The sequence below is a fragment of the Oncorhynchus kisutch genome, linkage group LG6 (genome assembly GCF_002021735.2).
Source record: "Oncorhynchus kisutch isolate 150728-3 linkage group LG6, Okis_V2, whole genome shotgun sequence".
In the NCBI taxonomy this organism is placed as follows: domain Eukaryota; kingdom Metazoa; phylum Chordata; class Actinopteri; order Salmoniformes; family Salmonidae; genus Oncorhynchus; species Oncorhynchus kisutch.
Window position 1 is genome coordinate 38,268,664 of NC_034179.2, and position 144,179 is coordinate 38,412,842.

The 144,179-nt window shown below is 42.3% G+C and overlaps 4 protein-coding genes, 1 non-coding gene and 1 pseudogene across 13 annotated transcripts; 1 reads left to right on the forward strand and 5 right to left on the reverse strand.

Moving 5' to 3' along the window:
• Positions 1 to 1,204: 1,204 nt before the first annotated feature.
• LOC109892801 (AP-2 complex subunit beta) lies at positions 1,205 to 60,348 on the reverse strand. 2 transcript variants are annotated; one of them, XM_020485584.2, is made up of 22 exons: positions 60,201 to 60,345; positions 59,587 to 59,638; positions 59,195 to 59,300; positions 58,568 to 58,703; positions 58,039 to 58,284; positions 56,096 to 56,286; positions 47,211 to 47,432; positions 43,893 to 44,013; positions 42,655 to 42,750; positions 42,333 to 42,448; positions 41,989 to 42,154; positions 41,345 to 41,443; positions 40,938 to 41,197; positions 40,068 to 40,263; positions 27,838 to 27,879; positions 27,155 to 27,301; positions 26,240 to 26,385; positions 23,086 to 23,215; positions 16,707 to 16,791; positions 16,441 to 16,527; positions 7,694 to 7,848; positions 1,205 to 2,688 (listed from the first exon to the last, which is right to left on the reverse strand). In XM_020485584.2, exons 2-22 carry the CDS (start codon positions 59,621 to 59,623, stop codon positions 2,614 to 2,616), a joined length of 2,859 nt encoding a protein of 952 aa, XP_020341173.1. In that variant the 5' UTR covers positions 59,624 to 59,638; positions 60,201 to 60,345; the 3' UTR covers positions 1,205 to 2,613. The 2 variants fall into 2 exon arrangements, with proteins under 2 accessions (XP_020341173.1, XP_020341174.1); XM_020485585.2 differs by lacking the exon at positions 27,838 to 27,879 and having other exon boundaries at positions 60,201 to 60,348.
• A 9,651-nt stretch (positions 60,349 to 69,999) lies between these two features.
• On the forward strand, positions 70,000 to 74,860 carry LOC109891818 (peroxisome assembly protein 12-like; annotated as a pseudogene).
• A 5,437-nt stretch (positions 74,861 to 80,297) lies between these two features.
• LOC109892802 (protein orai-2-like) lies at positions 80,298 to 87,191 on the reverse strand. Of its 7 annotated transcripts, none has more exons than XR_004210298.1 (7): positions 86,802 to 86,926; positions 85,169 to 85,404; positions 84,161 to 84,875; positions 81,740 to 81,827; positions 81,302 to 81,349; positions 80,907 to 80,937; positions 80,298 to 80,439 (listed from the first exon to the last, which is right to left on the reverse strand). XR_004210298.1 is itself a non-coding variant. In XM_020485589.2 (3 exons), the coding sequence occupies exons 2-3, from the start codon at positions 85,397 to 85,399 to the stop codon at positions 84,276 to 84,278; spliced, it is 831 nt and encodes a 276-aa protein (XP_020341178.1). In that variant the 5' UTR covers positions 85,400 to 85,404; positions 86,802 to 87,191; the 3' UTR covers positions 82,587 to 84,275. The 7 variants fall into 7 exon arrangements, 3 of the variants coding, with proteins under 3 accessions (XP_020341178.1, XP_020341176.1, XP_020341177.1); XR_004210297.1 differs by having other exon boundaries at positions 86,721 to 86,853; XR_002255690.2 differs by having other exon boundaries at positions 86,677 to 86,851.
• On the reverse strand, positions 81,437 to 81,531 carry LOC116374524 (Z30 small nucleolar RNA). Its single transcript, XR_004210491.1, has one exon. It is a non-coding gene; the product is annotated as a Z30 small nucleolar RNA (small nucleolar RNA).
• A 9,657-nt stretch (positions 87,192 to 96,848) lies between the features above and the next one.
• On the reverse strand, positions 96,849 to 122,483 carry LOC109892803 (3-methyl-2-oxobutanoate dehydrogenase [lipoamide] kinase, mitochondrial-like). 2 transcript variants are annotated; one of them, XM_020485590.2, is made up of 11 exons: positions 121,876 to 122,483; positions 116,639 to 116,707; positions 116,137 to 116,247; positions 113,835 to 113,882; positions 109,531 to 109,650; positions 108,800 to 108,898; positions 106,688 to 106,761; positions 104,302 to 104,430; positions 103,556 to 103,645; positions 98,958 to 99,113; positions 96,849 to 98,430 (listed from the first exon to the last, which is right to left on the reverse strand). In XM_020485590.2, the coding sequence occupies exons 1-11, from the start codon at positions 122,113 to 122,115 to the stop codon at positions 98,286 to 98,288; spliced, it is 1,281 nt and encodes a 426-aa protein (XP_020341179.1). In that variant the 5' UTR covers positions 122,116 to 122,483; the 3' UTR covers positions 96,849 to 98,285. The 2 variants fall into 2 exon arrangements, with proteins under 2 accessions (XP_020341179.1, XP_031682564.1); XM_031826704.1 differs by lacking the exon at positions 103,556 to 103,645 and having other exon boundaries at positions 121,876 to 122,273.
• Positions 122,484 to 136,298: 13,815 nt separating this feature from the next.
• On the reverse strand, positions 136,299 to 138,458 carry polr2j (RNA polymerase II subunit J). Its single transcript, XM_020485591.2, has 4 exons — positions 138,301 to 138,458; positions 137,678 to 137,767; positions 137,412 to 137,586; positions 136,299 to 136,877 (listed from the first exon to the last, which is right to left on the reverse strand). The coding sequence occupies exons 1-4, from the start codon at positions 138,351 to 138,353 to the stop codon at positions 136,842 to 136,844; spliced, it is 354 nt and encodes a 117-aa protein (XP_020341180.1). The 5' UTR covers positions 138,354 to 138,458; the 3' UTR covers positions 136,299 to 136,841.
• Between the last annotated feature and the right edge of the window lie 5,721 nt (positions 138,459 to 144,179).

Consider the following 144,179-nt stretch of genomic DNA (forward strand, 5'->3'; position numbering starts at 1 on the left):
ACACAGCTCGGACACCAATGCACGCATACCCCACAAGACATGCCATCAGAGGTCTATTCACAGTCCCCAAGTCCAAAACAGATATGAGAGGCCCAAAGTACTACATAGAGGCTTGGGGGTAGAAGCTGTTCAGGCTCCTGTTGGTTCCAGACTTGATGCAGCAGGACCGCTTGCCGTGTCAACAGAGAGAACTAGGGGGGGGGGGGGGAATTATTATGAATGAATGAAGATTAGAGCAACTAATTACCAGAGCCATATTCTCTAGGCCTAAAACTCTGCTAATTACTTTAGTTCAAGCCAGACTTCTTCCCAATCCCCACAATGCAGATGATGTAAAGAGTTGGAAATCCAGTGTGAAACACTTTCTCCAACACTGATATCGCTGGTCTCTAGACTGTAACTTCCATTGTGCTTGTATTTCCCCCAGACACACAACTGTAACAAAATCAACATGCTGATTCAGACTGACATTGTCAGTGTGAAAATGCCTACCCTCCAAAGGAAAACCCCCCCACCTAAAACATCAGTAGCATCTCAAGGGAAATAAGCTTTGATTCTGAGCGAGTCACTCTGTATTCTGAGCATCTGTGGACTACACACGGCTATGGCTGGCCTTTGGCTGTGTGTCATACACTGGTCATATTACCTCTGGTGTGATTATGGATTGTGAACAAATGAGTGAAACATCAGGCACTGCAAACGTTTATACCGGACATTTTATTGAAATAATAGAGGATACAGTGCCACCTTGACGACGAGGAGTGATGCAGTATCAATAGGTTAGCTTGAGGAGAAGAATCATATTACTTCTTACTACAGCCGTTCTTTAGGCTTATTCCTGGTTGCTGGGCTTATAAGTATATTAAATATTTTTTCTCAAACAAGTTCTGGATGGGAAAGCTACACCCAAATACACCGTTATAATATCTTGCTTGGGATACATGCAGTCAAATTCTGGGCAAAGATAAGACCATCCCCTGTAGCCAAGTGTTGTTTTGAGAATGAGGAAAACAGACAGCAAAGATTTTTTGGGGAGCAATGGACACCGCTTCCATGCAGGTTTACAGGCACATCAGCATGTGGCAACAATAAAATTAGAAAGCTGAAGTCACAAACACAATTGGTACCCTTCAGACTGCACTTTACATTGACTTCAATAAAAATAATTAATAAAATGATCAACAATGTTTAAGCTCAACTACCAGAGGTCTAGCAAGCATGGTTAGTCATAGAGATATGGCATATTAAAATCACATCAGTTTGTATACATTTATTAATACAACTTCCACAAGGACTTGGTACATAACTGGAATATAGCGCCAACGTTTTTCTGTTATGGAATACAAGCACACTAATTCTGGGTTACAAGGTAGTAATATAATAATCATCTTTCATTAGTCGTACAGAACTTTAGGTCTACAAACTACACCACGTCACTGCACAGTATAATCATAGAAGGGGGACCCTGGTCATTAGGTGGCCTGCAAGCACTACATAGCCTCCATGTTTAGGATAAAGCAATGCCAGGGAGGTTATTTTAACTGCAGAACACCACAAACACGTACAGTAGGTATGTAATTGATGACAGTATGGGGTTGTTATCTACTATGAAAATAGCAACTGATATTGACCCTGGCTTTGGGTTTGACCCAAGGTTTAGGGTTTAGTTTTGTTTGGAGGAACAGCTGCAAATGGAATATCAATAACTATCTTACATAAAAAGAATAACAAATAATCTCATTGGAATCAACATAAAATTATTACAGTATAACAGAATGGACAACTCATGCCACACTCACAATTGGCATAATAATTAATACTGCAACACAAAATCAGCAAAGGGACATGGATTATTGGAAATCTAGGAATGACTATAACTGTGTTTGATGGCTGCTGCAGGTCGAGCAATCAGAAAAGCGTTGAGAAGCTTGAAATTATCAGCTACCTGCAAGTATCAATAAAAAAGAACAATGGCACAGACTGGAGCAAACAAGTAATAATAGCCATCATAAATAGTGGTCAGCATAGTGGTTACTAAAATGAGTAGAGAATGACATCCACTAATGCATTAAAATTATGGCAGCCTGACAATTTCATGTTCCCCGTTCCTGCTCTTGCCTCTCACTACTGCCATCTTGGCCCAGAATGGTACTTGTTGCATCATGGAGACATACTGTAGCAACTGGTTCAACTGGAAACGTCCGCCCCAGTAAGGCCTGGAAGATGGCACCAAATCAAGTATCTCTTGTGGAACGGTTGGGAAAGTAGGAAAAGTACCATGGAAGCAGAACAAGCATAAAAAATAGACACAAAACATATGATATTACACTTTCCAATATTGGCAATACAGTACAAAGAGGTGGGACCGATGGCTTAGTGAATATGAAAGATTTCTTCTTCTTTTTGGAGAGCTTCACCATCAACCACGTTTTACGACATTAAGACATTTAGTTTAGGATGGAGTGGGGATGTCACATTCTCCCATGGAGGTAAAGATGGTGGAGAGGAATGAGGGAAAGGAATAATACATGACTAAAACGCTAACAGCTGCTGTTTGTTCATGGGGCGAGGTGTGGAGTGGAGTGGAGGGTGGTGAGTGGACGGACGGAAGGTTCAGTTCTTCAGGACTGAGTCGTACACCTGGTAGACATACTGGGTCACCTCAGGAGCCCGGCACTTCAAGGACAGCTGGAAGAGAGGATAGGAAAAACTATAGGTTACATTTCAGCTCAATAAGTCTGAGTACATTTCACCTTCTCTACTGCACAACAGTTGAATTGCTTTTCGGCAATTATCCCAGAGAGGTTATATGACTACAGACCCGTAGCACTCACGTCCATAGCCATGAAGTGCTTTGAAAGGCTGGTAATGGCTCACACCAACACCATAACACCAGAAACCCTAGACCCACTCCAAAATGCATACCGCCCAAACAGATCCATAGATGATGCAATCTCTATTGCACTCCACACTGTTTCCACCTGGACAAAAGGAACACTTATGTGAGAATGCTATCTATTCATTGACTACAGCTCAGTGTTCACCACCATAGTACCCTCAAAGCTCATCACTAAGCTAAGAACCCTGGGACTAAACACCTCCCTCTGCAACTGGATCCTGGACTTCCTGACGGGCCGCCCCCAGGTGGTAAGGTTAGGTAGCAACACATCTGCCACGCTGATCCTCAACACTGGAGCTCAACAACGATGATCACCAACAACGACGAGACAGCCTATAGGGAGGAGGTCAAAGACCTGGCCGGGTGGTGCCAGAATAACAAACCTATCCCTCAACGTAACCAAGAGTAAGGAGATGATTGTGGACTACAGGAAAAGGAGGACCGAGCACACCCCCATTCTCATCGATGGGGCTGTAGTGGAGCAGGTTGAGAGTATCAAGTTCCTTGGTTCCAAATTAGAATGGTCTAAACACACCAAGACGGTTGTGAAGAGAGCATGACAAAGCCTATTCCCCTTCAGGAAACTAAAAAGAATTGGCATGGGTCCTGAGATCCTCAAAAGGTTCTACAGCTGCAACATCGAGAGCATCCTGACCGGTTGCATCACTGCCTGGTAGGACATTTGCTCAGCCTCCGACCGCAAGGCACTTCAGAGGGTAGTGCGTACGGCCCAGTACATCACTGGGGCAAAGCTGCCTGCCATCCAGGACCTCGACACCAGGCGGTGTCAGAGGAGGGCCCTAAAAATTGTCAAAGACTCCAGCCACCCAGTCATAGACTGTTCTCTCTACTACCGCAAGGCAAGCAGTACCGGAGTGCCAAGTCTAGGACAAAAAGGCTTCTCAACAGTTTTTACCCCCAAGCCATAAGACTGCTGAACAGGTAATCAAATAGCTACCCGGACTATTTGCATTGTGTGCCCCCCCAACCCCTCTTTTACGCTGCTGCCACTCTGTTTATCATATATGCATAGTCACTTTAACTATACATGCATGTACATACTGCCTCAATTGGCCTGGCCAACCAGTGCTCCCGCACATTGGCTAACCGGGCTATCTGCATTGTTTCTCGCCACCCGCCAACCCCTCTTTTACGCTACTGCTACTCTGTCCATCATATAGGCATAGCCACTTTAACCATATGTACACGTACATACTACCTCAATAAGCCTGACTAACCTGTAGCCTCGCTACTGTATACAGCCTCGCTACTGTGATTTTCCACTGTCTTTTTACTGTTGTTTTTATTTCTTTACTTACCTATTGTTCACCTAATACCTGTTTTGCACTATTGATTAGAGCCTGTAAGTAAGCATTTCACTGTAAGGTCTAAACCTGTTGTATTCAGCACACGTGACAAATAAACCTTGATTTGACGAATACAAATTAACAAAGTTAAATAAAATTGAAATTATATTTTCTCTAAACGATTTGAGGGAGTTTGTGTTCGGCGGTTAACAAAGAAATAGGTATTCCTATATGCTTAATTTAGAGTTAATAATATAACTTTACTTTGTACCGTTGTGCCCTTCTCCCTGAGCGCCGCTCACTCCATCACGTGATCGGGTCTTTCTCACAGGCTACAAGTGAAGATAGACACATTGGGGACGCAACTTCGTGCATCCTTACCCAACTCCAAGGTGTCTATTAAAGATATTGGAAGAAATGTTCACATTTGCTTTTCGTCAGCCAACAAGATGAGTAGACCTAACGAACAGCAAAAGCATTAGCCTATGTCAATCTACTATCCCCCATAGTACAAAGGTCAACCTATTCTATTTTGTGCGAGAAATAAATATACCAAACGTCTGGAACATATAAAATAAACAGAAGTTAAAAAAAAATACATAAATAAAAAAGACAACTAATAAATAAATAAAAACAAATAGAAAAATAACAAATAATTAAGGAGCAACAATAAAACAACAGTAGTGAGACTATATACAGGGGTTACCGGTACAGAGTCAATATGAGGTGCACCGGTCAGTCGAGGTAATTGAGGTAATATGTACATGTAGGTAGAGGTAAAGTGATTAGGCATGGATAATAAACAGAGTAGCAGCAGCTTAAAAATGGGGGTGGGAGCAATGCAGATAGTCTGGGTAGCCATTTGATCAGCTGTTCAGGAGTCTTACGGCTTGGGGGTAGAAGCTGTTAAGAAGTATTTTTGACGTAGACTTGGCGCGCCGGTACCGCTTGCCATGCAGTAGCAGAGAGAACCATCTGTGACTAGGGTGGCTGGAGTCTTTGGCAATTTTTAGAGCCTTCCTCTGACACTGCCTGGTATAGAGGTCCTGGATGGCAGGAAGTTGGCCCCAGTGATGTACTGGGCCGTACGCACTACCCTCTGCAATGCCTTGCGGTCGGAGGCAGTGCAGTTGCCATACCAGGCAGTGATGCAACCATGCTCTCGATGGTGCAGCTGTCAAAGCTTTTGAGGATCTGAGGACCCATGGCCAATCTTTTCAATCTCCTGAGGGGGAATAGGCATGGTCGTGCCCTGTTCACAACTGTCTTGGGTGTTTGAACCATGATAGTTTGACGGTGATGTGGACAGCAAAGGAACAATTATATGCTTCAAGCACTGCGCTGTTTATGACTTCAAGCCTATCAACTCCCGAGATTAGGCTGGTGTAACCGATGTGAAATGGCTAGCTAGTTAGCGGGGTGCGCGCTAATAGTGTTTCAAACGTCACTCGCTCTGAGACTTGGAGTAGTTCCCCTTGCTCTGCAAGGGTGCCGCGGCTTTTGTGGAGCGATGGGTAACGATGCCTCGAGGGTTGCTGTTGTCGATGTGTTCCTGGTTCGAGCCCAGGTAGGGGCGAGGAGAGGGACGGAAGCTATACTGTTATACTGGCAATACTAAAGTGCCTATAAGAACATCCAATAGTCAAAGGTATATGTAATACAAATGGTATAGAGAGAAATAGTCCTATAATTCCTATAATAACCTCAACCTAAAACTTCTTACCTGGGAATATTGAAGACTCATGTTAAAAGGAACCACCAGCTTTCATATGTTCTCATGTTCTGAGCAAGGAACTTCAACGTTAGCTTTTTTACATGGCACATATTGTACTTTTACTTTCTTCTCCAACACTTTGTTTTTGCATTATTTAAACCAAATTTAACATGTTTCATTATTTATTTGAGGCTAAATTGATTTAATTGATGTATTATATTAAGTTAAAATAAAAGTTTATTCAGTATTGTTGTAATTGTCATTATTACAAATAAATATATTTAAAAAATAAATAATAATAATAAAAATAATACAAGTGTCCATTAATCGGCAGTGGCTTTTTTTGGTCCTCCAATAATCGGTATCGGTGTTGAAAAATCATTATTGGTCGACCTCTAGTACGAATATGATTAGTTTCTTATGCTGGGCATCATGCTCTTTTGCACACCAGTATCTCTACCTGCACATGACCATCTGATCATTTATCACTCCAGTGTTAATCTGCAAAATTTTAATTATCCGCCTACCTCCGCATGCCTTTTGCACACAATGTATATAGACTCTTTTTTTCTTTCTACTGTGTTATTGACTTGTTTATTGTTTACTCCATGTGTAACTGTGTTGTCTGTTCACACTGCTATGCTTTATCTTGGCCAGGTCGCAGTTGTAAATGAGAACTTGTTCTCAACAAGCCTACCTGGTTAAATGAATGTGAAATAAAAAAAATAAAAAAAACATTCACAAGTGATAATATATAATTCACAAGATATAGGCTAATATTGTCACCCATCAGACTTCTTGCTTTAATCTTGTCTTTAGATATCCTAAATAGCATGGGTGAAATTTGTTTTGATTTTGAATGGACCATTATTATGCACCTGTATCGAAACAGGGTCAGCGGGAAAAAACACATGTCATCTATGCACTTAAATACCGAATGGAGGACGCTTTTCTCCGTTTATTTTCATGCCAGCCAGGTAGGCTATACTCCTGTTGTAAATATAAGCAATGTGCTTAATATTAGGAAAGTTGAGAAATAAATATAGTAGGCCTAGGCAATAGAAAGCTGGTTCTCCTATTTTTATTAGAGGTCATCACCGTCACCATTTACCGTGACTAAATGGTGACCTGGAATTTTACTGCCTTCATGACTCGTGACCGCCAATGTGGGGGTAATACGGTCAAAGCAACAGCCCTAGACCTGACCATGCCTGTATTTAGGAGCTATTTTGCAGTGCTATATGGGTCTTTTGACCTTGATCATAGCCAATCTTGAGGAGCAAAAGTTAACCAAGCAGCACGTCTGCTGCCGAGGTCACCCATTACTCTGCCAGAGGACATGTCATTCCCAATGAGTCCTCAATGATGAACAGGTTCCTTCAAACATATGATAAGGGAACAGGATATAGCTGGGTGTGTGTAAAACAAAGGTTGATAACTTGTATTACTTCCATAAACCATCTCTAGGTACCACTTCCTGGATGTAACATGCACTTCATTACAGGGGAGTGTAGCGAAGGTGCTGTCTCAGTGAGAATGGCTATCAATTATTTCCTGGGTCAAACATTCCATTAAAGGCTAAGTCTACTCATGAAGGTCACGCAATGACTACAGCGTTTACAAAACACAAAAGTGTTTATTTGCCTGGTACTCTAGTGAGGGAAGGGTGGAAATATAAAGAGCCTTCTGCTTGGCACTTCAGACTTCTGACAAAAACACTAAGTGACTTCTGAGTTCAGAATGAGGAGAGTTGAGGTTAGGCGGGTGTTTTACCGTGTAGTTGGGGTTGCCGGGTTGGATGCGGAGCTCAGCCAGGATCCAGATGCCATTGGTGAGCTTGAGTGACTGGTAGAGCATGTCCTGGCCCTCCACGTTCCTCTTGGCGATGGTGTAAATGTTGTCGTTCTGCAGCTTCCCCGACACAGTGTCTGCAAGGTCACATTACATATGAGTCAGGTATATACTAGAAGTGTGGATATAAATTCTCCGTTTTTTCAGGATTTCTGGAGTCATGAGGGAATAGGCTGCGGGGGAATACTTAAAATGGGAATTTTGGGAAGATTTCAGGAATTTTCCAACCCTACTTTATGTGGAGATCAGCGCCACACAGGCAAAGCTCAGCCTCATGGGCTGTAGGCTATTCTACGGTCAACTACTTATAAGTGCACATTGGATCAGTGCATTCTCCATTGTAGTGCAGTTCAGCAGTTGTAATTAATATATTTTTTACTGACAGTACTCATTCAGACATACACATCTGAGAGGAGATTTATCTATAGAGGCATTGTATTGTACAGTAGTAGCTTAATTTTTGGGAACTGCATTCTCCAGTCTAGGAACATGAGGTTTTTGCTTTATTACTAGGTATTGGGCTATATATGCAGTGGTTTCTACAGTTTCCATTGTTGGTTTGCAGCGTCATCTAAAAAAAGGACTGAGGGACTCAATACAACAAGAGAGAAGGAGATTGATTTCATGTAAGACAAAATTCATAATAATAACAGTATGTGAAAAACCAACAACTAGGCCATTAGCTGCTTTCTGAGTCATATTAGACTACACACATTGCCATGACCTACATCAGCTGCCTATTCCTCTGTCCCAGTCAATCTGTACCCTTAAGGCAACTCTAATGGTTTCTCTGTGAGCCTGGCTAACTACTGGCAGTGGGGAGCAGCTCAGCTATTATATCTACATTAGCTTCATGAAACAACTGCTGGAGCTTAGTCCCTCCTTTGTGCCTCTAAGTGAAAAAAAAGTGTCTTGATCCAAGTCAGACTGAGGAAGAGGAACAGAGCTAGGGTAACTTTTAACAGTGCTGTGAACATTGAAGCAATACATTGAATGTCATGGATGTAACCTAGCCTGTAAGCTGTACTCTTATGTGGACTGTCAATATAGGGAGTAGCTACTACAACTTCCAGATCTCACATCTAGAGGTGGGGATGTCACTATAGACACTATGTCTAATGGGCTTAAAACCATAGGTCAATGGACAAACTACCACTACCATAAAGTCTGACCCTGAGGCCCATGTCCCATTGTAGGTCCTGTCCTGAGCAATCGTCAGTGCCACTGCTCTCAGCCCTCAGTCACTCTGTTGTCTGGGGCAACCAGGCATGGTGTGGGCTATCATTAAAGAGCTTGTGTGAAGTCTCCTTCAGGGAAAGAGGGGGAGGGGTGAGGCGAAATGCCTTGAAAGGAGTCCTGAGAGGTAGGTGGTGGATGGAGAGAAGGAGAAAGACAAGTGTCAAAAAAGAAAGAAGCAGGACAAGTGACAGTGGGGGAATGAATTTCATCTCTCCTACAGCGCAGTGGAAAAGCTTCCTGTATGACTAGTCTCTATTATGTTACAGTCTGCAGGGAAGCTTCTAGTGGTCAAGGCTCCCAACTCCATACTGCTCAAACCGTTTACCTTTGAGCAACACCTGTCAGTCATAGATGGTAAATGGCTGCTTTTTGTTACCCTACTTTGTTTGAATGTGAGATGCAACTTAAGTGGTGTTTGTATTTTTGTGTGGCCAATTAGTGCTTTGTAATTTTCAGGGCAAAAAGTGAAATGTCTTTTTGTATTTTTCAGGGCAGAAAGGATGTCAGTTGTGTTTTAATAACAGCCTTTGAAACCATCCAACCACTATCACAATGACATTCTATGTCCTCAGATGAACAAGGGAAACAAAACATTGATTACTGGGAAAATGTTATATCCATTAAAATGAAAAGTATGATTCAAGACCATTTAATGTGTTGAAAGATTACCTTAATTAGCTAGCTAGTATGTTGCCTACTTGGTGGCAAACATTTTGTATTTGCTATGCTATTATTCTCGCTTGCATGACTCATGGGTCTACTGTGGCTGTGGAAAGAGCCTTGTTTTAAATTAGGCTACTGGAGAATTGCTTGTCACGCTACAAAGAAAGCATCTAAAAACAGAGGTGGTAACATAATAAGACTCTCCATATTTGACTGAGGAAAAATGTAGGCAGCAAAATACATTTTCATAATCATCTTCCAGAGATATCATCTTCCAAAAATGTACACTACCGTTCAAAAGTTTGGGGTCATTTAGAAAAGTCCTTGTTTTTGAAAGAAAAGCTTATTTTTTTGCCCATTAAAATAACATCAAATTGATCAGAAATAGAGTGTAGACGTTGTCAATGACTATTGTAGCTGGAAACTGCTGATTTTTTATGGAATATCTATATAGGCGTACAGAGAACCAATATCAGCAACCATCACTCCTTCGTTCCAATGGCACGTTGTGTTAGTTATTCAAGTTTATAGTTTGAAAAGGCTAATTGATCATTAGAAAACCCCTTTGCAAATATGTTAGCACAGCTGAAAACAGTTGTGCTGATTAAAGAAGCAATAAAAAAAACTGGTCTTCTTTCGACTAGTTGAGTATCTGGAGCATCAGCATTTGTGGGTTCAATTACAGGCTCAAAATGGCCAGAAACAAAGAACTTTCTTCTGAAACTCATCAGTCTATTCTTGTTCTGAAAAATGAAGGCTATTCCATGTGAGACATTGCCAAGAAACTGAAGATCTCATACAATGCTGTGACCTACTCCCTTCACAGAACAGCACAAACTGGCTCTAACCTGAAAAGAAAGAGGAGTGGGAGAGGCCCTGGTGCACAACTGATCAAGAGGACAAGTACATTAGTGTCTCTAGTTTGAGAAACAGACGCCTCACAAGTCCTCAACTGGCAGCTTCATTAAATAGTACCCGCAAAACACCAGTCTCAACGTTAACAGTGAAGAGGCGACTCCGGGATGCTGGTCTTCTAGGCAGAGTTGCAAAGAAAAAGCCAAATCTCAGACTGGCCAATAAAAAGAAAAGATTAAGATGGACAAAAGAACAGACACTGAACAGAGGAAAATAGTCTAATAAATGAAAAAAGCATCTAAAATCAACAATGTCATAATTTTCAATTAAAAGTAGACTCTGCGAAATTATGTTGCCTTGAGCAGCACTACAGATATTGCGATGTGCGAGATGCAAGTCTTCACTCCCACACAGTATCTGCTTCACGCTGCTAGAGCCCAAAACAGTGTGGGAGTTTGGCCGCGAGCTTCATAGGGATGGGCATGAGTAATTGAGTACATGAACAGACGTCAAACGTCAATCTTTAACCAGAGATATACAGTGAGGGAAAAAAGTATTTGATCTCCTGCTGATTTTGTACATTTGCCCACTGACAAAGAAATGATCAGTCTATAATTTTAATGGTAGGTTTATTTGAACAGTGAGAGACAGAATAACAACAAAAAAATACAGAAAGACGCATGTCAAAAATGTTATAAATTGATTTGCATTTTAATGAGGGAAATAAGTATTTGACCCCCTCTCAATCAGAAAGATTTCTGTCTCCCAGGTATCTTTTATACAGGTAACGAGCTGACATTAGGAGCACACTCTTAAAGGGAGTGATCCTAATCTCAGCTTGTTACCTGTATAAAAGACACCTGTCCACCATGGCCATAACCAAAGATCTATTTGAATATGTCAGGGACAAGATTGTAGACCTACACAAGGCTGGTATGGGCTACAACACCATCGCCAAGCAGCTTGGTGAGGTGACAACGATTTGTGCGATTATTCGCAAATGGAAGAAACACAAAAGAACTGTCAATCTCCCTCGGCCTGGGGCTCCATGCAAGATCTCACCTCCTGGAGTTGCAATGATCATGAGAACGGTGAGGAATCAGCCCAGAACTACACGGGAGGATCTTGTCAATGATCTCAAGACAGCTGGGATCATAGTCACCAAGAAAACAATTGGTAACACACTACGCCGTGAAGGACTGAAATCCTGCAGCGCCCGCAAGGTCCCCCTGCTCAAGAAAGCACATATACATGCCCGTCTGAAGTTTGCCAATGAACATCTGATTGATTCAGAGGACAACTGGGTGAACGTGTTGTGGTCAGATGAGACCAAAATGGAGCTCTTTGGCATCAACCCCAAGAACACCATCCCCACCGTCAAACATGGAGGTGGAAACATTATGCTTTGGGGGTGTTTTTCTGCTAAGGGGACAGGACAACTTCACCGCATCAAAGGGACGATGGACGGGGCCATGTACCGTCAAATCTTGGGTAAGAACCTCCTTCCCTCAGCCAGGGCATTGAAAATGGTTAATGGATGGGTATTCCAGCATGAGAATGACCCAAAACACACAGCCAAGGCAACAAAGAAGTGGCTCAAGAAGAAGCACATTAAGGTCCTGGAGTGGCCTAGCCAGAAAATCTTTAGAGGGAGCCGAATGTTCGAGTTGCCAAACGTCAGCCTCGAAACCTTAATGACTTGGAGAAGATCTGCAAAGAGGAGTGGGACCAAATCCCTCCTGAGATGTGTGCAAACCTGGTGGCCAACTACAAGAAACGTCTGACCTCTGTGATTGCCAACCAGGGTTTTGCCACCAAGTACTAAGTCAAGTTTTGCAGAGTGGTCAAATACTTATTTCCCTCATTAAAATGCAAATCAATTTATAACATTCTTGACATGTGTTTTTCTGGATTGTTTTGTTGTTATTCAATCTCTCACTGTTCAAATAAACCTACAATTAAAATTAGACGGATAATTTCTTTGTCAGTGGGCAAACGTACAAAATCAGCTATATGTAGAGTACCAGAGCTAAAGGTTTGGACACCTACTCATTCAGGTTATTTTTTATTTTATTTTATACTATTTTCTACATTGTAGAATAATAGTGAAGACATCAAAACTATAAAATCACACATATGGAATCATGTAGTAAGCAAAAAAGTGTTAAACAAATCAAAGAATATTTAAGATTCTTCAAAATAGCCACCATTTGCCTTGAAAACAGCTTTGCACACTCTTGGCATTCTCTCAACCAGCTTCATGAGGTAGTCATCTGGAATGCATTTCAATTAACAGGTGTTCCTTCTTAAAAAGTTAATTTGTGGAATTTCTTTCCTTCTTAATGCGTTTGAGCCGATCAGATAGCCCTATTTGGGAAAAGACCAAGTCCATATTATGGCAAGAACAGCTCAAATAAGCAAAGAGAAACAACAGTCCATCAATACTTCAAGATCAGTCGCAAGTGCAGTCGCAAAACCCATGAAGCACTATGATCAAACTGGCTCTCATGAGGCAGACACAGGAAAGGAAGACCCAGAATTAACTCTGTTCCAGAGGATAAGTTCATTAGAGTTTACTGCACCTCAGATTGCAGCCCAAATAAATGCTTCACTGAGTTCAAGAAAGACGCATCTCAACATCAACTGTTCAGAGGAGACTGCGTAAATCAGCCCTTCATGGTAGAATTGCTGCAAAGAAACCACTCCTAAAGGACACCAATAATAAGAGACTTGCTTGGGCCAAGAAACAAGAGCAATGGACATTAGATCAGTGGAAATCTGTTCTTTGGTCTGGTGAGTCCAGGTTTGAGATTTTTGGTTCCAACCACCGTGTCTTTGTGAGACGCAGAGTAGGTGAACGGGTTCTCTGCGTGTGTGGTTCCCACCGTGAAGCATGGAGGAGGTGGTGTGATGGTGCTTTTTTGGTGACACTGTCTGTGATTTATTTAGAATTCAAGGCACACTTAACCAGCCTAGTTATTACAGCATTCTGCAGCGATAGGCCATCCCATCTGGTTTGCGCTTAGAGGGACTATCATTTGTTTTTCAACAGGACAATGACCCAAACACACCTCCAGGCTGTGTAAGGGCTATTTGACCAAGAAGAAGAGTGATGAGTGCTGCATCAGATGACATGGTCTCCACAATCACCCAAGCTCAACCCAATTGAGATGGTTTTGGGATAAGTAGGACTGCAGAGTGAAGGAAAAGCAGCCAACATATGTGATCAGCATATGTTGGAACTCCTTCAAGACTGTTGGAAATGCAGAAGCTGGTTGAGAGAAGCCCAAGAGTGTGCAACACTGTCATCAAGGCAAAGGGTGGCTACTTTGAAGAATCTATAATTTATTTAGATTTGTTTAACAGTTTTTTGGTTACTATGATTCCATATGAGTTATTTCATATTTTTAATGTCATCACTATTATTTTACAATTTAGAAAATAGTGAAAATAAAGAAAAACCTTTGAATGAGTAGGTACAGTTGAAGTCAGAAGTTCACATACACCTTGGAGTCATTAAAACTGGTTTTTCAACCACTCCACCCATTTTTTGTTAACAAACTATAGTTTTGGAAAGTCGGTTAGGACTTCTATTTTGTGCATGACACAAGTAATTTTCCAACAAATCTTTACAGACAGATTATTTATTTATTTTATTTCACATCTATCACTCCAGTGTTAATTTGCTAAACTGTAATTACTTCGCTACTATGGCCTATTTATTGCCTTACCTCCTTACTCCATTTGCACACACTGTAAATATACTTTTCTATAGTGTTATTGACTGTACTTTTCTTTATCCATGTGTAACTCTGTTTTATGTCACACTGCTTTGCTTTAACTTGGCCAGGTCGCAGTTGTAAATGAGAACTTGTTCTCAACTGGCCTACCTGGTTAAATAAAAATAAAACAAAAAAACACACATTTTTATTTATTTCACTTAAACACAATTCCAGTGGGTCAGATGTTTACATGCACTAAGTTGATTGTGCCTTTAAACAGATTGGAAGATTCCAGAGAATGATGTCATGACTTTAGAAGCTTCTGATAGGCTAATTGACATAATTTGAGTCAATTGGAGGGGTACCTGTGGATGTATTTCAAGGCCGACCTTCAAACTCAGTGCCTCTTTGCTTGACATCATGGGAAAATCAAAAGAAATCAGCCAAGACCTCAAAAATAATTGTAGACCTCCACAAGTCTGGTTCATCCTTGGGAGCAATTTCCAAACGCCTGAAGGTACCACATTCATCTGTACAAACAATAGTACGCAAGTATATACACCATGGGACCACGCAGCCGTCATACGGCTCAGGAAGGAGACGCGTTCTGTCTCCTAGAGATGAACGTACCTTGGTGCGAAAAGTGCAAATCAATCCCAGAACAGCAGCAAGGGACTGTAGGAAACAGGTACAAAAGTATCTATAGCCACAGTAAAACGAGTCCTATATAGACATAACCTGAAAGGCCGCTCAGCTAGGAAGAAGCCACTGCTCCAAAACCACCATAAAAAAGCCTGACTACGGTTTGCAACTGCACATGGGGACAAAGATCATACTTTTTGTGTCCTCTGATCTGATGAAACAAATGGGTCTTCCAAATGGACACGCATTTAAAAGCAATTCTACCAAATACTAATTGAGTGTATGTAAACGTCTGACCCACTGGGATTTGATGACTTTGTGGTTTGATGGTTTCAAAAGGTTACCTGCGGTACCACCTGTCCAGGTTGGTAAATAAAACACTGCATATAGACTAAACAATAACTAAAGCTACTTCCCTCCAATATAACTTTCCCAAAACAAGGACGGCCCTTTATCTGCCCTGTAATTGGCTCAACGTGTTAGATCTGTGAAAGGAGAGGATAGTAGTAGTAAGTGTGATTCAGACATGAGCTCTGTAAGGACAATAGGCCTGATATATTACCAAATAATATTTTAGGATGACAAAAACACCAACAAGTCACCGAACACAAGCACGCCCAGAGATGTCATATCTTTCAAAAACTGACTGAGCATATCATGAGCAAAAGGTTTTTCTATTGGCCTCATAGGTTAATGGATGTCATTTGTCCATTTTACATGCGTCAAAAGTTGAAATAAATTGAACTTTTGACAGCTAGGCAGATGCATAGAGCGCTCTTCATGCATTTCCTCCTTCTCTGCATGCTTTCTCCTCATCAAATGACATCTCCTTCCACTGAATCACCAGCACTCAATCGATAGGAAACAACACCAACTCGACACTGTCCTTCACTTGTGCTCGAAGCAGTTAAAAAAAAGGACAAAAGATCTTATCCCATTGTACTCTTGGTAACTTAAACACAATGGAGTGTTCAAAACCACACTAAGCTGCAATTTCAACATCACCTAACAAATGTCCTTTGACATAAAAAAGATAGAGGAATACAGGAAGCTAGATTGTTGATGAGACTCAATTGTCTTATCATTTGTGTTTGTGCCTGATTACTGTAGATGACTATGTGGTGTGTATGTCATCCCAAATATTAGCAGCATTGTGGATCGACTCATGTCCTCACGCTTTAAGACTGAATCACGCAAGGTTACATTTTTAAAGCATAGCGTGAACAGCTCCGATGATGGACATTTGAGCCGTACTGCTTGAAAGACTTGTGTTTCTCGATAGGCTGGGTTTCAGTACAGTCATAGTTAGGAGGGTGAAAGATGACCCTCTCCAACACAAACACAGTGTACATTTTCATTCTAGATCTGTATTAGTGTTTTCATACCATTGAGCAGTAGGAGGAAAACCCCACAGATAAAAATAGTGACAGCCCTTAGAGTACATATCATGGTCAGAAATGTTTAGTTTTTTTCTCACATGGTGCATAAAACTTAAGTTAGTGTTCAAAGGTACATATAGCTTTCATCCACAGAGGTAAAGAAGCCTACCTGCGTTTAAGTGGCACTCCTTGATCTGGTACTGCAGCTCGTTCTCATTGGGGATGTCTTTCCAGGTTGCCAGGAACACCTGTCGCTCTGAGGCAGATGAAGATGGTGGGAAACAAGAGTGACACCTGAACTGAGCGGGGAGCTACAAAAGGTCCTTGTGTTGGTATAAAATAAACTCTTCAAACTCTTTGGTGGTAATGGCTCTACTGCTATGGTAATGAGCTGGATATTGAGTGTTTGAGAGTGTTGCTTCCAGACACACGTACCCATTTTACCGTCCTCCACAAAGAAAATGTTGAGTGGGATAAGCCCGCTGAAGTAGAAAACATCAATGTTGTTCTTCACAGCCACCTGTGGACAAAAGACAACACAACGTTAATATGACATCAGTCAGTGCCTTAGTGCCATGCACTAGAGATGGCTGATTTGGACATATAGAATTCCAATAAGCCCTCAAACACTTCTGAGCACTTAGGAGCATGAGAAAGATGAGGCAGACAACTATAAATATAGAATTGCTCTAAATAAGAAAAAGTGCTCTTAAAATGTCCATGCAGTGTCTGTCATGGCTAGACAGAAGTGAGACTGGAGGTGTCTATTTGTGAGTGGCGAGGGCTTAAAGCTGAGTGTATGGTCTGTTGGACTCTGCAACTAATGCAGTATACAGCCATCATGGGCACTCTGAGCTCTCTCTGAACTTGATTCATATTTCTGGCTTCATGGAGAGACCCTCCGGCAGGCAGTCCTTACTCTGTTCACGAATAGACATTATCAGAAGACCAGACCCTGGCCGGCCTCACCTGTACTTGACAGGAACAGTGTGTGAAAGTTGACCATTGCTAAGCACCGAGGACACACACACACAAAGAGAGAGAGACATAAATACAAAACACACAAACCTTATCTGGTATGACGGAGTTGTCGATTCCGTGGAAAAACTTTCCCCCATTAGCTCACAACGCAACTCGCATTGTGACACAACATGGAATTAGAGCTCCGTCAGAAAATCAATTAATCCACAAAAGGACAATCGTCTCCACCTACACATCTGAACCAAACTGATGTCCTGTCTGGGTTTCAAAAAATCCCCATGATATAACACCCAAGCTCATTACAGAGGCCTTTTGATTTGTTTAGTGTCACATGATCAGAGTCATAGACATACTAATAAAGTATATCAAAACACAAGACGCATCACAATGGGGAGTGTGGGAGAGGTGTCGGAATCACATGGTAAATATCCCTAGGCTGTGTTGTGATTAAGTACCAAAGCTGACAATAACTATTATCTTTGTTAGTACTTAGAAGTCTTCATTACAACTTAGGGACTCTGAGGTAATTATTAGAATGAACACTGAGGTGAATCAGGGTCAGTAGTGTCCCTTCCAGCAGCTAGGAATAGAAGCTGCTGAATGGTGGGATTTGTAGATATTTATAGTCATTATTATCATCAATTACTCAATCTGCTGTTTTCTTATAGAATGGCCTAAGGACAAATGTGATTGGCAAAATGTGTCACTACAGGCACCAAACATTTTTCAAATGTAACTAGGCAAGTCAGTTAAGAACAAATTCTTATTTCCAATGACGGCCTACTGGCCAAACCCTAACCCGGACGACGCTGTGCCAATTTTGCACCGCCTTACGGGACTCCCAATCACGGCCGGTTGTGATACAGCCTGGAAGCGAACCAGGGTCTGTAGTGACGCATCTAGCACTGAGATGCTGCGCCACTCGGGAGCCCCATGAGCAAATCTTCTGAAAAAAAAGGACACAAGCGGTTGAATATTCACTATTGAATGTCATTCTGCATTTATGAGTAAGTAGATACTATATGAGCAGTGTTCATTTCAGCAGTATGTGGACCCAACCCAGATGAAAAGCTGTGGTGTGGTGAGCTCAAACACTCTAAAGGTGGTCTGCTTACCACCGGGCCTTCAGAGAGACAGATATTTTCTCACACACACACACACACACACAACCACACAAACAATACCCATGCCGGGAAGGCAAGAACAGAAAAGGAGGAATCATTATAGGATGGAGGCTAGCCTGGGATATAGGAAGAAATAAAGTAGCTGTCTCAGCTGGAGAGCCCTGTAAAGTAGTGTTATTTTGGCTGAATGGTTTCCAGTGCCATCTCTCTCAGCCACTGAACAGTGAAAATGAGATGACTGGAACTACTAAAGTCTGCTGATGGATGGGCTGCTTTCCAGGATAGCTGAGTAGCTGTTATATATTGCCCTTATAAAGGCCTACGTGCTCTTATGCATATTATCAAAGAATTTACAGAGCTGTAAAAAAGGGCTATGTATTCAATTTCTGAGACTGGATTTACAGAAAGCTATTCCAGTGAATTGCCTTCCCTCCATAAAAATGTGAGCTTACGAAATGAAAGTTTGTGCGGGGGCACTGAAAGCTGGAGTCCATTGTCCAGTTGGTGGCTGTCCTGTGGTGGTGGAGCACATTAGAGCCAACACTGTGGGCTCAAACTACTAACAGGCTTTATTGTCCTCAGCTTGACGGCCATGTGTGTGGGCTGAAGACTGAACCCTCCAGCTCATCTCTCGGACGCAAGACAGAAGCACCTAATTCTGTAGATTATAGTTTGATAAACAGCATTTAGAATACTGCTTTCTCTGGGGACTTAATACCTAGTTTTACATATGCTGCAACGAGGCTGTAAAAAAGACAGGATCAAAAGCATATAAACAAATGCCATACATTGAGGATATCTTGAAGTTTGAAATGAACTTTTATTATAAAATGCATTTAACTTGTTTTTTTGTTTTCCATTGTAATAGGTCTCGGGCTTGAAAGAGGAGTTTGCACACTGTACGTTGTTCCAGGAGGGAAAAAAACTACAGTACCACTCATTCAAGACTCTTTATTTTTACTATTTTCTACATTGTAGAATAATAGTGAAGACATCAAAACTATAAATAAAAGAGACGCATATGGAATCATGTAGTAACCAAATCCAAATATATTTTAGATTTTAGATTCTTCAAAGTAGCCACCATATGCCTTGACAGCTTTGCACACTCTTGGCATTCTCTCAACCTGCTTTTACCTGCAATGCTTTTCCAACAGTCTTGACGGAGTTCCCATATATGCTGAGCACTTGTTGGCTGCTTTTCCTTCACTCTGTGGTCCAACTCATCCCAAACCATCTCAATTGGGTTGACGTCGGGTGATTGTGGAGGCCAGGTCATCTGATGCAGCACCCCATCATTCTCCTTCTTGGTCAAATAGCCCTTACACAGCCTGGAGGTGTGTTGGGTCATTGTCCTGTTGAAAAACAAATGATAGTCCCACTAAGCGGCAGCGTAGCCTAGTGGTTAGAGCATTGGACTAGTAACCGGAAGGTTGCGAGTTCAAACCCCCGAGCTGACAAGGTACAAATCTGTCGTTCTGCCCCTGAACAGGCAGTTAACCCACTGTTCCCAGGCCGTCATTGAAAATAAGAATGTGTTCTTAACTGACTTGCCTAGTTAAATAAAGGTAAAAAAAAAATTAAAAAATAAAATAAAAAGCGCAAACCAGATGGTATGGCATATCACTGCAGGATGCTGTGGTAGCCATGCTGGTTAAGTGTACCTTGAATTCTAAATAAATCACAGACAGTGTCACCGAAAAAGCAGACCCACACCATCACACCTCCTCTATTCTTCACAGTGGGAACCACACATGTGGAGATCATCTGTTCACCTACTCTGCTTCTCACAAAGACACGGTGGTTGGAACCAAAAATCTCTCATTTGGACTCATCAGACCAAAGGACAGATTTCCACCGGACTAATGTCCATTGCTCGTGTTTCTTATTTTTATTGGTGTCCTTTAGTAGTGGTTTCTTTGCAGCAATTCGAACCTGAAGGCCTGATTCACGCAGTCTTCTCTGAACAGTTGATGTTGAGATGTGTCTGTTACTTGAACTCTGTGAAGCATTTATTTGGGCAGCAATTTCTGAGGCTGGTAACTCTAATGAACTTATCCTCTGCAGCAGAAGTAACTCTGGGTCTTCCTTTCCTCTCGCGGTCCTCAAGAGCCAGTTTCATCATAATGATGGATGGTTTTTGTCCTTGAAGAAACTTTCAAAGTTCTTGAAATTTTCCGAATTGACTGACCTTCATGACTTAAAGTAATGATGGACTGTGTTTCCCTTTGCTTATTTGAGCTGTTCTTGCCATAATATGGAATTGGTCTTTTACCAAATAAGGATATCTTCTGTATACCACCCCTACCTTGTCACAACACAACTGATTGGCTCAAACTCACAAAGGAAAGAAATTCCACAAATTAACTTTTAACAAAACACACCTGTTAAATTACATGTATTCCAGGCAACTACCTCATGAAGCTGGTTGAGAATGCCAAGAGTATCCAAACCTGCCATCAAGACAAAGGGTGGCTACTTTGAAGAATCTCAAATATAAAATATATTTTGATTTGTTTAACCCTTTTTTGGTTACTGCATGATTCTATGTGTGTGATGTCATATTTTTTATGTCTTCACTACTATTCTACTATGTAGAAATTAGTCAAGTAAAGAAAAACCCTTGAATGAGTAGGTGTGTCCAAACTTTTGACTGGTACGTATAGTTGGAGAGAAAAAAACACTGGCGTTGCTGGAGTGCTTCAGGCAAAAAGTAGGGTGCTTAACCTGGCAGGCATTGATTACAGAGTCAACAGGAACATTAAAATACAAGAGAAAGACCGAAGATGATGGGCCTCGTTTCCCAGAACCTTCGTAGCGTTAAGATCATCATTAGAACCTTTCTACGATCTATCTTTAGAAGCCAAGGTGTTTCCCAGAACCTTCGTTAGTAACGTGGTAGGAAAGATGCATCGTTAAAAACACTCATAAGCCTAAACTCCATCGTTATCGGGAAATCGGGCCCGGAAGGCGCCGGACGAAATGGCAGCAGTTTTACGGGCGCCCAACCAATTGTGCTATTATGTGGGGGTTTTTAGCTGTAATTGTAACTCAATTTGTACATAATGTTTCTGCAACCGTATCTTACAGCAGAAAAGAGCTTCTGGATATCAGGACAGCGATCACTCACCTCGGATTAGACAAAGATTTTTTCAACAACAAGCAAGACTCACATGATATCCTCCAAACACTCGGCAGGGCCGACATCCCAGTTATTCGCAAGAGGAAGCGACGCAGATACAGAGGACGAAGAGCAGTCAGGACCCGCAGTTGGCGAGTAGGAAATCTGCCATTACGGTCAATATTACAACATGCAATCATTGGACAAAAAATTAGACGAGGTACGATCACGAATATCCTACCAACGGGACATCAAAAACTGTAATATCCTATGTTTCACGGAATCGCGGCTGAATGACGACATGGATATTCAGCTAGCGGGATATACGCTGGACCGGCAGGATAGAATAGCACACTCCGATAAGACGAGGGGCGGCGGTCTGTGCATATTTGTAAACAACAGCTGGTGCACGAAATCTATTGAAGTCTCTAGATTTTGCTTGCCTGAAGTAGAGTATATTGTGATAAATTGCAGGCCACACTACTTGCCTAGACAGTTCTCAGCTATACTGTTTATTTACCACCACAAACAGATGCTGGCACTAAGACCACACTCAGTCAGCTGTATAAGGAAATAAGGAAACAGGGAAAAAATATTCCAAAACATGCATCCTGCTTGCAACAAGGCACTAATATAATACTGCAAGAAAATGTGGTAAAGCAATTCACTTTTTGTCCTGAGTAGAAAGTGTTGTTTGGGCAAATCCAACACAACACATTATGGAGTACCACTCTCCATATTTTCAAGCATAGTGGTGGCTGCATCATGTTTTGGGTATGCTTGTAATCGTTAAGGGCTGTAATCGTTAAGGAGTTTTTCAGGATAAAAAAAAAATGTACGGAATAGAGCTAAGCACAGGCAAAATCCTAGAGGAAAATTTGGTTCCGTCTGCTTTCCACCAGACACTGGGAGATGAATTCACCTTTCAAAAGGACAATAACCTAAAACACTGGAGTTACCAAGAAAACCGTGAATGTTCCTGAGTGGCAGAGTTACAGTTTTAACTTTAATCTACTTTAAAATATATGGAAAGACTTGAAAATGGTTGTCAATTATTAGCAATTATCAACAAACAACTTGACAGAGCTTGAAGCATTTTGAAAAGAATAATAGGCAAACAGAAAGACTCACAGCTGGTATCGCTGCCAAGGGCACTTCTACAAAGTATTGACTCGGGTGTAAATCCTTATATAAATACATTTGCTAAAAAATCTAGAAACATGTTTTCACTTTGTCATTATGGGGTATTGTGTGTAGATGGGTGAAAAAAAATGTAATCCATTTTGAATTCAGGCTTTAACACAACAAAATGTGGAATTAAGTCGAGGGGTATGAATACTTTCTGAAGGCACTGTAGGCCCATTATCTTTTCTACTTACTTTACATCTGGTTTAAGTTGACACTGAAAGCGTTTTTTCCAATCCCAATTTTTTTTTGAAATAAATGTACACTGTTTAGACTTCGGTAATCTGAAAAAAATGCTTTGGCGGCCCGCCCAAGGATTAAAAATGGCAGAAAAATCCCTGAGAGGTAGGCTGCTCTTGCCGAGCATGCTTTACATAACCAGAAAATACATGTAGGAGTTTACCTGTAGGTTGTTCAGTGGGTCCATCTTCATGACTGGCCCAATGGTGTTGAGAGGCAGGGAAACTTCAATACTCTGGCTGGGCATCAGTGGAGTGTGGATGGGCAGAGGGGTGGTGGGGATCACTCCGAAACTAGACAACATAAATTGCATAACAGGGTCTTAAGTGCTTCAGGTGACTGGAGCTAAATACACTACATGAGAAAAAGTATGGACACCTGCTCGTCGAACATCTCATTCCAAAATCATGGGCATTAATATGGAGCTGGTATATGGAGTTTGCTGCTATAACAGCCTCCACTCTTCTGGGAATGCTTTCCACAAGATGTTATATTATTGCTGCAAGGACTTGATTCCTTTCAGCCAAAATAGGGTTGAGGTCAGGGCACTGTGCAGGCCAGTCAAGTTCCTCCACACCGATCTTAACAAACCATTTCTGTATGGACCTCACTTTGTGCACAAGAGTATTGCCATGTTGAAACAGGAAAGGGCCTTCCCCAAACGGTTGCAACAAAGTTGGAAGCACAGAATGGTCTAGAATGTCATTGTATGCAGTAAAATTAAGATTTCCCTTCACTGGAACTAAGGGGCCTAGCCCGAACCATGATAAACAGCCCCAGTCCATTATTCCTCCTCCACCAAACTTTACAGTTGGCACTATGCATTGGGGCAGGTAGCGTTCTCCTGGCATCAGCAAAACCCAGATTCATCCGTGGGACTGCCAGATGGTGAAGCGTGATTCATCACTCCAGAGAACGCGTTTCCACTGCTCTAGAGTCCAAAGGCGGCGAGCTTTACACACAACTCCAGCCGACGCTTGGCATTGTGATACATGGCTGCTCGGCCATGGAAACCCATTTCATCTTGCTCCCGACGAACAGTTCCTGGTGCTGATGTTGCTTCCAGAGGAAGATTGAAACTCGGTAGTGAGTGTTGCAACAGAGGACAGACGATTTACAACGTGCTAAGTGCTTCAGCGGTCCCATTCTGTGAGCTTGTGTGGCCTACCAACTTTCAGTTTTCGATTTCACAATAACAGCACTTGCACTTAACTGGAGCAGCGCAGAAATTTGACGAACTGACTTGTTGGAATGGTAGCATTCTATGACGGTGCCATGGTGAACGTTTGAGCTCTACAGTAAGGCCATTCTACTGCCAACGTTTGTCTATGGAGATTGCATGGCCCTGTCAACAATGGGTGTGGCTGAAATAGCTGAATCGACTCATTTAAAGGGGTGTCCACATACTTTTGTATATACAGTGTATAGGTCTGCTCTTCACAATTCCTTGTATTCCAGAGTAGTGGTCGTGTTTAGTTATCATACAGTATGCTCCCATACTGTACCAACATAAGGAGCCGAGTGCACATAATATACAGGTGAAGTGGGAAGTTCACATACACCTTAGCCAAATACATTTAAACTCAGGTCACCACTTAATTTTAAGAATGTGAAATGTCAGAATAATAGTAGAGAGAATGATTTATTTGAGCTTTTATTTCTTTCATCACATTCCCAGTGGGTCAGAAGTTTACATACACTCAATTAGTATTTGGTAGCATTGCTTTTAAATGGTTTAACTTGGGTCAAACGTTTAGGGTAGCCTTCCACAAGCTTCCCACAATAAGTTGGGTGAATTTTGGCCCATTCCTCCTGACAGAGCTGGTGTAACTGAGTCAGGTTTGTAGGACTCCTTGCTCGAACACACTTTTTCAGTTCTGCCCACAAATTTTCTATAGGATGGCGGTCAGGGCTTTGTGATGTCCACTCCAATACCTTGACTTTGTTGTCCTTAAGCCATTTTTCCACAACTTTGGAAGTATGCTTGGGGTCATGTTCCATTTGGAAGACCCATTTGTGACCAAGCTGTAACTTCCTGACGGATGTCTTGAGATGTTGCTTCAATATATCCACATAATTTTCCTTCCTCAAAGAGCAATCTATTTTGTGAAGTGCACCAGTCCCTTCTGCAGCAAAGCACCCCCACAACATGATGCTGCCACTCCCGTGCTTAATGGTTGGGATGAAGTTCCTTGCTGAGCGGCCTTTGAGGTTATGTTGATATAGGACTCGTTTTACTGTGGATATAGATACTTTTGTACCTGTTTACGCCAGCATCTTCACAAGGTCCTTTGCTGTTGTTCTGGGATTGATTTGCACTTTCGCACCAAAGTACATTCATCTCTAGGAGACAGAACGCGTCTCATTCCTGAGCGGTAAACGGCTGCGTGGTCCCATGGTGTTTATACTTGCGTAATATTTTTTGTACAGATGAACGTGGTACCTTCAGGCGTTTGGAAATTGCTCCCAAGGATGAACAAGACTTGTGGAGATCTACAACAACATTTTCTGAGGTCTTGGCTGATTTCTTTTGATTTTCCCATGATGTCAAGCAAAGTTTGAAGGTAGGCACAGGTACACATCCAATTGACTCAAATGATGTCAATTAACCTATCAGAAGCTTCTAAAGCCATGACATCATTTCTGGAATGTCCCAAGCTGTTTAAAGGCACAGTCAACTTAGTGTATGTAAACTTTTGACCCACTAGAATTGTGATACAGTGAATTATAAGTGAAATATTCTGTTTGTGAACAATTGTTGGAAAAATGACTTGTGTCATGCACAAAGTAGATGGCCTAACCGACTTGCCAAAACTATAGTTTGTTAACAAGACATTTGTGGAGTGGTTGAAAAACAAGTTCTAATGACTCCAACCTAAGTGTATGTAAACTTCAGGCTTCAACTGCACATACCTTTCCATATATGCCCTGGGACTAAGACTCACATTTACACTCATTGTACTATTTTTGTGAAGTACATGACAATAAATAGCCATATCCCTTTCACTAAGTGGATAGTTTCTGAGAACTAACCTATTATCTATGAACAATTTGTTTAGTGAATGGCCATGATTATAGTGAATGGAGAGTCGCGATGAGCAACTAAATACAAGGTTCGTGTGAACAAAAGGCAGAGATACGTTTTTTTACAGTGAGGGCACAGAGGACCTTGAATGCTGGTATAGATGAGATAGTGTCTTGAGTCTTTATCCGAAGACCCTGAGAGACCGTGTCAACCTCTTAGATCGCACTGTGACTAAGGGCACAATAGCAAGAGATGGCATATAGGATTTGATACCAGTCGCACCCTCTCTCACCTGTTCTTGTTGAACTGGATAGCAAAGTCGGTCATGTGCTGCAGGGCCTTGTTGGTGAAGGTCATGTCCATGTACATTTGGCCCTGTCGGCGGGAGAATGTGCCTGAGATCTCTAGCCCTTTAGCTTTCACTGCAGGCAGCCATATCTGGGGGAAGAGATAGACAATAAATAAAGAAATATGAACATGCAAACTGCTTCACCAATACCTGGGAGCAGAGAGAGCACACAAGGTCATTTGAAAATGGCAACCTGAGTCATACAGGATTTGCACAACAAGTGCTGAACTACGTGTCTGTGCTGTGTAGCCCACTCATTGTATTGAGTCAGACACAAAGGGAGATGGAACCTGTAAATTAAGATGGATACCTTGGACAGGATGCTATGCCCTGCTGCTACACGTACCAATCAACAGCACACATTAACACAGCGAGGACTCTGTGAGCCTCTTCTGCATGACTCAACTGTATGATATATCTAAATTAACCATTTTGAACAGGAATCTAGGGTGGAGCCTGTTGATGCCAACATGAACTTAACACACCCCTCCTTCCACCCCTGCCAAACAATGTCATAACTATATTTATACACTGTCCTACATGAAGAGCGACTGAGGCAGGGCTCAAGGTTCTGATTCAGAGGGGTTTGGGTTAAATACGGAAGACACATTTCAGTTGAAGGCATTCAGTTGTACAACTGACGAGGTATCCCCCTTTCTCCTTTCTGTATGCATTTCTCTGCTTGCTAGGTCCTAATGAGTTAGCATTAGCATTCTGATGAGCTTTATTCTCTGCCCTTGCTGGTGTGCTAACTCAGCAATGAAAATCTTTATCCCAACATAGTGCTAACATTAACATTAAGCTCTGGATAGCATTAGCATTGAACATCAACATAAGCATCGAGCTATGGGTACTCACAGACTTTGGGGTGACATAGCCTCCTGTGGTGATGGCCATGCCTGTGGAGAGCTCAAACAGGTCGTTGAGGCCACTGCTGAGCACTGCAGGAGTGGGCGATGGGGCGAATGTGTTGGGAACTGACGAGGGGATAAAGTTCTGTCCCACCTGAGTCACACACATATGCACAAACAAAAAAAACATACAGGACATCAGCACAACTATGAATCCAGAATGTACCTCCTCGACGGTTCTCTAGCAACCTTCGATGAAGAGACAGGTTCCAAACTCATTTTTGTTGTCAAGTGCTCAGAGTGGGTTTCAAATAACAATGGTGGCATCTTCTAATTATTTATTTTTAAAGACAATGTCATGATCGACAAATGTGATTTTGTACATTCACTAAAGCTGAAATCCTGACACGAGAAATACATTCTCCAATGCTCTGATTTGCAGAAACTAGTTTGTATATCTTCAGTCAGAATTTCGGCCTATGATTTCGCAATTTGAGCAATCGTCCACTGGAATCGTCCCCATCAGTGGCAAGCAAGGTCAAAAGGTGAGGCGTGAGTGTGCGGGGGAAAAAATAGCTTGTTCAGCTTTGAACTGTGTGGCAGTTAAGTTTTGACCCCAGCTAGAACCTCTAAGAGCATGCAACATGCAGATGGGGGCAGGCAAATGGAGAAACGGAAGGGCTCACTTACTGCTGGACTTCCCCCAACACCTCCTCCCAGGTCTCCCCCCAACTACAGGTGAGAGAAGAGAGGACCCATATCCAGCACCCGCATCCAAACAACAGATAGACAGAGAAAGAGAGTTAGAGAGATAGAGGTACTTAGCAATAGCAACCCATCCCCAACCCCCCCAAAAGCAATACAACCCATATACTGCCTAGAAAATGGCAATGGTTATTATGTAGATAGTCAATTTGACACAGTGAAATGGTTACCAGGAAGAAGCGTCAGTCAGTCAGGAAACCAGAAAACCTTGCCAAAACATGAACATTAAGATGGAAGAATAGCTCATTGCGAAATTCATTCGATACACCCATTTGAGAATTCACAAAAAATGATACTATAATAGCTTTATATGTATTGGGCTCCTTTCATCTCTCCAGTTGAATTTTTACAGGGGTGTAAGGGGAAGATAAAGTAATTAAAGAAATCAAGTCTAGGTCTACACAAAATATTCAAAGACGCATCCTCATTAGAATCTCTAAAAACATTAAGTCTTTGAGATGCAAAATATCCATCTCAGAGGCTGGATGAAAAAATTTAATTATGTATGTAACGAAAACCATTGTGATATTCAGGACAAAACTTCCTTTGAGACCTGGCACTCTTAGTTAAATGCATTGTGACTGTGAGAAGTGTGACGTCACCTTGACAGACACTTAATGGGACTGGAATAACATAAAACTATTTTATAGCCTAAGAACCAGCAAGGCACAAATCACATGTTCGTATTTGGCTGTTAATAGGCAGATAGAAAAGCATTGGCACAAGCAACGTTAGAAGCAATGTATAAGACATCTTGAGGATATTTGACCTTGGGGAATTTAAATGTATGAAATTCTTTTACTTTCAAACATACAGTGCCTTCAGAAGGTATTCATACCCGTATTCCACATTGTGTTCTCTCAACCATCTACACACAATACCCCACAATAACAAAGTGAAAACATGTTAAGACTTTCAAAATAATGTGAAATTATTATACACTATTATTGCACACAGAGTCCATGCAACTTATTATGTGACTTGTTAAACACATTTTTACTCCTGAACTTATTTAGCCTTGTCATAACAAAGGGGTTGAATACTTATTGACTCAAGCCTTTCATTTGAAATGAATTTGTAATAAATTTTTTTTTAACATAATACCATTTTGATATTATGGGCTATTGTGTGTAGGACGGTGACAAAAAAAATATATACATTTAATACATTTTTATTCACGATCTAAAACAAAATGTGGAAAAAGTCAAGAGGTTTGAATACTTTCTGAAGGCACTGTATATCCATCATTGTAATGCAGTGTAATCAATTAGCTGTCTTTTAATGTTAGAACCCAACATTTATTTTACCTTTATTTAAAACTAGGCAAGTCATTTAAGAACAAATTCTTATTTACAATGACGGCTTACCCTGGCCAAACCCGGACGACCCTTGGCCAATTGTGCGCTGCCCTATGGGACCCCCAATCACGGCCGGATGTGATTCAGCCTGGATTCGAACAAGGGACTGTAGTGACGCCTCTTGCAGAAGCAGTGCCTTAGGCCGCTGTGCCGCTCGTGTACCACAGGTTGATAATGCTTAGGTTTGACAAACTTAGATACAACTGTTTGATAGTGTTTACCACAAGATATACCTAGTTTTGCGAGCTTGCACAAAAGTGCATTGTGTTCAGCCCTCCCATGACGAAGTGGTTTATTTTTAAGGTGAACCACTCAGAACAAAATGGCTGAATGCTGTGGCAGTGTTATGTTAAGAGACAGCTGGGAGTCTTTTCCAACTATGCCGAATTAACTCTTACTTCCACACATGCGAAGTGGAATTGGCAGACTAGTCAATATTGTCTCACTTCACCCTCACACTGAATTGTTTCTTCTTCTAGCATATGAATATTCTTGATATTTACACAGGGTTGAAGTACCAGCTTTTGACCAGCGGCAAGAAATGCAAGTCACAAAGTTGGAGAAGTCTTAATGTGGGAGGGAAGTGTCTGGAAATACTGCCAAAGTTTTATACTGACGATACAAGGGCCTTTTAGGAATGCAAAATATAAACAGGACAGCTCATTTACATTCTGCTGGAGAGGGAAGTTTCAGGCTCGTCAATAATAAAATCTTAAATGGGGCAGTTAACAGTCACATATTTTTATTGGGAGACGGACGTAGAGTCCTTTGCAATTTCAGCGGGTGTTCAAAAATCCATCCATATAGATGAGTGAATGACTATGACCAATGAGAAATGAAGTCCATGAAAAGCCTGATCCAATATGTCATTCAGTTTTAGAGGGGTCTGCTATTGGCAGGTTTAAGAGAAGAACCCAGTCTATTTGCATTGAAAAATGGCTAGCACACAGAGCTTTGACAGCTTGTCAGGTTAACTTGGCTCGGCCTCCTCATCTAGAAGGTCAGCTTTAATATTCAGTTTTGGGGCGCTGACTCAGCCCTTTCTATTGCATTAATCATTCCCAGAGTTTGCCCTTCTGTTGACAGCAGGTCTTTGTCTATCTGGTCTGGCGATGCAGCCTCAAACCTCTAGCAACACTGTCTCTCTGCAGGGTGTCTGGGAGCATGTTCCAAGGTATGGGACATTGATTCTAGTTCTATGCGTTTCTATTTCTATGGGCATTGGGCAAGTACACTTAAAAGGCAGGGTCCTTTACCTGGCATAATCCCAACCCTTGCTTTGATGGTGTGAATTGAGAGGTTTACACTTCATTAACACTGTTAAGACAGTGGACAGAGATAATGTCCTGTGAAGTGGCTTATATGTTAAATCAACTGGCAGAGCTCCTTTTACAGTGGCCCAGAAAGCTGTAATACGAAATGACATGAGGATGAGCAGGCTAGTTATCTGGTGCATTACACTGAAAATTGTACACCATCTCTTTAAAAATGTGAAGTTTATGATGATGACGTGCAAGCGAGCTGTCACTCATTGCTATGATCATTGATCTCCCGTAGAAGCTATTATTTCCTTTATCTGCTCTCAAATGTTTGGATATACTGGTAAAGTTAGCTAGCTAGCCAATGAGGTAACATGACCGAACAAATGTAAACAAATGGTTAATGACCCGCAAGCAGTTTCTGTGGTGGAAAAAGTACCCAATTGTCATACTTGAGTAAAAGTAAAGATACCTTAAAAGAAAATTACTCAAGTAAAAGTCACTCAGTAAAATACTACTTGAGTAAAAGTCTAAAAGTATTTGGTTTTAAATGTACTTAAGTATCCAAAGTAAATGTAATCGCTAAAATATACTTAAGTATCAAAAGTAAAAGTATAAATAATTTCAAAATCCTTATATTAAGCAAACCAATTTTCTAGATTGTTAAATTAACAGGTAGCCAGGGGCACACTTCAACACTCAGACGTCAATTACATACGAAGCATTTGTGTTTAGTGAGTCTGCCAGATCAGAGGCAGTAGGGAAGACCGGGGATGTTCTCTTGATAAGTGCGTGAATTAGACAGCGAAGCATTGAAAATGTAAGTAGTACTTTTGGGTGTCAGGGAAAATGTAAGGAGTAAAAAGTACATTATTTTGTTTAGGAATGTAGTGGAGTATAAGTAAAAGTTGTAAAAAAGATAAATAGTAAGGTACAGATACCCCAAAAAACGACTTAAGTAGTACTTTCAAGTACTTTTACTTAAGTACTTAACACCACTGAGCAGTTTTAAAACTGCCCACGACATGATTTATGAATGTAAAATGTGGTCCGGTGATCCCCTATAGGAAGATACAAATGTTGCGGCGGTAATATGGGTCAGATCTGTTGACTTGGTTACGCTAGAAGCAAGCCGCTAGTGACTCACCTTTTTCTCTAGGGCAATCAGAAGCCTTTTCATTAGAACAATTATCTGCTCCCAACATAAAACTCCTGGTCGCAAAATAAATACCAAATTGGTCACACTTTTAGAGCCCTTCTCAAGGGTCCAAGTAGAAATATCTAAAGCCATGATGACTCCCGAGTCTCTCACTAACGAAGTCCTCCTGGGTTCAGGTGTGAACAGGAGCCGAGGCAGTTCTCTGATACCATTCTACTTCCCCAACGAGGGCAGCCTTCCATTCCCCAGAAGGGCCCAGCAGTGGGATCCCAAATCCAATTACTTCAGAATATCGGAATCTTACTCACTCTCCCAGTTTCTCAAGGTGGATGACAACCGGGTAGTAAATACACAGGGGAAACGATTAGAATCGAAATTAAAGACTAAAAAGTAGCTTCCTCATCAATCTACACACAATACCCCATAATGACAAAGCGGAAATAGGGTTTTATGTTTGCAAATGAGTTAAAAATAAAATACAGAAATACCTTATTTACACAAGTATTCAGACCCTTTGCTATGAGACTCATTTGAGCTCAGGTGCATCCTGTTTCCATTGATCATCGTTGAGATGTTTCTACAACTTGATTGGAGTCCACCTGTGGTAAATTCAATTGATTGGACATGACTTGGAAAGGCACACACCTGTCTATATAAGGTCCCACTGCTGACAGTGCATGTCAGAGCAAAAACCAAGCCATGAGGTCTAAGGAATTGTCCGTAGAGCTCCGAGACAGGATTGTGTCGAGGCACAGTTCTGGGGAAGGATACCAAAAAATGTCTGCAGCATTGAAGGTCCCCAAGAACACAGTGGCCTCCATCATTCTTAAATGGAAGAAGTTTGGAACTACCAAGACTCTTCCTAGAGCTGGCCGCCCGGCCAAACTGAACAATCGGGGGAGAGGTCAGGGAGGTGACCAAGAACCCGATGGTCACTGACAGAGCTCTAGAGTTCCTTTGTGAAGATGTGAGAACGTTCCAAGACAACCATCTCTACAACACGCCACTAATCAGGCCTTTATGGTAGAGTTGCCAGACGGAAGCCACTCCTCAGTAAAAGGCACTTAAAGAAATGTCAGACCATGAGAAACAAGACTCTCTGGTGTGATGAAACTGAGTTGAAATGAAAGACTACAAATGTTACATTGCAATAGAATTTCTGGAGGAGTATTTCCACATAATCTCTTGCTGTAGATTTAAAAATTGTATATTTTGAGGAACAAGCCCAGAGGAGAATTCAGTGCAGACTGTAAACAGACTCTGCACTCAAATGTCATATTCAATTATCATCAAAAGGCTATAACAATGTTAAATCTTGATTGCCCAACATTAAGCTTAGGCCTGCTTTTAATTTTAATTTGACTAATATATAGCAAATAAAACTAGCATTGCTCTCTGTGTTAAATCTGGAGGAGCCACAATATCAGTAGTATTTGAACCCAGACTGCGATAAGGTCAGGGTACCCTTAGAATTTATCAGTGCTAAACTGTAACTTCCGACTGAGGGCTGTTTCAGCTCACGGCTCTTTGCCTTTCATTAAAACCCATATCGATTCCATTAAATTGGTTGAATGTGCTTAGAGTAAGTAGGCTTGCAGAATGGCTGATCATAATTGGTAAGAAAGTAGCTTTCACTCCCCACTGTAATTACTCAGCAGATCTGTTTAAACATTCTGTGTAGCAGCACAACGGTAAGATGTCCTCGATTGGACTCTCCGACTTGGATTGGAGTCACTGTAGTTTTAATGACCGCCCAATTAAGATTTGATTAAAGCATTTTATAATCTGGGAGGGCCAACCAAAAGGGACGAGGAGCACATCGAGATAATCGTAATAACACTTATCACAACGAAGCCACGCTCTACACGGCCGACAAGACATGACCCCTAATTCGCTACGCTGAACTTCCCGCCCCAACTACAGTTGCCCTGGCCTGGAGAATACCAATTGACAAATGTGTTGTTCATTGGAAAAAGCTAGGGAATGAGGTGGTGTATCTAGGGCAATATGATTTCTCATGGTTGAGCTTACACTTAATTTGAACTCAGTCGAAGGTGTAGTCTCTTGAAAATGTCACCTAACAAATTAAATCAAATTAACATCTGGGGCAGGGACTTCCCAACTCAGTGCCAATCACTCCTTTCTGAACCCTCCCTCTCCTGTGGCATAGTGTCTGGACTAGTAGGGTAGTGGAACGATAAACAGCAGCAGGCATGTACTGGACCCAGTTAGCCCCTGGTGCTCTCCTCTCCCATCTCACTGGCTAAGCAGAAAGGATATAGTGGTAAGAATCAATTATTATTATTATTGGTTGATAACTATACGATAGTCTGCCTCCCAAGTCTTCACTTCACTAAAGCAGAGCAGAACATTTAATTATAGGCTAAGGTGGGTTGGATGAACTAATAGATGAAGTGCTTCCATACAAGCTCTCCATTTACTTGAAGATATAGTCCATTTACTCTATGACTTAATATTATTAACCACATATGGTGGTTACAAAGCTACAAGCTACAACACTCTCAGTAGAGTAGAACAACAGCTGTGGCTGTCCCTTCAGGCTAGAGTTCAGAACACAATCCCCAGCTAATACAGCACATTCGGAAAGTCTTCAGACCACTTTCCTTGTTCCACATTTTGTTACGGTACAGCCTTATTCTAAAATGGATTGAATTACATTTTTTCCTCATCAATCTACACACAATAACCCATAATGACAAAGTGGAAATAGGGTTTTATGTTTGCAAATGCGTTAAAAATACAAAACAGAAATACCTTATTTACACAAGTATTCAGACCCTTTGCTATGAGACTCAATTGAGCTCAGATGCATCCTGTTTCCATTGATCATCGTTGAGATGTTTCTACAACTTGATTGGAGTCCACCTGTGGTAAATTCCATTGCTTGGACATGACTTGGAAAGGCACACACCTGTCTATATAAGGTCCAACTGCTGACAGTGCATGTCAGAGCAAAAACCAAGCCATGAGGTCTAAGGAATTGTCAGTAGAGCTCCGAGACAGGATTGTGTCGAGGCACAGATCTGGGGAAGGATACCAAAAAATGTCTGCAGCATTGAAGGTCCCCAAGAACACAGTGGCCTCCATCATTCTTAAATGGAAGAAGTTTGGAACTACCAAGACTTCATAGTGCTGGCCGCCCGGCCAAACTGAGCAATCGGGGGAGAAGGGCCTTGGTCAGGGAGATGACCAAGAACCCAATGGTCACCCTGACAGAGCTCCAGAATTCCTCTGTGAAGATGTGAGAACGTTCCAAGACAACCATCTCTACAACACGCCACTAATCAGGCCTTTATGGTAGAGTGGCCAGACAGAAGCCACTCCTCAGTAAAAGGCATATGACAGCCCGCTTAGAGTTTGCCAAAAGGCACTTAAAGGAATTTCAGACCATGAGAAACAGGATTCTCTGGTGTGATGAAACCAAGATTGAACTCTTTGGCCTGAATGCCAAGCGTCACGTCTGGAAGAAACATGGCACCATCCCTACGGAGAAGCACTGTGGTGGCAGCATCATGCTGTGGGGATGTTTTTCAACAGCAGGGACTGGGAGACTAGTCAGGATTGAGAATGAAAACCTGCTCCAGAGCGATCAGACTGGGGCGAAGGTTCACCTTCCAACAGGACAACCCTAAGCACACAGCCAAGACAACTCAGGAGCGGCTTCCGGACAAGTATCTGAATGTCCTTGAGTGGCCCAGCCGGGGCCCGGACTTGAACCTGATAGAAAATCTCTGGAAAGACCTGAAAATAGCTGTGCAGACACGCTCCCCATCCAACCTGACAGAGCTTAAAAGTATCTGCAGAGAATGGGAGAACCTTCCCAAATACAGGTGTGCCAAGCTTGTAGCGTCATACCCAAGAAGACCGAAATCAGGTACTTCAACAAAGTACTAAGTAAAGGGTCTGTATACTTATGGAAATGTGATGTTTCCATTTTAAGACATTTGCAAAAATGTCTAAAAATCTGTTTATGCTTTGCTATTACTGGGTATTGTGTGCAGATTGAGGGGGAAAAAATGATTTCATCCATTTTAGAATAGGGCTGTAATGTAACAAAATGTGGAAAAAGTCAAGGGGTCTGAATACTTTCCAAATGCACTGTATCATTAAAAAGTTGTTATTACTGTCTGTCAAGAGGAGAAAGTCTCCCTAAAACATAAGATAAATACAGTGGGGCAAAAAACGTATTTAGTCAGCCACCAATTGTGCAAGTTCTCCCACTTAAAAAGATGAGAGGCCTGTAATTTTCATCATAGGTACACTTCAACTATGACAGACAAAATGAGAGAAAAAATCCAGAAAATCACATTGTAGGATTTTTAAATGAATCTATTTGCAAATTATGGTGGAAAATAAGTATTTGGTCAATAACAAAAGTTTCTCAATACTTTGTTATATACCATTTGTTGGCGATGACAGAGGTCAAATGTTTTCTGTAAGTCTTCACAAGGTTTTCACACACTGTTGCTGGTATTTTGGCCCATTCCTCCATGCAGATCTCCTCTAGAGCAGTGATGTTTTGGGGCTGTTGCTGGGCAACACGGACTTTCAACTCCCTCCAAAGATTTTCTATGGGGTTGAGATCTGGAGACTGGCTAGGCCACTCCAGGACCTTGAAATGCTTCTTACGAAGCCACTCCTTCGTTGCCCGGGAGGTGTGTTTGGGATCATTGTCATGCTGAAAGACCAAGCCACGTTTCATCTTCAATGCCCTTGCTGATGGAAGGAGGTTTTCACTCAAAATCTCACGATACATGGCCCCATTCATTCTTTCCTTTACACGGATCAGTCGTCCTGGTCCCTTTGCAGAAGAACAGCCCCAAAGCATGATGTTTCCACCCCAATGCTTCACAGAAGGTATGGTGTTCTTTGGATGCAACTCAGCATTTGTCGTCCAAACACAACGAGTTGGGTTTTTACCAAAAAGTTATATTTTGGTTTCATCTGTCCATATGACATTCTCCCAATCTTCTTCTGGATCATCCAAATGCTCTCTAGCAAAGTTCAGACGGGCCGGGACATGTACTGGCTTAAGCAGGGGGACACGTCTGGCACTGCAGCACTGCAGGATTGGAGTCCCTGGCGGCGTAGTGTGTTACTGATGGTAGGCTTTGTTACTTTGGTCCCAGCTCTCTGCAGGTCATTCACTAGGTCTGGGATTTTTGCTCACCGTTCTTGTGATCATTTTGACCCCACGGGGTGAGATCTTGCGTGGAGCCCCAGATCGAGGGAGATTATCAGTGGTCTTGTATGTCTTCCATTTCCTAATAATTGCACCCACAGTTGATATCTTCAAACCAAGCTGCTTACCTATTGCAGATTCAGTCTTCCCAGCCTGGTGCAGGTCTACAATTGTGTTTCTGGTGTCCTTTGACAGCTCTTTGGTCTTGGCCATAGTGGAGTTTGGAGTGTGACTGTTTGAGGTTGTGGACAGGTGTCTTTTATACTGATAAGTTCAAACAGGTGCCATTAATACAAGTAACGAGTGGAGGACAGAGGAGCCTCTTAAAGAAGAAGTTACAGGTCTGTGAGAGCCAGAAATCTTGCTTCTGGATTTTTTCTCTCATTTTGTCTGTCATAGTTGAAGTGTACCTGTGATGAAAATTACAGGCCTCTCATCTTTTTAAGTGGGAGAACTTGCACAATTGGTGGCTGACTAAATACTTGTTTGCCCCACTGTAACTAGAGCTTCCCAAAAAGCTGCTGCTCATTTCACGTGCTAAGCACGGGCTATAATGGTTATCCAGATGAGCAGCCACAAAACAACACGCCCTATTAGCAAATGAGCCTTCATTATCACATTGTTACAATAGAGATTCAAATGTGCTGTGTATAGCTAGCTAACTAGGACGTTTTAGATGCAAAACTGAAATGTTAATTAGTATGCACCGCCTTGTCAAACAAAACAACACATCTGCATGAAGACCAAAACAATCTTGACAGTGCGATAATATTAGCAGCATACAACCTGAAAAAACGCTATCACTATCCACCGTCCACCATTAGGACCAAACTTCGGGGTCCTGTGTGTGTGCCAGAGCCACCATGGCGTGCCAAGCCTCCGCCTCGTGTCTCTTCTGTATTGAGATGTCAGAGTGAAGCCACATCGTGACATCCCTTGCCTGCATGCCTCTCTGTACTAGTGTCTGGCAGATCAATCAGGGACAGCGAGGCAGGCTTCTCACTGACAGACAGAGTGTCTCTCTGTTGCTGCTGCCCAGCATACATCACCCTTGATGTGTTAGCCAGAATGTGTGTACACTATTTGAACTGTTGATGCATATAGGGGGGGGAAAGTATTTGATCCCCTGCTGATTTTGTATGTTTGACCGTTGACAAAGAAATTATCAGTCTATAATTGTAATGGTAGGTTTATTTGAACAGTGAGAGATTGAATAACAACAAAAAAATCCAGGAAAACATGTCAAAAACGTTCAAAATTGATTTGCATTTTAATGAGGGAAATAAGTATTTGACCCCTCTGCAAAACATGACTTAGTACTTGTTGGCAAAACCCTTGTTGGCAATCACAGAGGTCAGACGTTTCTTGTAGTTGGCCACCAGGTTTGCACACATCTCAGGAGGGATTTGGTCCCACTCCTCTTTGCAGATCTTCTCCAAGTCGTTAAGGTTTCGAGGCTGACGTTTGGCAACTCGAACCTTCAGCTCCCTCTAAAGATTTGGCTAGGCCACTCCAGGACCTTAATGTGCTTCTTCTTGTGCCACTCCTTTGTTGCCTTGGACGTGTGTTTTGGGTCATTGTCATGCTGGAATACCCATCCACGACCCATTTTCAATGCACTGGCTGAGGGAAGGTTTGACGGTACATGGCTCCGTCCATCGTCCCTTTGATGCGGTGAAGTTGTCCCCAAAAGCATAATGTTTCCACCTTGTTTGGCGGTGGGGATGGAGTTCTTGGGGTTATAGGCACCATTCCTCCTCCTCCAAACACAGCGAGTTGAGTTGATGCCAAAGAGCTCCATTTTGGTCTCATCTGACCACAACACTTTCACCCAGTTGTCCTCTGAATCATTCAGATGTTCATTGGCAAACTTCAGACGGGCCTGTATATGTGCTTTCTTGAGCAGGGGGACCTTGCGGGCGCTGCAGGATTTCAGTCCTTCACGGTGTAGTGTGTTCCCAATTGTTTTCTTGGTGACTATGGTCCCAGCTGCCTTGAGATCATTGACAAGATCCTATCGTGTAGTTCTGGGCTGATTCCTCACCGTTCTCACCGTTCTCTTCTGACAGTTGAAGTCAGAAGTTTACATACACTTAGGTTGGAGTCATTACACTCATTTTTCAACCACTCCACAAATTTCTTGTGAACAAACTATAGTTTGTCTTTGTGACATCTACTTTGTGGCATGACAAGTCATTTTTCCAACAATTGTTTACAGACAGATTATTTCACTTATAATTCACTGTATCACAATTCCAGTGGGTCAGAAGATTACATACACTAAGTTGACTGTGCCTTTAAACAGCTTGGAAAATTCCTTAAATCTTCTGATAGGCTAGTTGACACCTTTGAGTCAATTGGAGGTGTACCTGTGGATGTATTTCAAGGCCTACCTTCAAACTCAGTGCCTCTTTGCTTGACATCACGGGAAAATCAAAGGAAGTCAGCCAAGACCTCAGAAAATAATTTGTAGGCCTCCACAAGTCTGGTTCATCCTTGGGAGCAATTTCCAAACACCTGAAGGTACCACGTTCATCTGTACAAACAATACTACGCAAGTATAAATACCATGGGACCACAGAGCCGTCATACCGCTCATGAATGAGACGCGTTCTGTCTCCTAGAGATGAACATACTTTGGCGCGAAAAGTGCAAATCAATCCCAGAACAACAGTAAAGGACCTTGTGAAGACATTGGAGGAAACAGGTACAAAAGTATCTATATCCACAGTAATACGAGTCCTATATCGATATAACCTGAAAGGCCGCTCAACAAGGAAGAAGACTCTGCTCCAAAACCACCAGTAAAGCTTACGCCTACAACTTCATAATATTTGACAGGAACACCATGTACCACTGTCACTGATGCATTCCAAAAGCTGCAGTTATCCTAGTAATACGCAGATGCAATTAAAATGCCCTCTAGAATTCCTCTGCGTCCCTACAACATCTCAGGTGAAAAGCCCGAGAAAAGCCTACCCTGCTTAGGAAACCATCAATGAGACCACAATCTCCACACGACATCATACTACGTTTTATTGTTCATGGCACAATGAACCAATCTGGAGAGTGCGGTCCTACTGATCCCTCATGGACTACATTGACAATTCCCACCATTCCAACCCAAATAAATAAACTCAGTTGTTTGCAATTGTGTGTGAGTGTCCGTCACTCACCAGGCTGTCGAGGCCTCCGCCCAGCAGGTCAACAGCACCCATCTGCATGGAGGACTGCTGGGGCACGTTGACGGGGGGACCCAGGTCCAGGTTGAGCAGGTCTCCCAGCAGGTCACCCTGGGAGGGGATGACTGACTGGGCCTGTTCAATGGGGGCCGCTGGCCCTGCGCTCACCGGGCTCTCGCCTGTGTCAATGCTGAGAGGTGGAAAGAGAGGAGGACACAGTGATGCTAATATGTCAGTGTTTCCCCTATATTCATTTAGCAACACTTCTAAATAGTTGCCACCACTCCCAGAAATATGATCAACCCCCCCCCCACCCCCCCAGGGAACGACTCAAACCAGATATAAAGTATAGGAGAAAATATACTGGAGATATACATGCTTTAATAAGATTTTTTTAGAACTAACAATCACCAAAATAAAAACTAGACCTTGAGGGAGAATCTAAAATGTAAAAAATGTCATGGCATGGGGCCCCATTGATTTTGTTATAATGTTTGAGTCACTCAGATAGCATAAGACGGCATTCTCTCAGCCCTACGTCGAAATGTGTAGAATTGCAGGAAATTAGCTTTACAACTAATCTTCTCTCTGCCCCATGGCAAAATGTGTAGAATTGTAGGAAATTGGCTTTAAAACAGCAACATTTTGTATCTGCATCCAAGAAGAGGGCCTCTAAATTTAGGTCGGAGACAGCGCTAGTGCCACGCCCACTATGGGAGAACAGATGTTGGTATTCGTGTGTAAGCAATGATAGCCTTTGTGTTGTGCTAGAGGGGGAGGGAAGCTTTATTTGGGGGGGGTTAGGTGAGTGTCTGTCTTCCTGGGACTTGGTAACTGAGTAACTTTCTCATAACTGTGTCTTACCTGCCATGCTGGATGGGCAGGTGCTTGCGGTGGATGCCATGGCTACCCTCCACAAAGGCGTTTGGGGGCTTGTGGTAGACGGAGGCCAGGGAGCCAATGTGGCAGATGAGTTCATCCAGCAGGGTGGGCTCAATCAGGTCCGTCTCCTCCGAGATCAGGGGCTTCTCGGACAAGACCACCTCCTTGGCAGTCACCGGGTCGGTGGACAGCAGGCGCCAGTAGATGTAACCCCTGTCACGTAGGTCAGGGTTGTCAGAGTCCTAGGATGACACAAGGGGAAGGAATCACAGTGGTGAATAGACAGTGTTGAGTTGAAGTTTGAAACAGTTTGAAGCAAAAGAGGGAGATATATTGGTGTGTCTCTGTGTGTGTCTATCTCTCTGTGTGTTTGTGTGTGTGTATGTTACCTGTGTGGCCAGACTAAGGACCTGCTGCACCAGCTCCTGAGTCTCAGAGGGTTTCTTGAGGAATAGTTTGACGATGGCCGTCAGAAGAGTGAGCTGGACCTGAAACACAACACACCCCCAAGACTGAATGGTCTGACCCCACAACCCAGATAATAAAAGTAATTATTGTTAGGGCGGGGCCAAATCAACTCCAAGCCACAAGGCACATGTAGATCTGAAAGGATGGCTTTAATGAAAGCAATATAGCAGAAATTAAAGACAAGGGCAAGGTGGAGCTCTTACCATATTCAATCCAGTCTTTGCCCTAGATTAATTTCCAAGCCGGGCGTAATAGTCCCAAAGGCAACAACGAGGCTATCTGGCATTAAGATAGTCAAATGAAACCAACAAGGTGAAACATTGATCCAATATTTTCAAATTTATATTAATGGTCTTGCGGGGTAGAATTATATTATAAATTGCAGACCTCAACTGACCTGGCTGCTCTGCTCTGGGACAACTGACCTGGCTGCTCTGCTCTGGGACAACTGACCTGGCTGCTCTGCTCTGGGACAACTGACCTGGCTGCTCTGCTCTGGGACAACTGACCTGGCTGCTCTGCTCTGGGACAACTGACCTGGCTGCTCTGCTCTGGGACAACTGACCTGGGTGCTCTCGTCGTGGAAGCCCTCCAGGAAGCTCTCCAGCAACTCGTCAGCGTTGTCGATCCTCTCAGCGTACTCGCCCACGATCCAGATCATGGCGGCGCGAGCATCCGGCTCATCCAGAGAGTCCAGGTTCTCACACAGCGTGGCGATGATGCTCTCATACCTGAAGAGATAGAGAGAGAGAACACAAAGGGTCAGGGTATATACTAGTGTCTGTCTGGGCCTTGGAATATACACAGGTATTATATATACACAAACAGGGGTGGTATAGGTCCTATTGAGAAAAAAAAAAATCCATCTTCATTGATAATTATCGGGGATGGAGGGAAAAGGAAACCTACTTGTTGGGGTATTTGCGGAAGATGTCCCTGATGACCACGATGGCCTCCTGCACCACATAGTTGACTTTGGTCTGGATGAGGTCCAGCAGGGTGCTCACACAGCGCTCAGCAGATTGCTAACAGAGAGACAACAGGAACAAAGTCAACACTGACCAAACACAGATAAAAAAAAATTTAAAAAAATGTCATCAGTGGCCAAAGTACCTCATTTAAACTCCTTCAAACAACTTCATAGGATTTGATGGCACTTTTATGGAAGAGCTATAAAATCTGATCAGAGACCCTATCTGCGTCCATCTATGATGGGGTCTCAGATTCTTACCTCTACTTTGATGGCACAGCGTCCGATGGCTCTCACTGCCTTACGCACAAAGTCAACATCCACCTCGGTGGCGTACTCCTTCAGCTCAGCCAACACCTGGGGAGAGAGCAGGGCATATGAGTGAAAAACATGACACACACACACACACATTTACACACACAGTCGCAGTGGGAGGACAAGCAAGCGTATTGACATTGTAAGAGAATGATTTGAGGAGACATGGTTAAGGTTGGTGAATTATGTATGCATCCAAGGCTAAACTACCCAAGCACAGGCTTGTCTTTTAACAGCAAAGGAGGCAAGTACATCCACTGTCCAAAACGTGTGTTCATTAAGGCATCATCTGACAGCATGCCTGTCAGAGTACCAGCTAAAACAGATTAGGAGTGAAGCATTGGGAGGTGAACATGTCTATCGAAATAAGTCTTCAATATAAACTAAGTATACAAAACATTAAGAACACCTGCTCTATCCATGACATAGACTGACTAGGTGAATCGAGGTGAAAGCTATGATCCCTTATTGATGTCACTTGTTAAATCCACTTCAGTGTAAATGGAGGAGACAGGTTAAAGAAGGATTTTTAAGCCTTGAGACAAGTGAGACATGGACTGTATGTGTGTGCCATTCAGAGGGTGAATGGGCAAGACAAAAAAATACAAGTGCCTTTAAACAGGGTATGGTAGCAGGTTCCAGGCGCACCAGTTTGTGTCAACAACTGCAGCTCTGCTGGGTTTTACACGCTTAACGGTTTCCTGGGTGTATCAAGAATTGTCCACCACCCAAAGGACATCCAGCCAACTTGACACAACTGTGGGAAGCATTGTAGTCAACATGGTCCAGCATCCCTGTGGAGCGCTTTCGACACCTTGTAGAGTCCATGCCCCAACAGGGGGGGGAACTCAATATTAGGAAGGTGTACCTAATGTTTGGTATACTCAGTGTTTTGGTGCAGCTGAACAGATTCATGCAAATCTGGGCTAGCTCCTGTTGTTTTTTAAGGGCCATGTTCTTATGTTAACAAAAGTGTATATTTTTGTGGGCCAATAACATTATTCTAAGTCAAACAGATACCGTATGAAAAACAAACAAAACATATATAGTATGGAGCTATCATCCCCAAAGATGGTTTTCTGTATAGAGTGACTAAGTATAAAATGATGTACAGCAAATCATGAGAAATGAACACCCTAATACAGACTTCCATTCAGTGAGGTATGGGGTTCCATGAGCAGTACCTGGGCTATGTTGGCCTGGGAGGCCAGGCGAATCATGATATCCAGCTTCTCCAATTTGACGTAGATGGGGTCGTTGTACTTGACAAAGAACACCTTGATCTCCTGCTTCAGAATCTCTGGCCTAAATAGTAGAGATTACATTTATAATGGGAACAGAACAACTCTATGTGTCTATCTATGTGGTCCTGATCTGAACCCACAGAGCTGAGAGATGGGAAAGGTACATAGGGAGAGAAATGCTGTCATCTAGTGGCTAGGAAGTAAGGAGGACACAAAACGAAAACATGGTGCCAAGACATAAAATGGTCCAATGCAGCCGTTTTAATCTCAACATCAAATAATTTCTCTGTAAAAATGAACTTACTGTGACTGACTTAAATAAAATGGTTTAAAAAAAAGGTATACAAAATGCATAGAGCAAGCAAGAATTTTGCTAGAACTGTCTGGGAGTGGTCTGAGTGGGAGGGGAAAACCAAAAACTAGCTGTTATTGGCAGAGAAGTTTGGAACTAACTTGGTTATTGGTCTATTGAGTCAAAGTTGCAGGTCCATTATGATGTTCTGAGAGAGCAACTTAGCATATATAACAAGTTAATTAGAAATGCCAGACGGGCTAATTTTTCTAAATTGATCACTAATAATCAGATTAATTCAAAAGTGCTCTTCTCGACCATTGATGGCCTGATAAATCTTACCCCCGCAAACCTATGTGAACTTTCCAAACGTGATGAGTTTGCGGCATATTTCAGAGACAAGATAACAAACACTAGGCTGGGTATCAGTCAAGCAAGACCTGATGAGAAGTTTGATGATATGTGCCTTAGCATACCACGCAAAGGCACTATGGATTTATTTTCCATGGTTAACACCGACATCCTCAGGAAAGTGATAACACAAGCCTTGTAGATCCCATCTCCACCACCTTCTTTAAAACGGTTTTTAATTGCATATCTGAAGAAGGGCAAGCTATTGTTAACCACTCCCTGTTCACAGGGAGTGGTTAACAATTCCACATCACTGAGGATTAATTTAGAAAGTGATAAACTAAACACATTTTGATGGATTGCTCTGAAAATAAATCTAGTTTCTTCAGCTCTTAGAAATGTTCAACCAATCTCCAACCTTCCATTCTTAAGCAAAATTCTGTAGAAATATGTTTTCAAACAGCTAAATGATTCTTTAAGTGCAAACTGTATTTTGGAAAAATTCCAATCTGGTTTTCGTGCCCACCACAGCACAGAGACCGCTTCAGTTAAAGTGGTAAATTATCTTTGTGCCAACACAGATGCCAAACAACTCTCTGTCCTTGTACTCTTGGATTTAAGTGCAGCATTTGACACTGGTGACCTTGATGTCCTTCTGGACAGACTGGAGAGGTGGGTTAGCCTCTCCGGTCCAGTTGAAAATTGGTTTAACACCTATTTAACTGGTGGAGAGTTTGTCACCCTTGGTAAAATTAACTCAAGAGAAAATACATATCACGTGGCGTTCCACAAGGTTAGATTTTAGGTCCGGAACTGTTCAGTTTATATACAGCATGTTACCCCTTAGCAGCATTTTTCAGAAAGCACAGTATTGATTTTCACTGCTAGGCAGACGATACACAACTTTACATTTCTGTGTCACCAGAGGATTTTAGCTCCACTGATAAATTATTAGACTGTATTCCTAACTTAAATACTTGGATGGCTCATAACTTTCTCCAGATTAATCAATACAAGACCAAGGTACTTACTGTTGGAGCCAAAGCACAGAGAGGATCTGGTCGCACATTTTAATTCACTGGCAATAAAGATAAAACACCAGGTAAAAAACCTGGGTGTCATTTTAGAATCGGAATTCAACTTCGGATCATACATTAGGAATGTGACCAAAATAGTTTTTTACCAGCTGAGGAACATTGCCAAAGCAATTTCTGATCACAGGCTGATACTGTAATACTCTCCTGACTGGTCTACCCAAAAAAGCCATTGGTCAACTGCAAAACATACAAAATGCTGCAGCCCGGGTACTGTCCAAGACCAGATGGAAAGCACACATTTACACCGGTTTTTAAAGGTCTCTGCACTGGCTGCCTGTGACTTTTATAATTAATTTTAAAAAGTATTTTATTGGTTTTTAAATCAATCTACGATTGTGCACCCCGATACATGTCAGACGTGCTTTTAAGTTATGCACCCAGTAGGTCTCTCCGGTCCTCTGGCACTGGCCTTTTAACTTTCCCAAAGTCTAGGACCAAGAAGCATGGAGGCAGCATTTCATTATTATGCCCCCAGCCTCTGGAACAGCCTACCAGAGAACCGGAGGGGGGCCAGAAACTGTGGACAAACAGTACCAGTCAAAAGTTTAGACTTTTTTTCCTCTACTCATTCCTGGGGTTCTCTTTCATTTTGACTATTATCTACATTGTAGAATAATAGTGAACACATGAAAACTATGAAATAACACACATGGAATCATGTAGTAACCAAAACAAACATTTGACTGGTACTGTATTTAAAAGAGATGCTAAACACAACTTTTAAGCTTTGCTTTTCTTTAGGGTGCTTTTTAATCTTTCAATTTGTATTATTCTTATTTTTTTCCCCCTCATGTTTGTTGTGTAGTGTGTATATATATATATATATATATATATATATATATATATATATATATATATATATATATATATATATATATATATATATATATATATATATATATATATATATATATATATATATATATATATATATATATATATATATATATATATATATATATATATATATATATATATATATATATACACATACATATAAAAAACAGTGAAAATAAAAACAGAAATATAAATTCACTGTTTTTTTATTTTCATTTTTTCCTGTGAAGCACATTGCATTGCATTCAATGTCTGAAATGGCCTGTATAAATAAAGCTTGATTTGATTAACTGATGTCACCAGGTAGGCCAAAACGCCATGCAAACAAAACAGGATGACCTTTCAGGCAGTCTTTTCATTTTCACATAATTACAAATATTTCCACACTATGAGGTTGGAATAAAAATTAGATTGAGAAGAAAAAAAATGTAAATTCATTTTACAATAAGGCTGCAACCTAACAAAATGTGGATAAAGTCCATGGGGTCTGAATACTTGCACTGTATATATAAAACACAGAAAAATCATATTTTTTACATCACTGGGCCTTATCCAACATCAAACATTCCACATCACTGAGGATTAATTTAGAAAGTGATAAACTAAACACATTTTGATGGATTGCTCTGTTCCAGCCCTGATCCCTTGGAGGCTAGCAATAACTTAGCATTACCCACTGACCTTTTCTGGACGATGAGGTTGATGTTCCTGAGGGCCACATACTGGACCTCTGGCTCCCCAGAGAGCAGGGTGACCAGCGGTGGGGACAGCTTCTTCAGCAGGGTGTTGTAGTAGTCTGACTCCTTGGGCAGAAGCTCCAGGAACTTCATCAGCACCTTAACAGCCGACAGCACCACCGCCGAGTTGGCATGGGAGAGACGGGGAGTGACACGCTCGCAGATGCTGGAAAATAAAGAGGACAGGAGGGTTTATTAGTGCAATCTATATTACAAAGGATTTAAAAGTTGACAACACCATAAGTGATTTTAGTGCACAAACTCAGCAGTTTACTTTAGATGCAATAAACGTCTGGTGGAGATTTAGTACACAGGACTTATTGTGGAGATTAATCACAACTCCCTTGACAGGACATAACTAATTGGTACGTAACAAATAGCTCAGATATTTTTTATTTTGGCTAGCATGGCTAGAAGAGATCTCAGTGACTTTGAAAGAGGGGTCTCAAAGGAGAATGGGGGGTTTAAAGCGTGTGCGTGTCACCAGATCTCAACCCAATTGAACATTTATGGGAGATTCTGGAGCGGAGCCTGAGAAAGTGTTTTCTACCACCATTAACAAAACACCAAATTATGGAATTTCACATGGAAGAATGGTGTCGCAACCCTTCAATAGAGTTCCAGGCACTTGTAGAATCTATGCCAAGGCACATTGATGCTGTGGTGGCCCAATGCCCTATAAAGACACTTTATGTTGGCGTTTCCTTTATTTTGGCAGTTACCTGTATCGATCTCAATGCTATACTGAATTCCATGGTTGCCTTGGTAGTTCACTCCTGCAAACATATACTTAATTATTTGTTTTAGGTGTTTATGTGCATTGTTTTTCTCAACTTATTTTTTATATAGCTAATCAAGTATTGTATTTTCCCCCCCCCAACAACATTAAATTAGTTAACATATGACTACTTCTCCAACCAAATAGCTAATTGTTTGGATTCAAATACCAGCTCCGATCCACATCTCTTCTTATCTCCCATTTATTGGATCAAAGGCTGGACCAAAAGATACAGAAATGGCAGCAACTATCACTCACTACACCCAAAGATTCCTCAGAAGTGCAGGGAGATGAAAAACAGCCTTATGCAATACAGAATCCTGTGGTGGAAATTACAACATTATGTTATTCACACGACTTTATATTAGAATGTATTCTTGTATTAGTACTTTCACACTTTGTCTGTTCTTCCGAGAGGAGCCTCTGAGGCTTAACACTGACAGTTGATTTACAATGCCTTGGTGATAAAACCTAAAGACTGCATTCCATTCCATGATTAGTGTCTGTGAAATGCTGGCCTGTCTGCCAGTGCCAGGCAAACCCTCCTTCCAGTTTATTTCTCCCACATTGCAGATGAACACTGGACTTCATAATTTGAGGGAAGGACCTAGTGTCCTTTGTTGCGTTAGTATTTCTGTATAAACAAGTAGTAAAAGACCTAGAGACAGACATTTGGCACCATGTAAATCTTGCTGTCTGCTGCTTGATATCACAATGTACCTTTGTATAATTCAACACATCTGTTGTTTGTCATGAACATTCAGGAGGATGTACTTTGCTATAAAGATCTGTAACCCAAATCTTTTTCGTTGGGCTCTCAGGAATCACTTAAGGGTGGTCGTTGACCACTCCGTTATTGCAATAATTAATCATAAGGTTTGATTGTTTTGAAGAAATCTAAAAGTCTCTCAGAAATATTCCACGACAATCCTCAGGAAAAAAATTCTGAAAAAATGCATGTCTATTGTGTGCAGTCACACTGCGAGCAGTACATCACGCACACCGGAGGTGGATAATAAAGGACACTGGCCTGTTCTGCAGGCTGCCCCTTTGGCAACTTCCAAAGTTATTCAACTGGGCCTTTTAAATGCAGGATCCATAAACAACAAAGGGTTACTACTTAATGACACTGATAGAGGTCTAGACTTTCTCTGCCTCAGTAAGACTTGGCATCAGCCCAATGAGTACATATCCCTCAAACAATGCACTCCATCTGGTTACACCTACCTGGACTGTTCTCGCACATCTGGACATGGTGGTGGATTGGATGTAATCTGCAGGACTGACGGCACTGTGAAGTCTACTCCAGTACCAGCAATCTCATGTTTTGAATGCATGGCTTTCAAAAGCACTGGCTCTGTATCAGTACTGGCTGTGCTGATTTATCGACCTCCGAAAGCTCAACTCTGACTTTCTTGCGCAACTATCTGAGCTACTAACACTCCTGAGCCCTTTGTGCCCTGCTATGCTAGAGCTTGGTCATTTCAACATACATGTCGACTGCAGTCTCTCTACCGGCCTGGCTGATGTCCTGGACATCTTTGGACTCCAACAGCACGTGGACTTTGCCAGCCACAACAAAGGCCATACACTAGACCTGGTCTGTACTACAGACGTGGAATTATCCAAATTGGAAGGAAACGTGTCAGGGATGTCCGACCATAAACTCATCACCTTCACCCTAGCTATTCCTCTACCCACTCGGCCAAACAAACACTCCATTCAGTTTAGGAGTCTAAAAACAAACACTGGCCAGCTTACTGAATCCATCTCCTACCTGCAAGTTACTGACTCGTGGCTCAACACAACACTGCATTTGCCTCCATACTGGATAAAGTTGCTCCTTTGGAAATCCGAATGGTGTCTTTCTCCAAATCTTCTCCCGGGTACACCGAGGAGCAGAGCAACGCTCTCTGAAAGCAACTGGCCGTCGTCTAGAACAACAGTATAAGAAAACTTGGTCTAACTGTATATGCGCAGATGTATGAGCAACATCAGCAAGAATACAAACAAGCCTTAAATGCACCTCGGACATCCTACTGGTCCTAACTGATCAGCAACGCCATTGGTAACTCCCTGTTCTCTACTGTGGACAAGCTCCTCCAACCTATAATCAATTCTGCTACCTCAGCCTCCCAACGGTGCAATCAATACCTGTGCTTCTTCCAAAGCAAAATTGAAAACATCAATAACACCATCCCGTCCTCTCCAGCCCCGGTAGTTGAGCTACCCAGTCCTACGCTCCCTGAGTCAAGGTTCTCCACCTTCACCACAGTCACTGCAGCTGATGTAACCAAGCTAGTTAGGACAATGAGGCCCACCACTTGCTCCCCACCTCCCTATGACATGCTTACCTGCTCTGGAGCCTTTCTTCACCGAAATGATCAACAAGTACCTCATCACTGGATGTGTCCCTACTCAGCTCAAACTGGCCACAGTCAGACCAGTACCTAAAAAGCCTGGATCTGACCCTGACAACCTCAAGAAATACAGGCCTATTTCCAAGCTCCTCGAACATACTGTTTCTAACTCCAAAACCATCCGGCCACTCACAACCTACTTGAGCCGGGTTTCAGAGCTAGACACAGTGCCAAGACTGCCCTGATAAGAGTCACCAATAACGACTCTGGGGCTGCCAGCATCCTCATTCTGCTGGACCTCTGTGCAGCATTACACGGTCAGCCATGCCATCCTACTGGACCGCATGGAGAAGCTCCTGGGCCTGTCAGACACTGTCCGGGAATCATCTCATTGATCACTAACATTTTTTTGCCATCCTAGTAGGTCAGACAGGGGGCCCCTCAAGACTCGGTCCTGGGACTACTGCTGATTTGTATCTGCATGCTGCCACTGGGAAACATCTTGAGGAAACACGGACTGGGGTTTCACTTTTATGCTGGCGCCACTCAGCTGTACGTCTCAACACTAACAATGCCACTGCACTCCTGGTCAGATGCCTGCAGGACAACAAAGCGTGGATGCAGTGAAGTTTCCCTCAGTTAAACTGCAAAAACACAGAGGACGTCCTGATTGGCACTGGCACAATAAAAACAACATTAACAGCCTCAATATTGTTGGTGTCAAGGTCACCCAATCCAGTGAGGTTCACAACCTGGGTGTGATATTTAACAGTCACCTCTCGTTTGAGGCCCACATCAACAGTATGATCAAAGTCAAATTTTTCCCTCAACAGAACATTGGCAGGTTATGACCTATGCCATCACAAACTGGGGCACTTTTATTTCATCCCGTCTGGACTATTGTAATGCCCTTTTTGTTGGTGCAATGCCAAGTGCCTAATCAGGCGAAAATATTTCCAGAACTGTGATGCACGTGTCCTCACCCACACCACCTCCGACAAGCACCTCACTCCAGTGCTGTTCAACCTCCACTGGCTCCGAATATGCCCACATATCGACTACAAAATCATGGTTCAATCCTACCAAGCTATCCACAACTCTGGACCCAAGTACCTGTCTGACCTAATTTTACTCTCCTGCCCCACATGCACCCTTCGCTCCTCCAGGTTCAGACTAAAATCTATCGTGACAGGGCTTTCAGTTGCGCGGCTCTGGAACGCATTTCCAGACACTATTAGGGCTGCAAAGTCTCTGTCCTCCTTTAAGGCACAACTCAAGACAACACTGTTCAGAAAAGCAGGACCTCTGCTAATTCTGTTCTCATGTCCTCCGGATCTGCGACACCATAGCTTTGATTTTTGTTTGTGTTCTATGTTTTGGATTGTGTTGTTGCAGTAGTAGTATACTATATACACAAAAGTATGTGGACACCCATTCAAATTAGTGGATTTGTCTATTTCAGCCACATCCGTTGCTGACAGGTGTATTAAAATCGAGCACACAGCCATGCAATCTCCATGGACAAACATTAGCAGTAGAATGGCCTTACTGAACAGCTCAATGACTTTTAATGCGGCCCCATCATAGGATATTACCTTTCCAACAAGTCAGTTCATCAAATTTCTGCCCTGTTAAAGCTACCACGGTCAACTGTAAGTGCTGTTATTATGAAGTGGAAATGTCTAGTAGCAACAACAGCTCAGCTGCGAAGTGGTAGGCCACAAAATAATGCTGTTCATCAACTACAGCTCAGCATTTAACACCATAGTACCCTCCAAACTCATCATTAAGCTTGAGACCCTGGGTCTCGACCCCGCCCTGTGCAACTGGGTCCTGGACTTTCTGATGGGATGACCCCAGGTGGTGAGGGTAGGAAACAACATCTCCACCTGCTGATCCTCAAGGGTGTGTTCTCAGCCCTCTCCTGTACTCCCTGTTCACCCATGACTGTGTGACCATGCACGCCTCCAACTCAATCATCAAGTTTGCAGACGACACTACAGTGGTAGGCTTGATTACCAACAACGGTGAGACGGCCTACAGGGAGGAGGTGAGGGCCCACGGAGTGTGGTGTCAGAAAATAACCTCACACTCAACGTCAACAAAACAAAGGAGATGATAGTGGACTTCAGGAAACAGCAGAGGGAGCACCCCCCGAACCACATCGACGGGACAGTAGTGGAGAAGGTGGAAAGTTAAGTTCCTCGGCGTACACATCACGGACAAACTGAAATGGTCCACCCACACAGACAACGTGGTGAAGAAGGCGCAACAGCGCCTCTTCAACCTCAGGAGGCTGAAGAAAGTTGGCTTGTCACCAAAAACACTAAAACTTTTACAGATGCACAATCAAGAGCATCCTGTCGGGCTATATCACCACCTGGTACGGCAAATGCTCCGCCCACAACCGTAAGGCTCTCCAGAGAGGCAAACTACCTTCCCTCCAGGACAACTACAGCACCCAATGTCACAGGAGGGCCAAAAAGATCATCATGGACAACAACCACCCGAGCCACTGCCTGTTCACCCCGCTATCACACAGAAGGCGAGGTCAGTACAGGTGCATCAAAGCTGGGACCGAGAGACTGAAAAACAGCTTCTATCTCAAGGACATCAGACTGTTTATTTATTTATTTATTTACCTTTATTTAACCAGGTAGGCAAGTTGAGAACAAGTTCTCATTTACAATTGCGACCCAGCCATCACTAACATTGAGTGGCTGCTGCCAACATACTGACTCAAATCTCTAGCCACATTAATAATAAAAAATTGGATGTAATAAATGTAACACTAGTCACTTTAAACAATGTCACTTTAAATAATGTTTCCATACCCTACATTACTCATCTAATATGTATATACTGTACTCTATACCATCTACTGCATCTTGCCTATGCCGTTCGGCCATCGCTCATCCATATATTTATATGTACATATTCATTCCTTCACACTTGTGTGTATAAGGTAGTTGTTGTGAGATGATTTGTTAGATATTACTGCATGATCGGAACTAGAAGCGCAAGCATAGCACAAGAATTTCGCTACACTCGCATTAACATCTGCTAACCATGTGTATGTGACCAATAAAATTTGATTTGATAAACTCACAGAACGGGACAGTCAAGTGCTGAAGCGTGTAAAAAAAAAATCTGTCCGTGGTTGCAACACTTACTACCGAGTTCCAAACTGCCTCTGGAAGCAACGTCAGCACAATAACTGTTTGTCGGGAGGTTCATGAAATGGATTTCCATTGCCGAGCAGCCCCACACAAGCCTAAGATCACTGTGCGCAATGCCAAGTGTCGGCTGGAGTGGTGTCAAGCTCGATGCCATTGGACTCTAGAGCAGTGGAAATGCGTTCTCTGGAGTGATGAATCACTCTTCACCATCTGGCAGTCCGACGGACGAATCTGGGTTTGGCGGATGCCAAGAAAACGCTAACTGCCCGAACGCATAGTGCCAACTGTAAAGTTTGGTGGAGGAGGAATAATGGTCTGGGTCTGTTTTTCATGGTTCAGGTTAGGACCCTTAGTTCCAATGAAGGGAAACCTTAATGCTACAGCATACAGTGACATTCTAGAAGATTCTGTGCTTCCAAATTTGTGGCAACAGTTTGGGGAAGGCCTTTTCCTGTTTCAGCATGACAATACACCTGTGCGCAAAGTGAGGTCCATACAGACATGGTTTGTCGAGATCGGTATGGAAGAACTTGACTGGCCTGCACAGAGCATTGACCCATCGAACACCTTTGGGATGAATTGAACGCCAACTGCGAGCCTGGCCTAATAGCCCAACATCACTAATGCTCGTTGCTGAATGGAAGCAAGTCCCCGCAGCAATGTTCCAACATTTAGTGGAAAGCCTTCCCAGAAGAGTGGAGGCTGTTATTACAGCAAAGGCAGGACCAACTCCAAATTAATGCCCATGATTTTGGAATGAGATGTTCGACAAGCAGGTGTCCACATACAGTGCCTTGCAAAAGTATTCACCACCCTTGGCGTTTTCCCTTTTTTGTTGCATTACAACCTGTAATTTAAAATTGATTTTTATTTGGATTTCATGTAATGGACATACACAAAATAGTCCAAATTGGTGACGCGAAATAAAGTCTTTTTTCTAAACAACCAAAAAAATATATATTAAAAGTGGTACATGTATTCACCCCCTTTGCTATGAAGCCCCCAAATAAGATCTGGTGCAACCAATTACCTTCAGAAGTCAAATAAACCTGCCAAAAGAGGGCCATAAAATAAACCTGCCAAAAGAGGGCCACCCACCAAAACTCAAGGACCAGGCAAGGAGGGCATTATTCAGAGAGGCAACAAAGAGACCAAACATAACCCTGAAGGAGCTGCAGAGCTCGACAGCGGAGATTGGTGCATTTGTCTATAGGACCACTTTAAGCCGTTCACTCCACAGAGCTGGGCATAACGGAAGAGTGGCCAGAAAAAATCCATTGCTTAAAGAAAAAAATAAGCCATCAAGGAAAACGCTATGTCTGGCGCAAACCCAACACCTCTCATCACCCCGAGAATATCATCCCCATCATGCTGTGGGGATATTGTCTCCATCGGCAGGGACTTTCAAACTGGTCAGAACATAAGGAATGATGGATGGCGCTAAATACAGGGACATTCTTGAGGGAAACCTGTTTGTCTTCCAGAGATTTGAGACTGGGAAGGAGGTTCACCTTCCAGCAGGACAATGACCCTAAGCATACTGCTAAAGCAACACTTGAGTGGTTTAAGGTGAAACATTTAAATGTCTTTGAATGGCCTTGTCAATGCCCAGACCTCAATCCAATTATGAATCTGTGGTATGACTTGAAGATTGCTGTACACCAGCAGAACCCATCCAACTTGAAGGCGCTGGAGCAGTTTTGCCTTGAAGAATGGGCAAAAATGTCCAGAAGTGCTAAGCTTATAGAGACATACCCCAAGAGACTTGCAGCTGTAATTGCTGCAAAAAGTGTCTCTACAACACATTGACATTGTTGGGGTGAATAGTTATGCACGCTCAAGTTCTGTTTTTTTTTGTCTCATTTCTTGTTTGTTTTTTTACCCCAAAAAATATTTAGCATCTTCAAAATGGTAGGCGTGTTGTGCAAATCAAACGATACAAACCCCCCAAAAATGTATTTTAATCCCAGGTTGTAAGGCAACAAAATAGGAAAAATGCCAAGGGGGTGAATACTTTCGCAATCCACTGTACATTTGGTCATACTGTGCATGTATGCATATAAACATATCGGGAAGAATATATGAAATTTGGTGCATTTCTATAACCTATTTGGAATGATTGATGTGATACGCTGTAACCACATGTAAATACACTGTGAGGGTAAATAAACAGTGGAGCAATGTCTGTTGGTTTCCCTTGTATGTAGGTGTCACTCGTGTGTCCAAGACGGGACATTTCTTGGCTGGCAAGCATAAAGTAGAAGAAAATATAAATTTCACAAGACAGCTTTTTGGGCAGCATAGTACCATGCAGCGGGATTTAGAAGTTTGCAAACTAACATACAAAAGCTGGCCCACAAGAAAAAACTTGGATGAGTATTATATGTTACTCTGACAACTAAATCAGGTTTTAGTTCAGTTTTTATAGAAACCTGGGGAAAAAAGTTCAGAATGATAACAGAACTCAATTAATCTACTTTGTTTGAGGTGACAACTAAAGATGTGTGCGTACCTCTGGGCCTCGCGCTCGTCTTTGGGGTTGTAGTTGGACAGGCAGTCCAAGATGAAGATCTGGCCCCACTCAGTGCACTCATTGAGGGCCGTCAGAAGCTTGTTGATGTTCTGGGGGTTGAGGTCCAGCAGGTTGCTGTTGGGGTGGGACTCACTGATCTCAGACAGAGCTGCCACTGCGTTGGCCACCACCTGGAGGTTCAGATACAGTGATCAGTGTTCTGTCTTGTATGCCAATGTACTTCATCAGTGAAATAGGGTCAATCAAGAGAAACTGTTAAAACAGGTCCTGGACCAACACCCTTACAGGCTGTTTTTAAATTACCCCAGGCTCCCGAAGTAGACAAGAAAAGTAAACAAAGTCTGAGAATGTCACCTGACATCTACACTACCGGTAAAAAGTTATAGAACACCTACGCATTCAAGGGTTTTTCTTTATGTTTGACTATTTTCCAAAGTGTTAAACAAATCAATATATATTTTATATTTGAGATCCTTCAAATAGCCACCATTTGCCTTGAAAACAGCTTTGCACACTTGGTATTCTCTCAGCCAGCTTTGTGAGGTAGTCACCTGGAATGCATTTTAATTAACAGGTGTGCCTTCATAAAAGTTAATTTGTGGAAATGTTTTTTTTCCTTAATGTGTTTCAGCCAATCAGTTGTGCTGTGACATGGTAGGGGGGGGGGGGGGGGGGGGGGGGGTATACAGATGATAGCCCTATTTGGTAAAAGACCAGTTATGACAAGTCCATATTATGACAAGAACAGCTCAAATAAGCAAAGAGAACCGACAGTCTGTCATTACTTTAAGACATGAAGGTCGGTCAATATGGAACATTTCAAGAACTTTGAACGTTTCTTCAAGTGCAGTCACAAAAACCATCAAGCGCTATCATGAAACTGGCTCTCATGAGGACCACCAGAGGAATGGAAGACCCAGAGTTACCTCTGCTGCAGAGAGTTAAGTTCATTGGAGTTACCAGCCTCAGAAATAGCAGCCCAAATAAATGCTTCACAGAGTTCAAGTAAACAGACACCGCTGAACAGTTGATGTTGAGAAGAGACTGTATGAATCAGGCCTTCATGGTCAAGTTGCGGCAAAGAAACCAATAAGAAAAGACTTGCTTGGGCCAAGAAACACAAGCAATGGACATCCGACCGGTCGGAGGAAATTTGTCCTTTGGTCTGATATCCAAATCGGAGATGTTTGGTTCCAACCGCCGTCCCTTTGTGAGATGCGGTGTGGGTGAACGGATGATCTCCGCAATTGTATTTCCCACCGTAAAGCATGGAGGTGGTGGTGTTATGGTGTGGGGGTGCTTTGCTGGTGACACTGTGTGTGATATTTAGAATTCAAGGCAAACTTAGAGCATCCACAGCGATACGCAATCCCATCTGGTTTGGGCTTAGTGGGACTATAATTTGTTTTTCAACAGGACAATGACCAAACACACCGCCAGGCTGTGTAAGGGCTATTTTGCCAAGAATGAGAGTGATGGAGTTCTGCATTAGATGACCTGGCCTCCACAATCCCCCGACCTCAACCAAATTGAGATGGTTTGGGATGAGTCGGAACGCAGAGTGAAGGAAAAGCAGCTAAGTGCTCAGCATATGTTGGAACTACTTCAAGACTGTTGGAAAAGCATTCCAGGTGAAGCTGGTTGAGAGAATGCCAAGAGTGTGCAAAGCTGTCATCAAGGCAAAGGGTGACTATTTGAAGAATCTCAAATATAAAATATATTTTGATTTGTTTAACACTTTTTTGGTTACTACATGATTCCATGTGTGATTTCATAGTTTTGACATCTTCACTATTATTCTACAACGAAGAAAATAGTAAAAATAAAGAAAAACCCTTGAATGAGTAGGTGTTCTCCAACTTTTGACCAGTAGTGTACATAGTCTGGGCCGTGCCTAGGGGCCTACTGCCAGCCTATCCTACCATGGGGTTGGAGTCGGCGATAAGGTCCCTGAGGGAATCCAGGAAACCCTGGTCCTCCACCATCTGGGCATTGATGTCATGGAGCTTTGCCACACACACCGCTGCCGTCTTCCTCACGTATGGGTCCTCGTCCTTTAGACACTTCCTCAGCGGCTCACACAGGTACTCTGTGATCTTGTCCACGCGGATGCAGCCCATGGTGCGCACGGCCAGGGCCCGGATCAGGGGGTTAGGGTCCTCACAGTCCTGAGGGAGAGAGAGGTGAGATATCTATGAATGGGGAAGTGCAGTATTGCAATGGCTAGGCTGTGTAATATGTTAACAGCCAAAGTAAGTGGAAAACCATGTAAATGTGTACTTTTATGTCAAATAAAAGGCCATGCCTCCCGACTGGTATGTAGGTAATGCTGCAGCCTCTGGCACACATGTCTAGTGCCGGCGTAGGTTTGAGTCCAACCTACTGCCCTTTGATATCTCTCTCTCTCATAAAATACCTTTAAAAACATATATAAAAAAGAAAAGGCCTTGCCTTGACAAAGCTGTTGACAGCCATGATGGCCATGTCAGGCTGGCTCTTAGCATAGTTCATCAGGTACAGGTAGACCAGCTTTTTCAGCTCCAGGTTGTCTGTCTGCATGCAGTTCACCACATCTGGGAAGAGGGAGCTAAAGGACAGACAATTTTAGGTCATACCTGCGCATGTGCACGGGTTCACTTCACGCTGTTACAATGTGGTAGCAACGGGACCAAAACAGAGGAGAAGTTTAGCTTCGTGCTTCAACGCTTCAATTATTGCAGAAATTGACCCACAATGCTGTTTACGTTGTGCATTAAGGCCATATCAGGGAGTATAGTGTTAATAATAGAGAATATAATACATAACTTAAGTAAGCAATCCCTTTTACATTAAAGTAAAAATTATTGCTGAGAAGTGTTGAGAGCAGAAGCTGCATGCAGGTCAAATCAAATCGTATTGGTCACATACAGATGGTTAGCAGATGTTATTGCAAGTGAAGCGGAATGTTGGTGCTTCTAGTTCCAACAGTGCAGCAATATCTAACAAGTAATCTAACAATTCCAAGGTCATTAGAAAATGTCAGAGGGATGAATGGTCAACACACAGAAGTGTCACAGGAAGCAATCAGCTGTACTGTACCTGACATCCTTGCCCACAGTCATAGCCGCAATGACCTTCTTCACCGCCTCCTTCCTCTTCTCTTTCTTCTCATTGTTAAGCTCTGCCTTCAGCTCAAATATCTCCCCTGTAACAGGATACAGATGCAGCATTAGCAAGAGTCCAGTGTGACAACAGAATGATCCTCTCATTCAGCAACAGTGGTTGAACAGTCAGCTCAGTTGTTAGCTTTGGCATGAACAGTTCAGCCTTTAGTGGTAATTTCATGCATCCTGTTTCTGTGAGGAGAGTACGAGCCAATCTATTTCCATTAAGAGTTATGTTGCACTTTCCTAATGGTAGGCATGCACTCATGATCAAGGGGACAATGTGTAATTGAAGAAGACAATACCAATAATCGTTTTAAGACTCACCTTTTTTATTTGTTGTAAAATATTTTGAGTCAGTCATTGTTGGTCTTCAAATCTGTTACAGGGAAACATCCAGCATTAGAGGATAGAAAGGACACATCATTGGCCTATGATACAAAAAAGTATAGCTGTATCTATACTCTTGGCTTCTAAATATGTTTTATATAGTTGAATGCAAGGGAACAAGCAAAGCAGAACTATAACAGCATCCCATGCCACTACGAGACATCAGTTGTACGTCACAACAGCAGCACTTTCACTGGCTAATGTCGGTAGTTAACGTTAGCTAGTTTGCTAGTCTGTAAGGCAGTTTACTTCCCTTTATAAAAACATTACATATGGAAAACATGTTTTTAAACAGACTAGTTATTATTATATATGTAGTTAGCTAAAAGCTCACAACAGAGTCAAGTGTTTCCAATTACAGGGCAATTATTGTCTTGGGTGTGACCCCAGGCCCGTGGAGTAGTGGAAAATATCTGTCCTACTAAGCTAGCTAACGTTAGCTGGCTAGGGATGATTGTAAGGCCTCTGTACTTCCAGCAAACTAGCGCTAGCTAGATAACATTAACGTTAAAACCACAACAAATCATCATTACAAATTGAAAGGTACAAACTTGTTTTGAGAGGTAATTTCAATAAGAAACTGCGTCGCTAGGGTGAGTGAAGCTATTCCAGATATGGAAAGATGTTTTTGCTCCGTGATTGCCGCAGAGAGATAGCTAGCGTTGAAAGATGGAGCACTCCCGGAAAAACAAAATGAGTGAAGGGTATCGGAGCCAGAAAGGCGTAACACCGGAAAACAGTTCATTTCGACCGGAAATAGCCGGACTATGTTTACAGAGGGACACGGAGTAGTTCACAAAGACGTTTTAATTAAATAGTTGGCGATAGCTAGCTATGCCTGTGTAGTTTCGGTGGATAAAGTTGTGTGTCAACTGTAGGGATGCCCACGTTGCTGGGGACCGGAACTGTCCAGTGCGAAAGAGGCAGGTTTTAAAAAAATATATATGTTTAAATATTTTTTTTATTTTAATTTTATTAACAACAAATCAATACAGAAAGTACATGAGGGAACACAAGTATATATATATTATATACAATGGACAATCGAGCTACGGGGTACAATATCACATTACAATTACACAAGGACCTTAAGGGACATACATACACTTACAATTCTAACAGCTTTTTTGTTAGTAGAGTATTTAACTGTCTTAAAATACAGTTCAATTTCTTTTTGTAGGGTAAGAAAATGTGTTTTTTTTGTTTGTAAATCACCATTTGTGAATATGAAATTTGGCCAAAAGAATAATTAAATTAATTACATAAAAATGTTTCAGCTTATTTCTATTGTATGTAAAGCATCCAAGCAGTACATCTCTCCACAATAGTGTAAAATCTTCATAAATGTGTTCAATTATAAATCTACTGATGTCTTGCCACAGTTTTCCTACATGAATACAATGCCAAAAAAGATGCAACACTGTTTCTGGGTGGTCATTACAAAAGGAGCAATTTGAGTTGATGTTTTCCTTAAACTTCTTCATATAGTGGTTGGCAGGATAATATTTATGAATAATTTTAAAGGAAACTTAATTTTGTTAACAAGTAGGTATGTGTGTGGCAACATCCAAACTTTTTTCCAACAGATATTATCAATAAATCCATTCCAATAAGGCATGACATAAGGTATCTGCTGAAACAAGGTTTGTATCGCTCTGTTGTTGAATGGACCAAAAGAGAAACAAATCTTTCCTACTGATGAGTCAACAGGGTCAATTCCTGAATAACAGAGCAACACCTGAGGGAATGGCATCTAAAACAATTGCAAAATCTTTAGGTGTTACAGGGACCTTGTAAAGTGATAAGAATTCCTTATAACTGAGTAAAAGACCCTGTGCATTTACCAGTTGGCTCACCAATAGGATATTATTTTGGAACCAATATTCTAAAAACAAAGACGTATTTTTATACAACATATCTCGATTATTCCATATATAATATCTGTGTGGAGAATAATTGTGTTTATAAATGACAAGAAAACCTGCCGATTAAAAGCAGAAAGTTTCACTAGAATTTTGTCAATATTATAATTGCAAAACAACATGAAGTTAAGGCCACCAAAAGTAGAGAAGACATGATGAGGAATAAAATTCCAGATAGAAGTGGGTCTTCTTAGGAATTGTTTAATCCAATTGATCTTAAAAGTATTATTTAAAGTAGTAAAGTCCAGAAAAGTGTTCATTACAACAGTTTTCCTAATGTAATGGGTACGGTTTCTCCAAAGAAAGTTGAAAAGCATCTGGTCTATCTCCTTGCGTATTGTACTGTCAAGATATAAAGATAGAGCGCCATATGTTAGTCCAGAGATCAGCCTTGGTTATTAGGGCTCTACCTTTTAAAGATAAGTCCCTCTGTAGCCATTGATTTAGCCTCTTCTGGGTATTTTTAAGAAGAGGGTTGAGATTTATTAAGCCTCTAGACTTTTGATCCTTTGCAATGGTTATGCCAAAATATGTAAGTTCTTCTTTTACTGGAATACCATAATATGAAGGTGTCACACAATCTTTGACAGCTATGAGTTCACATTTATTAATGTTAAGATATAGACCAGACGCTTTGGAAAAGGATTGTATCACATTGATCAATATGGGAATTTGGTTAGCGTCTTTCAGAAAAAGTGTAGTATCATCAGTCAGCTGGCTTAGAATCATTTCTTTACTAGCTATGGAAATACCTTGTACAGGACTATTATTTAAAGAATTTGCAAGAAGTTGGGTGATTAACGAGAGAGGCAGGTTGAAGTGGCCAGCGTGGCGCAGGTGTCGTATGCTGAGATGCTGAGGCAGTGAAGAAAGTAGAGGAGGATGGGTCAAGGGTGAAGGATCCTGAGAAGATCCCAATGAGCCTTAGACTTGTGCCAGCACAGAGGGATAGGCCACAAGTGATATATTCAGTAAGGTTGGCTTCTTAGCGTCCATAGCAATGGTTAAAGTGTACCGCAGAAATGGAACGTAAATCACAGAAAATAAATGTGGTGGCAGCTGCAGAGAAGTATTTGGGTATACGAAATTTGACTTCAGAGGAGTTAAAGGGTGTGTTGTGTGGGGCAGTGTGTTATAACAAGTGTAGAAGGCAGCTGCAGAGAAGTACCTCTGTGTACGAGATTTTACTGCAGAAGAGTTACAATATGTTTTGCAAATTTCTATAAAATAACAAAACATAAATACCTTATTTACACAAGCATTGAGACCCTTTGCTATGAGACTCAAAATTGAGCTCAGGTGCATCCTGTTTCCATTGATCATCATTGAGAAGTTTCTACAACTTGGAGTCCAACAGTGGTAAATTAAGTTGATTGGACATGATTTGAAAAGGCACACAGCTGTCTATATAAGGTCCCACAGTCGACAGTGCATGTCAGAGCATAAACCAATCCATGAGGTCAAAGGAATTGTCCGTTGAACTCCAAGACAGGATTGTGGTCGAGGCACAGATCTGGGGAAGGGTACCAAAACATTTCTGCAGCATTGAAGGTCCACAAGACCACAGTGGCCTTCATCATTCTTAAATGGAAGAAGTTTGGAACCACCAAGATTCTTCCTCGAGCTGGCTGCCCGGCCAAACAGAGAAGTCGGGGGAGAAGGGCCTTGGTCAGGGAGGTGACCAAGAACCCGATGGTGACTCTGATAGAGCTCTCTAGTTCCTCTGTGTCGATGGGAGAATCTTCCAGAAGGACAACCATCTCTGCAGCACTCCACCAATCAGTCCTTTATGGTAGATTGGCAAGACGGAAGCCACTCCTCAGTAAAAGGCATATAACAGCCCGCTTGGAGATTGCCAAAAGTTACCTAAAGACTCTCAGACAATGAGAAACAAGATTCTCTGGTCTGATGAAACCAAGATTCTGTATGGCCTGAATGCCAAGCGTCACGTCTGGAGGAAACCTGGCACCATCCCTACAGTGAAGCATGGTGGTGGCAGCATCATGCTGTGGGGATGTTTTTCAGCGGCAGGGACTGGGAGACTAGTCAGGATCCAGGCATAGATGAACGGAGCAAAGTACAGAGAGATCTTTGAAAACCTGCTCCAGAGCACTCAGGACCTCAGGCTGGGGCAACGGTTCACCTTTCAGCAGGACAACAACCCTAAGCACACAGCCAATACAGTGTAGGATTGGCTTCAGAGGAGATGGCTGCAATTTTACGGTCTCCTAACCAATTGTGCTATTTTGTCTGTTTTTTCACGTAATATGTAACGTATTTTGTACATAATGTTTCTGCCCCCATCTCTTATGACCGAAAAAAGCTTCTAGATATAAGGACAGTGATTACTCACCCCGTACTGGACAAAGATTTTTTCTTTAGCAAGTTGGAAGCAAAGGATTTACTTCAGACACCCGGCTAGGCCAAAATCCGGGTGATTCACCTGAGAAAGAGACAGAGATATTTGGGATGTAGGTCGGGGTGCCTTGTAAGTATCCGACTGCGAGTGGGTAATATGCCTCTACCATCGGTCATATTAGCCAATTGTACATTGGATAACAAAATTGACAAACTATAATAACGAATATCCTACCAACGGGACATTAAAAACTGTAATATCTTACGTTTCACCGAGTCGTGGCTGAATGACGACATGAATAACATACAGCTGGCAGGGTTTACGCTGCATCAGCAAGATAGAACAGCCGCTCCAGTAAGGCAAGGGGTGGCAGTCTGTGTATATTTGTAAACAACAGCTGGTGCACAAGATTTTGCTCTCCTGAGTAACTCATGATAAGCTGTAGACCACACTAGTTACCAAGTTATTTTTCATCTAAAGTTGTAGTCGGAAGTTTACATACACTTAGGTTGGAGTCATTAAAACTAGTTTTTCAACCATTGCACAAATTACTTGTTGATAAACTATAGTTTTGGCAAGTCGGTTAGGACATCTACTTTGTGCATGACACAAGTAATTTTTCCAACAATTGTTTACAGACAGATTATTTCACGTATAATTCACTGTATCACAATTCCAGTGGGTCAGAAGTTTACATACACTAAGTTGACTGTGCCTTGGAAAATTCCAGAAAATTATGTCATGGCTTTCAAAGCTTCTGATAGGCTAACTGACATCATTTGAGTCAATTGGAGGTGTACCTGTGGATGTATTTCAAGGCCTACCTTCAAACTCAGTGCCACTTTGCTTGACATCATGGGAAATCAAAAGAATCCTTGGGATCAATTTCCAAACGCCTGAAGGTACCACGTTCATCTGTACAAACAATAGTACGCAAGTATAAACACCATGCAGCTGTCATACCGCTCAGGAAGGAGACGCGATCTGTCTCCTAGAGATGCAAATCAATCCCAGAACAGCAGCAAAGGACCTTGTGAAGATGCTGGAGGAAACCGGTACAAAAGTATCTATATCCACAGTAAAAGGAGTCCTATATCGTCATAACCTGAAAGGCCGCTCAGCAAGGAAGAAGACACTGCTCCAAAACAGCCATTAAAAAGCCAGACTACGGTTTGCAACTGCACATGGGGACAAAGATCGTACTTTGGAGAAATGTCCTCTGGTCTGATGAAACAAAAATAGGCCATAATGACCATCGTTATGTTTGGAGGAAAAAGGGGGAGGCTTGCAAGCCGAAGAACACCATCCCAATGGTATGGCAACTGCTCGGTCTCCGACCGCAAGTTACTACAAAGGGTAGTGCGTACGGCCCATTACATCACTGGGGGCAAGCTTCCTGCCATCCAGGACCTCATCAACAGGCGGTGTCAGAGGAAGTCCCAAACAATTGTCAAAGACTCCAGCCACCCTAGTCATAGACTGTTCTCTTTGCTACCGCACATCAAGCGGTACCTGAGTGGCAAGTCTAGGTCCAAAAGTCTTCTTAACGGCTTCTACCCCCAAGCCATAAGGCTCCTGAACAGCTAATCAAAGGGCTACCCAGACTATTTGCATGGTCCCCCCCACTGCTAGTCTCTGTTTATTATCTATGCATCGTCACTTTAACTCTACCTATATGTACATTTTACCTCAATTACCTTGACCTCCCGGTGCTCCCACACATTGACTCTGTAACAGTACCTTGTTATTTTTTACTTAACACTTATTTTTCTTAAAATGGCATTGTTGTTTAAGGGCTTGTAAGTAAGCATTTCACTGTAAGGTCTACCACACCTGTTGTATTTGGCACATGTGACAAATACAATTTGATTTGAGTCTCTGAATGTTCTTGAGTGGCCTATTTCGACGGATGAAAATGTGAAAGTCAAGTCATGCAGAGACATCACAGATAGAACTTTTTTTTTTAATCATTGGAGACATAGCTTGCTTATTCTTTAGTATCATGACATTCACACATTTTGTTTGTGCATGTCGCCGTGTTCAATCTCGTTACATTTTGTGACACATTTTGTGATAGATATATATATATATATATACACACACACACACCATATATATACATTTCTTCATACAGTATTCAGACCCCTTGACTTTTCCACATTTTGTTAGGTTACAGGCTTATTCTAAAATTTATTAAATTGTTTTTTCCCCTCATCAGTCTACACACAATACCCCATAACGACAAAGCAAAAACAGGTTTAGAAATGTTTGCTAATTGAAAGAATATATAGATAGAAATATCACATTTACATAAACATTCAGACCCTTTACTCAGTACTTTGTTGAAGCGCCTTTGGCAGAAATTACAGCCTGGAGTCTTCTTGGGTATGACGCTATAAGCTTGGCACACCTGTATTTGGGGACTTTCTCCCATTCTTTTCTGCAGATCCTCTCAAGCTCTGTCAGATTGGATGGGGAGCGTTGTTGCACATCTACTTTCAGGTCTCTCCAGAGATGTTTGATCGGGTTAAAGTCCGGGCTCTGGCTGGGCCACCTAAGGACATTCAGAGACTTGTCCCAAAGCCACTCCTGCGTTGTCTTTGCTGTGTGCTTAGGGTAGTTGTCCTGTTGGAAGGTGAACCTTCGCCCCAGTCTGAGGTCCTGGAGCAGGTTTTCATCAAGGATCTCTCTATACTTTGCTCCGTTCATCTTTGCCTCAATCCTGAGTAGTCTCATTGTCTGAGAGTCCTTTTAAGGTGCCTTTTGGCAAACTCCAAGTGGACTGTTATGTGCCTTTTACTGAAGAGTGGCATCCGTACTGGCCCCTCTATCATAAAGGCCTGATTGGTGGAGTGCTGCAGAGGTGGTCCTCCTTCTGGAAGGTTCTGCCATCTCCACAGAGGAACTCTAGAGCTCTGTCAGAGTGACCATTGGGTTCTTGGTCACCTCCCTGACCAAGGCCCTTCTACCCCGATTGCCCAGTTTGGCCGGGCGGCCAGCTCCAGGAAGAATCTTGGTGGTTCCAAACTTCTTCCACTTAAGAATGATGGAGTCCACTGTGTTCTTGGGGACAGTTAATGATGCAGAACTTTTTTTGGTACAACACAATCCTGTCTCGCAGCTCAACGGACAATTCCTTTGACCTCATTGCTTGGTTTTTGCTCTGACATGCACTGTCAACTGTGGGACCTTATGTAGACAGGTGTGTGCCTTTCCTAATCATGTCCAATCAATTGAATTTACCACAGGTGGACTCCAATGAAGTTGTAGAAACATGTTAAGGATGATCAATGGAAACAGGAGGCATCTGAGCTCAATTTTGAGTCTCATGGCAAAGGGTCTGAATACTTATTTAAATCAGGTATTTCTGTTTTTTTATTTTTAATACATTTTCAAAAATGTCTAAAAACCTGTTTTCACTTTTTTCATTATGGGGTATTGTGTGTAGATTGAGTCAAAACATGTATTTAATACATTTTAGAATAAGACTGTAATGTAACAACATTTGAAAAAAGTGGTCTGAATATTTTCCGAATGCACTGTACCAGTCAAAAATGTACAGTGCATTCGGACACCTACTCATTCAAGGGCTTTCTTTTTTTTAAACTATTTTTCACTGACGGAGTGCTGCATCAGGTGACCTGGCCTCCAAAATCACCCGACCTCAACCCAATTGAGATGGTTTGGGATGAGTTGGAACGCAGAGTGAAGGAAAAGTTCTCAGCATATGTGGGAACTCCTTCAAGGCTATTGCCAAAGCATTCCAAGTGAAGCTGGTTGAGATAATGGCAAGAGTGTGCAAAGTTGTCATCAAGGCAAAGGGTGGCTACTTTGAAGTATAAATATATTTTTATTTGTTAAACACTTTTTTGGTTACTCTATGATTCCATGTGATATTTCATAGTTTTGATGTCTTCACTATTATTCTACAATGTAGAACAGTTGTGTCCAAACTTTTGACTGGTACTGTATGTGGTATGTGTTTATTTATGTTGTGTTGTACAGGGCGCTGTTAAAATAAGGGTACAGAATAAAAAATATTCCAAAACATGCATCCGGTGTGCAATAAGGCAGTGAAGTGAAACTGCAAAAAAATTGTCAAAGAAATTAACTTTAGGTCCTGAATACAAAATGTTATGTTTGGGGAAAATCCAACCCAACACAACATATCACTCTTCATATTTTCAAGCATAGTGGTGGCTGCATCATGTTAAGGGTATGCTTGTCATTCACAAGGATTAGGGATTTTTTTTTTTTTTTTTTTTTACCCCTTCTTCTCCCCAATTTTGTGATATCCAATTGGTAGTTACAGTCTTGTCCCATAGCTGCAACTCCCGTATGGACTCGGGAGAGGCAAAGGTAGAGAGCCATGCGCCCTCCGAAACACGACCCTGCCAGGCCGCACTGCTTCTTGACACACTGCTCTCTTAACCTGGAAGCCAGCTGCACCAATGTCACAGAGGAAACACCGTCCAGCTGGTGACCATGTCAGCGTGCATGTGCCTGGCACACCACATGGTGTCGCTAGAGCGCAATGGGGCAAGGACATCCCGGCAGGCCAAACCCTCCCCTAACTCGGACGACGCTGGGCCAATTGTGCGCCGCCTCATGGGTCTACTTGTCATGGCTGGCTGCAACCCTCATTGGTCTCCCGGGTCTATAGTGATGCCTCAAGCACTGCAATGTGCCTTAGACCACTGAGCCACTCAGGAGGCCCAGGACTAGGGAGTTTTTTAGGATAAAAATAAACAAAATAGAGCTAAGCACAGGCAAAATCCTAGAGGAAAACCTGGTTCAGTCTACTGTCCAACAGACACTGGGAGACAAATTCACCATTCAGCAGGGCAATAACCTAAAACACAAGGCCAAATATACACTGGAGTTGCTTACCAAGATGACATGTAGTGGCCTAGTTACAGTTTTGACTTAAATCGGCTTGAAAATCTATGGCAAGACTTGATAGTGGCTGTCTAGCAATGATCAACAACCAACTTGACAGAGCTTGAAGGCAAAAAACAATTGTAATGTGCAAATATTGTACAATCCAGGTGTGCAAAGCTCTTTTTTTATTGAACCTTTATTTAACTAGGCAAGTCAGTTAAGAACAAATTCTCATTTTCAATGACGGCCTAGGAACAGAATGACAGATTTGTACCTTGTCAGCTCGGGGATTTGAACTTGCAACATTCCGGTTATTAGTCCAATGCTCTAACCACTAGGCTACCCTGCCGCCCTGTCTCTTAGAGACTTACCCAGAAAAAGTCACAATCGATGCCAAAGGTGATTCTCACATGTATTGACTCAGGGGTGTGAATACTTATGTAAATTAGATACGGCTGCATTTAATTTTCAATACATTTGCAAAAATGTCTAAAAACACGTTTTCACTGTCTTTATGGGGTATTGTGTGCGTAGATGGGTGAGAATTTTTGCAATTCAGGCTGTAACAACACAGTGTGGAATAAATTCTGAAGTCACCGAATATACACTGCTCAAAAAAATAAAGGGAACACTTAAACAACACAATGTAACTCAAAGTCAATCACACTTCTGTGAAATCAAACTGTCCACTTAGGAAACAACACTGATTAACACTAAATTGCACATGCTGTTGTGCAAATGGAATGGACAACAGGTGGAAATTATAGGCAATTAGCAAGACACCCCCAATAAAGGAGTGGTTCTGCAGGTAGTGACCACAGACCACTTCTCAGTTCCTATGCTTCCTGGCTGATGTTTTGGTCACTTTTGAATGCTGGCGGTGCTTTCACTCTAGTGGTAGCATGAGACGGAGTCTACAACCCACACAAGTGGCTCAGGTAGTGCAGCTCATCCAGGATGGCACATCATTGCGAGCTGTGGCAAGAAGGTTTGCTGTGTCTGTCAGAGTAATGTCCAGAGCATGGAGGCGCTAACAGGAGACAGGCCAGTACATCAGGAGACGTGGAGGAGGCCGTAGGAGGGCAACAACCCAGCAGCAGGACCGCTACCTCCGCCTTTGTGCAAGGAGGAGCAGGAGGAGCACTGCCAGAGCCCTGCAAAATGACTTCCAGCAGGCCACAAATGTGCATGTGTCTGCTCAAACGGTCAGAACCAGACTCCATGATGGTATGGTGGTATGTGGTATGAGGGCCCGACGTCTACAGGTGGGGGTTGCTTACAGCCCAACACCGTGCAGGACGTTTGGCATTTGCCAGAGAACACTAAGATTGGCAAATTCGCCACTGGCGCCCTGTGCTCTTCACAGATGAAAGCAGGTTCACACTGAGCACGTGACAGACGTGACAGTCTGGAGACGCCGTGGAGAACGTTCTGCTGCCTGCAACATCCTCCAGCATGACCGGTTTGGCGGTGGGTCAGTCATGGTGTGGGGTGGCATTTCTTTGGGGGGCCGCACAGCCCTCCATGTGCTCGCCAGAGGTAGCCTGACTGCCATTAGGTACCGAGATGAGATCCTCAGACCCCTTGTGAGACCATATGCTGGTGTGGTTGGCCCTGGGTTCCTCCTAATGCAAGACAATGCTAGACCTCATGTGGTTGGAGTGTGTCAGCAGTTCCTGCAAGAGGAAGGCATTGATGCTATGGACTGGCCCGCCGTTCCCCAGACCTGAATCCAATTGAGCACATCTGGGACATCATGTCTCACTCCATCCACCAACGCCACATTGCACCACAGACTGTCCAGGAGTTGGCGGATGCTTTAGTCCAGGTCTGGGACGAGATCCCTCAGGAGACCATCCGCCACCTCATCAGGAGCATGCCCAGGCGTTGTAGGGAAGTCATACAGGCACGTGGAGGCCACACACACTACTGAGCCTCATTTTGACTTGTTTTAAGGACATTACATCAAAGTTGGATCAGCCTGTAGTGTGGTTTTCCACTTTAATTTTGAGTGTGACTCCAAATCCAGACCTCCATGGGTTGATAAATTTGATTTCCATTGATAATTTGTGTGATTTTGTTGTCAGCACATTCAACTATGTAAAGAAAAAAGTATCTAATAAGAATATTTCATTCATTCAGATCTAGGATGTGTTATTTTAGTGTTCCCTTAATTTTTTTGAGCAGTGTATGATTCAAGATTGATATGATGCAATTTCTTTCTCTCAAGTATTACCTCAGGTTCTGGATGAGTTTATCCCGTCTCGCTACGTTCTTTATGTATTGCTTCAGCACCATTTTCTGTCTTGGACTAGTGCCTCATTCTCTGAAAACCTATACAGCCTAAAGTGTGTGGCTGCTTCGGGGCACGAATGGACATCTCACTTGGGTCTGCGTTGGAAACAGCACTGGCGCTCGCTGGTCCTGCTTGGCCTGGCTCCTTACCTGGGGGCCAAGCTGAAACAGGTACTGGCCAAGCAGAGGGATGTACAAGGCCTTCCTGGCAGCCTACCCCTATGTCAGCATGGGCTGGAACAGCTGTGTTTTCTGCCAGCAGCTGCTGTACATGTTTGACCGAGCCAAGACCCACTCACCATTGCTGTGGCTGGCAGGTGTCAGGCTGGCTCACCTCACAGGACATGATATCACAAATATGGACCTCAAACCAGCCACCCCTTCCATGACCATCGGCTCAAGGTAAGAATTAATTTGTGACAACTAGGGCTGTGGCGGTCATGAAATTTTGTCAGCGGGGGTTCACAAATGTATATATATTTGTTTTTAATTAAGAGGGGTGGGGGTCGGTGAGAGGGGGGTGGTGTGGTATTATTTAAGATACTCTTTGAAGAGGTAGGATTTCAGATGTTTTCGGGAAGATGGGAAGGGACTCTGCTGTCCTAGCTTCAGGGGGAAGCTGGATTCACCATTGGGGTGCCGCCAGGACAGAGAAGAGATTGAACTGGGCTGACCGGGAGCTGCCCTCCCATAGGGGTGGGAGGGCCAAGAGACCAGATATGGCAGAAAGGAGTGCTATTTTTCCCATTCTGGAGCGAGTGTGCATATGAAGTGGCAGAGTGTAAAAGTGATCATTTGAAACAGATCCAATATGCTAGAGTTATTTGGCTACTTCAGTTGTGAATGATACAAACCTTAGAATAGCTGAGAAATAAAAGACATACGGTATATGGGCTGCAAGATGCAACTTGACCCCCCCGGGTGCGGGTCAATCCGGGCAGCCTGGCGGATCGCCACATCTACGTCCCAGACCACAGGAGCTACGACTCGGGAGGATGGGATTATAGGCTCACTCAGAACAGGGCCCTCTCCCAAATCGTAGAGGCGGGACAAGGCATTGGCCTTGGTGTTCTTTGAGCCTGGGTGATAGGTTAGCGTGAAGTTAAACCTTGTGAAGAAAAGAGCCCACTTTGCATTGTGCGGATTCAACCTCGTCGCTGTCCGTATGTACTCAAGGTTCCTGTGGTCGGTAAGGATGACAAATGGTTCATTGGCGCCCTCCAGCCAGTGTCTCCACTCCTCTAATGCCAACTTCACTGCCAGGAGCTTCCGATCGCCAAAGTCGTAGTTCCTCTCTACAGGGGACAATTTCTTATAATACAACACACATGGGTACAACTTGTGGGTTCCCCTGTCGTTGAGACAAAACTACCCCCACGCCTACCCCGGAAGCTTCCACCTCCACCCCAAAGGATATCATGGGATCTGAATGTTTCAGCACTTGGGAGGAGGTGAAACGTAAATTGAGAAGGCGGAAGGCCTCGTCGGCTGCTGGACCCCACACCAACCTACGGGGCCTCCCTTGTATGCAGTATGCAGTCCACACTCAAAGGTGATTACTAGAATTTGTTTAATTTTGGAGTACAGGCTAAACCAATTATGTACCAAAGACATTTTAAATGTTTTTTTTCTGCCATATGTGGTAGGCTGTCTTCCATAATGGCACAATCATTATATACAGTGCCTTCAGAAATTATTTGACTTATTCCACATTGTTGTGTTGCATTCTGAATTCTAAATGAAAACATGAAAACATGTTCAAAGTGAAAACATGTTTTAAGAATTTTTTTGTGTGTGCAAATTGATTGAAATTGTAAAATCAGAAATATCTGATTTACATAAGTAGTCACACCCCTGAGTCAATACTTTTTAGAAGCACCTTTGGCAGCAATTACAGCTGTTAGTCTTTCTTTGTAAGTCTCTAAGAGCTTTCCACGCCTGGATTATGCAACATTTTCCCATGATTATTATCTAAATTTTTCAGACTGTCAAATTGGTTTCCATTTCTAATCAAGCATTTTCAAGTCTTACCATAGATTTTTAAGTATATTTAGGTAAAAAGTGTAACTCAGCCACTCCGTAACATTCACTGTCTTCTTGGTAAGCAACGCCAGTATAGATTTGGCCTTGTGTGTTAGGTTATTGTCCTGCTGAGAGGTGAATTCATCTCCCAGTGTCTGGTGGAAAGCAGACTGAACCAGGTTTTCCTATAGGATTTTGCCTGTGTTTAGCTCCATTCCGTAATTTTTTAAATCCGGAATAACTCCCCTGTCCTTAACGATTACAAGCATACCCAAAACATGATGCAGCCACCACTAAGCTTGAAAATATGGAGAGTGGTTCTCCATAATGTGTTGTGTTGGATTTGCCCCAAACATAACACTTTGTATTCAGTACAAAAAGATAATTGGTTTACCACATTTTTTGGAGTATTACTTAGTGCCTTGTTGCAAACAGGATGCATGTTTTGGAATATTTGTATTTTTTACAAGCTTACTTCTTTTCACTCTGTCAATTAGGTTAGTATTGTGGAGTAACTACAATGCTCAGTTCTCTCCTATTACAGCCAATAAACTCTAACTGTTTTAAGGTCACCATTGGCCTCAGTGAAATCCCTGGGCGGTTTTATTCTTCTCCGGCAACTGAGTTATGAAGGAGGCCTGTATATCTTTGTAGTGACTGGGTGTATTGATACACCATCCAAAGTGTAATTAATAATTTCACCATGCTTAAAGGGATATTTAATGTCTGCTTTTATATTTTTTATTACTCATCTACCAATAGGGTCCCTTCTTTGTGAGTCATTGGAAAACCTCCCTAGTCTTTGTGGTTGAATGTGTGTTTGAAATTCACTGCTCGACTGAGGGACTGGGGTACAGAGAAGAGCTCGTCATTAAAAAATCATGTTAAACACTTATTGAACACAACATTCATGCGACTTTTGATGTGACTTGTTAAGCACTTTCTTACTCCTGAACATAATTCCACTTTGACATTATGGGGTATTGTGTGTAGGCCAGTGACAAAAAATCTGAATGGAATCCATTTTAAATTCAGGCTATAAAACAACAAATTGTGGAAAAAGACGAGGGGTGAATACTTTCTGAAGGCACTGTAGGCCTATGTGTATGCATAAGCTCTAATATGTGGAAGGGTGATTTGAATTAATCATCACCTAACACACAATTTTGTTGTGTTAGGCTTTGAAACAACACCCACAACGACCTGTTATTGAACTTCTTTCTTCAAATTGATCAATCACAGTGAGGTGTTTTAAAAATCTCTATACAGTTTTGATGATAAGTGTCTGATGTGATTTTCAATTGCATTTGCAGAGTGGTTAGAGCAGAAATAGAGCCCTGAGTACCAGGCCATTAGCGACCTGATGATCGTTAGTGAGTTGCGTACTACCAATGCGTGTTCAGATTGCATAAACGGAGATTACCGTGACTCGATGGTCACATTAAATTTTACTGCGGTAATGACTGCCAGTGTGGCGGTAATATGGTCACGCAACAGCCCTAGGGACATCCGGTCTCAAGGGACTCTTGAGTTCAAGGAGCTTAATCACTTTTTAAATCATTTAAGCCCATAAGTATACTTCCCTCAAATGAGTCATTCTTTCTTCCCAGTGTTGGTGCGAGGCTGCGTAGGCTGACAGTGGTGGAGGTGTGGCTCTGTCCATTTCCGCTAGTCTCTCCTGGGTGTGTTCTTCCTGCAGTTCCTCTTGTAATGGTACTCCTCAGAGAACTAACATATCCCTCGCACTTATGATACTTTAACACGGGTGGTTTATTCATTAGTAATTAACACTACATTTAATTACACAAGGTCAGAAGTAGTTCTGTCTCATGTTCGGTTTTGAACATTCATTGACCTTTCTCAAAACCATACCTTAGTAATTGATCTCATTTCGACCAATAGTAAATGTAAAATTAGGGCCTATCCTTGTTTTGCAGTACATGGAGGAACAATGAAGCCATGTTCACACTGCAGGCATTAATGATTAAATCAGTTTTGTTTTTCAAATCTGTTCTGGAAAACTGACTGTCCAAACAGCAAGTTACATGTGTACAAATCAGATTTGTGCATGTTCAGACAGCAGTCATTTACTGACATGACTATGTTAGTTGTCATACACTGCTCAAAAAAATAAAGGGAACACTTAAACAACACAATGTAACTCCAAGTCAATCACACTCCTGTGAAATCAAACTGTCCACTTAGGAAACAACACTGATTGACAATACATTTCACATGCTGTTGTACAAATGGAAGAAACAGGTGAAAATTATAGGCAATTAGCAAGACACCCCCAATAAAGGAGTGGTTCTGCAGGTAGTGACCAAAGACCACTTCTCAGTTCCTATGCTTCCTGGCTGATGTTTTGGTCACTTTTGAATGCTGGCAGTGCTTTCACTCTAGTGGTAGCATGAGACGGAGTCGACAACCCACACAAGTGGCTCAGGTGGTGCAGCTCATCCAGGATGTACAGCTGTGGCAAGAAGGTTTGCTGTGTCTGTCAGAGTAATGTCCAGAGCATGGAGGTGCTAACAGGAGACAGGCCAGTACATCAGGAGACGTGGAGGAGGCCATAGGAGGGCAACAACCCAGCAGCAGGACCGCTACCTCCGCCTTTGTGCAAGGAGGAGCAGGAGGAGCACTGCCAGAGCCCTGCAAAATGACCTCCAGCAGGCCACAAATGTGCATGTGTCTGCTCAAACGGTCAGAACCAGACTCCATGATGGTATGGTGGTATGTGGTATGAGGGCCCGACGTCCACAGGTGGGGGTTGTGCTTACAGCCCAACACCGTGCAGGACGTTTGGCATTTGCCAGAGAACACTAAGATTGGCAAATTCGCCACTGGCGCCCTGTGCTCTTCACAGATGAAAGCAGGTTCACACTGAGCACGTGACAGACGTGACAGTCTGGAGACGCCGTGGAGAACGTTCTGCTGCCTGCAACATCCTCCAGCATGACCGGTTTGGCGGTGGGTCAGTCATGGTGTGGGGTGGCATTTCTTTGGGGGGCCGCACAGCCCTCCATGTGCTCGCCAGAGGTAGCCTGACTGCCATTAGGTACCGAGATGAGATCCTCAGACCCCTTGTGAAACCATATGCTGGTGTGGTTGGCCCTGGGTTCCTCCTAATGCAAGACAATGCTAGACCTCATGTGGTTGGAGTGTGTCAGTAGTTCCTGCAAGAGGAAGGCATTGATGCTATGGACTGGCCCGCCGTTCCCCAGACCTGAATCCAATTGAGCACATCTGGGACATCATGTCTCACTCCATCCACCAACGCCACATTGCACCACAGACTGTCCAGGAGTTGGCGGATGCTTTAGTCCAGGTCTGGGACGAGATCCCTCAGGAGACCATCCGCCACCTCATCAGGAGCATGCCCAGGCGTTGTAGGGAAGTCATACAGGCACATGGAGGCCACACACACTACTGAGCCTCATTTTGACTTGTTTTAAGGACATTACATCAAAGTTGGATCAGCCTGTAGTGTGGTTTTCCACTTTCATTTTGAGTGTGACTCCAAATCCAGACCTCCATGGGTTGATAAATTTGATTTCCATTGATAATTTGTGTGATTTTGTTGTCAGCACATTCAACTAAGAAAAAAGTATCTAATAAGAATATTTCATTCATTCAGATCTAGGATGTGTTATTTTAGTGTTCCCTTTATTTTTTTGAGCAGTGTAGTAACGACGATTGGTGTTGACGCTTCCCATCACTCAGAAGTTATGTAGCAAGCTAAGGTGACAATTCCTGCCATGGATGTTTCCCAGTTGCTTCAAATGTTCAAAATCATAGAGTAAGAATGATTTAAGCCACAGCAGTCAACTAGCTAGCCGTTTAGCTTTCTAGCACATTCACTAATTTGTTTGTAAACAATTAACAAGCAGGTAGCCTAGTGGTTAGAGCGTTGGGCCATTAACCGAAAGTTGCTAGATGGAATCCCTGCGCTGACAAGGTCTAAATCTGTTGTTCTGCCCCTGAACAAGGCAGGTAACCCACTGTTCCTAGGCTGTCATTGTAAATAACAATTTCTTCTTAACTGACTTGCCTAATTAAATAAGTTTAAAAAAAATATATTTTGTTACCACATGTTTTTGCCAAAACTGTCAAGAGCAAGCATCAAGAAATGCCAAATAAGTCTAAAAACCATGTGGGCAATAAATCAGACTTGACCGTTCAGACAAGTTGAATGGCCAGGGATCAGATTTGTATCCGATTTCAACCACCTACGAAGGTTTTGACCCCCCTTTGTTCAGGGACACATTATTCCATTTCTCTTAGTCACATGTCTGTGGAACTTGTTCAGTTTATCTCAGTTGTTGAATCTTATGTTCATACATGTTAAGTTTCCTGAAAAGAAATACAGTTGACAGTGAGAGGACGTTTGGCAGCGATTACAGCTGAGCTTTCCACACCTGGATTGTGCAACATTTGCCCATTTATTATTTTCTATATTCAAGCTCAGTCAAATTGGTTGTTCATCATTGCTAGACAACCATTAAGGTTTTGCCATAGATTTTCAAGTAGATTTAAGTCCAAACTAACTCGACCACAAAGTTAATTGCTTTGCCACATATTTTGCAGTATTACTTTAGTGTCTTGTTGAAAACATTATGCATGTTTTGGAATATTTTTATTTTTTACAAGCTTACTTCTTTTCACTCTGTCAATTAGGTTAGTATTGTGGAGTAACTTAGGGAGGTGACCAAGTACCCGATGGTCACTGACAGAGCTCCAGAGTTCCTCTGTGGAGCTGGGAGAACCTTCCAGAAGGACAACCATCTCTGCAGCACTCCAAAAATTAGGCCGTTGTGGTAGAGTGGCCAGACAGAAGCCACTCCTCAGCAAAAGGCACATGACAACCCGCTTGGAGTTTGACCTTCACCTAAAGGACTCTGACCATCCAGATTCTCTGGTCTGATGAAACCAAGATTGAACTCTTTGGCCTGAATACCAAGCGTCATGTCTGGAGGAAACCTGGCATCATCCCTACGGTGAGGCATGGTGGTGGCAGCATCATGCTGTGGGATGTTTCAGGGGCAGGGACTGGGAGACTGAGGATCAAGAGAAAGATTAACAGAGCAATCCTTGAAGATCTGCTCCAGAGCGCTCAGGAACTCAGACTTGATCAGAGAATTAACATTTGCTCCTTTGACTGGGTGGAAATGTCAGTTCATGCTGCAAGCGCTCTGGTTGGAGGATGTCCTCCGGAAGTAGTCATAATTACTGTGTGTCCATGGAAAGGGGTGAGAACAATCAGCCTTCTACGGTTTGTATTGAAGTAATCATAGGATGGAAGCTAGCTGTCCTCCGGCTATACCATGGTGCTAACCTACAGAGTGCTGTTGAGGCTACTGTAGACCTTTGCAAAAGTGTTTAACAATTACTTGGTGACACGTGATTATAGTTAAACTTTTTGGGGATAGGGGGCAGTATTTTGAAGTTTGGATGACTGAGGTGCCCAAAGTAAACTGCCTGCTACTCAGGCCTAGAAGCTAGGATATGCATATAATTAGTAGATTTGGAAAGAAACTAAAGTTTCCAAAACTGTTAAAATGTCTAACAGAACTGATATGGCAGGCAAAAACCTGAGGAAAGTCCATCCAGGAAGTGCTATTATTTTGAAATGGCTGTTTTGCCATTGAAAGCCTATCCACCATACAAAGACTTATGACGCAGTTCACGATCCCTATGGCTTCCACTACGTGGCATTGTTTCAGGCTTACTTTGAAAAATTAGGGAGAAACATCACTTTCAATGAGAGGCCAGTGGAAATTTCCAGAGATGTGTCCTGCGCGATCACGAGAGCGCGCCTCTTGTTTTTCCTTTTCTGTTGACGAAGCTATTGCCCGGTTGAAATATGATCGAATTACGACAAAAACCTGAGGATTGATTATAAACATCTTGACATATCTAGGAACTTACAGTACTTTTTTCATTTGTCGTCTGCCTGCTGTGACCGTGCTTTGTGCCAATGGATTACTGAACAAAACAGGTTTTTGGACATAAACAGGGACTTTATCGAACAAAACTAACATGTGTAACATGGAGTCTTGAGTGGAACCATAAGATCAAAGGCAAGTGATAAATTATTTTGCTATTTCTGACTTGTTACTCCTCTGCTTACTGTTTGTAATTATTTGTCTGCTGGGCGTTCTCAGATAGTCGCATGGTTTGCTGTCGCCGTGAAGCCTATTTGAAATCTTACACAGCGGTTGGATTTACAAGAAGTTTCTTTAAGCTGATGTATAACACTTATGTTTAAGGACATTTTATTATAACTTTCTGAATTTGGCGCTCTGCAATTTCACTGGCTGTTGTCAACGTGGGACGCTACCGTCCCACCTATCCCAAAGAAGTTTAAGTGTAACTTCAAATGTTATGAATGTCACTGAAGATGGTCATCCCCTTCCTGATGAGCCTCCACTGACACTAGTTTAAATTCTACAGTTGTGGGTGTCACGGACTAGACTGATAACCCATTTCATTGATCCACAATCCATTAGTAAGGCTGTACAATGAAAAGTATGCCCCAATGCAATTCATAAGTCAACAATCCCCATTGAGATTAGATTTTCACTTTGTCAAAGTAGCATGTTGTCTTGAATGTGTAACAGTCCAAACTTATTTTGCATCTAGTTCAAATATGGCACTTTCCCATTTGCACTTTCAATGAGGTACTTTATTTTAACAAACTGTAGTCCACCATCTGTAATCTTTGTGGCTAGTTTCTCATAGCTAAGTAACATGGGCAATTTGCACAGCAAGTCTAAAGGGGGGGGGGCATGATTTGACAAATGTAATACAAACCCAGCCCCAACTTCACTCCTTGTGACAGGTGTCAAACTTAGTTTACGATAACCAAAGTAATCTCACTTAAGTCAATTTTGACACTAGAATAAAATGATACCACAGGCCATTTTCAAAAAGATTTGGATTATTAGGGGGCAGTTCCTCTTCAATGCAGTAATGTCTGTTTTGAACAAGTCCAGTTTACTACATGACAAGTAATCTTCAAATTAGGCTTCCAATGCAATATACTCCCTTAAAATTTAGATTGTGAGATGTGATCAATCCAATGAATTTGAACACTATCCCAAATTCAAAAAGACACTTCCCCATTTGAGCCATCTTTGTTGCATGTTACCAATTGAATAACACACCGCTCGCTTTAGTATCACGCTTTTTATTAATAATCTGCCTCAAGGCCTTCATCAGAGCTTCTTTAACATTATCTTCTCCAAAGGCCAAAAGCTATTTGAAGCCTGCAAGGTCCCAGTGGATTGCTTCAGTAAACAGCAAAGGCATCTGAAAATTGTCAAAAGAACAAAGCTGTTAAGAGTTAGTATTTAATACCGCTATAGAGTTATACATCTAGCTGTAATCATTAATAAAGACATCCACTGTTAGCCCAGGAAGATAATGTTAAGACTGGGACAGTTAACCCCATCAAGCTCATCCTGTTTACATGAACCAGTTGATGAATAAAATGCTAATTCATGATATATTAGTACACAAATCTAATATAACTGGACAAACAAGTACTTTTCATTGAAGTATCTGCAATGTATTGTATTTAGAAACAGGTCACAACCTCAAGCAGATTTATGTGAACGTGATCTATTGCGGTCTGGCTGGAGAGTTCAGCTAATATGATTAGGGGGCCTCCCATCCAGCCCAATGATTAAAATGACATCAGCTAAAAAGTTCACTCATCTTGCTGGAGTCCAGCCCACTGTTTAGAGTCAAAGGCAATTTCCTTAAGAATGGTGCACCTTGACAGATGAGCAAGCACGTCAGCCATTTCTGAAACAAAACCAGATTTTAAAGCAGTTTGAATGGTTAAGTTACCCATTTCCTGCAAGTTATTTATATCTACGCAAATAGGAGCCACCAGTGACAAAAAAAATACAGTGACAATACACAGTTATGAAGTGTAGAATTTCCTAGCTTGCCACCAAAACCTAATGAAATACTCTCAGATTGAAATGGAGCATACATGGCCATTGGCCAGAGTGACATCAGGACAATTAGGCTGCGTTTACACAGGTAGCGCAAGCATGGATATTTGACGTACTGGCCAATACATTTTTCATAAAGACCAATTACTGAGAAAAATTGGCCTACCAGTGTGAACACAGCCTAAGGACCCAGTTTGTGGGCTACATACCGTCAGTTGCCAAGTTACTGGTGAACTGGTTAAGTCCTGAATAGCCCCCTGTAATTTTAATAAATAGAAAACTCAACAGGATGTGATTAAACATTTGGGTATTTGCAGAAAGTCAAACAGCTCATTTGGATATAACAGCTCAGAGAGAAGATTACAATCAATCACACCTTGGTCAACAACACCCTTGAGTGTCAATACCAAGTCAGGAAATTCTTAATATCATCATAGCTGCAAAAGTGTCAGAAGACCATACTATATGCCATTTGGTTGGTACTCATTAGGTTAAAAACAAGGAACTTAGACATCACTCCAAAAGAAATCAAGCCAGTTTCTAGACGTGTTTTACAAGGTCTACCCATTTGGCCATTGAAATAAGAACTACTGGTAAAGTGATCAAAAGTTTAACGTTTTTTATTTTTTAAATATTGAAACACATACCTGTTTAGTCTCATCCTCTTCGACTTATCAAAGACTTAAAGGCATTGTAATCAACTCGAAGATGTCGTGGTTTGGTGCCTTTTCCCTTCTGCAATAAGAGAATGCATAAGGTGAAGTCGTGTGAGCCATCCTTTTAAGTAAACGAACTTGATTGGATAGGTTGTGCTTGGGGTGTTCTATTGGCTATCACTTGGGACAATAATTACATGTCAAATTAGTGTAATGATTACACAGCTGTAAATGTTGTGTAATTGAACGAACCAGGGACAGGATTGGACAACCACAATCACTATGGTAGCATCTTTGGTGTAGCGCATCATCAGAATAGCAATTTCGCTGTTTCTATATATCGCAGGTGTGTACCATCTGGCCCTCCTGAGACGTGGAAGGATAGGCTTTTCAATTGATGCACATTACAGAGAGAAGCCAGACAATAAAATAGTCTGATTCTCATTAATACATCCAAGCCGTCTGGAACATTATCAGTAATTCTGGAATAAACAAGGTGGGATGTTCGCAGCTAATCAGAAACATTATTTTATGTAAGGGAAGATTGCCAAATTAGATGGGGCACGGCCTGCCTTAACTTGAAGGATATGGGAATGGGATCATCTGAATATCTTTGGTATACTTTGGTTGTGCTCCTCTGCTCAGACGTTGCTGACGTGTGTCAGCTCTTACAATGCCGGATAAGTATTTTACGTATAAACTAACCAAATGTTATAGCAATCTGGCGCCCAATGGCACTGTCGATGACGTGGCACGGAACCATTGGTTGACGCATGCAACGTCTTAGCAGGGTAACACGACCTAGGTCTTCACAAAATATAGACACGAGTACGCAGAGTAGGGCATGGAAATAACAAAATAAGACGAGTCTTTATTTAACATTCATTAACAAGATATGAAAAGACATGCTATTCTACAGAACCTTTAATAGACTACATGGTGCACAGAAAGCAGTAAATGTACCACAATACCCCATGTTGTTAAATCCAAAATAAGTCAGGTTTTAACAAATTGACAGCATTGTTTTCCCATCAACATATAATCGTTTTGTTTGGTCAAATAAACTTTTTTCAGAGGGGACATTTACAACAATTAATTATGACCTGAAGAAGAAAACAATGTGACATTCTAGTATTAACACTAACTTTCGAACTAAACGACAAGTGCACTTTTGTCTTTTTCCACCACATTGAAAGGAGATTCTTGGTCAGAACAATCTTTGTTTGGAATGTTTACTTTTTTTTTTAAAAGCAGAGAAAAAAATATTTATTCAAGAGAACTGGCACCATTGACTGTATTTACATTCCTCATTCATAGCTCACCACTCAAACACACCAATAAAGCGTTAAGAATTAAAGTATTCAATAAGCATCGAGTTATGATCATCGTGGCTGGTTCATTGCATCAGTGATATATTCAGTAACCCTCTTCATTTTAATCATAGCCGACACACTTCCATAAGAAGTAATGGTGCAAATGACATTTGACACTGGTTACTTATCACTCAGTAAGCATCCTCTTTGCTGCAATAATACTATTGTAAACATGTTCAGACAAGTATTAACATGTCAATGTTGTTTTGAATAGAACAGGAGGAATTACCTCACCATTTTTGGCACATAAAACATGTTTTGTCATAAAGAAATATAATGCATAACAGTGGATATGAATTTCATGTAGTCATTCTATTATTTGTCAATGTTTATACTGTTTCGTTATATAAGCCAATGCAAGTTCACTAAACTATACTTTGGTGAGCATATACATTGTAACTTCAATATTAATTTGCTGTGTGAGCAAGTAGTAGCTCTTATTTTAACAATAATTAACAGTAACTTAAAATAAATAAGCAGTCCTTCACTAATATGAGGAGACTACAAGTCTTAACGTCGAGGCACCGTAGCTTTTCACTATCTTTGACACCAGAGTAGCCTATGAACTAAAGGACAGTTTATAGGCTTGGGAGGGAGTTCTATATAAAATATGGATTATAATGCAGATTAAATTAACATACCCCCCAAAGCATGTCTACACACAGCATTTGTGTGTGCTCCTATTCCTGTCACCTACTGAAAAACATTACACTGTTTGGTGCAACATGAACAACTTCAAAAAGTCAATGGAGTGTTTTTTTCCACCAGCTTCTGTCTGCTTACTGCCATGATATATGTAAATCATAGCCTGGCATGACCACAATAACACTGCCTTCTGAGAACAAGCACGCAGTGAAGTTTGACATCTTATTTCGATTTTCACCACTTCCTTTATGAATTGTGGAGAGATGGCACAAATGAACAACTAACAAAATAGCCCTCAAGACATTAGAATATAAGTCATCTTTTAATTTGCCTCAATACAGCAGATCCTACTTCTCTCAGAGACAAGATACTATTTTCCAAAACAAACACTAACCTTTGACCTCAATAAATTAGTAGCGTGGGAGAAATCCTTAATCCTCCCACTTATTCAGTGGAATTGTGGTGCTTCTCAATACCATTGAGAGTGGACAGAAGAGCAGCTAAAGAGCTCACACTGCCTGTAGGCCTCTCTCACACCCATCCAGCTGCACCTTAATCTTGTGCAGTTCCTCGATCTCCTGGTGGTGGCGCTCTGTCTTGTGGCTCACCAGAGAGCGGTAGAAGTGGATGGTGAATACCACAAAGATCACCCCCACCGGCACCATGATGATGGTGGAGGCCAAGGCCGCCTGCCAGCCGCTGTGCCCTGGCGGAGCGGCTGACGGCACAGCGGGGCCACTACAGTTCACCTTAGATAGTGCCAGTTCGGCGGCCGCCACAGCCACCTGGTTGGCAGCACCAGAGTCCACGGGCAGGAACTTGATCCAGCAGAGCAGCACCACCTCAGCCAGGAAGAGCAGGATGCCCAGGGCGGTGGAGAAGCCCCAGGCCAACTCAATGTAGTGGTGCATGCGCTCGTGAGGTGACTCACTGACCGAGTTGAGGTTGTGGATGTTGCTGACCGCCTCCACGTGCGGAAGGATGCAGGTGCTGATGAGCAACGCAAATAAGTGTACAGCCACCAGCACCGTGGTGCACACACTAAAGGCGATGAGGAGCATGCGCGGGTAGTTGTACTGCATCTCCAGCTGGACCTCCACCATGGCCACCTAGTATGGCACAACAACAACATCACCATTATCATTATCACAGTTCACCACCACAGTGATCGGGATAGCTACTAGCATAAAATGTCAAAACGGCCTACTTTTCAGATTGGTTCACATGCTATTAATAGCAGCCTGGGAGTAAGTGAGTGAGTGAGCTTTTTTTCCCTCAAGAGGTTTATCTGAAAAATGTCTCAGTCTCTAGTGATACAACGTACAGGCTGACAGGGAAATTGATCTTGAAAACAACAACTTTGGAGGGATTATTATCCCTGGAAAATAGTGGGGTAACTCACCATAGCAAAGCCTGAGAGCAGGGCAGAGGTGCGGCTGGAGGCTTTCAGCTTGGCCCGGCTCAGGTAGAGCTTCCTCCAAGACAGGGCCTGTACAGAGTGGTGATTGGAGGTGACCAGCTCCAGGTAGCTGCGGCGCACCCAGTCCCTGTAGTCCATCCCTCCACCCTCTGGCATCTGCTCTGAGCCCCCCGGGGCCGGGGAGCCCATGGGCACGTTCAGCTCACTGCTCATGGCAACTAGCAGACAAGGATGGATGGCAACATTAATAAAAGGACATCAAATAAAATACATTTAGAGTTAATGTTTGTCGTTGTGAAAATTTTACAGTGTGGTCCAATACACTTGAGACACTATGGCTGAATTCTTGAGACATATCCAAAACTAGACTGCTCACTTTGCTGGGATTCTATTGTTTTATGACTGGTTTGCATCACCAGTCTATAGTTAAGCCCCAAAAAACATGGCTATTGCCAGCTACACAAAATCTTGAGCAGCGAGTGCTTGAAAGTATGGGTTGTGCCTTAATGCCAGCTGCAGCAAAAAAAAAGTACCAGGTTTACATCCTTGTCAATGTTGGCTAAGTATTTAACTTGTGTTTGACACATATACTAGAGATTAAGACAACCCATTGTAAAACGTCTTCTCTTTTTAGTCATATGGCTACATCCTTGTCAGGAAAGTTCAACCTGATACGATCATGATGTCTAGTAGATAGGTAAATCATTTACAACTTGGTCAAATTATTTGTAGCTGAACAATTAATTTTGTGCATGATATTCCTGAAGCCTGTATTACGGGTATTGTTCACACACAGACATAGTTCCATGTTACTGCACTTGTTTACGAAGACAGACGACCACCTGTGCCAGTTAGCTTGCTCGAACACCTGTGTGTAAACGTAACTGTGGAGGAAGTGTAGTTCGTTGGCTGGAGGCACACAGATGTATGGATCTGTGCAAATCTGCTACAGTAAGTATACATATTTTATTTGAAAGATGCTTTCTCGCCGATATGAAAGATATGGAAGTTATGTTTTGAAAACCATATCAAACGCGATGATTGACGTTTCTAAACGTTACAGCAGAGCGTCGGGATTGTAGTTCACATGGTTTCACGGGTAAGCGGTGCTTATAGCTGAGAACCAGTGGGTTAATATCTATAGCTAAGTACCCACCAAATTAATATATCGCGCTCACGCTAGCCAACTGTTTTATTTCTTTCTAGACAGCTTCAACCTTGCTCTCTGGCTAGAATCAGCAGTGCGTGGAATATCAACTAAGTAGCAAATAAACCACCAGGAAAAATAACAGGTGCAACCTAGCTAGCCATGTCATAAAATGTTTATTTCAGTAATTCCAGCGTCCAACTGCTCCGAGGTGTTGCTAGTACGGTTAACGTTACTCATAAAATGTTGACGATGTGACTTCCTAGCACTCTGGCTAGCATCGCGTTGGCTAAGTTATTAACAAGCTCGGTAGGCTGCTACACGATTCTTGATATAGTTTTACCTTTTTGCCAAGACGTCCTTTGACCTATTAATTCATCCACAAACCTTAGCGAACTTCGATGAATGAGAGGGTGGTTAAAATACTTGCTGTGAGAGACTTGACTACAATCTTTCCTTCGCACTCACTGTTATTTTAGTCCGGAGCATTCTGGTCACGTGATCCAGGGCAGAATACGAAAACTTCCTCTATGGATGTTTTATGGCGGTTGGCAACCAACTAAGGTGCATTACCGACACCAGCTGTATTGGAGGGTGGACCAGAGACCGGGGAGGTCTAAAAAAAAAATTATACACAATATTCTCGTCACCCCACGGAAACGAAATACATCATTAAATCTTACATCCATTTGAAGATTTCCCCAGCGGTTCACTTAATCTGGGCTCTTCAACCCCATTACTCCTCAAATCTAATAACAATCTCTCCCTTTCATATTTCTGGCACTGAAATAGTGGAACACGTTCTGTCTCCATTTCCTGCTGACAATGATCACACCTCCCAGTTGATGTTTCCCCACCAATTTCAATATACGATTGAGCCTTGTGTGTCCCAGTCTCAGCCTTGTGATTATGCTTTCATCCCTTCCTCTCTCCACCTGATGACCTCCCTGCCCCCACCTTTTCCCGAATCTTATACAGGCGTCTTCCCTTTCCCTCCTCTTCCACAACTCATCTAATTTGTTTCTAACCCCTTTTTAATCAACTGGTAAGACTTCTACTTTACTGATTGACAACTCCATCTCAACATTAGGATGTTTAAGACCCTGCTTGGTGATAACATCCACCTCCTCGTTCCCCTCTACTCCCACATGAGCTGGTGCACAGAGGACCATCACAAATACCCCCATCTGTCTCACCCTATAAAAGCACTGTAAAACAATAAATACATTCTGTCTGCTCCGAGACATTAATTTCAGCTCATCAGTGCTGCACAGTAGTCAGAGCAGATGACTACCTTGTCTGGCTCACCACCTCCACCCACTCTGCAGCCAAGAGTATGGCCATCAACTCCATTGTGTAAACATAAATGATCCATTGCTATTTTTGTCACTGCCACCTTAAATATTAATAATTAGATACTTAATAAGTAGACATGCACTCATAATTAACTGTAGCGCATATAAAGCACCCACAAGTTTCTAGTGGCTGAAAACACAATCATTGCGGGATGAACGGGTGATGAATTTCCGGCCAAGGGTGGTCAATTTAAAAAATAATTCCTTCCTCCCTCGCCCCTTGCCCTACAAGTGTATACTTGTCAGACGTCATGATACGTCATCAGAAGTGTCCACTTAATTTGAGGGCTGAGGGGATAGAGTGTGTCTTAAGTGTTTGGACCGCAGCCATCGTCAAGAAAGCATTATATTGGGTTCTTAAATGTTCACTTACAACTGAATCTACTCCTTCCTCAACAGTTCTTACCCTCTCTAGCAACCCTAGATCTATCACTGGCTGAGGGAGCAACCAAGGTGGGATAGCAGGAAGAACCACAGAGGGACTAAACTCCCTTCCGAACAACCCCATCTCCCTCGCCATGCCAATGCCTATCCACCCGAAACTTGTATTCAGATAGCACTCTGGGAGCACCTTTTTGTAGGATGTGTAACCTTATGTCCTTGTAGGTTGACCCAATATGTCATGGTTAGCTGTTGTCTTAACTTTAATAGCATCTCTCCCAAAATGTTTAATTGTTTATGACTGGAGGTAACCTTTAACAGAGACACAAAGAAGATTATTTGTGGCCCAGATCTTGACATGATCCATTTTAGGTAGTAAACTACGAACATTAAGATGTAAAAATGTCAAACATTTTCTGCATTTAAAATCACACAGAGTTTCAGTACAAGTCAGATAATTTGAGATTTCAGAACAACCTGTACTTCGCCCTGTTCACCCCGGAAGTATTACATCTCCTGCAGCTTTGATAGTGCAATGAGTCCTCCATTTGAATTAGTCCTCTCCTCTCCAGAAAGTAAGTCATCCTTTCCGTTATCATCCTTTCCATACATTTACATACATGAGATGTCAACGCTATCAGACTATAGCTTGAAGGACTATTAGGGTCTTTCCCTAGTTTCCGTATTGGCACAACGACAGCCTGCTTCCAACTTCCAGGCAGTTCCTGCCACACCTTATTGTAAAGGCCCAATACTTTCCCCATTGCAGTGTCACTGAGATGAGCCATCATGATGTAACACATCTCATCCTTCCCGAGGAGATGCTACCCCAGCTAATGCTCTCTTCATCTCAGCCAACGTAAAAGGGCCATTCAATGTATCCCCGACCATCTTTCTCTGATCCACAACCCCCGGCGGATCTCCTCTGACACTCTCTCTCCCACGCTGCCCCTCTTCTGTCAGATTAGTTGAGCTGTGCACCTTCACAAATACCTGGGTTAACATCGCTGCCTTCTCAGTATCTCTCACTGCAACTATCTCCCCACTTTTCAGCACAGGGAGATTCAAATCTCATCTGACCCCACTCATCCTCTTAATAATCCCCCGTGCTTCTCCCACAGGAGTGGTCCTGCCGATGTTTCCACAGAACCGGCGCCCATACTCCCTCTTAGCTGTCCTAATGATCCTCCTTAATACTGCTTGTGCTTGTTTATACTGAATCAGGTGCTGGTAATTATTGGACCTTTTCAACATTCTGAAAGCCCTGTTCCTACACTTCACAGCTTCTCTACACTCCTCAGTTCACCAGGGAACTGCGTTTACTCTTTCTCCCCTGCCTTGTGGCCCCTACTAATGCTCCTCTACTACATCATTCACTGTTTCTATATCTGAATTGAGATCGACCTGAGACAGCTCCTGTTCACTCAACTCTCGAAACTGACCCCACTCTGCTTTCCCAAATATCCATCTCCACAATCCATTTCCTACTGAAACTTCCACCCTCATTCCTTCAGTACACATTATATGATAGTGATCACTACCCTCTGTAGATTCCTTCAATACCTCCCAACTACATCCGCCTGCCATTGAACTTGAGATCAGAGTAAGATCCAGAGCAGATTCATTTCCAGTTATTGGGTCAATCCTGGTTCCTCGGCCATCATTAAGACTCACAAGCCCTTTCTCATCAAGTACTTCTTCCAACACATGTCATTTTACATCAGTGCGTAACCCTCCCCAGAGCGTACTATGAGCATTAAAATCCCCACACCACATTACCCATCTCCTATCTTGACCTACTAAATTCCCAAGGGCCATCAACTCTAGCCTCTCTAGTCCCCCCTCTATCTCTACAGAATGCAACATACCCTTCTATTAAAAAATCTAGAGTAGAGTTAAACCATGTCTCCTGGAGACATATCACATCAAGAAACTGTTTGAACTCTTGCCCATTAGCCATCAAACTTCTGGCATTCCATTGAAAGATCAACACCATTATGACAATTAACCAATACATGATTCCTGGCTGAACTGATCATAATCTAGTTCACTGCCTGCTACACTATGATCTGTATCTTCTTAATCTTAGATTGTAATTTTTCTGTGCAAATGATTGCTGCTGTCACAAATGTAATGACCTTCCTCATTGTCTACTACCAATCTTGTGTTCTCCCCCAACCTGCATCCCGACCGGCCCTAGAATACATTCTTTTCTAGGTGCCCCCCTTATTTCTGTGTGGACTACCTTTTACACCCACTCCGAACCTGCTGCACTTCCACCTGTCTTCTCATCACGGCACAACCCCCATATGCCACACTATGGGCACCCCCAACGTTACAGCAGTTTAACTGAACCCCGTCTCCACATTCCCCATATTTTTATATATTTTTTAAATTTCACCTTTATTTAAACAGGTAGGCCAGTTGAGAACAAGTTCTCATTTACAACTGCCACCTGGACAAGATAATGCAAAGCAGTGTGACACAAACAACAACACAGAGTTACACATAAACAAACGTACAGCCAATAACACAATAGAAAAATCGATGTACATTGTGTGCAAATGTAGAAGAGTAGGGTGGTAAAGGCAATAAATAGGCAATTGAGGCGAAATAATACAAATTTAGCATTAACACTGGAGTGATAGATGTGCAGATGATGATGTGCAAGTAGAGATACTGGGGTGCAAGAAGATAAGTAACAATATGGGGATGAGGTAGTCGGGTGGGCTATTTACAGATTGGCTGTGTAAAAGGAACAGTGATCGGTAAGCTGCTCTGACAGCTGATGCTTAAAGTTAGAGAGAGAGATATAAGACTCCAGCTTCAGAGATTTTTGCAATTTGTTCCAGTCATTGCCAGCAGAGAACTGGAAGGAAAGGCGGCAAAAGGAAGTGTTGGCTTTGGGGGTGACCAGTGAAATATACCTGCTGGAGCACGTGCTACAGGTGTGTGTTGCTATGGTGACCAGTGAGCTAAGATAAGGCAGGACTTTACCTAGCATAGACTTATAGATGACCTGGAGCCAGTGGGTTTGGCAACGAATATCTAGTGAGGGCCAGCCAACGAGAGCATACAGGTCGTAGTGGTGGGTAGTATATGGGGCTTTGGTGACAAAACAGATGGCACTGTGATAGACTACATCCATGCAGAGTGAAGTGGAGTAGAGTGTTGGAGGCTATTTTGTAAATGACATCGCCGAAGTCAAGGATCAGTAGGATAGTCACTTTACGAAGGTATGTTTGGCAGCATGAGTGAAGGAGGCTTTGTTTTGCGAAATAGGAAGCCAATTCTAGATTTAATTTTGGATTGGATATGCTTAATGTGAGTCTGGAAGGAGAATTTACAGTCTAGCAAGACACCTAGGTATTTGTAGTTGTCCACATATTCTAAGTCAGAACCATCCAGAGCAGTGATGCTAGTCGGGCGGGAGGGTGCGGGCAGCAATCGGTTGAAGAGCATGCATTTAGTTTTACTTGCATTTAAAAGCAGTTGGAGGTCACGGAAGGAGTGTTGTATGGCGTTGAAGCTCGTTTGGAGGTTTGTTAGCACAGTGTCCAAAGAAGGGCCAGATGTAAACAGAATGGTGTCGTCTATGTAGAGGTGGATCAGAGAATCACCAGCAGCAAGATCGACATCATTGATATATACAGAGAAAAGAGTCTGCCCGAGAATTGAACCTTGTGGCACCCCAATAGAGACTGTCAGAGGTCTGGACAACAGGCCCTCCGATTTGACACACTGAACTATATCTGAGAAATAGTTGGTGAACCAGGTGAGGCAGTCATTTGAGAAGCCAAGGCTATTGAGTCTAACGATAAGAATGTGCTGATTGACAGAGTCGAAAGCCTTGGCCAGGTGGATAAAGACGGCTGCACAGTACTGTCTTTTATCGATGGCGGTTATGATATTGTTTAGGACCTAGGTTGAGGTGCACCCATGACCAGCTTGGAAACCAAATTGCATAATGGAGAAGGTACGGTGGGATTCGAAATGGTCTGTGATCTGTTTATTAACTTGGCTTTCGAAGATTTTAGAAAGGCAGGGCAGAATGGATATAAGTCTATAACAGTTTGGGTCTAGAGTGTCTCCCCCTTTGCAGAGGGGGATGACCGTGGCAGCTTTCCAATCTTTGGGGATCTCAGACGATACGAAAGAGAGATTGAATAGGCTAGTAATAGGGGTTGCAACAATTCTGGGAGATCATTTTAGAAAGAGAGGGTCCAGATTGTCTAGCCCAGCTGATTTGTAGGGATCCAGATTTTGCCGCTCTTTCAGAACATCAGCTGTCTGGATTTGGGTGAAGGAGAGGCAGGGGGGGGGGGGGGGGGGGCTGGGCAAGTTGCTGCAGGGGGTGCTGACATGTTGGCCGGGGTAGAGGTAGCCAGGTGGAAAGCATGGCCAGCAGTAGAAAAATGCTTATTGAAATTATCGATTTTCGTAGATTTATCGGTGGTGACAATGTTTCCTATCCTCAGTGCAGTGTGCATGGAGGAGGTGCCCTTATTCTCTATGGTCTTTATAGTGTCCCAAAGCATTTTGGAAATAGTGCTATAGGATGCAAATTTCTGTTTGAAAAAGCTAGCCTTAGCTTTCCTAACTGACTGAGTGCATTCGTTCCTTACTTCCCTGTAATGTTGCATATCATGGGGGTTATTCGATGCTAATGCAGTACGCCACAGGATGTTTTTGTGCTGGTCAAGGGCAGTCAAGTCTGTGGTGAACCAAGGGCTATATCTGTTCTTACTTCCACATTTTTTGAATGGGGCATGCTTATTTAAGATATGAGAAAAGTAATTTAAATGAGCAACCAGGCATCCTCTACTGACGGAATGAGGTCAATATCCTTCCAGGATACCCGGGCCAGGTCGATTAGAAAGGCCTGCTCGCTGAAGTGTTTTAGGAAGCGTTCGACAGTGATGAGGGGTGGTCGTTTGACCGCGGACCCATTACACACGCAAGGAATGAGGTCGAAGACAGCATAGGTGTATTTAGAGGGCAAGTTGGTCCGGATGATATCTAAGAGGGTGCCCATGGTTACAGATTTAGGGTTGTACCTGGTAGGTTCCTTGATAATTTGTGTGAGATTGAGGGCATCTAGCTTAGATTGTAGGACGGCCGGGGTGTTAAGCATGTCCCAGTTTAGGTCACCTAACAGTACGAACTCTGAAGATAGATGGGGGGGCAATCAATTCACATATGGTGTCCAGGGCACAGCTGGGCATATGCATGTTCTCCCCTACATTTCGCACATCTCTTTTTGCCTTTGCCCAAACCTTTGACAGTTATAGCAATGCAATGGTTTTGGAACATATGCTCACACATAGTAACTCATATACCCAATCCTAAAATTTTCTGGCAGTACCAGATCCTCAAACTTTAGTAGCGCTGACAAGCTATCCACCTTCTTCCCATTTTGTGTTATCTGGAGGCACTTTGCCTCAATAAGAGAGCCTCCCTTCAAATGGTCCTTTAATTCTTTCATGTTAACAATTTCTGGAAGTCATGTAATAACTCCCTTCATCCACTGCTATTCAGTTTGATCTGGCATGCTACCATCAACCACACGTTTACATACCTGCTTGAGTTTGAGCGCATTCTCATACTGTTTAGCATTGATACACAACCAAACTTCCATCACAAAGAACTTTAGCAGAAAACCTCTCCTACTCTCTAAATCTCTGGTCAATACTATCGGATTCACCCCAGTGACTCCACCCTCGTCCTTAAATTTCACCAGTGATGACCAGTCTGTTTTTTGTTATTTTGACATGAATAACATGTCGCATATCAGTTTGCAAATATATATATATTTTTATCATCGAGTTAATAAAGCCACATTCAAACAGGTCTCTTTTTTGCTTTCTTGAGTACGGCAGCTCCAAAATGCAGGTGTTTCAGCCTAGTTCAGTGCTTTCTGTGGTGGTGGGGCAGCCAGCGGACAATATGGAGCGTAGGGGTTGGTAATGTTCTCTAGTTGCGCTGTGATTGGCTCAGCATTCTGTCACTCATGGGGACATTACGTCAAAGCAAAATCTACAGGAAGAGATAAAAAATTCAAGCCCCTTGGGTAGTAAATCTAAGTGTATGTTGTGTAGTAAGCTGTTAGTAGCCAATGTGACTCACCCTAAGAATTTGGTCCCTTTCCCCCTCATAACTGAGCCTACTGTTCTGACTTGGTGGTGCACATGTAGCCTATCGCCTGTTTTAGAGAAATGTAGTCATCGAATATTGTAAGAGCTTTCATTGTCTTATATATCCCCTTTAATTAGCCTACGGTTCTGAATTGGTATACAGGGAGAATACTGTAAGAGCGACCCTTGTTCTGAATTCTGTCACTGTACTTTTCAAAGTGCTGAACAAATGGTTGACTATGTCCGTACTAGCTCACTCATTAATGTCTTATCCGCTCGTTGTCCCCTTATGCCACAGTTGTACATCTCAATTGTTAGTAGAAACCACCTTTGTTTAAGCAAGTTAGCTACATCAGCTATGTTTTTTTAAAGGCAGTAAATTAAGCTGAATTGACTGTTTTGCTGCCAGACGAGGCTCCGCTGACAGCCAGGTGTAGCAGTGGTAAGGTGTTGGGACTGCTGTTGGGACAGCTTTATGTAGGCCATAACAGTTTGTGGGCACCATTTGTCACTGTTATAGTGCAATTACTGTAAGGAAGTGCTATTATGCTGTGTTAGTAACCAAGTGAGAATTTACCACATGAAAATCCCCTTGAATGGCTCTCCAACTGGTAATTACTAGTGGGAAAATTGTCTTTCATCCTGAGCTCCAACTTATCCCACATACAGACCTCGGATGTCACCTACTAAGGAGATTACCTCGATAACAGTAGGCAGTTAAATGTAACAAAACATTTATAGAAAGCAGTCTATTAATATTGTTTTTGAACTCAATCAGTTGTTTACAAGAATGATAGCTGTAAGCTTAGTTTATGGGCTTTCAGCTTGTTGGCCATTAGCCTATCAGTGTTTCTCAATGAGTTCAAAGCACATGAACGCATCCAACTGCTATTAACAACTTCACAACTTGTACATTTCCACCTCCCACTTGGTTACAATCGCAGCATCAATGCTCCAGGTGAAGAGGGTTAGTGTTGATTGCATTAGTTTTGTAACCGGGCCACGTCCCGGGCATGAGCCAGGTGCCCCCCGTTTTGTCCGACAGCGAAGTCAGCTCAAGACAAAGGAGATGTAGGTTAACCACATGGAGTAACTCAACGTAGCAAACGTTTAATCAAACTGCATTCCAAAAGGAGATGGCTAACACAAAAGTGAGCCATATGAACACAATTACTTAAAAGGAGCTGGGAAATTCACTTTGATACAAATTATTTGTATCACCTCAATAACCTAAATTGTGATCCTCACACAATCAATAAGAATCCACATTTACATGTCCTTTCTACATCTATGACAAATACATCTGTAAATTTAATGACAAATACATCTGTAAATTGCTCTGGATTAAAGTTTCTGATATATGCCTCAACCTTCAGTGTGTGGCTTGGCTCTGGTTCTCTGTCCTTCAGTTCAGAAGCCATCGCCAATTTGATTATATTCAAATAGTTCTGACAGGAGGCTGACTAGGCCTGTGTTTCCCAACCCTGGTCCTCAAGTACAGATTTTCATTGTAACCCTGGACAAACACACCTCATTCAACTTATTGAGGGCTTGATGATTATTTAACTAGTTGAATCAGGTGTGCTTGTCCAGGGTTACAATAAAAATGTGTACTGTTGGAGGTACTTGAGGACCAGGGTTGGGAAACATCCTCCTAGTCAGCCCAAATCTGATATTTCTTTCTCCTAATTGGTCTTCAGACCAATGAGATTTTTTTCAGAGCTGGTCTGATTGGTCACAAAAGAACAATTACTGAAAAAGAACAGAATTGGGCTGCCTTCGTAAACACAACCTAAATGACACTAAAAAACAGTCACACTTTCAATCCAATCATATCTTTCTCACACATGTACTGTAAAAAAAAAGTAACATTCAATTCCACCCATGAAAAGGTTTCATGCCCAAGAGTAATCTATGCCAGTTCAAAAAGCAACTAACACCACCACTCCATTTGGACATGTGTTAAAGGAGAAGGAAATTAAACAAATCTTTTCATGACCATAAAACCATGTTTTCATAAAACTAGATCGGGGTAGACAACTTGAGTCTTAGGTATGTCATAACTCCAAAAATAAACTAACAATAAAATGTCATTGTTATACTGAAAATAAAAAACGCAACAATTTTAATGCTTTTACTAAATTACCGTTCAAAAGTCAGTCAATTGAAATAGAGTCCGAATGTTCACGACAAAAGGGCTTTAATTACAGACAGAAATACTCCAGTTTCATCAGCTGTCCGTGTGGCTGGTCTCAGACGATCCTGCAGGTGAAGAGGCCGGATGTGGAGGTCCTTGACTGGTGTGGTAACACATGGTCTGTGGTTGTGAGGCCAGTTGGATGTACTGCCAAATAATCTACAATGACATGAGAGGCATCTTATGGTAGAGAAATTAACATTAAATTCTCTGGTGGACATTGTTGCAGTCAGCTTGCCAATTGCACACTCCCTCAAAACTTGAGACATATGTGGCATTGTGTTGTGACAAAACTACACATTTTAGAGTGGCCTTTTATTGTGCATAGCACAGGGCACATCTGTGTTATGTTCATGCTTTTCAATATGCCACACTGGATGGATTCTTTTGGGAAAGGAGAAATGCGCACCAACAGGGATGTAAACAAATCTGAGCACAACATTTGAAAGAAGCTTTTGGAAAATCTTTGGAATATTTTATTTCAGCTCATGAAACAACACTTCACATGTTGCATTCATATTTTTGTTCTGTATACAAGTCATAACTCAAACTATTATGCTGTTTGTGTCAGGCTTCATCACTTTTGCCAGCAGGGGGAAGATTTAGACAGGGCACATACTTCATGAGGTCACTGCAGTCTATCCGACAGGAATTCTCATGCTAGAAAGATACTAATTCTTCTCTACCTAGCCCCATCCCAAAATGTTTAAATCACAGGGAACATTAATAACCAGAGGTATATTCATCGAGGTGAAATGTTGCAAATGCTCCTCACTGATTTGAATACACTGAAGGATTTACATGCAAATTCCCAGCACGCTTATGCCAGCAAGCCAGACCCACATACCTACAGTTCTATATTCTGATAATTCATCATGCACCTTGAACGTCCACCATACTGAAAATACAGTTTCAAAAGTATGAAAACTTGACCTTCCTCGGAATGTGTTCAGTAAAAAATGCCTTCGACGCCAAGCCTACTTCAAAACAAAAAGGAAATTAGCAACCTCAAATATACATTTTGAAAACTTGAATAAACAAAACTTCTTCCAGTGTATTGAAAGCAAAAAACAAATTATAGTTCAGATATTATAATGACACAGCAAGTGAAGGGCATTTCCACCCCCCCACCCCCCAAATGTATTATGCAAATGTTTTTAGATTTACTAACGTGGTATGTGTGAAATTGCATTACAAAGATGAAATTGAACAAGTTACATTAGCATGTTTTTGTAAGGACCCGCACACAGTAAGGCAACTGAACATCTCTGCTCGTGGCCTTGCTTAAGAGTTTGACAAAATGGCGCTGAACCAAGAGTTCACGCAACAGTTCCTTCTGCTCGTTTTCTTCAAATTTAATCACAAGCATTGTTTTGGCAGTGTGTTTTGACTGGTGTTTTGGCAATATCCTCCGTGGTGTCCTCCACAGGTGATTTAAGAGGAGTCTTAAGGGCAGCGTCAGCCAAGCTCAGGTAGTAGCCACTGGAGTGTGTAAAGAGACCTCTCCCTTCTGTTCTTTAGTCTTTTTATAGTTGCAGAAGCTATGCAACACAAGTAACGTAAAGGCAGACCAAATTAACTTTAAGGCAGATTTGTTTCCTTTTTACCAAACTAACATTAACACTAAACACGCTCTGCTTATGACCTGTACGCTCAAGAGTTCAAAACCGCTCAACGCTGAAGAGCGGTGACAGAGGGAAACGCAAAACAAAAAGGAGGTGAAAGCGCCAACTGGGCAGCCATTTAAAGTTGAGGAAAAAATAGGAAACTTTAAGAAGCCAGTTTGTGAAGAGACAACTGGTCAACTATATCAGCCTAGCCCTGGCTTACACTGAAATGGTTGAGCCCCTTTGTGGAACTATATCTGTGCTCCCTGCAAGTGGTCTCAGACACGGAAGCTTTCTCCCTTGCCGTCGATGTGACGCAGGCGCAGGTAGACGTCGGTGCCGATACCCTGCATGGACTGGATGGACAGGGAACCGCCCAGGTACTCAGCGTATGCCCGGGAGGTGGGCAGTCCAAAGCCAAACCTGACGGGCACAGTTTCTCATTCGTTAATAATATGGTTTGTAAACTGGCACTCATTAACAAATTGATAGATTTTGCATTGCAACATGCGATGACCACCTTCCAGAGAAAGCAAATGTGTATAAATAATTTGGGGCTGCTAAATGCAGATTTTTTCACAAATTAAGTATTTCGTAGGTTTCATCTACATGACTACTTAATGGAAAAGAACAGTTAAGACAACCTTTTTTACTTCCATATCCATCCCCCTTCAAGTCTCAATAATTCATAGGATAAAGTAAACCCATGTGACTCAGTGAAATGGAAGCGTGTGATATTTTTCTACTTTAAGTGGCATCACCATGGCACACTGGCAGTCAATTCAACCCAGCATTATGAGATTAAGAACCGATGTAGTAGAAAGGGGATTGACAGACAGGACACAATGAACAGGATTATCACATGTATCAATTACCTTGTTCACATTCACTATGGCTGAACTGGTGCAAATGTTTTCCAACTGAAATTGTATAAGGCCCGTCTAACTCACCCGTGCATTGGGCCGGACTGAGGCCCACTGTTGGTCAAGGTGTTGAAAAGGTTGTTCATACGAGGGTCTTGGTAGCTCTCTTCAGCTGTGCTGTAATGGTAGTCCGTCACCTTGTCCAGGATGTTGTGGGAGATGCCGCCACCACGGTCTGAGATCCTGACGAACATGGAGGATACCCCAGGGTTACACAAGAGAAATTAAAAAGGTGTAATATTCATGTTAACAAATTCTTATTTACAATGACAGCCTACCAAAAGGTCTCCTGCCAGTCACTTAAACCTAACGCTAGCCCACATCAAGACTACTTTGTCAAATGCCGGTACCATCCTTTGGTTTCTTATTCCCCTATATGGCCACCAGTGGCGGTCAATGACGTTTAAGACTTTTCATGAGCATGGCCTTATTTTCTATTACAGCACACTGGATGACTGTCATTCATATTCCATTCACCCAGTTCAATGTAACCGTGATATGTTTTGGCTACTACATGATACTCAAAATTTTCCCTATACCCATCACGAGGTTGCTACAACCAAGCCTATGAATAAAAGTTTACAATGTAGGTGCAGGATAAAAAACTATTGTAATCAAGTTGACAGTGACACATTCAATATCACCTTGTACACTCTTGCCTGCAAGCAAGTTAGACAAATTCAGTTTATCCCAGTTGTTTTGGTTTCGTAGCTTCCGTTTAAGGGTGCTTTTGTAAAATCACTCTGGCTATCTGCTCCGATTCCAGAGCACTCTGATCAGAGTGTGCCAGAGCCCAGATAACTGATCCCGAAGCGCAACAACCACTGAATAAGACCGGTGTCAGCAAAAGTTGGCAACAACAAAAAAAAGTTATTAAAATTGTTGCCAGCAGCAGTCACCAGACTATATGAAACCACTTCAACCAGCTCTGCTAGAGCGAGTAAAATGGTCAATGAGGTGTTCTCTCATTTGTGTCTGGAAGTAGCTAGCAAGATCGTCAACTTTAGCCACTTAGCTTGGGTGCTTGACTGCCGTTTTGAGGTCAGAACGTTTGGATCAAACCTACTCCTCGGTCAGATCAACTAGTGTGTGCGCTGAACGCGCCGAGAGCAAAAAGCTCTGAATTATGAACGGACAATCTGGCAAAGCTCTGAATTCAGGAACACCCAGAGCGAATTTATGAACACAACCTAAGAGTTATTTTTTAAATATATTTCTCTCAACAGAAATGGGCAGAATGAATACACCCCTGGTCACAAGCAACCGGTTCACTTTCAAAGCAGCCAAATACAAGCAGCATATTGCATGCATGTATGGTTGAAGTCGGAAGTTTAAATCCACTTAGGTTGGAGTCATTAAAACTCGTTTTTTAACCACTCCACAAATTTCCTGTTAACTATAGTTTTGGAAAGTCAGTTAGGACATCTACTTTGTGTATGAAACAAGTCATTTTACAAACAATTGTTTAAAGACAGATTATTTCACTCACAATTCCAGTGGGTCAGTTTACATACTAAGTTGACTGTGCCTTTAAACAGCTTGAAAAATGTCATGGCTTTAGAAGCTTGGAGGTGTACCTGTGGATGTATTTTCAAGGCCTACCTTGAACGCAGTGTTTCTACTTGACATCATGGGAAAATCAAATGAAATCAGCCAAGACCTCAGATTTTTTTTTTGTAGACCTCCAAAAGTCTGGTTCATCCTTGGGAGCAATTTCCAAATGCCTGAAGGTACCACGTTCATCTGGACAAACAATAGTATGCAAGTATAAACACCATGGGACCACGCAGCTGTCATACCGCTCAGGAAGGAGACGCGTTCGGTCTCCTAGAAATCAATGTACTTTGCTGCGAAAAGTGCAAATCAATCTCAGAACAGCAGCAAAGGATCTTGTGAATATGCTGGAGGGAACAGGTACAAAAGTATCTATATCCACAGTAAAACAAGTCCGATATCAACAACCTGAAAGGCCGCTGAGCATGGTAGAACCCACTCCAAAATCGCCATAAAAAAAGATAGACTACAGTTTGCAACTGCAAATGGGGACAAAGATCGTACTTTTGGAGAACTGTTCTCTGGTCTGAGGAAACAAAAATAGAACTGTTTGGCCATAATGACCATTGTTATGTTTGGAGGAAAAAGGGAGAGGCTTGCAAAAAAAAGAGCAGAAGAGAGAGCCGAAGAACACCATCCCAACCGTGAAGGACGGCGGTGGCAGCATCATGTTGTGGGGGTGCTTTGCTGCAGGAGGGACTGGTGCACTTCACAAAATAGATGGCATCATGAGGAAAGAAAATGATGTGCATATATTGAAGTAACGTCAAGACAGTCACAAAGTTAAAGCTTGGTCGCAAATGGGTCTTCCAAATGGACAATGACCCCAAGCATACTTCCAAAGTTGTGGCAAAACGGCTTAAGGACAACAAAGTCAAGGTATTGGAGTGGCCATCACAAAGCCCTGACCTCAATCCTATAGAAAATCTGTGGGCAGAACTGATAAAGCGTGTTCGAGCAAGGAGGCCTACAAAATTCACCCAAATTATTGTGTGAAGCTTGTGGAAGGCTACCCAAAACACTTGACCCAAGTTAAGCAATTTAAAGGCAATGCTACCAAATACTAATTGAGCGTATGTAAACTTCTGACCCACTGGGAATGCGATAAAAAGAAAAAGCTGAAATAAATAATTCCCTTCGCTATTATTCTGACATTTTACATTATTAAAATAAAGTGGTGATCCTAACTGACCTAAGACCCAGCATTTTTACTAGGATTAAATGTCAGGAATGATGAAAAACTGAGTCAAGATTTTTGGCTAAGGTGCATGTAAACTTCAGACTTCATCCGTTTTTTCATATTTGTGTGTGGACACCCCTTCAAATTAGTGGATTTGGCTATTTCAGCCACAACCGCTGCTGACAGGTGTATCAAATTGAGGACACAGCCATGCAATCGCCATAAACAAACATTGGCAGAAGAATAGCCTGACTGCAGAGCTCATTGACTTTCAACGTGGCACCGTCATAGGATGCCACCTTTACAACAAGTCAGTTTGTCAAATTGCTGCCCTGCCCCGGTCAACTTTAAGTGCTGTTATTGTTAAGTGGCAACGTCTAGGTGCAACAACGGCTCAGCCGCAAAGTGGTAGGCCAAACAAGCCCACAGAACGAGACCACTGAGTGCTGAAGCGTGCAACGCGTAACTATCGTCTGTCCTCAGGTTGCAACACTCACTACAGAGTTCCAAAATACCTCGAAGCAATGTCAGCACAAGGGACTGTTTGTCAGAAGCTTCATGAAATTGTTTTCCATGGCCGAGTTCACCGTCCAATAGGACAATGGCCCTAAGCACACAGCCAAGACAATGCAGGAGTGGTTTTGGACAAGTCTCTGAATGGAGTAGAGTGGTCCAGCCAGAGCCCGGACCCAATCGAACATCTCTGGAGAAACTTGAAAATAGCTGTGCAGCGGACGCTCCCCATCCAACCTGACAGAGCTTTAGAGGATCTGCAGAGAAGAAATTTGAGAAACTCCACAAATACAGGTGTGCCAAACTTGTAGCGTCATATCCAAGAAGACCTGAGGCTGTAGTCACTGCCAAGGTGCTTCAACAAAGTTGTAAAAGAGTAAATGGTCTGAATACTTATGTAAATGTGATATTTCAATTTCTTATTTTGTATACATTGGAAAACATTTCTAAAAAAACTGTTTTTGCTTTGTCATTATGGGGTATTGTGTGTCAGCTGTAATGTAAACAAATGTGGAAGAAGTCAAGGGGTCTGAATACTTTACAAATGCACTATGTAAATGCATTTGGGAATGACTGGAGTACAAAAGCACTTAATACACTGACCTGTTCTGCAATCTGTGCTGTTAAAACAATTTAGTATCAGTAGATTTGTTCAGTGTCAACATTGATTTACTATTCTTAAATACTGCATGTGAGCAAGTCTGCCGACGGTGCGTTCCTTGTGGTCCTGAACTGCTGTTTCCATGGCGACCACACTGGGCATGATAAGCCTGCAGTTTAAAGGAATTCACCCTGAGGCGTCAGGTTTCCCATTCAAACAGCTAAACCCAGAGTCTGGGACTCCTAACATGTTGAACGTGTTGCGTTCGCTGCAAAATAAATGTACACATGCATGTTATTCAATCATTGCACCCACACGTGTGTACCAACAAGCGTCTGCGTTGCCAAGCGCTAAAATAGGAGTCAGTTCTATTTGTGATGCTGAACACGGTGCAAGTCCTGCCTCTCCCATCTATTCATTGGTTTATAGAAGCAGATACCCACGTGCCTCCTTGGTATTACCCACATGGGTGATTGAAATATGAACTGAGGTTGGTCGGTCAGTCGTGGTAATACACCTATGAAAGTTAGATGCCAATCGCCATATAAAGTCCAAAGAAGAAAAAGCCTGGGAGGAGAGAACTACAAATGCATCGGTTGACCGTTTTAGGTGTGGATTAGTTGTCGGAGTAGTGGACCTTGTGCATTTCAAGTAAAATAACTGTGTTTATATCCCAGAACAAATTAGCTAGCAACTGCATAATTCTTTAACCTTGTTAAAGGAGTCTTGAGTAGATCGAGGTAAAGATAATCAAGGTGCCGAAGGTAACCCACTCACCTGATGACAAAGTCCACGTCGTTGTTAGCAATGGTGACTATGACATCAGGCAAGTTGTAAGGTGTGTCGAGATGGCTTTCCATGGTGGCCCTGTGAGAACAGGTTGCGAAGAGGTCAAGAGCAGGCTGTGAGGACATTATCCTGTGGAGTCCTTCAACGTAACCCGACGCAGGATTGTTTAGAGCAGGGGTGTCAAACTCATTCCACGTAGGACCGAGTGTCTGCAGGTTTGTCCTTTCAATTAAGACCTAGACAACCAGGTGAGGGGAGTTCCTTACTAATAAGTGACCTTATTTCATCAATCAAGTACAGGGGTGGAGCACAAACTCACACTCAGCCTTCCATGGAATGAGTTTGACTCACTGGTAGATGACACACCCTAAATACACTGCCTTGTAGGAAGGAGGAACATGAGTCAGTGAATGGTCTGTCTGCTAATTGTGACATCTGAGACAGAGCTCCATGAACAGAACAGATACATTGGCTGATTATCTTATTGAACACACACCGTAGCAATCCTCTCATAAGTGCCAGGGCAACATTTCACCACCAAGAGCAGTAGCACACAGCTAAATACTTTGAAGAAAATAAGTTGTCTAGCTAGAGATTTAGTTATGTATACTCTTACAATGGCTACCGTGGAGTCTGATTTCCTGTTAGATAAGTAGTCAAAGGGAAAAGGTATGTTGTTTCAGGGGTGTGTGAGTTGTCAGAAAGTTAAAAGGATTAGTGAAGTGTTCTGGTACCTCATGGCGTTCTTCAGCAGCTCAGGCAGGATGTAGTCTAGGGGCAGGGGGATGAAGGGGAAGCGGGCCGCCACATGGCCGTTGATACGCACCCGCGGGGAGTTACCGTACTGGTGCTCACACAGACGCCTGCAGAAGACATGAGGAAGGATGCACACACACACACTTACAATTGTGTACTGATACAGTGCAATACTGATACAGTGCATTTATTCAGACCACTTCACTTTTTCCACATTACAGCTTTATTCTAAAATGGATTAAATAAAACATCTCAATCAGCTGGAAAGAGGTTAAGTGAGGGCTGAGAGAGCTGCACATCCCTAGAGGGGCTGAACTGGGACAACAAATGCAGAGGCTTGTGCTTGTCTATGTGAGTGGATATGCTCTCTTGTTTAGGTTGCATTGTGCCACACAAAACTGTGGTTATGACTATGAACTTAATACCTTGATACAGAGCCAGTGGAGTAAGCCAGGTAGCCTATTGGACAGTGACTTATGGTAGAGAAATTAACATTCAATTCTCTGGCAACAGCTCTGGTGGACATTCCTGCAGTCAGCATGTCAATTGCACGCTCCATCAAAACTTGAGACATCTGTGGCGTTGTGACAAAACTGCACATTTTAGTGACCTTGTTGTCCCCAGAACAAGGTGCACCTGTGTAATGATCATGCTGTTCAATCAGCTTCTTGATATGCCACACCTGTCAGGATTATCTTGGCAAAGGAAAAATGCTTACTAACGGGTGTAAACAAAATTGTCCACAAAGTTCGAGAGAAGCTTTTTGTGCATATGGAACATTTCCGGGCTCTTAATTCAGCTCATGAAACATGGGATCAACACTTGACATGTTGCTTTTATATTTTTGTTCAGTATAGATGCATGCGCAGTGAAGCTCACAAGTTGGATATTCGTTTACATAGCCAGGTAACAAGTTGCTTGTTTTGTCCTGTTTCTACCACTGCAATTCATTTGGAGACTGTCCCAGCTTCGTAACTAATCAGCTAACATTGGCGAACTCTGTAGTTAGTGTGTCAGGCAAGAGTTTATTTTTATTTGTATTTATTTTTTTAGGAAGAGAAAGGGAAAGAAAGCGAGAAAGGAATTGGAGGCGTAACTATCACACAATTTATTAGGAATATAGTACATGTATGGTTGAGAAAAAGAGAGGAAGGATGAGAGAGACATTATGTTCCTGACTACAATGGTATCCTATTTGTTGTTACTCGGTCAGTGAAAAAGAAGTGATGTGTCAGGGCCCAGCAGCAAAAGGCAGAGAGGAATAGGAGTTAGAGGACTGGAGGGATAGAGATGAATGAGGAGAGAAGAGGAAGAAAATAGTGGAAGGAGTGGACGAAGCAGAGGGAGAGCATACCCGAGAGGGGAGCCTACGTTTCAATGGCGTGTGCCTGCCCTAAGTCCCACCATTCACCCTTGTAGCACACAGCTTGGGCCTAAAGTGACAGTGGCTTTGGAGTTGTTTTTAAGAGGTCAGGACCTTCGGTTACAGAGCTTGTAATGGATTACAACAAGAAAATGGGTGGGATTGAACATTAGAGCTATTACAATGTTGGATGCACAGGCAGAAAATGGTGGAAGTATGTGTTTTGGGGGTTCAATGTTCAACATTGCCATCCTAAATGTGTACATTGCAGTGTCCCCCACACAAAGGACCCCTCCAAGAAACCGCAGGCGCTGGTCCATGAAGGCATTCAGAATGCAGTTTGCAAACAGTCACTTCGTGATATGGCTACAGTGGCTGGAAGAGGGGATCCAAGAGTGTGGCACCTGGGTGTGCGGACCGAGTTGTAACTCATTTGAAAGCAGGTTAAGTTTGAAGGGCACAAAAGAGGGTGTGTGGGAGATGTGTAGAAACCTCCTTCGGGTGCGCTACGTGTTGTGCCACTTGCAGGATGGGGCCGTGCTTCCAGAAGTTCCATGACATGTTGTAGGCTAAATGCAAACACTAAAGTGAGTGTGAAACATGAATTTGTACTACAAGTCTTGTCTCTGAACAGATGTTTTAAAAAGAATATTCTATCCAAATAGTTGTTTCATTCACAGAATTGTCGTCAAAGTAGGCTACTATTTCTACATTGTGTCAGGCCTGGTCTGTACTAAATCTTATAGAAGTTACCTACATTTTGAGATAGTCTGAATAGTTGTTAGAATTCTTTACATTGTTATCCATTAACAATTGGATAAGGTAGAACAAAGGCCCATATACAGTTCACAATGGCAGGCCCTGTGACAAGTCTGTACATGAGCTATATCATCTTATCACAGAAAAGTAGGGGCAAATAGAAGGCAGAGCGTGTTCTGTGGTCTAATACAGAAGTAGTGAGATTCTAAACCAATATCTAAGGTAACGGAGCCACCACTTACCTTGCAAAATCAACCCATTTCTCAATGATCTTTTTGGGGGAGAGTCGCCTGCAGATGATGCCCACAAAATCAGGCTGCATAGAGGGATGAAAGGTATAAGAGGAGAAGCAAAAGCTTTATTATTGACACGCAAAACATAGGATAGTTTGCCCAATTTCTTAAGAGTCAATGTAATCTTAGTCAGAATTTACTACATGTGCTAAATGGGGCAAGTAATCTCAAAATGTTTCAGAAAGAAACCAGCAGTCAAAGGATTTGATAAAATAGTGAGTTAGGTCTAAGTGTTGTTGGGCAACAAAAGCATAACGCTCGGCGAGGTGTCAGGTACTAGTGGCTAACTAACAGTCTCTAGACCTGGCAAACATGCTTCATCATCCTGACCACCGAAACGTTACATAGATCCTATAACTGAGTCAGATTAAATTATTCTGAGGCCCACTCACACTGGAACTTAAGTTTACGAGTGTTTTAAAGATGCATCTTTCCTACAATGGCAGAAGATGTAACATGCATTTCCCAAAACGACCATTATCTCTGCATATTGAGTCGTTGGCGCACGTGTCGATACTGACAGAATCAAAAGGGTGTGCTGCTCTTGGATCAGCTTTCTCCATTCAAATCGTACCTTAACATTATTTAGGGTGATCATTTTATAAACTAGGCAAGTTGGTTAAGTACAAATTCCTATTCATAATGGACGGCCTACCCACCCCGGACGACACTGGGCCAATTGTGCGCCGCCCTATGGTACTCCCAATCAAGGCCAGTTGTGATACAGCCTGGAATCAAACCAGGGTCTGTAGTGACACCTAGGCACTGAGATGCAGTGCCGTAGACCGCTGCACCATTGGACATAACTAAAAACACCAGAATATAAAATCAGCAAATACATTTAGGAAATCTTTTCCAAAGTATTCCCACACAATTTGAAATTATGTTTTAGTCAAATGTTATATCCGTTTGGGCATCTTGCGGTCAATTTGCAGTCCACAAATTATTTTTAGCCCCCTCGACCACACCATTTTTTAAAAATCTGCCTGTGGCTGAATCTAGTTGATCCCTGTCCTAGAGCTGTATTACCACCTACAGCTGCAAATATTGAGGCAGCTTATTCTAGTGCTTACCCAATAATAACAATAATGCACTAAATCCCAGACTTGGCACATCATTGCGCCCGTTAGATTACACATCATGTAATATATTGACACAAATTACAGACGGTAGCCTACAAGTAGCAAAATTGAACTAGATTGAACATGAAATGCATTTCAATATGATTAACATAAGCCCATAGCATAGTTATATTTTATTGCAGTCATCTCTGTATTCATTTAAAGCATGTTTTTATACATGGCTTGTTTGTATCAATTGCAAAGAGATTGGCAACTTTATTCATAGTCAACTTTGTTCTGAAGTTATCGGCGGTCAAAGACGATAACTTCTAATGAAGCACTTAGCTGTTCTACGAGTGGCCTGGGGCAGGCGTTGATTACGAGCATTCTCAAGTGAACTTCAATAACGATGGTTTTGGGAAGCAGCTCAGATTTAATAATCCTCCTACGAAGGGTCTAACAATGAATTTAGCCTTCAGATGATTTTTGGGGAACCGGGCCCTGTTCTTTGGTTGCATAAAGCACATCAGGGGTTAATATAAGGATACAAAACTGGCTCTAGCCAAATTCATGGGGCCAGCAGACTGCACCAAGAATAATGGCTTTGTCCATCTGATGTGTTTTTCTTTTTCTTTTAGCTCACATGAGTGGTGCATAATCTAGAATCTGTCAATCGGGAGTGACACTATTTCACTGCACTGGTGGGCTAGTGTTCACATTTTAGTGTATGCTAGAGTATCTATAGATATATTTGGAGATACTACTGCACAAATAAATTAATCAGATGTTTATTGTAAATCTTGTAATTCAAACTATAAGTGTTTGCAAGGCTGAAATGTTGGGTTCATGTTCTGGTGGGCACAGTTAGTGTGAAAATAAATTAGTTATCCAAGTATGCTTCGCCTCTTCAACTTATAATACTGCCCTGTAATAACCCCATGCGTGTTCCTTTTCTCAGTCTGTTAGCAATTGATGACTAGAAGGTTGATAGGAGACATACATTTTCTTCATGGAGGGCAAGGTGGTGTGTGGCTAACATCCGGATGCCCAGACGGGAGGTGAGGGTGGTGTCCAGAAAGTTACGGACCAGGTTCTCATCCTGGAACATCAAAACAAAACACTCATGGCCAGGAATACATTACACCATTCTGTAAATCCTACGGTAACATTACAAAACAAAGAGTTCCAACAACCAACTTATAACCAATTACCTTATATAATGTTAGATACCCTACATTATTCATCTCATATGCATACATATATACTGTACTCTATATCATTGACTGCATCCTTATGTAATACATGTATCACTAGCCACTTTAACTATGCTACTTTGTTTACATACTCATCTCATATGTATATACTGTACTCGATACCATCTACTGTATCTTGCCTATGCTGCTCTGTACCATCACTCATTCATATATCCTTATGTACATATTCTTTATCCCCTTACACTGTGTATAAGACAGTAGCTTTGGAATTGTTAGTTAGATTACTTGTTGGTTATTACTGCATTGTCAGAACTAGAAGCACAAGCATTTCACTACACTCGCATTAACATCTGCTAACCATGTGTATGTGACAAATAAAATTTGATTTGACCAAATAAAAGATCTACAACCTCAAGTTGTATTCCATACGACTGGCAGCAACAAGATGATAAAACAGCTGTCGAAGTGGAAAGTCAATGACTTGAATCAACTGAAATTATATGCTTATGGCCATTACCTGGATGTGCCGCCGACACTCCCTGAAGCCTTCAGCCAGCAGAGTGACCACATCCTTGTGGTCATCCAGGAGCTGCTGCACCAGCTTACTGTATCGAGCGTCCATCTCCTGGTCCTTGATCTGACAAACAGATGATGCAGAGTGAAATCCATTTTAATTTTACCATTATTCAAATTCAGAGCTGGGTTTGAATTCCATTCTTATTCCGGTCAGGTGAATTGGTAAATTTCTCCACTAGAATAAAATATACTTGCAGAAGTGGCTTGAAATCAACTGTTTATCCACACACACCTCAGAAAGTATTCACCCCTCTACACACATCAAATAACGAGTGATTTTTTTTAATGTATTGAAAATGAAAACAATATAATTGACCTAACTATTCACAACCCTGAGTCAATACATGTTATCACAGCAATGACAGCTGTGAGTCTTTCTTGGTAAGTCAAAGCTTTCCACACCTGGATTGTGCAACATTCGCCCATTAATGCTTTAGAAAAATTCTCAGGCTCTGACTAGTTGGTTGTTGATCATTGCTAGACATTTAAGTCTTGCCATAGATTTAAGCCGATTTAAGTCAAAACTGTAACTAGGCCACTCAAACATTCAATGTCATCTTTGTAAGCCACTCCAGTATATATATATATATATATATATATATATATATATATATATATATATATACACACACATTTGGCCTTGTCTTTTAGGTTATGGTCCTGCTGAAAGGTGAATTTGTCTCCCAGTGTTCATCCTCTTGGTCTTTTAAAATATTCCCAAAAATCAAACCTTCAATTTAAGTAAAAGTGAATGGAAAAAAAGTGAAACAAATTATTCCTCAAACATGGGTGTCACAATTATTGGCACGCCAAGAAATTCTTACTGAAGTATATTCCCAATTTAAGTTTAGCTGAGTGATTAGGAACACGTAAGTGGTAAGCCATGACTTACCATATGAGGTAATGGGCCAAGTTCTCATAGTCATCCATTACTAATTGGAAAGACACGATAATACAGTAATGATGTTCGACAAAAGGTTGTGGAGCTGCACAAATCAGGAAATGGCTATTAGAAAATAGCTCAACGGTTGAAATGCCCATTTCCCCTATCAGGGCAATAATTAAGAAGTTTAAAGCAACTGGAGAGGTTAAGAAATCGGCCTGAAGAGGACGTGTGTCTATATTGACCCCACGCACAGTGAGGATGGTTCAAGTGGCTCAAAAATCTCCAAGGATCACAGCTGGAGAATTGTAGACATTAGTTGGGTTTAGGTGTCAAAGTCTCAAACTACAATTAAACGCCACCTGCATAACCACAAGTCGTTTGAGGGTTGCCATAAAAAAAATCAAACTCAAGCGCCTACAGTTTGCCAAACGTTACTGGCACTTTCAATGGGACCAGGTACTATGGTAAGATGAGACCAAATTAGAGCTTTTTGGAAACAAACACCAGAGTTTGGTTTGGGGTAGACAGAAAGATAACTATGCAGAAAACTACCTCATCCCCACTGTGAAGTTTCGTGGTGGATCTTTGTTGTGGGGCTGTTTTTCTTCCAAAGGCCGTGGACATCTTGTTAGGATACATGGTATCATGGACTCCAAGTACCAGCAGATATTAAATCAACCTGACTAACTCTGCTAAAAAGCTTAAACTGGGCCATGGGTTGGATCTTACAGCAGGACAATGATCCAAAGCACACCTTAAAAGCAACAAAAATGGTTCCTGACCACAGAATCAAGGTTTTGCCATGACCATCCCAGTCCACTGACCTAAACTCCATAGAAACCTGTGTGATGAGGTGAAGAGGAGAGCCCACAAGCATGGACCTCGGAATCTGAAGGATTGGGAGAGATTCTGTACGGAGGAATGGTCTCAGATCCCTTGCCATGTGTTCTCCAACCTCATTATGCATTGTAGGAGAAGACTCAGAGCTGTTATTTTGGCAAAGGGAGGTTGCACAAGGTAATGAATGAAGGGGTGGCAATAATTGTGGCACACATGTGAGAAATGTTTTATGGTCAGACTTTTTTCAGAACGCGTTTTGCTCATATTTACCAAGGGTGCCAATATTAGTGGAGGGCACTGTAGAGTGGTACTCACTGATGTGTTGTATTCAGGACAAAGTTCACTTCGTTGCCACATTTTTTGCAGTTTTACTTTAGTGCCTTATTGCAAACAGGATGAACGTTTAGGAAACATTAATTCTGTATAGGCTTCCTTCTTTTCACTTTCATTTAGGTTAGTATTGTGGAGTAATTACAATGCTGTGGATCCATCCTCAGTTTTAGCCCATCACAGCCATTTAACTTAAACTGTTTCAAGGTGAAATTACTGCGTGATTTCTTTCCTCTCCGGCAACGGAGTTAGGAAGGACACCTGTATCTTTATGGAAACTGGGTGTATCGATACACCAGCCAAAGTGTAATTAACGTATTGTTCCACATTTTACTACGTTACAGCCTTATTCTAAAATTGATTAAATGGTTTTGTTTCTCAATCTACACACAATTCCCCATAATGAAAAGCAAAAACAGTTTCAGAAATTTTTGCAAATGTATTACAAATAAACAGAAATATCACATTTACATAAGTACTCAGACCCTTTACACAGTACTTTGTTGAAGCACCTTTGGCAGTGATTATGGCAGAGTCTTCTTGGGTATGACGCTACAAGCTTGGCACACCAGTATTTGGGGAGTTTGTCCCATTCTTCTCTGCAGATTCTGTCAAGCGCTGTCAGATTGGTTGGGAAGCATTGCAGCAGCTATTTTCAAGTCTCTCCAGAGCTGTTTGATTGGGTTCAAGACTGGGCTCTGGCTGGGCAACTCAAGGACATTGAGACTTGTCCCGAAACCACTCCTGTGTCGTCTTGGCTGTGTGCTTAGGGTCGCTGTCCTGTTGGAAGGTGAACCGTCACCCCAGTCTGAGGTCCTGAGTGCTCTGGAGCAGGTTTTCATCAAGGATCTCTGTACTTTGCTCTGTTCATTTTTGCCTCGAGTCTGACTAGTCTCCCAGTCCCTGCTGCTGAAAAACATCCCCACAGCATGCTGCCACCACGCTTCACCGTAGGGATGGTGCCATGTTTCCTCCAGACATGATGCTTAGCATTCAGGCCAAAGAGTTCAATCTTGGTTACACCAGACCAGAAAATCTTGTTTCTCAGGCTGAGAGAGTTTATATGTGCCTTTTGGCAAATCCAAGCACGCTGTCATGTGCCTTTTACCGAGAAGTGGCTTCCGTCTGGCCACTACCATAAAGGCCTAATTGGTAGAGTCCTGCAGAGATGGTAGTCCTTCTGGAAGGTTCTCCCAGCTCCACACAGGAACTCTGAAGCTCTTTCAGAGTGACCATCAGGTTCTTGGTCACCTCCCTTACCAAGGCACTGCTCAGTTTGGCCGGGAGGCTAGCTCTAGGAAGAGTCTTGTAGGTTCCAAACTTCTTCCATTTAAGAATAGAGACACCTGTTCTTGGGGATCTTAAATGCTGCTGAAGTGTTCTGGTACCCTTCTCCAGATCTGTGCCTCGACACAATGCTGTCTCGGAGCTCTACGGACAATTCCTTCGACCTCATGGCTTGGTTTTTGCTCTGACATGCACTGTCAACGGTGGGACCTTATATAGACAGGTGTGTGCCTTCCCAAATCATGTCCATTCAATTGAATTTACCACAGACTCCCATCAAGTTGTAGAAACATCAAGGATGATCAATGGAAACAGGATGCACCTGAGCTCAATTTCGAGTCTCATAACAAAGGGTCTGAATATTTTTTTCACTTTGTAATTGTGGTAGTGTGTAGATTGCTGATTGCTGTGTGTAGATTGCTGATTAAAATATATATATATATATAGTCAATTTTAGAATAAGACTAAATGTAACAAAAGTTGGAAAAAGTCAAGGTGTCTGAATACTTCCCGAAGGCACTGTATGCATGCATGCAATAGCCATCCTCTGTATACCGTTTATAAAGCTGGTTGTATCATCTCAGCTGGATTTGTTACAATTCTTGCAAAAATATCCTTTCAAAATACTATACTTTTCATCCAAACAATGACACTTACAGGAGGTGAAATCTTTGTCTTTCCTAATGTTCTTGAACTTGGGATTTCATTTGAAGTCGTCATACACACACATACATATATATCTATATCTCTATAGCAGAGCACCCGGTGCCCACTCCACAAACAAATATATTAGTCAGTCTGGAGATGTCAGGCCAGTCTGACAGCCTCTCCAGCTCCAGAGATAAATATGGAAGACCTGAGGGTCAACCCAACCTACTCAGTGTGGCCGCTTGACTACTCACCACTGGGAAATCACTCAACACATGGTAGGCTCGAATGTAGAGCTCATGCTGCAGGAGGGAAAGAGAGAGTGGGTGTTGATTAGAATTCCCTCTGAGCACACTTAGTTAAGAGGAACCTCCTCTGCCTCCATAAGTGGGCCAAAACACATCCCATGGGCGTACATGTGTCCTGGCCTAAATTCCAAAAACAGAGGATGTTTATGAGATTATAGCCTAGGTCTTCCAATATGACTCAAATCCTGAATAGTTGTTTGAGTGAATGCGTAATATTTCCCCATCTTAAAAAAAAAAAAACAATGTACTGTAATTTGTGCATCACTGGTTATGCATTTTGGTAGGAGAATATTCAGAAAAAGCACGAGGCCTACAGGCCTTGTAATACTGATCATGCATTGCAGGCACCAATTGTTTTTGTGTGTGAAAATGAAGTGCCTCTGCTGTGTGAGAAATCTAGTTAAAAGTTCATACAGTGTCAAGACAATCAGATGAAGTAAATAGGCCATGGGAAGGGAGGACAGAAGAGAAGCCAAAGGGAGGAGTAGAGAAGGTTTCATAGTACTGCACATGGCAGCTAAAGAACAAAGGAAAACCTCCAATGTCATGTACCTTTTCAACTCTAGCTCTACGGGAGAAGAACTTTCCACACTCAGGCAAAAATTGGGTATGCTGATAAACATTACTTTATCGAATTGATTATAGTTCTCTTAGGCATAGAGTGATGTGGATTTGTTTGTTACAGTGTAAAGAAACCCTTCTCACGAATTTGAGTTTGAGTTTATTTTTATTTTTACAGGGACAGTGCACATTAATCAACGTTTCAGTTAAAGTGCCGGTTTTAGCCAGCCGGCTAATTTTCAACCGCAGTCCCTGGGCAGGTTATTAAAAACAATTACAATATAGACAATAGCAACATAGAACAAGCAAGACATAGCATACAGACAGAGCAACAAAATTCATAAAAGCAACAAAGTGTTTCCACACCTCACAAGCTACAGACAACATGGAGAGCGGCAACACACAGCTAGGGACCATGTTCACAAATCTGATTGACCTTTAGCCATGTCTTCAAGCATTTTGTGAAAGTGTGATATATGGTGCAGTTATGTGTGTCTGATGGCAGTGTATTCCAGACATGGAAGCTCTCACAGAGAATGCAGATTTACTAAAGGTGCTTTTCCTTAGGGGAACTATACAGTCACCTCTCATGGCAGACCTTGTGGATCTGCTGCCATATGTCTGGGTTTTCTGTTTAACAAAAATATTGAGTGGAGGGGGAGCCAGGCCATTAAGGATCTTGAAAAAAAGACATGCGTCGGTGTATTGCACAAGATTTTCCCAACTCAAGAGCTCATGCTTTCTAAGGATGTGACAATGGTGATGGATATTGGGCTTCCTATCAAGCACTTTGAGAGCCTGTTTGTAGATAGACTGAATAGGTTTTAATGTTGTACAGCAAGCTTGGGCCCAACTAGTCAAGCAGTATGTTAAGTGGGGGGAGTATCATAGATTTGAAGTACAGTTTTGCTACCTCTGTAGTCAAACAATTTCGTATAAATCGGAAATTAGCTAGGTTGAATTTGGTTATTTGAATTACCTTTTTCACATGCTTTTTAAAAGAGAGGTTGGAATCAAGTATGATGCCAAGGTACTTAAAATCAGATACCACCTGGAGCTTCTCCCCTGACACATAGACATCTGGCTCAGTAGCATCTGTTGCCCTCTTTGTGAAGAACATGCAAACAGTTTTTTTCACATTGAGATGCAGACACGAGTCACTGAGCCACTTTGTAACCTGGACCATTACAGTAGTGAGTTATTGTGCAGCTTGTTGTTTGCTCTTTGCATGCACATATATCACTATCATCTGCATACATTTGAACTTCAGACCCAGTACAGACAGAAGGCAGATCATTAATGTACAGGCTGAACAGGAGGGGCCCCAGTATTGACCCTTGGGGCACGCCCACATCATAGCTACGAGTGGGCGACAGCTCATTGCTCACTCTGACATACTGAGTTCTGCCCTCAAGCTTTAGGAAGCTATGTGATGCAGCTAAGCTAATAAACACTAGCAGAGTGTTGTGTAAGAAGTCCATTCTCAATGAATGGCTGTTCAAGGTTAGTCTATTTTGATAGACAGTGACAATGACTCAATTATGTTTCAGACACCTGTTGAGCACATGCCCTCCTCTCCCAGACGAGCACAATGATTGGAATGAGAGGCTTGTCCCGCAAGTTGCAAAGGGGCCGTTACACCACCAGAAAGGTAAACCAGACATGTTGACAAAGAGAAGGGACTCACCACTTGCAGGATGGTGGGGTTGCAGCCAATGATGAAGGGAAGGCTGCGGAAGCCCTTGATACGGTGGGCAATGCGCACAGGCAACTCCTTGTGCAGGTACTTGGCACTACTCTACAAACAAACAGGGTGAAAGGGTGAGACATGCACACCGCAGACAATACAGAGCAAGGCAAAGTGATCAATGACTAGGCACAACAAAAAAGTTATGACCCAGGTTATTTAGAGTCGTATACTGTAGTATAGTAAAATTATATTTCCAGTGAGAGTGCTACACGTAAACACTCAAGATGACATTCCTAAATCAGCATATGGGAGAAAAATAAAGTGAAATATTGGTCCAATATTTGTTTAAGGAACACTCAAATATAGATAAGATGCATCACTTATCAAGTCAACTTCAAGGCAGTCATCAATCCCGCAGACAAAGCATGTCTAAGGCCTATTATGATGAGAAGTAACCAACAATATTGTCCAAAGACTGGACAGAGGAGTGGTCAGTTACCAGGATGTGGTTTCCATCCGGAGACTTCCCAGCATAGAGCAGGGTGGTTGGTGTCAGTCGGACCAAGGCCTGGGGAGAGCGAGAGAGAGGAGAAAAACAGTTGTAGGTCTGGTTTAGTGGATTTCCTCCATATTAGATACAATGGACATAAGCAAACAACAATGTAGTGTGAATTCATGATACGGATTACGGACACAAGAACTCAATAAATACCTGCATTCAACTTGTGCACTAGGTAAAAGGGATAGTTGAACTTTGGCAATGAGGCCCTTTATCTACTTCCCCAGAGTCAGATGAACTCGTGGATACCAGGGGTAGTTTCGTGAGCCAATGCTAACTAGCGTTATGACTGAAAATCTATGGGTATCTACTAGCATGCAAACAGATACCCATAGACTGTCATTTCACTAGCAATTGCGCTAGTTAGCAACTTCCTTCAAACTGCACGCAGAAACTGAAAGTGGTATGCACAAGTTCATCGGACTCTGGGGAAGTAGATGAAGGGCCATTGCCAAAATCCCCAAGTATCCCTTTAATAGATAAAGCTGATCAAGGTATTCATCTCACCTGTTGCATTATTTTTTCATTATGAAACCTTTCCCCAAAGCAGCGGATTGAGCCAGTCACATGTTTTTGTTTTTAATTATAAAATACCCACAGAGTAAACAGAAGCTTCCACAACCTGACAATCCACTGTTGTGCAGTGCAAGAGGTGATCAAGTTAAAATTTTAATTCTCTGTTTGCTTAACTTTAATCAATCCCCTCCTGGAACAAAATCCCAGCTGTCTAGTATGTTTTGTGTGCAGCAAACCTTTTGAGATAACTTTTGTACAACTTTATGAGCTAGGGTGTGACATGTCTGTCCTTGCAATTTGTTTATATTCGCATCCACTTGTTAGCATTTAGTGCCTTCTGAAAGTATTCACACCCCTAGACTATTTCCACATGTTGTTGCGTTAGAGCCTAAATATAAAATGGATTCAATTGAGAATGTGTCAGTGACCTACACAAAATACCCCACAATGTCAAAGTGGGATTATGTTTTTAGACAATTTTACAAATTAAAAAGAAAAGCTGAAATGCCTTAATCAACCCCTTTGTTATGGCAAGCCTAAATAAGTTCAGGAATGAAAATGTGACTAACAAAAAGGTGCTCTGTGTGCAATAGTGTTTAACATGATTCTTGAATGAGTACCTCATCTCTGTACCCCAACATACATAAGGTTGAGCAGTGAATTTTAAACAGATTCAACCACAAAGACCAGGGAGGTTTTCCAATGCCTCACAAAGGGCATTGAATATCCCTTTGAGCATGGTGAAGTTATAAATTACACTTTGGATGGTGTATCGATACACCCAGTCACTATAAAGATACAGGCGTCCTTCTTAACTCAGTCGCCAGACAGTAAGGAAACCACTCAGGGATTTCATCATCAGGCCAATGGTGACTTTGTAACTGTTTTAGAGTTTAAATGGCTGTGAGAAAACAGAGGATGGAACAACACTGTAGTTACGCCACAATACTAACCTAACAGACAGAGTGAAAAGGAAGCCTGTACAGAATACAAATATTCCAAAACATGCAATAAGGCATGAAAGTAAAACTTCAAAAAATGCCACTGCCCCCCCATTGTGTCATTACACACAAAAATCGGTAGCGGCTATTTTTTGGTCCTCCAATAATTGGTATCAGCGTTGAAAAATCTGTCGCCCTCTAATCACTAGATTTGATTTACTACAGGATTAAGGGTATACTGTGCAACTTTCATAAGGTCTGGATGCCTTATGCAATACTGTACGACAAAAGGAGTCTATTGAAAACAGGGATTCCCATTTAGGCAATCCCTAGCCCAGTCCTAGCCCTGGGGGTCTGCAGTACTGTTGGTTGTCACTCTGGTCTTGGCCTAGCACAACCGAAACTAATAATCAATGTTTTCATTAAGTTCCTAAAGCTGACTGGGGGTGTTTTGGGGGTGAGGCAGGGCAGTGGTTCCCTAGGGCAGGACAGGGCAATTCAGCTATATTGTGTGCAAATAAAAAAATGCTCTACAGTACTATTAGGCCTATGATATGAATGAGTGCCCGCCATAATTATTGTGACAGTGAAGCATTTTTCCTTATTTTGGTTCTATATACTCTAAAAGTTTGGATTTGAAATCAAACAATGACTATGAAGTTAAAGTGCAGACTAACCTCAAATTAAAAGCTGTAATTTTCATCCATATCAGGTGAACTGTTAAGAAATTACATAACTTTTGTACATTGCCATGAATGAATAGTGAATAATGACGAGTGAGAATGTTAGAAGCACAAATAGCATACCCCCAAGACATGCTAACCTCTCACCATTACAATAACAAAAAAAGGTTAACATTTTTGGTATGATATTTGTGTGTCTAACTCTCCCTCATCCTTATTCACGATTAATTCCGGATTATCCATAATCATAATAACCTGAGGTATGTAGCTATCTATGAATGAAGAATGGAGTACAACATTGCACAGGTCTTATTTTAATCATTCCAACCAGTGTCATATTCACATGGCAAAGTGTAGGCAGCCTGGGGTTATTCAAATGTCAATAGCTCTTCAACCACTTGACTTAGCAACCTTATTTAAACTGTTCATTATTCCTTACCAAAGAGGCATACAGCACAACCTTTGATTCTATTTTTTTTTTTTTTTTTTTAAACAGACCATAAAACCTCAAGAAAGACTGACTTACAGTTCATAAGGAAAGTCAATTTTAAAATTCACTTAAAAATAAAAACTGCAACATGTAAAGTGTTGGACGCATGTTTCATGAGCTGAAATAAAAGATCCCAGAAAATGTTCCATAAGCACAAAAAGCTTTATTTATGACTCAAATTGTGCACAATGTTTTTTACATCCCTATTAGTGACCATTTCTCCTTTTCACCAAAATGTGATGTTTATTCACACAATGCCACAGATGTCTCAAGTTGAGGGAGCGTGCAACAGGCATGCTGACTGCAGGAATGCCCACCAGAGCTGTTACCAGTGAAATTAATGTTCATTCCTCAACCATAAGCCACCAACATCATTTAGAGAATTTGGCAGTATGTCCGACTGGCCTCACAACAGCAGACTATGTCTGGGCAAACGGTTTGCTGATGTCAACGTTGTGAACAGAGTGCCCCATGGTGGCTGTGGGGTTATGATATGGGCAGGCATAAGCAATGAACAACCAACACAACAACTTTTCTTTATAAAAAGGTATCGGTAAACCAATGCATATCTGTATTCCCAGTCATGTCAAATCCATAGATCAGGGCCTAATTCATTTATTTCAATTGACTGATGTCTTTATGTGAACTAACTAAAATCTTTGAAATTGCTGCATGTTGAGTTTATTTTTGTTCAGTGTATATGAAAAATCACTCTCGTGCTCAATACATTTTGTTTGGTGCCTAACATTTTTTAAGTTGGAAGCAGTGTGTATGTGTTTGTGGGAGAGAGAGTGGTGTGTGTTTATGAGAGCGAGCGAGACCGAGAGAGTGTGGGAGGGAGTCCGTGTGAGTCTGTTTACTGAAGAGTAAAGAAGATTTCATGCAGTGTTCTGACCTTACTGACACAATTACATTCAGATCATTAGACATGTAAAATCAGCAAAAAAGGAAATGTCCCTTTTCAGGGCCTTGTCTTTCAAAGATAATTGTAAAAATTCAATCAACTTCACAGATCTTCATTGTAAATGGTTTAAGCACTGTTTCCCATGCTTGTTCAATGAACCATAAACAACTAATGAACAAGCACATGTGGAGCGATCGTTAAGACACTAACAGCTTACAGGCGGTAGGAAATTAAGGGCTTGTAGGCCTGTCGTAAGACAGATCCTCAACCAGACATCAGCTGCAACCAGACAGGACTGGCAAAAAGTGCTCTTCACTAAAGAGTAACAGTTTTGTCTCACCAGGGGTGATGGTTAGATTTGTTTATCGTCGAAGGATTGAGCGTTACACCGAGGCCTAAACTCTGGAGCGGGATCGATTTGGAGGTGGAGGGTCCGTCATGGTCTGGGCGGTGTGTCACAGCATCATCGGACTGAGCTTGTTGCAGGCAATCTCAATGCTGTGCTCCAACCACTAGGCTATGCTGCCGCCCCATTAAAAAATAATTGTTTTAAAAGTCACCATTGTCCTCATGGTGAAATCCCTGGGTGGTTTCCTTCCTCTCCGGCAACTAAGTAAAGAAGGAAGCCTGTATCTTTGTAGTAAGTGGGTGTACGGATACACCATCCAAAGTGTTATTAATAACTTCCCCAGGCTCAAAAGGGATATACAATGTCTGCAATTTTATTTGACCCATCTACCAATAGGTTCCCTTCTTTCCAAGGCCTTGGACAATCTCCCTCGTCTTGGTGGTTGAATCTGTTTGGAATTCACAACTGGGCAGAGGGACCTGACAGTTAATTGTATGTGTGGGGTACAGAGGGGAGTTAGCCATTCAAAATTCATGCTAAACACACAGGCTGAGTCCATGCAACTTGTGAAGCAAATGTTTACTCCTGAATTTATGCTTACCATAACAAAGGGGTTGAATACTTATTGACTCAAAACAGTTCAGATTTTCATTTTGAATTTGTACAAATGTATAAAAACAAATTCCACTTTGACATAATGGGGTATTGTGTGTTGGCCAGTGATAATTTTAAATCGTTTCCATTTTAGGCTGTAACAGTTTGGAGAAAGTCAAGGGGTGAGAATAGTTTCGAAAGTCACTGTATGTAGCTCATGTAGCTCAAATCGTTCGCGAGCTATGGAAGTTTGAAGGTCCAAATATCTGTCGAATCTCGAACCAATTTTACCAGGGTTTGACAAATGTTTGCCAGGTCATTTTAAGGACCTTGGATTGTCCGGTGTGTGTCGATTACATACCCGTGTCGTTCACGTCACTCCCAATAAATCTGAAACTAGCTAAATATATATATTTTACTAATTTATCGAGCACGCAAACCTGGTACTTTGTTCATCATTTTTCACATGGTCATAATCTTTCACATGGTGGTTACAGTTGCTTACTTCTTGGGGCCCAAGGCAACGCACCAATGTGTACAAACATTTTTGTACATCACATCAGCTACATTAGCTAGTTAACCATCCGTTCTAACCCGCTAACGTTAGATAGCTCACTACAGTAATACTTAGCTAGCTGCTAAGGACAGTGCTGAGGCTTACTGGTCAAAAGGGCAAGTCAGAGGAACAGAATTTCCTTACCTTTTCTGCCGAGGCATCGATTGCAGACTGGTTGTAAAACGACGTGACGGTTTTTGACCTCTCTCGTGCCAGTTCTGTATGTCCCTGTATTGAAGATGTAGAACGAAATAATTTGCTGTCTGTTGAGATGGGGGTGATTGTTCTCATGATGGGGGCAAGCAAAAGCTTGCTCAACCTCGGGCTCGTGGTAGAACCACAGCCCAGCATCTCGAAAGCAGTACATGTCACTCTACGACGCATTTTGGATATATATTTACACGAACAGGAAAATCCTGTTCTGAGGTTGTTCAAATTATTTGATGGACGACCCTTGTGATCGCGCAAAAAGGCACGTATCTGATACAGTCAAACTCATGAAGAGTACGGAAAGGTCACTTTATAAAAGATTGACCAGTCTGCAACAGTGTTTTTCAGAAGACGCGTTAGTTTAACCAATCGCAGAGAGGAGAGGCGGGGAATGGTGTATTGCCACGCCCACATCCTATTGTCTGTACGGGTTGTGTGCGTGCACAAAATAATGGTAGTACCAAGAAGAGTGGGAGGTTCTCAATTGCATTTCCTTGATATCTCGCATCCTCTCGTATAGCCTCCCCAAATCCATTGAATGTGAAAATCAGAGCGGACCTCTGACCTTTTCACCAAGTGGGTTTTGAGGAGGCGTCACATGCAATGAATTATTGTGCAACACATTTAGCAAGGCACCAGTTGAGCAAAAGAAAGAGAAGAATACTTATTGATTTTCCATCTAATTAGTTTGCAAATAAAACAGTCTATCTTAAAATAAAACAGTATATCATGAGGTAAGTTGAATGAGTTTTTTTTTTTAAGTGTAGGGTTTTGTCATTATCTATCTCTATCATATTTCGAGACATTTCCCCACAAGGTGCCACATGTTGATCTGTCGTTTAAGAAATTGCTCATGCTCCTGTGAACTGGTTTACATTTCCCCTAGAATAGGGGGAATTAGATTATGCTGAACAGCAGGGGGCTCCGGTTCATCTTCCGTGACGTGAGAGGGCTTTAAAAAATGTAACCTTTATTTAACTAGGCAAGTCAGTTAATAAGGACAAATTCTTATTTACAATGACGGCCTACAAATAGAACAGTTTAACCTGTCCCGCTCGCTCATGTCAACAAGGCAGCATGGTGCATCATCTAGAAGCATCTATTTTCCATAAAATATGTTTGAATTTTCAAACTAGTTTTCCCTGGAAAGGCAGAAAAAGCGTATTTTGAAAACACAATCCTACTCATTATTCCTCGTGCTTAATTCCGTCTCTTGTTTTGAGCCAACTTCGCTGTGGGCTTTGAACGAGGCACCTGGCACATGCCTGGGAGGCAAGCCCGGTTCCAAAACGAATGCGATCAACTTTCACTCTGCACAAAGACAACCCGGACCAGATTAATCGAATCCCCTCAGATATACACTACGGCTACGTTTAGACAGGCAGCCAAATTCGGATATTTTTATAAATTAGTCGCTTGACCAATCAGATCAGTTCAGAAAAAGATTGGACGTGTGAACGCAACTTACTTGATATAAATTACAAAAGTATGGGACTATGTCTAACTAGAAATGAGTTACTAGGGCAAAATATCAGAATTGGCAGATGTTCCTAATGAACAACTCATATCCATCAACCCCCCCCCCCCCCCAAAAAAAAACGACAAATCAATAATATAGTGTAGCGGTAGGGCGGGCTGGCTGGCCCACAAGTGACGAGTGTGAAGTAACACAAGCGTAAACAAAAATGGACCTTCCTCCAGGGAAACGACCCAGTACTTTTATTCAGGAAAATAAACAGAATGCGCCACAGCGCTGGCTAACAATAAAACACCAACCAAAAACCTAGCTCCTCTTTGAGCCTTTCCACACGGGTCTTCCGGTCCCTCTGCAACCGGACAGCTAACCTGTTTACCAGCGTATCAAACAAAATGAAACAGAAATCCAACAGTTGTCCTTCCTGGGGTCAGATCTACGGCCAAGTAACGTCCGGTAGGTTCCTGTCCAGTTGGGTTCGATATCCCTAACAGCGTTGGCGGGCTCTGAATGTCAGCTCTTGCTGATCCAGACCAAAAACAGATCTGGCCAAAACCAGGTTACAACAGCCACCACCCAACCTCCAAGCTAATTATATCCAGATGTGTGTAATTAGGGTGGCCTGGAAGGGTAAGGGCCTATCTTGGGGCCAGCAGAAGTAGCCAACGTCAGGAATATACCAGCCTTCACACACCCACCCTCTCAATCCATCACAATATATATATAACTGAATAGTAAAGGTCAAAATTAGTACAATTATATAAAAACAAATACATCCACAATCTTTAGGCATCACATGCTTCTCAGTATATGTGTGACCTTCCTGGTCCCGTCCCTCAAGTCAGTGAGTCAACACAGGAAGGAGAAATGGATGGATAGTTCATTTATTTCCAAAGCTGCGGTGATGGGACACACACAGTATAGATGAATGGTCAGTAGTCGACGGGATATAAATATCACTCCCATAGCAATTCTCCATAAATCTGCTGTATAATATACACACAATAAAATAAAAAAATGTTTATCAAAGTCTTTGTAATTGTATAGTGGATTTAACCTTTTCTAATTATTCCTAATTTGCTATAATAAAAATAAATGAATAGTTTCCATATGTAATCTCATATTTACAACATCAGAATAAACTCATTCATTCATTTCAGAATTCATTTCAGAATTCAAAATATATCAATAACCTGAAAAATTACTCAATGTCACACTTGTGGCGATGGAATATAATACACCAAGAATGTACCACACGTTCTCCTCCTGACAAAGCCAGGCTAAATACGCTGGCTGGTGTTCATGAGTTTATAAAACATATACTTTATACATTTGTAAAACTGAAATTGAGGGACCTTCCATTGGGCCCTGTCCTTTCCTCACAGGTGACGGCCATTCCAGAATCTGCAATGCCCCAAACAGCTTAATATTAGACAGTCAAATGACATGGAAAACATCTACTGTTTCAGTGAGAAAGGATGAGTTTAAACTGACGGTCCTTGCTATGTGGGATCCATGGGACATCTTTAGATGGTGAACACCGTTCCCATTAATTTAGGATTGAGGCATATAGCTGAATATACACAGCAGATGGCTATAACATTGATTAATCTCAACAGTAGGCCACTTTTAAAGTCTGAAAACCCCTGACAAAATTAGATTTAGGAGTAACCTATCACCTACCTAACCTAAAAGTTTCACTAATAAGTACCTCTGTGGCAGTGTAACGGCAGATTTCCTCTTCGTCTGAAGAGGAGTAAGGATCGGACCAAGATGCAGCGTGGTAAGTGTTCATGACGATTTATTAAAAACGAACTGAACACTGAAATACAAAACAATAAACGATGTGATGAAAACAAAAAACGAAACAGTACCGTGTGGCGACAAACACTCACACAGAAACAAACACCCACAAACCAACAGTGAAACCCAGGCTACCTAAGTATGATTCTCAATCAGAGACAACTAACGACACCTGCCTCTGATTGAGCACTATACTAGGCTGAACACAAAAACCAACATAGAAAGACAAACATAGACTGCCCACCCCAACTCACGCCCTGACCATACAAAAACAAAAAATAACAGAACTATGGTCAGAACGTGAACTCTGGCAGGTCCTGGCTGGCGGCTCCTGGCTGACTGGCGGCTCTGGCGGCTCCTGGCTGACTGGCGGCTCCTGGCTGACTGGCGGCTCCTGGCTGACTGGCGGCTCCTGGCTGACTGGCGGCTCTGGCGGCTCCTGGTTGACTGGCGGCTCAGACGGCTCAGGACAGACGGGAGACTCTAGCAGCTCGGGACAGACGGGAGACTCTAGCAGCTCGGGACAGACGGGAGACTCTAGCAGCTCGGGACAGACAGGACCCTCTAGCAGCTCAGGACAGGAGGAAGGCTCTGACAGCGCTGTACAGGCGGGAGCACCTGTAGGCAGAAGATGGAGAGACAGCCTGGTGCGGGGGGCTGCCACCGGAAGGCTGTTGCGTGGAGGTGGCACTGGATAGACCGGACCGTGCAGGCGCACTGGAGTTCTTGAGCACCGAGCCTGCCCAACCTTACCTGGTTGAATGCTCCCGGTAGCCAGGCCAGTGCGGCGAGGTGGAATAGCCCGCACTGGGCTGTGCTGGCGAACCGGGGGACACCATGCGTAAGGCTGGTGCCATGTACGCCGGCCCGAGGAGACGCACTGGAGACCAGATGCGTAAAGCCGGCTTCATGGCACCTTGCTCGGTGCCCACTCTAGCCCGGCCGATACGAGGAGCTGGAATGTACGGCACCGGGCTATGCACACGCACTGGGGAGACTGTGCGCTCCACCGCATAACACGGTGCCTGCCCGGTCCCTCTCGCTCTCGCTGGTAAGCACGGGAAGTTGGCGCAGGTCTCCTACCTGGCTTCACCACACTCCCCGTGTGCCCCCCCCCCCCCCAATACATTTTTGGGGCTGCCTCTCGGGCTTCCAGCCGCGCTGCCGTGCTGCCTCCAGTTCTGCCTTGAGACGGCGATGTTCCCCTGGCTGTGCCCAGGGTCCTTTACCGTCCATAATCTCCTCCCAAGTCCAGGAGTCTTGTGTTCGCTGCTGCTGCTGCTGCTGCTGCTGCTGCCCATTACCACGCCGCTTGGTCCTTTTGTGGTGGGTGTTTCTGTAACGGCAGATTTCCTCTTCGTCTGAAGAGGAGTAAGGATCGGACCAAGATGCAGCGTGGTAAGTGTTCATGACGATTTATTAAAAACGAACTGAACACTGAAATACAAAACAATAAACGATGTGATGAAAATGAAAAACGAAACAGTACCGTGTGGCGACAAACACTCACACGGAAACAAACACCCACAAACCAACAGTGAAACCCAGGCTACCTACGTATGATTCTCAATCAGAGACAACTAACGACACCTGCCTCTGATTGAGAATCATACTAGGCTGAACACAAAAACCAACATAGAAAGACAAACATAGACTGCCCACCCCAACTCACGCCCTGACCAAAAAATAACAGAACTATGGTCAGAACGTGACAGGCAGGAATTGCTTAACCACTTCTGGGGTCCACACAAAACATGAAACATGACATAATACAGAACATTAATAGACAAGAACATAACTACATAAATAAATAAAAAAATTACAAAAGGCACACGTAGCCTAAATAGCAATACATATACACAAACTATCTAGGTCAAATAGGGGAGAGGCATTGTGCCGTGAGGTGTTGCTTTATCTGTTTTTTTAAACCAGGTTTGCTGTTCACTTGAGCAATAATAGCTCTATATAATATAATACTGTATCCTTTCTTGTATTTGTTCTGGATTGGGGGACTGTGAATTGACCCCTGGTGCCATGTCTGGCAGGGTAAGTATGTGTGTCAGAGTTGTGTGTAAGTTGACAATACAAACAATTTGTGATTTTCAACACATTAATGTTTCTTCTAAAAATAAGAATTGATGCAATGTCTCTCCTCAACTCTTAACCAAGAGAGACTGGCATGCATACTATTCAAATCAAATCAAATTTTATTTGTCACATACACATGGTTAGCAGATGTTAATGCGAGTGTAGCGAAATGCTTGTGCTTCTAGTTCCGATCATGCAGTAATATCTAACCAGTAATCTATCAATTTCACAACAACTGCCTTATACACACACAAGTGTAAAGGAATGAATAAGAGTATGTACATAAAAATATATGGATGAGCGATAGCCGAACGGCATAGGCAAGATGCAATAGATGGTATAGAGTACAGTGAGACATATGAGATGAGTAATGTAGAGTATGTAAACATTATATAAAGTGGCAATGTTTAAAGTGGCTTGTATTTCTATTAGCCTTCTTTTTTTTCACACTAGACGAAGGTTGAAAGTCATGCGTCGTCCGATACACAACCCAACCAAGCCGCACTGCTTCTTAAAACAGCACGCATCCAACCCGGAAGCCAGCCGCACCAATGTGTTGGAGGAAACACTGTGCACCTGGTAACCTTGGTTAGTGTGCACTGTGCCCGGCCCGCCACAGGAGTCGCTGGTGTGCGATGAGATGGGATATAAATTACAAAAGTATGGGACTATGTCTAACTAGAAATGAGTTACTAGGGCAAAATATCAGGATATTAAAAGGATATCCCTACCGGCCAAACCCTCCCTAACCCAGACGATGCTGGGCCTATTGTGCATCGCCCCACAGACCTCCCGGTCACCAGTTTCTCTGGTGGCACAGCTGGAGCTGCAGTACAGCGCCCTTAACCACTGCGCCACCCAGGAGGCCCGTTATTAGCCTTCTGATTACAATGAAGAGCAAGATGTGCCGCTCTGTTCTGGGCCAGCTGCAGCTTAACTAGGTCTTTCCTTGCAGCACTTGACCACACGACTGGACAATAATCAAGATAAGTCAAAACTAAAGCCTGCAGGACTAGCTTTTTGGAGTGTGGTGTCAAAAAAGCAGAGAGTCTTTTTATTTCGGACAGACCGCTCCCCATCTTTACAACCATTGAATCTATATGGTTTGACCATGACAGTTTACAATCTAAGGTAAAGGCAAGTGATTTAGTCTCCTCAACTTGTTCAACAGCCACACCATTAATTACCAGATTCAGCTGAGGTCTAGAACTTAGGTCATGATTTGTACCAAATACAATGGTCTTAGTTTTAGAGATGTTCAGGACCAGTTTATTACTGGCCACCCATTCCAAAACAGACTGCAACTCTTTGTTAAGGGTTTCAGTGACTTCATTACCTGTGGTTGCTGATGCGTATATGGTTGATTTATCAGCATACATGGACACACATGCCTTGTTTAATGCCAGTGGCAGGTCATTGGTAAAAATAGAAAAGAGTTGAGGGCCTAGAGAGCTGCCCTCCGATACACCACACTTTACATATTTGACATTAGGAGAAGTTTCCATTAAAAAAAAAAACTTTTGAGTTCTATTAAATAGATAGCTCTGAATCCACGATATGGCAGAGGTTGAAAAGCCATAACATAACAAGTTTTTTCAACAACAGGTTATGGTCAATAATATCACATGCTGCACTGAAATCTAACAGTACAGCTCCCACAATCTTCTTATTAGCAATTTCTTTCAACCAATCATCAGTCAATTGTGTCAGTGCAGTACATGTTGAGTGCCCTTCTCTATAAGCATGCTGAAAGTCTGTTGTTAATTTATTTACAGAGAAATAGCATTGTATTTGGTCAAACACAATTTTACCAACAGTTTGCTATGAGCTGGCAGAAAGCTTATAGGTCTGCTGTTAGAACCAGTAAAGGCCGCTTTACCACTCTTGGGTAGTGGAATTGCTTTGGCTTCCCTCAAGGCCCGAGGACAAAGACTTTCTTCTAGGCTCATATTAAAGATATGTCAGATAGGAGTGGCTATAGAGTCAGCTACCGTCCTCAGTAGCTTTCCATCTAAGTTGCGAGGAGGTTTGTCATTATTGATTGATAACAATAATTTTTCCACCTTTACAAAATTCAAACTTGCAATGCTTGTCTTTGATTATTTGTTTTTTATTCATGAATATGATGGCTCACTGTTCGTTGTTGGCATTTACTCCCTAAGTTTGCCCACTTTGCCAATGAAGTAATCACTAAAATAATTGGAAACATCAAATGGCTTTGTGATGAATAAGCCATTTGATTCGATGAAGGATGAAACTGAATTTGTCTTTCTGCCCATCATTTCTCCAAAGTTTTTTCCCATCATTCTTTATTGATGGAAAATTGATCTTGGATTCATTATAGAGTTTCTTCTTCTTTTTTTGTTTAGTCACAAAATTCCTCAATTTGCACTAAGTCAGCCAGTCAGATGTGCAGCCAGACTCATTAGCCACTCATTTTCCCCAATCTCTTTCAACCATACAGTTTTTCAATTCCTCATCAATCCATGGAGCCTTAACAGTTCTAACAGGTGAATGTTTATTCATGATTGGAAGAAGTAATTTCATAAATTCATCAAGTGCAGTGTCTGGATGCTCCTTATTAATCACATCAGACCAACAAATATTTTAAACATCATCCATATAAGAGTCAAAGCCAAATATTTTGTACACTACTTTAGGCCTAGCTTTTGGAACTTTGGCTTTCCTGGATATAGGCACTATATTGAGATCACTGCATCCAATGGGTATGGATACAGCTTTAGAACAAAGTTCTACAGTATTAGTAAAAATGTGATCGGTACATGTGGATGATCTTGTTCCTGTAGTGTTTGTAAACAACCTGGTAGGTTGATTAATAACCTGAACCAGATTACAGGCACTGGTTACAGTGAGAAGCTTCCTCTTGAGCGGACAGCTTGATGAAAACCAGTCAATATTCAGCTCCCTAAGAAAGTAGACCTCTCTGTTTACATCACATACGCTATCAAGCATTTCACACACATTATTTAGATACTGACTGTTAGCACTTGGTGGCCTATAGCAACACCCCAAAAGAAAAGGCTTTAGATGTGCCTAGTAAACCTGCAACCACAACACTTCAATAACACTTGACATAAGATCTTCTCTAAGCATTACAGGGATATGGCTCTGTTATATAGAGTAACACCTCCCCCTTTCCTGGGTAGTTTATCAGAGATACACATAATAGGGAAAAGAGCAAACAAACAGAAAAAAAGATACTGTGGAAGGACCACCAGGAGGCAGGCTGGTCGCACGGACCAGAGAGTATCTCTGCAGAATCTCATGTGGAGATTCTGTCCATAATTGTTATTCAAATCAAATCAAATTTATTTATATAGCCCTTCGTACATCAGCTGATATCTCAAAGTGCTGTACAGAAACCCAGCCTAAAACCCCAAACAGCAAGCAATGCAGGTGGAGAAGCACAGTGGCTAGGAAAAACTCCCTAGAAAGGCCAATACCTAGGAAGAAACCTAGAGAGGAACCAGGCTATGTGGGGTGGCCAGTCCTCTTCTGGCTGTGCCGGGTGGAGATTATAACAGAACATGGTCAAGATGTTCAATGTTCATAAATGACCAGCATGGTCGAATAATAATAATATAATTATTCTGCTTACTGTCCGAGATTCATCAGTCATTGTTATCATGGATTCACACACAGAACTGTTGTCTAATGACTTACAGAGAGCCGTCATCTTGCCATACTCCTGTTTCAACTCATCGAGCTGACCCTGGGAGAACTGCAAGCTGTTCTTCAGTTCCTGGACCTCTCCAGTCAGGTCATCCATTATTTTATTAGTTGAATCCACCAGTATTTGAACACAACACTTGAAGTTATTTTCTTGTAGTAACATCTCTTTGTTCACTTAAAAGGTGTGAACAACAGGTCCTAAACCTGTGATGGACACCACTGTCCTCAACGGTACTCCTGCTGGCTTTGGTGTTTGTCATGGTAGCTAGCAACATAGGTTACGCTGTTACACCTCACAGTTCCAGATAGGGCAGGTCACAGGGAAGATTGAAAACAACAAACAGCAGCGATCTAGAGAGCCACAAACCTGGGAAAATCCATGGTCCCTGCCACAATGGCTAACCAAGTCACTGGCTGTGTTCAAGACCTCAAGAAACTCCGCTAGCTTGATAGGCAGCTAGCTAGCAACTAGGCTGGCTGCTATGCCAAATAGCTCCTGCCTTAGTCGGCAGGGTCTGATGAGGGTCTTGATTTTCGTGCTTTGTGTCTCACAATTTAAAAGGTTAGTCAACGATTTTGGGAGTGATCCCTTTAATTGTTTCATGTTTGTTTGATGGGTTCAATCAGTGCCATTTACACAGTATGATATGGTCTTGACGGAAATAGTTACATGATGTGATGTGCTGTGACATGTTGTGTTGTGTTGTTGTGACATGTTGTGCCCTGTTATGGGCAGGTAGTGGATGTCTTTGCTGGACCACTGCAGTTCCGCCAGGATCACAGCACACACCTCCTCCTTATAATTATTAGGCCGCTGGGCTCATGTGCCAATCCAGCTAAACAGGTAGATAGAGCCCTGCCCTGAGAGGGAGAGAGCGATATAAAAGATGTGGACAGAAAGGTAGGAGAAAACGGAAAGGACGGGTGTGGAGGGAAAAGAGAGAGGGGGGGGATAATGCGAATGTCTAGCAACCGAAAGGTTGCATGTTCTTATCTCATCATGAACAACTGACATTAAAGCTAATTAGAATCTTCTCAACTACAGTACTTGCTACTTTGCAACTAAACTCAGCAAAAAAAGAAATGTCCTCACTGTCAAATGCGTTTATTTTCAGAAAACTTAACGTGTAAGTATTTCTATGAACATAACAAGATTCAACAACTGAGACAAACTGAAGAAGTTCCACAGACATGTGACTAACAGAAATGGAATAATGTGTCCCTGAATAAAGGGGGGGTCGAAATCAAAAGTAAGTCAGGAACTGGTGTGGCCACCAGCTGCATTAAGTACTGCAGTGCATCTCCTCCTCATGGACTGCACCAGATTTGCCAGTTCTTACTGTGAGATGTCACCCCACTCTTCCACCAAGGCACCATATTAAGTTCTGCTTTTCTGATGTATCAAATACTTATGTCATGCAATAAAATGCTAATTAATTACTTGATCATACAATGTGATTTTCTGGATTTTTGTTTTTGAAGTGTACCTATGATAAAAAATTACAGACCTCTACATGCTTTGTAAGTAGGAAAACCTGCAAAATCGGCAGTGTATCAAATACTTGTTCTCCCCACTGTATGTCCAGCAGTTGGGAGCCCAAGTTTTGAAGCTCTCCCCCAGACAGGAACTCAGCTCCCAGTAGGTAGCCTACTGCACACCCTGCGCTCATGGATGTCATGCTTCCCTCTGTGCCATACGTCGTTGTATACCACAAGGGATCCGCAGGGAAGGTGCACAGCCACCCTGACCTCCCTGTGAACCAGTTTTATCAGTCCCTCCTCCAGGGACATTGTGAGAGTGGTGTCTGAGAGCAGCTTGACCCTTACTAAAAAACTGCAGTATGCTGCAAATACTGCCGTAATTTTGCAGTGCACTATTCTGCAATTACTGCGCCCAAAATACCAGTCGACTGCAGTTACTGCAGTTTCAAAACGGCACATACTTTTTTGTATGGGGATGGTGACCAGACGCTAACCCCGCGGACAGCTGTCAATCAGGTGGGGGTCGATGGCAGACACGCTGGGGGTGGTAATTGTCGTGACTTTACTTTCATTAATCTGATGGCTGTTTCTTATCTAATCAACTATGTTTAATTGTTACCCATTTTTAAATTAATAATATAACAATTAACTAATTCGGATTTGGGGCACCATGAGAGCGGTTCTTTAAAGAGTTACCATCTCCCGAATTAAACTATGCAGGTCTTTACCTATTACATCCATAAACAGTAATAAACGTATTAATCATAACCTAGCATCATATCATCATTTTTTAACAGTCGTAACCTTGCATCTGCAAAAACCTGAGCCATACATATGGTCCAGTACTACACAAATTGGTTTTATAATTTATTTACTAGCTAACTAAATGGTAACACAGGATAAACATACAGACTTAATGCATTAGAAAGGTCCCTAGCGAACTGACAACGATATGTCTGCTTGTTACAAAAGACATGGAGAGGGCGATAAAGAGACACTTAACATAAGTACATTTTGAAACTACTCTCACTTATACTTTGCACACAAATCGCCACCCGCTTTGTGTAAGAAATCCTGAATGTATTTACGTGGAAATGCCTTTGTTTGCCATGTATCTTTTCTTATCAAGCCTTCTTGGAAAGGGGGTTGGTTGAGTCTTTTCGCAGCATGCTTGTAAGGCTCTGATTGTCCAAAAGGGGTCCCTACCCCTCTTCTACTGATCTCCTCTGCAGTCGTCTGGTATCTTGTCATGTAGTCCTGAACAGAACTACAGAGTTTATTCTACTTCCATTCACTCTGGAAGATGCTTCTATGAAGATAGGCAAGCAAGCCGTGTAGATGGTTCCGAGTGGGGTGATGAGTCGCGTCCTACGGTGGGTTGAGAAGACTAGCAGAATGGTCCCACTTAAATTCACTTTTCTAGATACTTTACGTAGGACCGCTAATCAGCCGTACCAGTGATTGCCCGGGAGGTGACTATCGTCTCTACCTCGTTGAGATTCAAAGTTTAAACCGCTTTTAACAAGAGCTGCAGCTCGACATCTTTCTGCTCTGATATGTTAATTCTTAACCCATAATTTTATACACTTTGTTCAAAACGCTGACACGCTCTCTGACCTCTCAAGGGGGCGGTGACTACATACTTGTACAAAGTTATAGAAACAGTTTCCTTTTATAGTTTCTAAAATCTCACCCCTCTCAACAAAAACACTTTCTTAAATGTTCATATGTCCATTCTTGTTCTGAGAAATTAAGGCTATTCCATGCGAGAATTTGCCAAGAAACTGAAGATAACATACCACGATGTGTACTACTCTCTTCACAGAACAGTGCAAACTGGCCCTAACCAGAATACAAAGAGGTGTGGGAGGCCCCGGTGCACAACTGAGCAAGAGGACAAGTACATTAGAGTGTCTAGTTTGAGAAACAGATCTCAACTGGCAGCTTCATTAAATAGTACCCGCAAAACACCAGTCTCAAAGTCAACAGTGAAGGCAGAGTTCCTCTTTCCAGTGTCTGTGTTCTTTTGCCCATCTTAATCTTTTCTTTTTATTGGCCAGTCTGAGATATTGGTTTTTCTTTGCAACTCTGCCTAGTATGCCATCATCCTGGAGTTACCTCTTCACTGTTGATGTTGAGACTGGTGTTTTGCGGGTACTATTTAATGAAGCTGCCAGTTGCAAACAGATTGTTAAAAATATTTGCTAATTTATATAAATAAATAAAAAAAACTTATTTACATAAGTATTCAGAGCCTTTGCTATGAGACTTGAAATTGAGCTCAGGTGCATCCTGTTTCCATTGATCATCCTTAAGATGTTTCTACAACTTAATTGGAGTCCTCCTGTGGTAAATTCAATTGATTGGACATGATTTGGAAAGGCACACCTGTCAAAGGTCCCACAGTTGACAGTGCATGTCAGAGCAAAAACCAAGCTATGAGGTTGAAGGAATTTTCCCTATAACTCTGAGACAGGATTGTGTTGAGGCACAGATCTGGGGAAGGGTACCAAAATAAATTCTGCAGCTTTGAAGGTTCCCAAGAACACAGTGGCCTTCATCATTCTTAAATGGAAGAAGTTTGGAACCACCAAGATTCTTCCTAGACCTGGCCGCTCAGCCAAACTGAGCAATTGGGGGAGAAGGGCCTGGTCAGGGAGGTGACCAAGAACCCGATGGTCACTCTGACAGAGCTCTGTAGTTCCTCTGTGGAGATGGTAGAAACTTCCAGAAGGACAACCTTCTCTGCAGCACTCCACCAATTAGGCCTTTATGGTAGTGTCTAGACGGAAGCCACTCCTCTGTAAAATGCACATGACAGCCTGCTTGGAGTTTGCTAAAAGGAACCTGAAGGACTCTCAGACCATGAGAAAAAGGATTCTCTGGTCAGATGGAACCAAGATTGAACTTTTTGGCCTGAATGCCAAGCGTCACGTCTGGAGGAAACCTGGCACCATCCCTACGGTAAAGGATAGGGGTGGCAGCATCATGCTGCGGGGATGTTTTTTAGCGGCAGGGATTGGAAGACTAGTCAGGATCGAGGGAAAGCTGAACGGAGCAAAGTAGAGAGATCCATGATGAAAACCTGCACCAGAGCGCTCAGGACCTCAGACTGGGGCGAAGGTTCACCTTCCAACAGGACAACAACCCTAAGCACACAGCCAAGACAACACAGGAGTGGCTTCGGGACAAGTCTCTGAATGTCCTTGAGTGGCCCAGGCAAAGCCGGACTTGAACCTATTCAAACATCTCTGGAGAAACCTGAAAATAGCTGTGCAGCAACGCTCCCCATCCAACCTGACAGAGCTTGGGAGGATCTGCAGAGAAGAATGGGAGAAACTCCCCAAATACAGGTTTGCCAAGCTTGTAGCGTCATACTCAATTAGACCTGAGGCTGTAATTGCTTTTTTTTTTATTACTTTGAATACATTTGCAAAAATGTCTAAACCTGTTTTAGCTTTGTCATTATTTTTTGCATTCATCCCAAAACCCCATTCTTTTCCACCATAGGAATGGATGAAAAAACCAGAGGTAACTCATTACCGTTTTTTAGGACTACAAGCTGGCGAGCTCTATACTTTTTTGGTCGTCACTAATTAACACAGCCACAGTCGTAAACCCTGCCTATTTCTAAAATGTTTCTTCTTAAAATTCAATGTTTAACCCAAACTCAACCACACTGCTAACTTTCTGCCTAACCTGAAACTTAAATGAAGACCAAAAAGCTCATTTGTTTTCATTAAGTTAAGATAGACTTTGTGGCTGTGCTAACTAGTGACAACCCTATTGGGGAGCTGGCTATAACATTACATGAAAATAAACATTACAAGAATGATTTATTGAAAAACAAACCTTAACTGTTCACACTATTATTCTCAGAAAATGTAGGGCCAAATAAGGAGCATGTTGGGCATTGTAAAACTAAAGCATTTAAGCGGAATGGATATCATGAAAAATATTTCCATGTAATAAAGTTTTAAACCATGCTTGTCATCTTTCAGCACATACCTAACAAACTACAGTATTGAATTCAAATGAGTAAAACATGTGATTCTGTTTTGAATTAACCAATCCACTGTATGATCTCAGAATCTGTTTCAAATCACCAATTTCCTTATGTTTCTGTGTGTGAAAAAAGTATTATTTAACAGATACAATGACATCCATTCTTGCAAATATGTTACCGTGATCTAGAATGAAAACTCACTCAAAACGCCATTCAGTACTTTGTATACAGAGGCCATGCTGTGCCAAGCATGGCAGTAATGGTAAGTCCAAAACAGTCATTTTATAGAATCCTGGTCAAATGAAATGTGATCTTCAAAGTGACATCTTCTTTCCCAACATTATGTACCAATCCTCATTCAATTCCTTCTTGCTTGTCTTTAATTGCAACCTGAAACAAAGTTGAGAGATATGAATTTAGTAGTTACACATTCTGCTGATCAAGTAGGTCTATACTCACCAATTTGTATTATTATTCGTTTTCAAAAATACATTTCCATTTTAGTCATTTAGCAGATGCTCTTATCGAGAGCAATTTAAAGTAGTGAGTGCATACATTTCCATACTGGTCCCCCATGGGAAACCAACTCACAACCCTGGCATTGCAAGTGCCATGCTCTACATCACAGGACAGGCTCGAGGTAATGGCTGGAGCGGAATAGGTGGAATGGTATCAAATAATCAAAACACATGGTTTCTATGTGTTTGATGCCATTCGCACCGTTCCAGCCATTATAATGAGCAGTCCTCCCCTCTGCAACTTCCACCGGAGTACATACATTTTTGGCAAAGAATAATATTTTCCAGAACCAGTTCTAGTATAGAGGACAATCCATATAATATTATATAGACAGTTCGCTACAGTAGAACTGTTCCACGAAATGTACCGATTAAGAGATGTGATGACGGTATCTCATGTACTCACCCTGAATCGCTCCTCCAACAAGGACAGCTCACTAATGAGGTCAGTGATTGCATTAGTGAAAGCCTCCTGAGGACTGTAGTCTGGTGTGGTCTGAACACGGATCACAATCTTGTGCTCCAGGGGATGAGGGACCTTGTAGCCAGCAAATAGCACTTGGGGGTCTTTCAGAAGTTGTCTGCAAATACAATACATTTTAGTTATGATTGAGGAGCTTCGCAATTACCATTGATTAGACAAGAATCACAAAATTGAAGAATTGCACTCACTGTCTGATGATGTTACCAAGCGTGTGATCCTCTTTGTTCAACGTGAAGAGGCAGGCGTTAGGGACTTTTGTGTCCTTGATGATTGTGATTCTAAAAACATTTTTTTGTAAGAATATTTCACTTTCAGATTCATATTCAGTGGTAATGGCAGAACAATCATTGTGGCGTGTAAACTGGCTGGCTAGTTTATGATGAATTGAGCTAACATATAGTAGGGAACAAAGCCATAACTATATAACTCTGGTAGCCTGTAGACGCGATTGGCTCGCAGATAATGCCTGACAGACTTCCCTAGCTGCTACTCTTTAGCCACTGGCAACGCACAAACATAGCATACTAGCTAACTGTCAGGCTATCGAATATGATATGTTGTAGCATGCTACCTATCTAGCTACTTCCTGAACCAGAATCGGGGATTCTCTTCTGAGAATCGCCATATTCAACGTCTCCTGTAAACACAGATTATGATTCAGATACCTCCTTACCTGGCAGTTAACTATGATCGCTAGCTAACCTAAACCAGAATAACAATAGCTAAATGAGCTAATCCTAGCTAGTTGAACGTCAGCAAGGGATCAAGTAATATGTTACAGTAGCTATCTAGCAATATGTATAAAACGTACTTCTTTTCCCCTTCAAACAACAGAAATGACTCGAATGCCGGTGGCGCGTTCATATTTGAACAGTTAGTTATCTACGTAGTTGCATATAAGAATGCAGAAACAGCGAACACACAACACAGTTCTTGAATGAGGGACTCAATAGCTGGTGGGACCAACTTCCGGTAGCGTTTCTTATTAAGGGATTTCAAAATAAAGGTCTTCATACAAGATCTGTGCGTCTCGATGAGTGAAATCATAGAAATTATAGAGCCCTTATCAATGGCGGTCTGGACACCAACCTGTACCTCAAAAAGAGAATCAGAAGACGACTAAGGGATGCTTCAGAGTCTTGATTGAGAAGTGCATGGGACGATGAATGAGGAGATAAATAGGGAGGATAGGCACGGAGGTAAGGGCACTGATCCAAGTGATGAAGAGAAACTGCAGCGAAGGTGATCTTGAGGCAGTAGACCTGGACAGCTGGCTGAATGACTTCAAAAAGTTGAAAGTGGCGTTCAAGAAATGCACTGGAGAGATGGTCGAAATGATAGACAGCATGGCAGAGAGCAGAGAGCCGAGAGCAGAGTCCTCAAGCTTGAGAAAAATAACTCTGTCCAGAGCTTTGTAAGTTACTCCTACTTATTAAGTGTAGTCACATCTGCAATGTGTTATGAAGTAGTTATAGAGTATATCTAGAGATTGTCTATAACATAGCACTGTCCTGATTTGTTTGTTTGTTGTTTCTGGTCCTACAGAGCTCAGGGAAGGTCTCTGGTCCTGTGTGGCATGACTGGCCTCTCACCTCTTGTGACTTCAGCACCACAGACCATGGATGAAGCCCTATGGCCCTGCCCTCTGCTGTGGCCCCTCCCTCCCCAGAGGATGTCCCAAGGCCTTTGACTCTTCCCAGCCCTGTCTATGCCTTTTTTGCTCCGCCTGGTGTGGAGTACTTCTTATACCACCGCAGCCCTTATCTGGACCCCATCACCAACCTGAGCGAGAATGGTAGGAAGCTGCTCCAGGAAATGGAGCAGGAAATAGCAGGAGTGGCCCAACAGGTAGGTTTTGGGAAGTGGTTGTCATTCCCTCCTACTATAGCTATAAATTACCTGCAGGGTTGGGTAGGTTACTTTCTAAATGTAATCCTTTACAGTTACTAATTACCTGTCCAAAATTGAAATCAGTAACGTAACTTTTGGATTACCCAAACTCAGTAACGTAATCTGATTACATCCAGTTACTTTTAGATTACTTTCCCCTTAAGATGCATTAGAAGAAGCCAAAAATGTATGTTACCAATTGAACAACATCTATTGAAGGATAAATCAGTGTTAAAGTTTACATAGCTGGTCATATATGGATGTTACATTTTACTTTATGGGGTTGGTTATGTAGGCTTCCTCTAACCTATGGGGTGGCAGGCAGCCTAGTGGTTAGGGTGTTGGACTAGTACCCAAAAGGTTGCAAGATCGAATCCCTGAGCTGACAAGTTAAAAATCTGTTGTTCTGCCCCAGAACAAGGCAGTTAACCCACTGTTCCTAAGCTGTCAATGAAAATAAGAATTTGTTCTTAACTGACTTTCCTAGGTAAATAAAGATAAAATATCACATTCTACTACATATAATAATACAATTAAATTACATCTTTACATTAAAAACTGAACTCTATCAGAATTCCAGTCATTCCAATAAATGTTATACCTTGGGCTCATTGATTCGAGTTGAAAAATACATGCTGCGCTCATGGAATGGCATGCTTTGAACACTACTGAAAAGTGCTATTTACATTTGAAAAATGTATGCCATATGCTGCAATTGCTATAGGCCTATTGTTAACCTTTTTGTTGGTGACACTTTGATATCTTGACAATATTCTGCTGTTTAAAGTGCAAATTCACAGATGAAACAATAGGGTTCACATGGAGTGTGACAGTTGAACTAAGCTCATGAGTAACTAATAAGTTATATTCTTCAAGCATCAATGGATATGTTTGGATATGTTTGGACACACCTACTCATTCAAGTGTTTTTCTTTTTTTGTGTAATAATAGTGAAGACATCAAAACTATAAAATAACACGTGTTAAAAGTGTTAAACAAATCCAAATATATTTTATATTCTTCAAAGTAGCCACCCTTTGCCTTGATGACAGCTTTGCATTCTCTCAACCAGCCTCACCTGGAATGCTTTTCCAACAGTCTTGAAGGAGTTCCCACATATGCTGAGCACTTGTTGGCTGCTTTTACTTCAATCTGCGGTCCAACTCATCCCAAACCATCTCAATTGGGTTGAGGTTGGGTGATTGTGGAGGCCAGGTCATCTGATGCAGCGCTCCATCACTCTCCTTCTTGGTCAAATAGCCCTTATACAGCCTGGAGGTGTGTTGGGTCATTGTCCTGTTGAAAAACAAATGATAGTCCCACTAAGCGCAAACCAGATGGGATGGTGTATCACTGCAGAATGCGTCCAAGGGCCCCGTTTTTAGGAACTCCGGGTGGAGTTCTTCACCATTGTGTTGGAATATAAGTTATTGTGATGGAGGCCAAGTCAAAGTGCTGAAAACATTCCATTTGGAGGGAAGCTGTACCTTCTCGTCTGTACACTATGAACCTCACTGTTCAGCCAAAGGGAGAGCTCTTTCTTTAGCCAGGTTGAGACCAGGAAATCCTCCCCCTGAGGGTAGATGTGGACTAGAGCCAACACACACTGCTGGACTGACTCTTTCGCTCTTGAATGCTTTATCCTGCACATAGTCCTCTAGAGTTCCTACATACAGTGCCTTCGGAAAGTATTCAGACCCCTTTACTTTTTCAAACAAAAAAATACGTTACAGCCTTATTCTAAAATGTATTAAATAGTTTTTTCCCCTCCTCAATATACACACAATGCCCTATAATGACAAAGCAAAAACAGGTTTTTATAAATGTATTAAAAATAAAAAACAGAAAACCACATTTACATAAGTATTCAGACCCTTTACTCAGTACTTTGTGGAAGCACCTTTGGCAGCAATTATGGCCTCGAGTCTTCTTGGGTATGACACCACAAGCTTGGCACACCTGTATGTGGGACTTTCTCCCATTCTTCTCTGCAGATCCTCTCAAGCTCTGTCAGGTTGGATGGGGAGCGTTGCTGCACCGATATTTTCAGGTCTCTCCAGAGATGTTTGATCAGGTTCAAGTCTGGGCTGTGGCTGGGCCACTTAAGGACATTCAGAGACTTGTCCCGAAGCCACTCCTGCGTTGTCTTGGATGTGTGCTTAGGGTCGTTGTCCTGTTGGAAGGTGAACCTTCGCCCCAGTCTGAGGTCCTGAGCGCTCCGGAGCAGGTTTTCATCAAGGATCTCTTTGTACTTTGCTCCGTTCATCTTTCCCTCGATCCTAACTATGTCCCAGTCTCTGCTGCTGAAAAACATACATTTTCACCCTATCATTTGGACTGAGTGCACTGAACACCTTGGACTCTTTGTCATAGCACCTTTTCTGTTCACTCCTTTTTCTCAGTTTGTCAAGAATGACCTTGTCATCCTTCTCTGTTTCTAGGAGTACTGGCAACCTAGTTTTGAGTTTCCTGTTGAACAACAGCTCTGACAGTGGAGTAGCCCTGTAGTGGAGTAGCCCTGTAGTTTAACAAAGCTAGATACGGATCTGTCTTTGAGTCAAGAGCTTTCTTAAGCAGTAGTTTCACTGTTTCGTAACCGTTTTCGACGAACCCATTAGACTGTGGGTAGCGGGCTGGATGTAACATGCTTGAACCCCTCCAGTTTAGCAAAATCACTGAAAGCTGAACTGTGAGGCGTTGTCTGTACGGACTACCTCTGCGACCCTATGACGAGCAAAGAATGACTCAACGTGAGTTATCACCTGACTAGCAGTAGTGTCCTTCAGCAAAGCCATCTCTGGGTAATGAGAGTAATAGTCCATAGTAGAACATAGTTCTTGCCCTCAAGAGAAAAGAGATCTATTCCTACTTTGCCCCATGATCTCGATACCTCTTTTTCCTCAACCCACATTGGCTCTTTGCTCTGTTTTGACCTGTATTTCTGGCATGTTTCTCAAGCTCTGACTATCTGCTCTATATTAGCATTCATCTTGGGCCAGAATAACACTACTTTTGCACATCATTTTGACTTTTCCATCCCTATTTTGATCAGCATGTTTTTCTATAACATACTTGGTATCACAATTCTTGAACCCTTAAACAGAATTCCATTAAGTACAGATAGCTCATACCTGTATTGACCATAAGGGTATGGTGTAGCTTGTACAGACCACCCGCCTGTTATGGCTTGAATCACCTTTTGCAAACACTCATCTTCTGCAGTAGCACGTGAAATAACGTGAAATAACACATTTCATCTGAGACTGGGCAATTCTTTCTGATAAGGTTTACATGTATGGCCTCATCCTGCTAGTATATTTGGTTTGGTTCTAAGCTGTTAAAAGCTCTGGACAATGTGTCTGCCACTAACAATTCTTTCCCTGGCCTGTACTCGAGTTGCAAGTCATATTTCTGAAGTGTTAGAAACCGTCTCTGTACCCTTGACCATTCTTTGCAAAAGTAACCATAGGTTTATGATCTGTTTCGGCCTATACTGTGTTAGCCATAGAAAAACACATGGAATGTCTGACATGCATATGACAATGCCAATGTCTCTTTCTCAATCTGAGCATAGTTACACTCAGAAATTGTCAGAGCCCTGGAGGCATATGCAACTGGGCACCATTTAATGCCATACTGCTGTAACAACACGGCACCTAAATCTGCTTTTGAAGCATCTGCTGAGATTTTGGTTTTGCGCTTTTCATCATAGAACCTCAGTACTGGAGCATGCATTTTAATGCATTGAGCTCCTCAAATTCTTTCTGGTGTTTACTGTTCCAACACCACTCTGTAGTTTTACAGAGTAAACATCTCATCTGACTCTTGTGAGTTGCCAGATTAGGTACAAATTTACCCACATACTATACATAAGAACCTTTGTACACCCTCTTGATTGGTAGGCGGTGCCATGTTCTTGATGGCTTTCACTTTGCTCTGGTCTATCTGAACTCCTTCACATGTTAGCTTTTCACTCAAGAAGGTTATTTCTACCTTTCTGAATTCATATTTGCATGCATTTAGCTTTAGCCTGTTAGCTCTTACTAGATCAAGTGCTGCTTTCAACCTTGTGTTGTGCTCTTCAAGAATCTGACCCCATGTTAGCACATCATCACCTTTGTGCCTGGCACACTCTCAAATATCTGTTGGAATATCCTATGATAGACTTCTAGTGCTGAAATGAGACCAAACGTGAGCCTTTTAAATGAGGACCTACCAAAAGGAGTATTGAAGGTACAAAGCCTTGTACTCCCCTTGTCTAGACTGATCTGCCAAAACCCTGAGGATGCGTCTAGCTTTGAGAATGATTTAGCCCCTGCTATGTCCCAGAATATCTCCCCTCTGGTGGGCAGCTGAAAGTGTTTCCTTTTTACATACTTCTTTAGCTATTTTGAATCCATACAGTCTGAGTGAGCCGTCTTTCTTCTCAACTATTACTAGTGAGTGGACACATTCAGTAGGCTCTTCTACTTTGTCTTGGATATGTAAGGACTCTAGCCTCAGTAGCTATGCTTTCAGCTTGTCTCTTCGTGATAATGGGACCTTTCTACTGTAGGTGCATGGATCACTGGTCTATATGGCTGCTCTAACTCGATTTTGTGCTGCACCTTGAGTTTTCCTACTCCCTGAAAAACATCAGTATATTTATCCTCAACATTAGTCATTTCACCATTCACTGTATGAACCTGTTTCACTAGACCCAGTAAGTTACATGACTTGAACCCAATGATGGGTGTTTTTTCTCTCTTTACTATGACAAACAGAACCTTGTGAGATCATCTACCTCCTGTACCAATGTGC

What these genes read in the sequence shown, in the direction of transcription:
- LOC109892801 (XM_020485584.2), bottom strand. Translation starts at nt 59,623, where the DNA reads ATGACTGACTCAAAATATTTTACAACAAATAAAAAAG. An exon ending in TTTTACAACAAATAAAAAAG is followed by an intron (nt 59,301 to 59,586) that starts GTGAGTCTTAAA and finishes ATCCTGTTACAG; the next exon opens with GGGAGATATTTGAGCTGAAG. An exon ending in CCGGCAACCCCAACTACACG is followed by an intron (nt 2,689 to 7,693) that starts GTAAAACACCCG and finishes CCTCTCTTCCAG; the next exon opens with CTGTCCTTGAAGTGCCGGGC.
- LOC109892802 (XM_020485589.2), bottom strand. Translation starts at nt 85,399, where the DNA reads ATGAGCAGTGAGCTGAACGTGCCCATGGGCTCCCCGGCCCCGGGGGGC. An exon ending in TGCTCTCAGGCTTTGCTATG is followed by an intron (nt 84,876 to 85,168) that starts GTGAGTTACCCC and finishes GTGCCATACTAG; the next exon opens with GTGGCCATGGTGGAGGTCCA.
- LOC109892803 (XM_020485590.2), bottom strand. Translation starts at nt 122,115, where the DNA reads ATGCGTCGTAGAGTGACATGTACTGCTTTCGAGATGCTGGGCTGTGGT. An exon ending in TCGATGCCTCGGCAGAAAAG is followed by an intron (nt 116,708 to 121,875) that starts GTAAGGAAATTC and finishes CGCTCTCCCCAG; the next exon opens with GCCTTGGTCCGACTGACACC. An exon ending in CGGATGGAAACCACATCCTG is followed by an intron (nt 116,248 to 116,638) that starts GTAACTGACCAC and finishes GTTTGTTTGTAG; the next exon opens with AGTAGTGCCAAGTACCTGCA.
- polr2j (XM_020485591.2), bottom strand. Translation starts at nt 138,353, where the DNA reads ATGAACGCGCCACCGGCATTCGAGTCATTTCTGTTGTTTGAAGGGGAA. An exon ending in TTGTTTGAAGGGGAAAAGAA is followed by an intron (nt 137,768 to 138,300) that starts GTACGTTTTATA and finishes AAATGTTTTTAG; the next exon opens with AATCACAATCATCAAGGACA. An exon ending in CTTGGTAACATCATCAGACA is followed by an intron (nt 137,587 to 137,677) that starts GTGAGTGCAATT and finishes TTGTATTTGCAG; the next exon opens with ACAACTTCTGAAAGACCCCC.